Source organism: Kogia breviceps, chromosome 9, assembly GCF_026419965.1.
Source record: "Kogia breviceps isolate mKogBre1 chromosome 9, mKogBre1 haplotype 1, whole genome shotgun sequence".
In the NCBI taxonomy this organism is placed as follows: Eukaryota; Metazoa; Chordata; class Mammalia; order Artiodactyla; family Physeteridae; genus Kogia; species Kogia breviceps.
Window position 1 is genome coordinate 57747466 of NC_081318.1, and position 144179 is coordinate 57891644.

At 37.9% G+C, this 144179-nt stretch overlaps 1 protein-coding gene across 1 annotated transcript; it reads right to left on the reverse strand.

Annotated features, from left to right (window-relative positions):
• Positions 1-21931: 21931 nt before the first annotated feature.
• BET1 (Bet1 golgi vesicular membrane trafficking protein) lies at positions 21932-78405 on the reverse strand. Its single transcript, XM_059074009.2, has 4 exons — positions 78177-78405; positions 73730-73854; positions 35198-35254; positions 21932-23124 (listed from the first exon to the last, which is right to left on the reverse strand). Exons 1-4 carry the CDS (start codon positions 78193-78195, stop codon positions 22969-22971), a joined length of 357 nt encoding a protein of 118 aa, XP_058929992.1. The 5' UTR covers positions 78196-78405; the 3' UTR covers positions 21932-22968.
• Positions 78406-144179: the final 65774 nt, after the last annotated feature.

The following is a 144179-nucleotide window of genomic DNA, read 5'->3' on the forward strand; positions in this document are numbered from 1 at the left end:
ACAATTAACTGTAAATGTGCTAGCATAATTTTACAAAATACATCTAATTTGAAAAGCAGATTATTCCTAATCTACCAGACTGAAATATTCAAACACAAAAAAATATACAAATATTCCAAAACCATACATATAAAAGTAGTATCTGTTCAGCAGTGGCTCTCAAGACAGGGCAGCCAGAGCTTAATATTCATTGTCATTTGACATTCTTGACAATGTACAGAAAATCATGCTATGTACAGAATTCAAAAGAGATAACAAATGCCTTTTGTGGGGAGAAAATATGAGTGTCAAATGTGTCTAAAGCACATTCAATAGACATCTTATGTGCGTTATTATTTGTATGCCCCATAATAATCCTGGAAATTAGGCCCGTTTAATAGATAAGGAGATTGAGCCTCAGAAGGGTTCATAAATTAGCCAAGGTCATACACCTGGTAAATGGCAGAACTGGAATTTTCACCCAGTTGTCTGGGAACTTAAAACCCATATGCTTTTGCAGTACTATATTGTCTTCGTTTTGGAATTTATAATCTATAATTGGGGAAGGATGACACACATGTGAAACATCTAAGTAACAATGAAAGTCAAATATGATTTTGTACCAGAATGAGTGGTCCAGAGTGTGTGTGTGTGTGTGTGTGTGTGTGTGTAGCTAGAGAGAGTAATACAACTTAGAGAAGTGTAGTTGAAGAGGTTTTTGTCTCCTATTGCTTAAGTTCAGAGGATCTGCATTTTTTTTCTCAACCTCTGTAAAGTTGAGAGATTTAACATATATTATTTTAAACTAACTTTAGATAAGTGATAATTACCCAAATATTTACTAATTTGATGAATTTCTACAAGTCCTTTTTTTTGTCTTCACAGAGAGAGTATAAATTACTAATCATTCTGAGTCAGTGGTTCCTTGTAAATGAAATATCTAAATTCATAATCGATCTGTTATATGAAATTGGTGTTACACAAGAGCATTTTCAGTAAAGATATTTCACTCCAAAATGAAACTTTATACAATCTAACATTCGTGAAAGAGGTAAATCAATGGGTTTTGCAAAGACTGTTCATCATGACCTTTTTTTAATAGAGGGAAAAAAAAGAAATAATTAAATATTAGTGGAAAATGGTGTTTCCCCTTTGGGAAATGCACTCATTTAGGCTGACAGCCCCCAGAACATTCAGTAAATACCTTCTCTTGTCTGCATAGAGTGCCAGTGTATGGAGAAGCTAATGAATGCATGTCCAAATTGAACCTCTTTGGTTGGCAGATTTTCCACCATCTCTATCAGCTCTTGGAAGAAAACACTTATCTTGACCTTTTAAATAGCTAGACTTCAAAATAATTTTAGAATTTGCATATTTTTTTCTGAACCCTGGGCACATACAATACAAATATAATCTTTACCCTATTACCTTTTTCTAAATAACAAAAATGAGATAGTGATCTCCTTGAGACAGGACACATGCCTTATTCACTTTGTCATCCTCACAATGATAATCATGCTCAGCACATAGAAAATAGTTCAAAAATACTACTTGGGTTATAAAATAAATGAGTCATACAAAAAGAAGAGAAAAACAAATTTACAAATGCAGCTGGGGATAAAAGTGTTAAATATTATATAGTATCTGACTTTTGACCAAAAAAAATACTAATCAGGGTTTGCAAAATTCAATCATTCACTTTTTTTTAACATCTTTATTGGAGTATAATTGCTTTACAATGGTGTGTTAGTTTCTGCTTTACAACAAAGTGAATCAGTTATACATATACATATGTTCCCATATCTCCTCCCTCTTGCGTCTTCCTCCCTCCCACCCACCCCTCTAGGTGGTCACAAAGCACAGAGGTGAACTCCCTGTGCTATGTGGCTGCTTCCCACTAGCTATTTTACATTTGATAGTGTATGTATGTCCATGCCACTCTCTCACTTCTTCCCAGCTTACACTTCCCCCTCCCCATATCCTCAAGTCCATGCTCTAGTAGGTCTGTGTTTTATTCCCGTCCTACCCCTAGTCTCTTCATGACATTTTTTTTCTTAGATTCCATATATATGTGTTAGCATACGGTATTTGTTTTTCTCCTTCTGACTTACTTCACTCTATATGACAGACTCCAGGTCCATCCACCTCACTACAAATAACTCAGTTTCATTTCTTTTTATGGCTGAGTAATATTCCATTGTATATATGTGCCACATCTTCTTTATCCATTCATCTGTTGATGGACACTTAGTTGCTTCCGGGTCCTGGCTACTGTAAATAGAGCTGCAGTGAACATTTTGGTACATGACTCTTTTTGAATTATGGTTTTCTCAGGGTATATGCCCAGTAGTGGGATTGCTGGGTCGTATGGTAGTTCTATTTGTAGTTTTTTAAGGAACCTCCATACTGTTCTCCATAGTGGCTGTATCAATTTACATTCCCACCAGCAGTGCAAGAGTGTTCCCTTTTCTCCACACCCTCTCCAGCATTTATTGTTTCTAGAGTTTTTGATGATGTCCAACCTGACCGGTGTGAGGTGATATCTCATTGTGGTTTTGATGTGCATTTCTCTAATGATTAATGATGTTGAGCATTCTTTCATGTGTTTGTTGGCAATCTGTGTATCTTCTTTGGAGAAATGTCTATTGAGTTCTTCTGCCCATTTTTGGATTGGGTTGTTTGTTTTTTTGTTATTGAGCTGCCTGAGTTGCTTATAAATTTTGGATATTAATCCTTTGTCAGTTGCTTCATTTGCAAATATTTTCTCCCATTCTGAGGGTTGTCTTTTGGTCTTGTTTATGGTATCCTTTGCTGTGCAAAAGCTTTTAAGTTTCATTAGATCCCATTTATTTATTTTTGTTTTTATTTCCATTTTTCTAGGAGGTGGATCAAAAAGGATCTTGCTGTGATGTATGTCATAGAGTGTTCTGCCTATGTTTTCCTCTAAGAGTTTGATAGTGTCTGGCCTTACATTTAGGTCTTTAACCCATTTTGAGTTTATTTTTGTGTATGGTGTTAGGGGGTGTTCTAATTTCATACTTTTACATGTAGCTGTCCAGTTTTCCCAGCACCACTTATTGAAGAGGCTGTCTTTTCTCCACTGTATATTCTTGCCTCCTTTATCAAAGATAAGGTGACCATACTTTTTTCTTTAAACCTTTTAGTGTCTCCAGTAATGTTATAGCTGGAAGGTATACCTAAATGTTGTGAATTTTCAAAGTGAACGTAGAAAGCTTGAAAAAGGCAGGACACACATAAAATAAACAGGCCTTGTCTGAGCCCTGAAAAGGGCGAGATGCCATTATCACAGCATTTTAAATATCTGTGAGTTAGTTATAATAACAATTACTGTGGATATTTATGTTATTAAGAAAATTACTTGGCAGAAAGGACACTGCACAATATTAGCTCAACTCCCAGTGCACCTAATTGATAAATCTAATAGACTCAAATATATACTGCATACACTGTAATATTTAAACAGAAATATCTATAAAATCTAATATATACAGAGGTAGTTCTGTTTCTCTGCAAGCTTTATCTGAAAGCCCAGATTTGTCTTTTAACCATGTATCCTCAGACCTGTTGAAAATGTGTCCCTTTTGTGGTGGGGGGGAGTGGGGGGTTGCCATACAATGAAGTTCAAATCTAATAATCACAAAATTAACATGTTGTCTCTAAGGCAGCAGCAAACACTAAATCAAAGTTCAGATCATCAATACAGGAAATTCCTCCTTTGAAATTTGGGGACAATTTAGGTATACAGAGTTTTTCTTAATGCTACGCTTAATGCTAAAATTTAAGTTACATGCAAATCTTCCAGTTCAGGGGGAAAAAGAATCATAAAACGCTTCTGCCGAATCTAAACAGCCTACTCCCCTCTGCAGGACCCTCGTGCATCAGTTCTCTCAGACACCAGTGATCAAGCTAGTCAGTCTTTCTGGAAAATTAGAGTGAACTTCTGTCCAGGTTTTCCCAAGACAATCCCTAAACATGCTCTATGGTCCCAGCATAATTCTTAATGAAGTCCACTGTCACTTCCCAAAATGTCTCAGTCTGGATAATAAATTATAGAGTTACCCTATTTTAGGTTAAGGCAACAAATAGGAAATTTTATTAATGATATGGGTTCGTTGCTAATTAGATTTAACTAAGAAAACTTTATTTATATAGTAACTTTCCATGAAGTAAGCTTTGTTTTAAAGAGGCAGGAAAATGCTTTATTAAATAAAATTTAAAAGAGATTTTGCAGCCCTTTTTAGCAGCTGCAAACATTTTTTTTTATACAGTCCAATTGGAATTAAAAAAAAAAAAAAAAAGGCAGTCTTGAGAAAATTCCTGAAAGAGGCTTTGCTTTTCTTAAAATAAGGCTTTATTTGAGGCATCAGGCTATGGTTGTATTTCTTCCTACTCAACATCAAGTCTTTGGCCATAATTCTGCTGTAGACATTAGTGTATCATCCTGTCCGTATGTGATTGAGTGTGAACTGTTAGCTCTAGAATGTGAGCTGCCATCTGTCAGAGATGAAGTTTGTTTCTCCTGTGTTATAATGTCCACGACAATGCCTAAGTAGACAGGCAACAAAACCAATATACACAAAATGCTATCACCGGTGTTGGCTTAAAGGCAGTACATGTTGACCCAAGGTTGTTTTCTAATTCAATTAGCTTTTATAGAAAGCCTATTATGTGCCAGGCCTTTCAACACAAATTTTTTATTTGATCCTAATAACAACCTGTGAGGTATGTGTTACTTTACAGGTGGGGAAATAGAGAACCAGAAAGATTAAGTGACTTCCTTAAAGTCACTTAGCTGGTAATTGATGGATGGTTGATTCAAATCCAGGCTGATTGAGTCACATGTGTGCTCTTTCTGCCCCACCTCTGCTTACATCTCTGGCTCCAATCTTTGATGGTCTGGTTGAGAAGAGTTTTCAGATGGGTAGAAAACCACTTCCTGCTACACTGAAATAATCCCTGCATGGAGGTGAAATTTAATATTCCTATTTTACTTGAAAAATCTTCAACAATTGCCTTAGAAAAAAAGTGGGCAGACAGCATCATCCTTATCTTTTTTCCTTCTCCCATCTGCCCTTGACCATTTTATGAAGACAATTGTATATTTCAGTGGGAAGACTATTATTGTATTGCCTCAAGACGGCCTTATCTTCTCCATTTCATTTAGTTTTTGATACTGTAAATGGGCTAAGTTCTTCAGCCTTTTCAACTTCAAAAATGAAAAGTTGGCTCTAAAATTAAATAGTATCAAGAGTCCACAAAAGAGTGGGAAAATTTGAGATTCTTTTCATTTAGCTTTCAAGAATCATTGAATCATTTGGTTACAGAGATATCTGAAGTATAGTTAACAGATTAAAAAAAAAAAAAAAGTCCTGGGCTACTTGCAGTTATGTATGCCACAGATGTCAAAACTTCACATGTGGGATGAAAGATGGTCCATACTATGGAGGAAGAGAATCCAGTACCTCTTCTAAAATATTTATAAATTACAAAGGAGAAGATAGTAACTGTAGAATGGAGAAACTTGGCAGACACCAGTTTTACAAAGTGATCAATGTTAACATAACCCATGATATGTTGACATCATATATTCCCTGATATGATACATGGAGAGGGACACATCACATCTCCAGTATTCTCACCAAAAATACATAACCTCAATCTAATCATGAGAAAATATCAAACAAAACCAAACTGATGGACACTCTACAAAATAACTGACAAGGCCACTTCAGAAGTGTCAATTTCATCACATGTCAGAGACATGACAACTAAATGCAACACAAGATCCTAAAGAGGATCCTAGAAACAGTAAAAGGACATTAATAAACAAAAACTGGAGAAGTTTTAATAAAGTCTGTGACTTAGTTAATAGTATTATACCAATGCTGATTTCTTAGTTTTGGTAATTGTACTACAGTTATGCAAGGAATTAGCATTAAGGGAAGCTGTGTGAAGAAAATAAGATAACTCTCTGTGCTGTATTTACAACTTTTCTATCCTTCTAAAATTTTTTCTAAACAAAAAGTTTTTAAAACTGAAACAAAATGTATCAGACTAGTAAGAGCAGTGATCTTTGGATAGTGAAAATGTAGATGATTTTTATTTTCTTCTTCATACTTTTCCATTTTCTAAAATTTCTACAATGAGTATGTATATTCAGGAAAAGACATGTTTTTATCCTTATTTTTAGTCAGGAAATTCCTTATATGTGGCTTTGGTTGTGAAAAATTAGCACATTTTTATTTTAAAAATATAATGCAAAAAATTTTATACTATATGTTAGAAAATATCTGAAAACTTTAACAGCAAAGATTTGGCTTTTGATAGGAGAAATCCCCTGCCAGTTAATGTTGTCTTTGTATAGAAACTTAAATTGCCATTGAGTCATCCTTTATGTTCTAATTACAAGCAGACTCACCATTTTTGAAAGCTAAAACGATCCCTGATATAATGGGTATATGTGGAAAAATGCTGCTTTCTCTCGAATAGAATGTCATGATACCATCTTTCAATATCATGCTCAACTATAACTCCAGATATTGTTTTCAATTTTCAGAGTATTAGGAGACCACAAAATATATTTGTTTAAAAAAAACTTACCTCTTTCTTGGCTGTTTTGGAAGGCACTGTAGGATTTCACAGTGTCTCCAAGCCATTATTTTGACATATTATTTCATAAAATGTAGCTGTAGTAGATGGGACTGAAAGGAAGCCTGTTTCCTTTTACGCTTCTGGACAAATGACAAGGAATAGATGAACCAGGCCTTCCACTGTTATCATTAGTTGGAACCTGAGGGGTCCACTGTGAAAACACCTCCATCTTAGTTTCCAAATAATTTGAACATTTTGTTTAAAGTTAAAGTAAATATAATTTCAGGAGAGGTGCAGAAAAACTGAGCAGTGAATGAATGCAAGGCTGATGCAATAGGAAACCTAAATCATTCTTTTATCCTTGCTCTTCCCCATCCCCTCGCACATCTGGAACCATTTTTCACATTGTGAAGGAAGGATGTTACATTTTTACTTTCAAAAGTAGAGCAAAGGAGATATGACAAGATTATTTTGAGAGCTTTACTAAACAGGATATATTTGAAAGGTGTCTATAGTATATATACAAACATATACATGTATACATGATATATAATATTCACAGTAAGTGGTGTAATGACAATTTAAACATAAATTCTGATGCTCTGACACTATCAACTCTGTTTATCTACTAGGGTATATGAATGCAGGCAGGATCTCTGAACAGTAGCTTTGGGGGGAACTATAAAAGAAAAAACTTTTATTATACTTTAGAAAATAGGAATTAGCGTAGTATTACAGAGCTTTAGTGTGTTTCACATTTTATCCCATCATGATAATTCGTGGTTAATAAAAGTGTCATCATTTAATGATGGGCACTTGGGTACTCGAGTTTGGTCTCCTCTAGATCTTCTTTCAATGATTCATAACATGGAATTAAGATTTGTCCATTGTTCACAGGACTTTCAGCTCAAAGGTGAAGGGACATTTCTTCTTGACAGTGACTTAGAATTTGCTTTAATCTAAACACTAGGATAGTAGTTGGAATATGTCTTGTCTTTAATACATGTTTTTTCTCATAAGTTTGAATTTTAGGTGGGTGGAGTCAGGAGACAATTGCCTGGTAATTGACAGGAATACATGATCAAAGTGTTAGATGGAGCTTAGTGGTGGAGCTTTGTTATTGCGTCTTTCAAAGACAGTTTTATTTGGATGGTCTGTTTTATTTGGATGGCCTGTTTGATTTGGCTGGCCTGTTTTCCTCAGAGCAATTTTTTCAGTAAAGGTAACGAGACATGAAAAATACACAAACACCTCAAGGGGCATCCAGATGAAAACTGTTATAAGCAAGATATTTGTTCAGCTCATCCTAGATAATTTAGCAACTTTGGCTACCACCCTCTGAGATCAAGTAACTGAATTTGAATGTTATTTAGACTAAAAGGAATATATTGTTAGAATATTTATTTTGCTATAAATTTAATACAGTACAATTAACCTATTAATTAAATTGTAGAAAGGAAAACATCCAACTTGTTTTTATTTGAGTATTTTAGAATTGATGACCTATTGTAAGATTACACATGCCTAAGAAACTCTATTCAAAATTACTTTTTTTTCTCCTAAATATCTTAGGCAACTATGCTTAAATTATTATATTAATACTAATAATGAATTTTTCCAAAGGCTTTCATTGGTTGCTATTTTACTCACTAGATTTTATGCCATTGAAACTCACTGCAACTGTTACCACACGTCCAATCCAGTGTTTGTCTGCAAAGCAGAGTGACTATAAGAGTGTAAGTAGGTGGCAGTGGGTAGGGGAATGGTGATGCAGAAGTGTGAGATGTTCTGTGGGTGCTTTTTATGCACCATCTCATTGAGTCAGCCTCCCACCACTGCAATTCTATGTCCACTGTCCCGCCAGCCTTAACCCCAAGCTCTTTGCTCGGTTGTCTCATCTCATCCTCCCAACCTCAGCTTCCCAGAGAGACCTTCTCTGACCATCCCCTCTAAAGTGGCCTCCCCAGTAAGTCTCACTCTGATTACCCTACTTACTTACTTCTTTATCAAAATATGCTTATTTTTATTATCGCTGGATTTAGCTTCTCTCTTGCCTGCTTTGTGCTTAATTTATCCCTAATGCCCAGCAAAGTGGGTGGCCTGTGGAGCAGCTTATTAAATATTTTGCTTAACAAATGAATGAAGGATCCTTTCAACAGTCCTGTGACGGAGATAAAGGTATCCCCAGTTCACAGAAAAGGAAACAGTGTCCAAGAGATTACATGACTTACTACATGGCTAAAAATGGAAAGGCTAAAATTTAAACCTAAGTGTTTCTTTTTTTTTTGAATTTTATTTTATTTATTTTTTTATACAGCAGGTTCTTATTAGTTATTTATTTTATACATATTAGTGTATATATGTCAATCCCAATCTAAAACCAAGTGTTTCTGACTCAAAATTTTTCCTGCCCCAACTAAGTTTCAATTAGTTGGCTTTTAAGACTTTGGATAAATTACATTCTTAAAATTGTCATAACATTATTATTCTTTGTGCAGGCAATTGTTCTCCTATATTAACCTTGTATAAGCTCCACAGCACCTGGAAAAAAAAGTAAATGCTTAAATGAGCTAACATAGCACATACAGTTTAAGCAATGCGGAGCATTTTATTTGCCTTCTAACTTTCTTTCCCCTAAAAACATTTAGTGTTTTTAGTGATATTTCCATTCAGATGTTTAGATCTTCTCTACACCAAGGCTATTTCATTCTTTCTCTAGGTACTTCCCTCAAAACATGGTGATTTTTCAATAAAACAGAAAAAATACCTATGGCATAAATTTTCTGTCCTACTTCATTATTAAATTGGGTAAAACTGAATTGAGGGGAAAGGTAGCATTTGTCTGCAAAGTGTTTGTCTAATAAATAAATAAGTGTATTTCTAAAGAAATTGAATCTTCAAATCATAATTTTTAAAAATTCAACAAACATTTTTATTTAAAAAATTTTATTGGATTATAGTTGATTTACAATATTGTGTTAGTTTCTGCTGTACAGCAAAGTTAATCTGATATACATATACATATATCCACTCTTTTTTAGATTCTTTTCCCATATAGGTCATTACAGAGTATTGAGTAGAGTTCCCAGTGCTATACAGTAGGTCTTTATTAGTTCTCTATTTTATATATAGTAGTGTGTATATGACAATCCCAATCTCCAAGTTTATCCCTCCACTCCCTTTCCCCCCAGTAACTATGTTTGTTTTTTACATCTGTGACTCTATTTCTGTTTTGCAAATAAGTTAAGTTGTACCATTTTTTAAGATCCCACATGTAAGCAATATCATATGGTATTTGTCTTTCTCTGTCTGACTTACTTCATTCAGTATGACAACTTCGAGGTCCATCCATTGTTGTGGTAAATGGCATTATTTCATTCTTTTTTATGGCTGAATAATATTCCATTGTATATATGTGCCACATCTTCTTTATCTATGCCTCTGTTGATGGACATTTAGGTTGCTTCCATGTCCTGGCTATTGTAAATAGTGCTGCAGTGAACGCTGGGTACATGTATCTTTTTGAATTATGGTTTTCTCGGGATATATGTCCAGTAGTGGGATTGCTGGGTCATACGGTAATTCTATTTTTAGTTTTTTGAGGAAACTCCATACTGTTCTCCATAGTGGCTGTACCAATTTACATTCCCACCAACAGTACAAGAGGGTTCCCTTTTCTCCACACCCTCTCCAGCATTTATTGTCTGTAGACTTTTTGATGATGGCCATTCTGACTGGTGTGAGGTGATACCTCATTGTAGTTTTGATTTGCATTTCTCTAATAATTAGTGACGTTGAGCATCTTTTCTTGTGCTTCTTGGCCATCTGCATGTCTTCTTTGGAGAAATGTCTACTTAGATCTTCCACCCATTTTTTTAATTGGGTTGTTTTTTTGATATTGAGCTGCATGAGTTGTTTGTATGTTTTGGAGATTAATCCCTTGTCAGTCAATTCATTTGCAAATATTTTCTCCCATTCTGTGTTATCTTTTGTTGTTTATGGCTTTCTTTGCTCTGCAAAACTTTTAAGTTTAATAGGTCCCATTTGTTTATTTTTGTTTTTATTTTCATTACTCTAGGAGGTGGATCCAGAAAGATCTTGCTGCAATTTATGTCAGAGAGGTTCTGCCTATGTTTTCCTCTAAGAGTTTCATGGTGTCCAGCCTTGCATTGAGATCTTTAATCCATTTTGAGTTTATTTTTGTGTATGGTGTAAGGGAGTGTTCTAATTTTATTCTTTTACATAATGGGTTTTTAAAAACTGGTTTTAAATTCTAGTTTTTTTGTATTATATGTTATCTATTCAAAAATCTGTTTAGTAATATATTTCACGAAGCAGGTAGGTATAACCAGATAAAAAATTTCATTAGCCTTCTGTTTTCTGGTAGCATTTTTGCAGATATATGAATATTCATTATTCAGTGAAGGTATAATGAAGTGAATATTTTGCCTGCAAAGCTCAAAAGACTAGATAGCTGTTTTACATATATATATTAGTCATTAATGCTGCTCACCAAATCACCAAATATTTTTCTTTCTGTCTAGGCACATAAGATTTCCCTTTTTGCCTTCTGATATTAGGGTGGCCGTGAGATGGCATTTGGCAGTGAAGTGTGATCATAATGTCACATGTCACTGCTGGACAAAAGCGTAAAGCATCAAGCATAAAGCACTGTTTGCCACATTCCAGTTTTCTTCCCTCAGTAATTATGAAACTCAGAGATGCGACCTCCCTCAGTGTAAGCACAGAGGATAACACAGAGCAGAGCTCCCTAGACAACCGGCCATGGGCATGTGGCAAAGAGCAAGAAATAGACTTTGGCCTTTTAAGCCACTGAGAAGTTTCTGTGGTTTGTTACGGTAGCATAAGCAAGTCTTTCTTGCCTGATGTATATATTTAGATGTTTTAAAACCAACAAAGAAACTTGCTGTCAACTCTATTTCTTTTGAGTGACATTCACATGACAAAAGTGGTTGAAAAGTAAACACAGTTGAGGGGGAGTCTAGGTGGTGATATGGACAAAACACTTGATTAAAAGGTAACCAGATCTAGCTTCAACTTTGCTACCACCGACCTCTGGGACATAAGGCAATTCAACTCATGTGATGATCTCATAGTTTTATCACTTTTTAAATGGTGGTTTGGATCACATTGCCCCTAAAATCTCTTTCACAACCATTAGCTTTAAAAAAAAAAAAGTATTTTTACTGTTTCTTGTAATAAAAGAAGCAGGCAGGGGTCAGAAATAATAACTTAAAATTAACTACTTTAATTCTTGTGGAATAAAAATTTATGTGGCTTTTATTTTTCTTAATGACATATCTTTTCTGCAGTTTATGTAGTTACAGACTTTAAATTTTTAAATGTTGATATTCTACTTAACGTATTTATCCTATGAATTAAAAAGTTATATCAATTTACCACATATTTTATAGTTCTTAACTTTTAAGAAGCAATTTATTCTAGATAATAAGCTTCATTGGATACTATTAAACTCAAAAACATTCATCTAGCCATTTAAAACATTTTGATAAAAGCTATATTCCCCCTCTATCCCAAACAGATCTTAACCAGTTATTTCTGTGTGCCAATTATTTTTTTAGTTGTATTGTAAAATCCTTATGTGTAAGTAACATAAAATAGCTCCAAGTAAGCAGAAAGGGCAGTTGCATGAATAGGAATTGTCCAGAAGTTTAATAGCTGCTGAATGGCAATTAGGGAGAAGTCGAAGGAGAGAGAGCCCCTATGTTCTTTAGATAGAGTACCAGAGCCTGTAAACAATGAATTCTTCCTTAATTAAGGAAAAAAATATTCTCTTCTCTGAAAAAAACATTCCTTAGTTAAGGAAAAAACATCCTCTTCCCTTATGAATCCCAAATTCATAAAGATGGACTGAGAATCTACTTATAATAAGGCATTTTTTCCTTTTTTTTTATAAAACAGCAGAAGTGAAGTCATCATCTTACATTATCCAGGCTTATAGAAGACTTGACAGGTAGCACCTTCCTGTATTCCCTCCTCTCAAAAAGAAACTATTAGACCTCATAGTTTGTGGAACAAGAAAAAGTCTTCTATATGACAAAAATCCCACTGTGTTGCCAATAGGAATCGTGATCAATATTTTTACATTTGGGCCCTTTGGAAAATAAACATTTCCTTGATTGCATCTTCCTTCAAGATTGAGAAAGTTTTTATTTATTTTTTCATTACTGAAGTTTAAATCTCTCTTGACATGATGATGTCTCTGAATGAATGAGTGAAAGGAAATTTAAGTGCAGTTGCAGGTGTATGTAGAACCAGGCTATTTTATGTAATAGAATATATACATATATGTATATATTTCTTTTTTCTTTTTTGTCTCTCCTTCAGCAAAGTGAGACCTTTTGGAATAGCATCCAGGTTTCTTCCTCTAGACCTCTATGATGATGTGAGCCTTTTAAATTCCTTTAGCAAATATAAGTTGTCTGTTTTATGTTTATGTATGACCCAGAAGGATGTTCAAATGATGAATCAGATCAGCATGTCCCTAATCAGCTGCTACTTACAGCTCAAAGGAAAGTAATATCAGTGTATAGACTAAAAATATCATCAATATCATATTCCCAAGAGGGTAAGTTACCTAGTTAAAAATGAAACATGCCTTTTTAATAAGAATGCATTATCTGAAAGACAAATACAAGCATAGTCAGATTTTGAGTTGAATTTAAAGAGTCATCTGCAGCTGTTATGATATGCGTTGCTGTCTGCATAGATAATGGTTTATGTAGTACCAAGACAAATTAGAAATACTTCTTAACAAATTAACTCACCCCACAATTCACACAACTTTTTCTTCTGTAAGTTAAGGTGGCAAATATGTAAGGTAAGAGACCATATGCCCATTTTGTGTGTTTTCTCTTAGTGGTATTAAAATTACAGTAACACATGAACTTGTATCACAAATGGTAAGGTATATCAGTAAGAGTTTAATGCTAAGAAAATAGCTTTGGCTAACTTGAGGAGAAAATGAATCTGGTTGAAGGTTGCCCACATAATCATTCTGGAAGCTGGGGGATCAAGAAGAGAACATGGATATGGACAAATGAAGCTTGGCTAGAGAGCAGAAAGCATAGCCAGTCATGACTCATGAGCACTATGGTTGGTTGCCACTGGCACCCCCACTAGTGGATGGCGAGGCTACGTATTGTATTCTTTTTTCTGCCAGTCCATTCAACATCGCACATTCAGGCTGCTGCCACTGGACTGCACATCGATCTCTGTGTGACAGTTGATGCTGAGGCTTCTGCCATTAGTAGTTTCTCAGCTGCTTGCATCTTTTTTTTTTTTTTTTTTTTCGGTATGCGGGCCTCACACTGTTGTGGCCTCTCCCGTTGCAGAGCGCAGGCCCCGGAAGCACAGGCTCAGTGGCCACGGCTCACGGGCCCAGCCGCTCTGCGGCATGTGGGATCTTCCCGGACCGGGGCACGAACCCGCGTCCCCTGCATTGGCAGGCAGACTCTCAACCACTGCGCCACCAGGGAAGCCCTGCTTGCATCTTTTGAAGTCCTGGTTAGTCAAGCCTGGATTCTGAGCCTACAGCTAGGCTACCAGGAGGGCAAGAAGAGAGTGTCTTCATCCACTTTGGCTCCTGGGGTGGGAAGCAACACTTATACAAGCTGAGAATGGCCCATAATAGGCAGTCCCTGGTTGCTGGCTACGTAAAAACAACCAATGTCCACCAAGAAAGCCCAGCTCTGCCAATTTTCAATACAAGGGCAAGAACATACAACCAACTGAAAGATGCATTATCAGTATCTCTACTTAAAAATATGCTTTTATCACCTGAAAATAGTGGGCTTTTCCCTTAAGTGTCATGTGATAAATTAGTGAACTTCAGCTTAACATGATCTCTTAATTTTCATAAACTTGTCCTCTTTTAAATATGATTGCACAAAAAAATCAGTAGCTAGATTGTTTACTTTAAAAATTTATCTTGAGAAAGTATGATGTATTTCAGAGTGATCTAAATTGTATTTTAAAATTATGTCTTCCTTTGTGTATCAGATTGCATTAATTCTTTCACTCAGTAAATATTTATCGAGCACCTGGGCCCTGGGACTAGACCAGGACACACAACAACCAGCCCCGATTCTCATGGAGCTAGTCATTTACTTTGCCTATAATTATGTCCAGTTTTAATCCTTTGTAGCACACTTGAGGCCGTACTAGCTCCTTGTACAAGAACAGGTGTGACATAATTACCTGAATTGGGGGCATAAATTTAAGCTTAGTTCCTCTCTGATCTCTGTTCCCATTAATCCTCACCTATGTGTCTGAAGTGGTGCTACTTTAGTCTCCATTATGGAATTCCATAGATTGGAGTGGTTTTATTTCACAAGCCATTTTCCCCCATTTTTCTTAGTCTATAAGATCTGAGAATAGGGCAAAGAACAGTTCACACTTGCAGGAATATGGCCTGAAAAATTAGGTACTTTTTTTCTTTAAAATGTTCTCCTCATGTTCATCTTCTTCATTCTATGTACAATTGTCCTCTTACTAAAGAAATACGTTTAAGACTTCTTTATCTTTAATGTTTATCTTTATCTTTAATGTTTGCACTGTTAATATGTTGTGCCTAGATGTAGGGCTTTGCTTCTTTTCTTTTCTTTCCTTTATAACCTGTTTGCATCATAGTGTGGCATATCGATCTGAGAATTCAGTAAGTTTTTTCAATTTCTGGAGAATTTTCATTCATTATCTCTTTCAAAACTTGCCTCATTTCCATTTTCTCAATTTTCACTTTGGGAATATTAGATATACGTTGGAATTCTTATTTTACAAATCACTATAAATTCTATAATCCTGTGAACAGACCAGAAATTTTTAGCTCTGAAAATTCAAGGTAGACTTAGAGAGAAGAGTTACTGAGTTGCTAATATTTATCACTTGCCTTTCATGGATGAAAATGGACTGCCTGTTCTGAAAGATAAAAAATGAAGCTTCCATTTCCTCTGATTTACTTTTTCAGCAGATTATCAAGATAACAGATGTAAAGAAAGTGATGACTATATTGTCAGTGGTAGCAAAGTGTGGGCCACCCAAGAATGCTATGCTCACTGCATATGCATGTCTCCACTAGTATGGAATGTCCCATTCTCTGACCTTGATCTGGGTGCCAGTGAAGTTCTCTGGTAAATGAGAAGCCACCACTTACATTAATGACTAAGTGGGTTGCACATCTTGTTGCAGCGCTTTGAGTTATATGCAAACATCTTGGCTAAGGACAGTAGTCAAGTCTAGTTAGTCAGAAACAGAAAAAAAAATTCTTAAAAAATCCTAGGTTTTCTGGAATAGAATGCTCTACCCATCTGATCACCTTGAGTCAGAGATGTTGATAAACGTCTTCTGTTTTGAAATGTGGTTGGTGATGGAAGAAGAGGAATATTAAATGGCTTTCCTCAACTCCTCTGCCACTTGTACCTGATTAAGTGGTGTCCGTTCTTGACCTCTTAGGCAGAGCATTCAATTTTAGCCCATTGTCCTTCAGCTTTAAAAAGTGAAAAACATAAGAATTTTAAATTAGCAATAATTTTTGGCCCCTAATTAGCCTAACGACTATGCCTCGGATATTCAGAGAAACTCAGCTCATAACCGAACTTGGAATGTTAGTTATCATGCCACACCTTTTTATTGAGGGCTTTCTGTGGTCTCAGCACCGGAATTTTAGTGAGAGATAATAAAAAAGACACGTTCTCTAGTAGGAAACATCAACTTGTTCACCAGACACTTCTGGAGATCTACTACAGTCTAATATTGGTAAAGCCCCTGTCCTCGGCATTCAGCTTTTCACCAAGCCTTCGGAAGAGGTCATTTCGTGGGAATGTTGAGGACGAAAAAAGAATGTATACTCATTGCTCTCCTTTAAAAAGCTCTCTGTGTGAATAGAACTATTTTATTTAATTAATTAATTTATTTTTTTTGTGGTACGCGGGCCTCTCACTGTTGTGGCCTCTCCCGTTGCGGAGCACAGGCTCCGGACGCGCAGGCCCAGCGGCCATGGCTCACGGGCCCAGCCGCTCCGCGGCATGTGGGATCTTCCCGGACCGGGGCACGAACCCGTGACCCCTGCATCGGCAGGCGGATTCTCAACCACTGCGCCACCAGGGAAGCCCAATAGAACTATTTTAGTACTAACTTTAAATTGTTCAGTCACGAGAAGTAAATGCAAAGTAAAGAGAGTTTAAGGGAGCAGAATAGCATACCCCATTCAGAAATTTGCTTGTCTTTCAAGCAATAACATAGAAGAGAATCCATTAATATTGAAGGAATTTTAATCTAATAGTATGGAATTGGTGTGTGTGTGTGTGTGTGTGTGTGTGCACGCACATGCAAACAAAACAAATTCAACTTACCTTTAAAAATGTTTAAATAATGTTCAAATAATTTAAACATAAATATACATTAATGTGAAATTAAAATATTTTAAAAGACTTTTTGAAGACATTAAGCATTAAATCTGTACATAAGCAGACTAAAGCATTTCAGTCCAATAAATTTTCTGAAATACAGGTTATCTCACATAACAATTACACTCCAGTTTTCTTGAAAGTAAGAGAGCTTAGCTTATATGCTTTAAAGCCAATGGATTATTCAATAATGCAGAAAGCTTCATAAATTATCAACTTACAGGATGATTTATTCATTAATGAGATAAAGTTGAGGAGGAATAATTATAAATACTTATAAAATATAAATTAATGACAACAAAGTTTTTCATTATATATTAATATCTGTTTTATGTGGACGTTTACTTCAGCTGTGCTATGATTTTTCTGCTCATTTCCAAATTCATTGTAGGCATGAAAGAAGTCATAAATACTGATATAAGCAGATTCAGCTGTCTGCTTTCATGTGACTCACACCACGATTATGGATCTTTGAAAAAGCACAGTAGGAACAATTTTTATACAATTATGTATATAAAACTGATCCTTGTTGAAGTTGCAAAGTTGACCTAATTAGTAAAAAGAAAGCATTAAACATTAGTTTTTCTTTTTAAGCGTTGTAAACACTTTGTAGAATACTAACATTTACAATGGATGATGTGGTTATATTTTGCATTACCCTTTACTATTAAAGTTACAGATGATTAATTAAGCTTTTGTGAATTTTCAAGTCTCACATCTAATATGGATGATTTTTTTGGTCAAAAACATTTTATGTGTATTTCAATCTTTCTGTTCATTTTGAAGATTAGGAAAGATTATTTTAAGACCTGGACTTGGCCCTTTGCAGAGCTCTTCAGTTCATATGGTAGTCCTTTAAAGCCTCATGAAAAACTCTTCTTAAAGGGCTAGCAGGCGAGACCTGAACCCCTCAGCTAAGACAACATTTGTCTATAAAGAGAAAAGCTTTGTAAAATATCCAGAACAATTCCTGCACTCTGTTTGAACATTTAACGGGAGGGAAAAGCATACAGAACAACAATAATCAGCTACCTTTTAAAGTATATAATTTGTATACAGTATTTGAACTACCAGAAAATGGGAGATCAATACATGTAGCATGAGTTTACCTGTAAATATTGAGAAAAGAAGTTGACATATGACATTGAAAAAAATATTATTCTGGTTAATTTATCAATTTAAGTTCATGTTGCCTGAGTTTTTTCCTATTAAAATTTAAGTGTGAGATTCTCATTTAGGAAACAAATAACTTCTACGTTTTTAAAAAGAATATTTATCATCAATGTAACCAGTGGTATACTAGAGCCAGCTTGTACAACATTATTAGATCCAGTTGTCTGTCTGTTTCCATAACTCTGTGTTCAGTGCTGTTACATTTGGTAGCTTGGAATCAAGTGTGGTGGAAATACTTCTACCACAGAAATTAAAAATTACTACAAATCAATCCCCCCACCCCCAAGAGAGCTGGTTTACCACTATATATCATTAAATATAAATATATAATTTAAAAAATGTGAAATTTGCTTAGAGTCAAAAATCTAACATTCCAGTAGGGGAATATTTTCATGTTTTTTTCAGTGAAGGTTTTAAAAGATTAATGTAATTCTTATCAAAATCCACTCTGCTTTATTAAAATATTATCAAAGTATGTTGATGTTCATCAGAAAGAGTAAATTGAATAGATATGTACTGGTTATTAATATGCTATGAAACTACAATAAAAATAGTGTGGTATTGGGCTTCCCTGGTGGCACAGTGGTTGAGAGTCCGCCTGCCGATGCAGGGGACACGGGTTTGTGCCCTGGTCTGGGAAGATCCCACATGCCGCGGAGCGGCTGGGCCCGTGAGCCATGGCCGCTGAGCCTGCGCGTCTGGAGCCTGTGCTCCGCAACGGGAGAGACCACAACAGGGAGAGGCCTGTGTACCAAAAAAAAAAAAAAAAAAAAAAAAAAAAAAAAAAAATAGTGTGGTATTGGTGCAAGTATAAAGAAAGTGAGTGGAGCAAAATACATATACAAGAAAATGACCCTATCATATACCATAACAACATATAAGGAGAGAAAAAAGGTGTTAATATTTACTGTGGGAATAACTGGTTGGCACTTTATAAATTAAAAATAAAATCATTTGTGCCCCTCACCTCATACCATTAATCAATATTTCAAAATAGAAGAAAGTTAAAAATTTAACTATAGAAAATTAAAAAGGAAATGGAGTGTTTATAACTTTTTACCAAGTAGAAAACTAAGCTCTCTCCCTCCAAAATTCTGCTTCCAGAAAGTTAAAAAATCTGTTGTTCTCAGTCCAATAACTCAAGCCAGATACACTCAAAAGTCATAGGTTTAAAAAAAAAAAAAAACCATCAGATTGCCAAGGATACAAAGAAACATAAATGAACTAAATTCCAGAAAATGATGACTCTTCCCAGAAAAGACAAACAGCTGCTTTTATGCTTGGCAGGATTGTGAGGGCGGGAGAAAGCAGCCAAAATTCTCTCTGGCTGGTGTGATTAAAATTCCCAAGTGCCCATCCACAGACCCACAAAAGCAACAGCCACCATTGAGTGCCAGGAACCCATTTGAAGTTCTTTATAAGGAATATCACTTTTTTATCATAACCCTATGAGTTTATTACTGCTACTTATATACTTTATTCCTGTTTTACAAATAAAATAACTGAGGTGGAGAGGTCATCAGCCCAGTTATGATATGAATGGTGGAGCCAGGATTTATGCTCAGGCAGTGTGACTGCACAGCTTTCAGTCTTAGCTACGATGCTATTCCACTTCCCAGTAAATATTGAGTCAAAGTTTATTCATCAGTATGGCCTGATAAACATATTTGCTAACTGAATAAACTCAAATTATCAAGCACTTTTCCCACTTTTTCTACAGGAGGCAAATTCAATACATATAATTAGAAATTTAAGAGCACTGAAAAATTAGGAAAACTAGTTTGGTAGAAACAGCAGCTTTTTATGGGTGCAGGTGCTAGGGTTTTCTGCTCCAGAATTCTGATGCTTCAAATGTTGCCCATCTGTTTTAGATTTAACAAGGATTCTCTGGTCAAGAATTAATTTACAGGCTAATTTAAATTCTATCAGTATTATGTATAATTCTCCCTTTCCTCATTGTGGAAACCTATGTCTGGCATCTGTAAGGGATGGAGCAGGTAAGTTAAACTTTCTATTATTTGCAAATGTGTCAGCACACTTCCAAAGACCAACTCCTAGTGAAATGAAGTGACCAGGTATTTTGCAGAAAAAACTTTGGACACTTGAGATTTTTCTAAAGCTGATTTTCCATTTAACATATAGGATTTATAGTGTGTTGCCCACCAGCCAAACACCTGCAAATCTTACGCTGTTTGAATACAAATGATGTGAATATTTTGTTTGTTCAATTATTACAATCAACCTCCCCAACACCAATAGCAATAAAGTCCTTTTCAGATTTAGCAATGAGTTTGTAAAGGATTATGAAGAATTAGAACTTGTCCACATTTGATGTTTTCCCAAAATTTTATTTCTCGAAGTACTTTTTCCTAGGGGTCCCTAAGCAGAAGGAAGAAAGAGGTGCTGGCAGATTCCTGCCAGGAATCTCAGCAAAGGCAGTAATGGGGAGGGGTGATATAAAATGTTGGTTAGGGACCTATTTTAGGCAGCTCTTAAAAAAGAATTGCAAAGGGGCTTCCCTGGTGGGGCAGTGGTTGAGAATCCGCCTGCCGATGCAGGGGTCACGGGTTCGTGCCCTGGTCCGGGAAGATCCCACATGCCGCGGAGCAACTAAGCCCGTGAGCCATGGCCGCTAGGCCTGCGCGTCCGGAGCCTGTGCAAAAAGAATTGCAAAATATGAAATGCTGGATAATGCAGTGATGAGAATCATTTTTACATCACCCCAAACCCCTTTTCCTGAAATCCTCCCCTCCTTGATAATAGCCAACATTGAAATAGTGTTTTAATACTTTACAAAATACTTTCTTGTAATAGCCATACCTTAATCTTGAAATCCATCCTTCTCTTGCCATCATTGCTTTTCCTGAGGCTTTGATCTCACCTATTTCCATTATTGATTCTCTTGTTTCCATCTTCCGGTCTTTTTTTTTTTTTTAGCCTTCTGTTCTTCCCTTTTTTGCAATTTTAATTATTGACAATGATTTCTGAGTTTTCTCTGAGCTCTGATGTTTGTTACATAGTTGGCAGACTACACAGTTAAATAATTCTTGAAAAACAAATAATCTCTAATTGTCTGATAGAAATTTCCACTTGGCGGTCACATCCTCACCTCAAACTTACTGTCTTGCCCTTAAATTTACTCCCTTTTCTGACATGTCTGTTCATGATATGGAGAACTAGCATTTATTGTCATTATCACGTGTCAAGCACTTTCCAATATATTATCTTCCTCTCACAATAATCTTATGAAATAGATGATTAAATGAAGAAACAGGCCCCCAAACACTGAGCAAGTGAAGGAATGGAGATTTGAACCCAGGTCATCTAACCCAAACCAGTGTCCCCCACCTCACACCTCAGGCCTGTCTCTTACATGCTGTCACTTAACCCCTCTCAGCTCTAGTGTTTTAACCTGTCAGGTGGAGGCCCAAATGACAACAAGCAGAGCCAGAAAAGATAGGCCTAAATTGATAGGTAAGTAGGGGTGAGCAAAAAAGGATTGCAAACAGCAAAATCAAAGATAATAAATTTTTAAATAAAAATGTAAAGAATTAAAGGGAATTTTGAAACCAGTCATGATTTATCTCATTTGTTTGCAGCAAGTTCTGAAATAATACATATGTTAAGCTTTCCTGAGTTTGTTCTGAATTTTCAGAACCACTTCTCAGTCTATGGAGGAAAAAAAAGAGAGAGACTTGAACAAAGAAGCAACAGTCAATTAATATATTTCAATAAAAATTTTATTTTTGGAGCCCATAAATGGGCAAATTCCAAAATAGTAGCAATACAGAGTATTTCACATTTTAATATCTCTTTCTATTCAGCAGTCCACTTTTGTATTTTGTTTTCTATAGAAAATACACTGGATTAAAGTAACAGTGCCCTTAACCACAAGGTCAATGCCTGAGTATTTCCAATATTTATTTTGAGCACATAATAAAGCAGAGGCAATTACTTTTCTTGAACATTTTATTTCCATTCAGAGCTTAGCAATTACTTTAGCTTCACATTATTCTGTCATAAATGATAACCAAATGGCCTAAGTAGCTAAAATCATAAAACTATTATAAGCCAAGCCAATGGTATATATATAAAGTTAATAGAAAATGACAACTATACGGGTACACATTTGTTTTGAACTTTACTAGAAATATGCCAAAATAACAAGTTTTATTAAAGAATGAGATCCTTGGGCAGAAGCGGAAGAAGAGTCATATCATCAAAAATTATTAGGAAAACTGTAGGTAAAAAGAAATCAGCCTACAATTTTAACCAAATAAAGGAGGAAGAGGAGAGTACATCGTCAGGGGCAATGACAGTTCAGGAAAATACATTTACCATCCATCACAAACTTTCTCACCACCTCAAGAGCTCAGCACAAGGCTCTCCAGGCATTGTTATTTTCCCACTAAGTTTCTTTATGTGGAACATAAAGCTACATTTATATGACAACAGGTTATTATACTGCTATTTAACCTGACAGCAAAAAACAGGAAAAAAACTTATTAGGGCCGGACTGACCTCAGACCATCTCAATACCCCTGAAAATAGGGGCAACAAAATGAATCATTAAGAAACAGTATTCAAAGAGCACTGTATTATCTAATGTGGTTTATAAAACAAGTAAAATTCAGTAATCTTTGATGGAAAAAGCCATAGTATTATTTGAAATTTAGGAATGTTTTGATGCTGATTTTTTACTGAAGTGGTACTCCAAGCCGTTAAGTTGGAACAAATTCCAAACTCACAGTTACTTGCATCACCTCAGTTTAATAATCCAATAAATGACAAAAAAGACAAACAATGAGAACAGCATCATATAGCACAGCAGCTTTGTTTGGCTCCCTCTGGATAAAATCTTCAGTTTTCCCATGGTTTTACCTAGAAATCCAGTTGTAGAATCAAACTGTGAATCCTATGAGGAGAAAAAGAAAACAAAATATAATAGTTGAATTCTAATATTCTACACATGCATATTTAAGTAATTTAATATATTGTTATTAGAATACATTTTTAATGACATTTTCTGTGTTTAGTCAATTCAGGACCCTGTATATAACTTAGATAATCAGCCTGATTACTCCATGCAAACTAATTTTCTCAATAAATAAAAAGCTCTTTCATTATCCAGTAAACATTCTTTCAGCTCCGGAGTAATTCAAAACCCCAAACTATTTAGGTCTTATTCCAATTATGTGGATTAAAAAATATTAACAATAAAGTTAGTAGTTTATCTAGTATCACACAGGTTTTTTTCCCACTTTTCGTTGGGGCATTGCTCTCCAAGGTCAAATGGTGGGTAGCTTACCAGTACAGAATTCATCCAAAATTTAATATGGTTAGCAGTTAAATGTACCTTTACATTTGTTGTTTTTTTCTTTTGGCTTTTTTTAACATCTTTATTGGAGTATAATTGCTTTACAATGGTGTGTTAGTTTCTGCTTTATAATAGAGTGGATCAGTTATACATATACATGTGTTCCCATATCTCTTCCCTCTTGCGTCTCCCTCCCTTTACTTTTAAGATCCTTTTTTTTTTTTAAAAACATCTTTATTTGAGTATAACTGTTTTACAATAGTGTGTTAGTTTCTCCTTTACAACAACGTGAATCAGTTATACATATACATATGTTCCCATAGTTCTTCCCTCTTGTGTCACCCTCCCTCCCACCCTCCCTATCCCACTCCTCTAGGTGGTCACAAAGCACAGAGGTGAACTCCCTGTGCTATGCTGCAGCTTCCCACTAGCTATCTAATTTACATTTGATAGTGTGTATATGGCCCTGCCACTCTCTCACATCGTCACAGCTTACCCTTCCCCCTCCCCATATCCTCAAGTCCATGCTCTAGTAGGTCTGTGTTTTATTCCCAACCTACCACTAATCTCTTCATGACTTTTTTTTTTTTTAGATTCCATATATATGTGTTAGCATACGGTATTTGTTTTTCTCCTTCTGACTTACTTCACTCTGTATGACAGACTCCAGGTCTATCCACCTCATTACAAATAACTCAGTTTCATTTCTTTTTATGGCTGAGTAATATTCCATTGTATATATGTGCCACATCTTCTTTATCCATTCATCTATTGATGGACACTTAGGTTGCTTCCATGTCCTGGCTACCGTAAATAGAGCTGCAATAAACATTTTGGTGCATGACTCTTTTTGAATTATGGTTTTCTCAGGGTATATGCCTAGTAGTGGGATTGTGGGGTCATATGGTAGTTCTATTTGTAGTTTTGTAAGGAACCTCCATACTGTTCTCCATAGTAGCTGTATCATTTTACATTCCCACCAGCAGTGCAAGAGTGTTCCCTTTTCTCCACACCCTCTCCAGCATTTATTGTTTCTAGAGTTTTGGATGATGGCCAATCTGACCGGTGTGAGATGATATCTCATTGTAGTTTTGATTTGCATTTCTCTAATGATTAATGATGTTGAGCATTCTTTCATGTGTTTGTTGGCAATCTGTATATCTTCTTTGGAGAAATGTCTATTGAGTTCTTCTGCCCATTTTTGGATTGGGTTGTTTGTTTTTTTCTTATTGAGCTGCCTGAGTTGCTTATAAATTTTGGATATTAATCCTTTGTCAGTTGCTTCATTTGCAAATATATTCTCCCATTCTGAGGGTTGTCTTTTGGTCTTGTTTATGGTATCCTTTGCTGTGCAAAAGCTTTTAAGTTTCATTAGATCCCATTTTTAAATTTTTGTTTTGATTTCCATTTCTATGGGAGATGGGTCAAAAAGGATCTTGCTGTGGTGTATGTCATAGAGTGTTCTGCCTGTGTTTTCCTCTAAGAGTTTGATAGTGACTGGCCTTACATTTAGGCCTTTAACCCATTTTGAGTTTATTTTTGTGTATGGTGTTAGGGGGTGTTGTAATTTCATACTTCTACAGGTAGCTGTCCAGTTTTCCCAGCACCACTTACTGAAGAGGCTGTCTTTTCTCCACTGTGTATCCTTCCCTCCTTTATCAAAGATAAGGAGACCATATGTGTGTGGGTTTATCTCTGGGCTTTCTATCCTGTTCCATCGATCTATATTTCTGTTTTTGTGCCAGGACCATACTGTCTTGATTACTGTGGCCTTGTAGTATAGTCTGAAGTCAGCGAGCCTGATGCCTCCAGCTCCATTTTTCGTTCTCAAGATTGCTTTGGCTATTCGGGGTCTTTTGTGTTTCCATACAAATTGTGAAATTCTTTGTTCTAGTTCTGTAAAAAATGCCAGTGGTAATTTGATAGGGATTGCATTGAATCTGTACCTTGCTTTGGGTAATAGTCATTTTCACAATGTTGATTCTTCGAATCCAAGAACATGGTATATTTCTCCACCTATTTGTATCATCTTTAATTTCTTTCATCAGTGTCTTATAGTTTTCTGCATACAAGTCTTTTGTCTCCTTAGGTAGGTTTATTCCTAGATATTTTATTCTTTTTGTTGCAATGGTAAATGGGAGTGTTTTCTCAATTTCCCTCTCAGATTTTTCATCATTTGTGTATAAGAATGCCACAGGTTTCTGTGCATTAATTTTGTATCCTGCTACTTTACCAAATTCATTGATTAGTTCTAGTAGTTTTCTGGTAGCATCCTTAGTATTCTCTATGTATAGCATCATGTCATCTGCAAACACTGACAGCTTTACTTCTTTTCCTATCTGGATTCCTTTTATTTCTTTTTTTTCTCTGATTGATGTGGCTAGAACTTGCAAAACTAGGTTGAATAAGAGTGGTGAGAGTGGGCAACCTTGTCTTGTTCCTGATCTTAGTGGAAATGGATTCAGTGTTTCACCATTGAGAACAATGCTGGCTGTGGGTTTGTCATATATGGCCTTTATTATGTTGAGGAAAGTTCCCTCTATGCCTACTTTCTGCAGGGTTTTTATCCTAAATGGGTGTTGAATTTTGTCAAAAGCTTTCTCTGCATCGATTGAGATGATCATATGGTTTTTCTCCTTCAGTTTGTTGATACGGTGTATCACGTTGATTGATTTGCGTATATTGAAGAATCCTTGCATTCCTGGAATAAACCCCACTTGATCATGGTGTATGATCCTTTTAATGTGCTGTTGGATTCTGTTTGCTAATATTTTGTTGAGGATTTTTGCATCTATGTTCATCAGTGATATTGGCCTGTAGTTTTCTTTCTTTGTGACGTCTTTGTCTGGTTTTGGTATCAGGGTGATGGTGGCCTCATAGAATGAGTTTGGGAGTGTTCCTCCCTCTGCTATGTTTTGGAAGAGTTTGAGAAGCATAGGTGTTAGCTCTTCTCTAAGTGTTTGATAGAATTCGCCTGTGAAGCCATGTGGTCCTGGGCTTTTGTTTGTTGGAAGATTTTGAATCACAGTTTCAATTTCAGTGCTTGTGATTGGTCTGTTCATATTTTCTATTTCTTCCTGGTTCAGTCTTGGCAGATTGTGCATTTCTAAGAATTTGTCCATTTCTTCCAGGTTGTCCATTTTATTGGCATAGAATTGCTTGTAGTAATTTCTAATAATCTTTTGTATTTCTGCAGTGTCAGTTGTTACATCTCCTTTTTCATTTCTAATTCTATTGATCTGAGTCTTCTCCGTTTTTTTTCTTGATGAGTCTGGCTAATGGTTTATCAATTTTATTTATCTTCTCAAAGAACCAGCTTTTACTTTTATTGATCTTTGCTATTGTTTCCTTCATTTCTTTTTCACTTCTTTCTTTTTTTTATTAACAAATGGATTTATTTTTAAATTTAGTTTTTACATTTTTAATTGAAGTATAGTTGATTTACAGTTATTCAGGGGTACAGTAAAATGATTCATATATATATATATTCTTTCCATTATTGTTTATTACAAGATATTGTGTATAGTTCCTTGTGCTATACAATAGGTCTTGGATGTTTTATCTATTTTATATATAGTAGTTTGTATCTGCTAATCCCATACTCCTAATTTATCTCCGCCCCCCACCTTTCTCCTTTGGTAACCGTAAGTTTCTTTTCTAGGTATGTGGGTCTGTTTCTGTTTTGTAAATAAGTTCATTTGTATCATATTTTAGATTCCACATATAAGTGATATCATATGATATGTGTCTTTCTCTGTCTGACTTACTTCACTTAGTATGATAATCTCTAGGTCCATCATGTTGTTGCAAAGGGCATGCTTTCATTCTTTTTTATGGCTGTGTAATATTCCATTGTATGTATATATATGTGTGTGTGTGTGTGCATATATATACATATATATATCTATGTATATATATATAGTGGTTTCCTCATGGACTCTTCAGCCTGGCCCTCCAAGGGCAAGACCCAGTGCCATGCCGAGCATGGGGCACATGTCAATTCAAGCCCACAGAACCTTAGGTACGCTTTGGTGCAGGACGCTACAGTGATCCATGTCATCTGCCTGGTGCCTGTGTCCTTCCAGCCGGGCTGCTGCCTGCTTCCACTCAGCCCACGTTCTTTTTTTTTAACATCTTTATTTGAGTATAACTGTTTTACAATAGTGTGTTAGTTTCTCCTTTACAACAAAGTGAATCAGTTATACATATACATATGTTCCCATATCTCTTCCCTCTTGCGTCACCCTCCCTCCCACCCTCCCTATCCCACCCCTCTAGGTGGTCACAAAGCACAGAGGTGAACTCCCTGTGCTATGTGGCAGCTTACCACTAGCTATCTAATTTACATTTGGTAGTGTGTATATGTCCCTGCCACACTGTCACATCGTCACCGCTTACCCTTCCCCCTCCCCATATCCTCAAGTCCATGCTCTAGTAGGTCTGTGTTTTATTCTCATCCTACCACTAATCTCTTCATGACATTTTTCTTTTTTTAGATTCCATATATATGTGTTAGCATACGGTATTTGTTTTTCTCCTTCTGACTTACTTCACTCTGTATGACAGACTCCAGGTCTATCCACCTCATTACAAATAACTCAGTTTCATTTCTTTTTATGGCTGAGTAATATTCCATTGTATATATGTGCCACATCTTCTTTATCCATTCATCTGTTGATGGACACTTAGGTTGCTTCCATGTCCTGGCTACCGTAAATAGAGCTGCAATAAACATTTTGGTGCATGACTCTTTTTGAATTATGGTTTTCTCAGGGTATATGCCTAGTAGTGGGATTGTGGGGTCACATGGTAGTTCTATTTGTAGTTTTGTAAGGAACCTCCATACTGTTCTCCATAGTAGCTGTATCATTTTACATTCCCACCATCAGTGCAAGAGTGTTCCCTTTTCTCCACACCCTCTCCAGCATTTATTGTTTCTAGAGTTTTGGATGATGGCCAATCTGACCGGTGTGAGATGATATCTCATTGTAGTTTTGATTTGCATTTCTCTAATGATTAATGATGTTGAGCATTCTTTCATGTGTTTGTTGGCAATCTGTATATCTTCTTTGGAGAAATGTCTATTGAGTTCTTCTGCCCATTTTTGGATTGGGTTGTTTGTTTTTTTCTTATTGAGCTGCCTGAGTTGCTTATAAATTTTGGATATTAATCCTTTGTCAGTTGCTTCATTTGCAAATATATTCTCCCATTCTGAGGGTTGTCTTTTGGTCTTGTTTATGGTATCCTTTGCTGTGCAAAAGCTTTTAAGTTTCATTAGATCCCATTTTTAAATTTTTGTTTTGATTTCCATTTCTATGGGAGATGGGTCAAAAAGGATCTTGCTGTGGTGTATGTCATAGAGTGTTCTGCCTGTGTTTTCCTCTAAGAGTTTGATAGTGACTGGCCTTACATTTAGGCCTTTAACCCATTTTGAGTTTATTTTTGTGTATGGTGTTAGGGAGTGTTGTAATTTCATACTTCTACAGGTAGCTGTCCAGTTTTCCCAGCACCACTTACTGAAGAGGCTGTCTTTTCTCCACTGTGTATCCTTCCCTCCTTTATCAAAGATAAGGAGACCATATGTGTGTGGGTTTATCTCTGGGCTTTCTATCCTGTTCCATCGATCTATATTTCTGTTTTTGTGCCAGGACCATACTGTCTTGATTACTGTGGCCTTGTAGTATAGTCTGAAGTCAGCGAGCCTGATGCCTCCAGCTCCATTTTTCGTTCTCAAGATTGCTTTGGCTATTCGGGGTCTTTTGTGTTTCCATACAAATTGTGAAATTCTTTGTTCTAGTTCTGTAAAAAATGCCAGTGGTAATTTGATAGGGATTGCATTGAATCTGTACCTTGCTTTGGGTAATAGTCATTTTCACAATGTTGATTCTTCGAATCCAAGAACATGGTATATTTCTCCACCTATTTGTATCATCTTTAATTTCTTTCATCGGTGTCTTATAGTTTTCTGCATACAAGTCTTTTGTCTCCTTAGGTAGGTTTATTCCTAGATATTTTATTCTTTTTGTTGCAATGGTAAATGGGAGTGTTTTCTCAATTTCCCTCTCAGATTTTTCATCATTTGTGTATAAGAATGCCACAGATTTCTGTGCATTAATTTTGTATCCTGCTACTTTACCAAATTCATTGATTAGTTCTAGTAGTTTTCTGGTAGCATCCTTAGGATTCTCTATGTATAGCATCATGTCATCTGCAAACAGTGACAGCTTTACTTCTTCTTTTCCTATTTGGATTCCTTTTGTTTCTTTTTTTTCTCTGATTGCTGTGGCTAGAACTTGCAAAACTAGGTTGAATAAGAGTGGTGAGAGTGGGCAACCTTGTCTTGTTCCTGATCTTAGTGGAAATGGATTCAGTGTTTCACCATTGAGAACAATGCTGGCTATGGCCTTTATTATGTTGAGGAAAGTTCCCTCTATGCCTACTTTCTGCAGGGTTTTCATCCTAAATGGGTGTTGAATTTTGTCAAAAGCTTTCTCTGCATCGATTGAGATGATCATATGGTTTTTCTCCTTCAGTTTGTTGATACGGTGTATCACGTTGATTGATTTGCGTATATTGAAGAATCCTTGCATTCCTGGAATAAACCCCACTTGATCATGGTGTATGATCCTTTTAATGTGCTGTTGGATTCTGTTTGCTAATATTTTGTTGAGGATTTTTGCATCTATGTTCATCAGTGATATTGGCCTGTTGTTTTCTTTCTTTGTGACGTCTTTGTCTGGTTTTGGTATCAGGGTGATGGTAGCCTCATAGAATGAGTTTGGGAGTGTTCCTCCCGCTGCTATCTTTTGGAAGAGTTTGAGAAGCATAGGTGTTAGCTCTTCTCTAAATGTTTGATAGAATTCGCCTGTGAAGCCATCTGGTCCTGGGCTTTTGTTTGTTGGAAGATTTTGAATCACAGTTTCAATTTCAGTGCTTGTGATTGGTCTGTTCATATTTTCTATTTCTTCCTGGTTCAGTCTTGGCAGGTTGTGCATTTCTAAGAATTTGTCCATTTCTTCCAGGTTGTCCAATTTATTGGCATAGAGTTGCTTGTAGTAATCTCTAATAATCTTTTGTATTTCTGCAGTGTCAGTTGTTACATCTCCTTTTTCATTTCTAATTGTATTGCTTTGAGTCTTCTCCCTTTTTTTCTTGATGAGTCTGGCTAATGGTTTATCAATTTTATTTATCTTCTCAAAGAACCAGCTTTTACTTTTATTGATCTTTGCTATTTTTTCCTTCATTTCTTTTTCATTTATTTCTGATCTGATCTTTATGATTTCTTTCCTTTTGCTAAATTTGGGGTTTTTTTGGTCTTCCTTCTCTAATTGCTTTAGGTGCAAAGTTAGGTTGTTTATTCGAGATGCTTCCTGTTTCTTAAGGTATGATTGTATTGCTATAAATTTCCCTCTTAGAATTGCTTTTGCTGTATCCCATAGGTTTTGGGTCATCGTGTCTCTATTGTCATTTGTTTCTAAGTACTTTTTGATTTCCTCTTTGATTCCTCAGTGATCACTTCGTTATTAAGTAGTGTATTGTTTAGCCTCCATGTGTTTGTATTTTTTACAGATCTTTTCCTATAATTGATATCTAGTCTCATAGCGTTGTGGTCAGAAAAGATACTTGATACGATTTCAATTTTCTTAAATTTGCCAAGGGTAGATTTGTGACCCAAGACACGATCTGTCCTGGAGAATGTTCCATGGGCACTTGAGAAAAATGTGTATTCTGTTGTTTTTGGATGGAATGTCCTATAAATATCAAGTAAATCCATCTTGTATAATGTATCATTTAAAGCTTGTGTTTCCTTATTTATTTTCATTTTGGATGATCTGTCCATTGGTGACAGTGGGGTGTTAAAGTCCCCTACTATGATTGTGTTACTGTCGATTTCCCCTTTTATGGCTGTTAGTATTTGTCTTATGTACTGAGGTGCTCCTATGTTGGGTGCATAACTATTTACAATTGTTATATCTTCTTCATGGATCGATCCCTTGATCATTATGTAGTGTCCTTCTTTGTCTCTTGTAATAGTTTTTATTTTAAAGTCTGTTTTGTCTGATATGAGAATTGCTACTCCACCTTTCTTCTGATTTCCATTTGCATGGAATATCTGTTTCCATCCCCTCACTTTCAGCCTGTAAGTGTCCCTAGGTCTGAAGTGGGTCTCTTGTAGACAGCATATATATGGGTCCTGTTTGTGTATCCATTCAGCCAGTCTGTGTCTTTTGGTGGGAGCATTTAATCCATTTACATTTAAGGAAATTATTGATATGTGCGTTCCTATTACCATTTACTTAATTGTTTCGGGTTGTTCTTGTAGGTCTTTTCCTTCTCTTATGTTTCTTGCTTAGAGAAGTTCCTTTAGCATTTGCTGTAAAGCTGGTTTGGTGGTGCTGAACTCTCTTAGCTTTTGCTTGTCTGTAAAGGTTTTAATTTCTCCATCAAATCTGAATGAGACCCTTGCTGCGTAGAGTAATCTTGATTGTAGGTTTTTTTCCTTCATCACTTTAAATATGTCCTGCCACTCCCTTCTGGCTTGTAGAGTTTCTGCTGAAAGATCAGATGTTAGCCTTATGGGGATTCCCTTGTGTGTTATTTGTTGTTTTTCCCTTGCTGCTTTTAATATGTTTTCTTTGTATTTAATTTTTGACAGTTTGATTATTATGTGTCTCGGCGTGTTTATCCTTGGGTTTATCCTGTATGGGACTCTCTGTGCTTCTTGGACTGATTGACTATTTCTTTTCCTATATTAGGGAAGTTTTCAACTATAATCTCTTCAAATATTTTCTCAGTCCCTTTCTTTTTCTCTTCTTCTTCTGGGACCCCTATGATTCGAATGTTGGTGCGTTTAATGTTGTCCCAGAGATCTCTGAGACTGTCCTCAGTTCTTTTCATTCTTTTTTCTTTCTTCTGCTCTGCAGTAGTTATTTCCACTATTTTATCTTCCAGGTCACTTATCCGTCCCTCTGCCTCAGTTATTCTGCTACTGATCCCATCTAGAGTATTTTTCATTTCATTTATTGTGTTGCTCATCATTACTTGCTTCCTCTTTATTTCTTCTAGGTCCTTGTTAACTGTTTCTTGAAATTTGTCTATTCTATTTCCAAGATTTTGAATCATCTTCACCATCATTATTCTGAATTCTCTTTCAGGTAGACTGGCTATTACCTCTTCATTTGTTAGGTCTGGTGTGTTTTTATCTTGTTCCTTCATCTGCTGTGTGTTTTTCTGTCTTCTCATTTTGCTTATCTTACTGTGTTTGGGGTCTCCCTTTTGCAGGCTGCAGGTTCGTAGTTCCCTCTGTTTGGGGTGGCTGTCCCCAGTGGCTGAGGTTGGTTCAGTGGGTTGAGCAGGTTTTCTGGTTGGGGGGACCAGTGCCCCTGTTCTGGTGCATGAGGCTGGATCCCGTCTCCCTGGTGGGCAGGTCCACGTCTGGTGGCGTGTATGGGGATGTTGGTAGCCTTACTATGATTCTAGGCAGACTCTCTGCTAATGGATGGGGCTGTAGACCTGTCTTGCTCTTTGTTGGGTATACGGTGTCCAGCACTGTTCGTTGCTGGTCCTTGAGTGAAGCTGGGTCTTGGTGTTGAGATGGAGATCTCTGGGAGATTTTTGCCGTTTGATGTTACGTGGAGCTGAGAGGTCTCTTGTGGACCAGTGTCCTGAGGTTAGTTCTCCCACATCAGAGACACAGCCTTGACACCTGGCTGGAGTGCCAAGAGCCTTTTGGGAGGTCTGAGGTCTTCTGCCAGCGTTCGGTGGGTGTTCTATAGGAGAAGTTCCACGTTTAGATGTATTTCTGATGTATCTGTGAGGAGGAAGGTGATCCCCGCGTCTTCCTCTTCCGCCATCTTCTCGCTCCCCCCTATGGATATCTAAGATCCTTTTATTTAGGTAGCTGACTTAGAAGGTCAGCAGAGTCTATTAAAAGTTAAGAGGATATCATGTAAAGGTGGTAAAATGTGGTAGAGACTACAAATATGGATGGGGAAAAACTACCACATTAAAACATAGGTGGAGAGGGTGTGGAGAAGAGGGAACCCTCTTGCACTGTTGATGGGAATGTAAATTGATACAGCCGCTATGGGGAACAGTATGAAGGTTCCTTAAACAACTAAAAGTTGAACTACCATGTGACCCAGCAATCCCACTACTGGGCATATACCCTGAGAAAACCATAATTCAAAAAGAGACATGTACCAAAATGTTCATTGCAGCTCTATTTACAATAGCCAGGACATGGAAACAACCTAAGTGTCCATCAACAGATGAATGGATAAGGAAGATGTGGCACATACATACAATGGAATATTACTCAGCCATAAAAAGAAATGAAACTGAGTTATTTGTAATGAGGTGGATAGACCTGGAGTCTGTCATACAGAGTGAAGTAAGTCAGAAGGATAAAAACAAATACCGTATGCTAACGCACATATATGGAATCTACAAAAGAAATGGTTCTGAGAAACCTAGGGGCAGGATAGGAATAAACACGTAGACGTAGAGAATGGACTTGAGGACACAGGGAGGGGGAAGGGTAAGCTGGGACGAAGTGAGAGAGTAGCACTGACATATATACACTACCAAATGTAAAATAGATAGTAGGAAGCAGCTGCATAGCACAGGGAGATCAGCTCGATGCTTTGTGACTACCTAGAGGGGTGGGATAGGGAGGATGGAAGGGAGATGCAAGAGGGAAGGGATATGGGGATATATGTATACGTATAGCTGATTCACTTTGTTATACAGCAAAAACTAACACACCACTGTAAAGCAATTATACTCCACAAAGATGTTAAAAAAAAAAAAAAAGCTAGAAAAGAAGTCCTTAAGATGAGAGAACTAGGTATGGATTAGAAACACTGCACTTTCATAGAAATCTCAATATCCTGAGATGTAAGGCCCTGGCACAATGATAGCCTTTGCACAACTCAGGCTCTATGCAGCTCAAGCACTTTACGTCTATAGTCTTCACTGGGGTTATGCATCAGAATCACCTGGGATCCTTTTTTTCAAAATACATATACCTAGGACCCTCCCCCTAAAATTCTGAATCAGTATATTTAGAGTGCATAAATATTTTCAAAGTTCCACAAGTGATTCTAATGTACAACTTTCACAAGAAGATTGCTTTCAGTGCAATATTCATTTTTGAATAGTACAATTTTAAAAGCATTTGAAGAAACTAGGGAAGGTCCGGAGGAGTTTGACATACAAAATAAACATTGGAGAATGAAAAGAGCCTCTAACAAGAACAGGTATATATTACTGAGTTTGTTTAGACTAGAGATAAAAGGCTTGGGGATGTTACTATGTTCAAATCTTATTGACTTGTTCACAGTGATCCTTAGAAGATCAAGCAAAAGAAATAGGTTTACCTTAAGTAAAAGACATTTGGTTGGTTGGATATAAAGTGCTTTTGATTACTTGGCAGTCTATATCCAGAGATCTTTAAGAAGACTCAAAATAGTCATTTGTCCTGAGTTTTTAACAGTGTTTCTAAACACAGGATTAAAGATAAATTGGCTTCCACCTCCTCCTCCTACTTATATGTGTTAGGAAAGATGAAAAATGTAAAACTATGGCACAAACGAATCTTAGAGGTATTCCAAACCAAATTTGAGAATATCAGATCAACTTTCTTAAAGTTAAAATCAGATTCACTTACCATTTCAGCTAATAATTTATTTTGATGTTTAACTTCATGGCCTATTTCAATGGAAAGCTATAAAGTAGAAAGCATAAACATTATTACTTACATAAATGTTTTTAAGTGTTATAAAGTAAAAACAATAATAACATTCTAAGCATAAACATTTTCTCAAATAAAACTGTTCTAAAAATATAAAATATACTCTCTTCTTTTGTTACTTTTCTCACTGAATTAATGAAAAATAAATTTAGAATTTCTATTCCTTCCCAACTATGAACATTGTCTCCCTGTTCTTCATTTTGATTTCATCTTAATATTCAATTCCATCTTTTAATTTTGGTACATATTTCTCTCTGGTTCTCTTATCCTTGCATTATTTTTTCTCTCTTTATACTGTTCACACAATAGCATTTGTTTGTATATTTCTTCATTTACCTTTTAAAAATGTATACAAGTTCCCATGTTATCAATTCAAATCTAGATATAAGCAATATTTTTCTAATGAATGCAGCATTACTTTGAATAAACATCTAAATTAATTACTTCTTTAGATTCTAAAGGTGTTTTTCTTTAAAATATAATAAATTGGGAAAAAAACCTCACAAGTTAGTGTTACCCACATCCTGAAGCTACGTACCAAAGAGGCTGAGTCTAAATGAAATACCATAAGTGAGTACAGCCGCTATTCAAACCAAAACCTATCTAATACTTTATACAACAAATTCATCAAAGGCTTCATTTCTAAGATATTTGAATAAACACACTACTACTAAATCTTGGAAACTACTAAAAATCTTGGCAAACCACTGCAAGTATTGTTCTCAACTTATTTTGTGTGGAAAACATCTGGGGTAGTAGTGATGCAAAACCATGCTAGAATTCTATAGATCAGAATATGAGCTTCTCCCCAAAATTTAACAAATCAGAGATAATAAAGCACATATGAAACTAGATAGCCCAAATCAGCTAACTGTTTCTACAACTCATTCATGCCAGGGGAAGAAATTTCCAGGAGAAAAAAGCTTTCTTCTAACAAGAAGCCTAAACTATCAATATTAGAATTTTTTTAAAAATCATTTAATTCTTAATTTCCTCTGAATGTTGTACTTTTAAAATTATTAACATTATACAAAATTGCTTAGTTCATAGATCAACTCCTTTTGATTTAATATGACCTTGAAAACAATACTCATTTCAGAATGTAACAGTCTCCAGGCTGAATATAATTCTATTTTCCAAAGACTAATGAAATAGCACTTAAGATTTTGCAGCATAAGCTTCCAATGAATGCTCTATAAGTGTACTGCATGTTTATTTTAATGCAGAATCAATCATATACACTGTTAAAACTATCTTTTGGTAATCCTTTATTTAATACATATTAACTCAATACCACTATAAGGAATTATTGTAAGTGCTATGTAGAATATAAAACTAAGTACAATAGAAAACCCTATTTCTGGTAAATTCCTTTTACATACAAATAAATCCAATGCAGATCATTATGCAATAAGTGCTACAGAAATGGTACAAATGGTCTTACGTTCCATAAGGAAAAGGTTACTTTTATGTGATGATCAGGTATGGCCTGGAGGAGAGAAGATGCAATGAGGTGGAGCCATTCAGAAGGGCAAGACTTCAGCCAATGTTAGGAGAGAGAGGCAGTCTAAGGCAAAGCGATAGCATGCCCAAAGATACAGGAATGCAAGAGTGACAGCATGCGTAGGACACAAGGAGTACTTGAATTTGCTTGGCAGGAAGCATGCATACATTCTGGAGGTACAGGAGGTAAGGTCTGAAAAGCTGTGGACAATATTTGCAGAACCTATTTGATCGAACTACAAAGTGTGAACTTCATTTCTTACATCATGGGAGGCCACTGAAGACTTCTGGGAGCGAGGATGCAAGTTAAAAACTACTCTAGACGACCCAAAACCTATGGGATACAGCAAAAGCAGTTCTAAGAGGGAAGTTTACAGCAATACAATCATACCTTAAGAAATACGAAACATCTCGAATAAACAACCTAACTTTGCATCTAAAGCAATTAGAGAAGGAAGAACAAAAAAACCCCAAATTTAAAAGAAGGAAAGAAATCATAAAGATCAGATCAGAAATAAATGAAGGAGAAGATGGAGGAAGAGTAAGACGCGGGGATCACCTTCCTCCTCACAGATACATCAAAAATACATCTACACGTGGAACTTCTCCTATAGAACACCCACCGAACGCTGGCAGAAGACCTCAGACCTCCCAAAAGGCAAGAAACTCCCCACGTACCTGGGTAGGGCAAAAGAAAAAAGAATAAACAGAGACAAAAGAATAGGGACGGGACCTGCACCAGTGGGAGGGAGCCGTGAAGGAGGAAAGGTTCCCACACACTAGAAGCCCCTTCGCGGGTGGAGACTGCGGGTGGCGGAGGGGGAAGCTTCAGAGCCAGAGAGGAGAGCGCAGCAATAGGGTGTGGAGGGCAAAGCGGAGAGATTCCGGAAAGGATCAGTGCCGATCAGCACTCACCAGCCCAAGAGCCTTGTCTGCTCACCCGCCGGGGCAGGCGGGGCTGGGAACTGAGCCTCAGGCGGATCCCAGGGAAGGTCTGGAGTTGGCAGAGTGAAAACAGCCTGAAGGGGTTAGTGCACCACGGCTGGCCCGGAGGGAGTCTGGGAGAAGTCTGGAGCTGCCAAAGAGGCAAGAGACCTTTTCTTCCCTCTTTGCCTCCTGCTGCGTGAGGAGAGGGATTTAAGCGCACCGCTTAAAGGAGCTCCAGAAACGGGCGCGGAGCTGCCGAAGAGACAAGAGACTTTTTCTGGCCTCTTTGCTTCCTGGGGCACGAGGAAAGGGGATTAAGGGCACCGCATAAAGGAGCTCCAGAAACGGGCACGAGCTGAGGCTGTCGGCACGGACAACAGAGACGGGTGTGGGACGCTAGGGTTGCTACTGCCGCCACCAAGAGGCCTGTGTGCAAGCACAGGTCACTCTCCATACCGGCCCTCCCGGGAGCCTGTGCAGCCCGCCACCAGGGTCCCGGGATCCAGGGACAGCTTCCCTGGGAAAACGCACGGTGCACCTCGGGCCGGTGCAGCGACGCTGGCCTCTGACATCGCAGGCTCGCCCCGCATCCGTGCCCCTCCCTCCCCCTGGCCTGAGTGAGCCAGAGCCCCCGAATCAGCTGCTCCTTTAACCCCATCCTGTCTGAGCGAAGGGCAAACGTCCTCGGACGACCTACGCGCAGAGGAAGGGCCAAGTCCAAAGCTGAACCCCACGAGCTGTGCGAACAAAGAGAGGGATATGTCTCTCCCAGCATCCTCAGAAGCAGCGAATTAAAACTCCACACCCAAGTTGAAGTGCCCTGCATCTGTGGAAAACCTGAAGAGACAGCGAAATATCCCAAGTTGAGGAGGTGGACTTTGGGAGCAAGATATACTATTATTTTCCCCTTTCTTCTTTTTGTGAGTGTGTATGTGAGTACTGCTGTGTGAGATTTTGTCTGTATAGCTTTATTTTCACCATTTGTCCTAGGGTTAGACCGACCCGTTTTCTTTGGTTTTTTTTCTTTCCTTAATAGAAATTTTTCTTCTAATAATTATTTTTTATTTTAATAACTGTATTTTACCCTACTTTATTTTGTCTTCTCCCCTTTCTTTCTTCCTACCTTCCTTCCTTCCTCCCTTCCTTCCTTTATTCCCTCCTTCCTTCCTCCCTTCCTTTCTTCCTCCCTCCCTTCCTTTCTTGATTCGCTCCTTCCTTCCTCCCTTCCTTTCTTCCTCCCTTCCCTCCCTTCCTCCTTCCTTTCTTGCCTTTCTATTTTTTTCTCCCTTTTTTTTGAGCCGTGTGGATTAAAGGCTCTTGGCACTCCAGCCAGGTGTCAAGACTGTGTCTCTGAGGTGGGAGAACCAACCTCAGGACACTGGTCCACAAGAGACCTCTCAGCTCCACGTAACATCAAACGGCAAAAATCTCCCAGAGATCTCCATCTCAACACCAAGACCCAGCTTCACTCAAGGACCAGCAAAAAACAGTGCTGGACACCCTATACCCAACAAAGAGCAAGACAGGTCTACAGCCCCATCCATTAGCAGAGAGTCTGCCTAGAATCATAGTAAGGCTACCAACATCCCCATACACGCCACCAGATGTGGACCTGCCCACCAGGGAGACGGGATCCAGCCTCATCCACCAGAACAGGGGCACTGGTCCCCCCAACCAGAAAACCTGCTCAACCCACTGAACCAACCTCAGACACTGGGGACAGCACCAAAAACAGGGAACTACGAACCTGCAGCCTGCAAAAGGGAGACCCCAAACACAGTAAGATAAGCAAAATGAGAAGACAGAAAAACACACAGCAGATGAAGGAACAAGATAAAAACACACCAGACCTAACAAATGAAGAGGTAATAGCCAGTCTACCTGAAAGAGAATTCAGAATAATGATGGTGAAGATGATTCAAAATCTTGGAAATAGAATAGACAAATTTCAAGAAACAGTTAACAAGGACCTAGAAGAAATAAAGAGGAAGCAAGTAACGATGAGCAACACAATAAATGAAATGAAAAATACTCTAGATGGGATCAGTAGCAGAATAACTGAGGCAGAGGGACGGATAAGTGACCTGGAAGATAAAATAGTGGAAATAACTACTGCAGAGCAGAAGAAAGAAAAAAGAATGAAAAGAACTGAGGACAGTCTCAGAGATCTCTGGGACAACATTAAACGCACCAACATTCGAATCATAGGGGTCCCAGAAGAAGAAGAGAAAAAGGAAGGGACTGAGAAAATATTTGAAGAGATTATAGTTGAAAACTTCCCTAATATAGGAAAGGAAATAGTCAATCAAGTCCAAGAAGCACAGAGAGTCCCATACAGGATAAATCCAAGGATAAACACGCCGAGACACATAATAATCAAACTGTCAAAAATTAAATACAAAGAAAACATATTAAAAGCAGCAAGGGAAAAACAACAAATAACACACAAGGGAATCCCCATAAGGCTAACATCTGATCTTTCAGCAGAAACTCTACAAGCCAGAAGGGAGTGGCAGGACATATTTAAAGTGATGAAGGAAAAAAACCTACAATCAAGATTACTCTACGCAGCAAGGGTCTCATTCAGATTTGATGGAGAAATTAAAACCTTTACAGACAAGCAAAAGCTAAGAGAGTTCAGCACCACCAAACCAGCTTTACAGCAAATGCTAAAGGAACTTCTCTAAGCAAGAAACATAAGAGAAGGAAAAGACCTACAAGAACAACCCGAAACAATTAAGTAAATGGTAATAGGAACGCACATATCAATAATTTCCTTAAATGTAAATGGATTAAATGCTCCCACCAAAAGACACAGACTGGCTGAATGGATACACAAACAGGACCCATATATATGCTGTCTACAAGAGACCCACTTCAGACCTAGGGACACTTACAGGCTGAAAGTGAGGGGATGGAAACAGATATTCCATGCAAATGGAAATCAGAAGAAAGGTGGAGTAGCAATTCTCATATCAGACAAAACAGACTTTAAAATAAAAACTATTACAAGAGACAAAGAAGGACACTACATAATGATCAAGGGATCGATCCATGAAGAAGATATAACAATTGTAAATAGTTATGCACCCAACATAGGAGCACCTCAGTACATAAGACAAATACTAACAGCCATAAAAGGGGAAATCGACAGTAACACAATCATAGTAGGGGACTTTAACACCCCACTGTCACCAATGGACAGATCATCCAAAATGAAAATAAATAAGGAAACACAAGCTTTAAATGATACATTATACAAGATGGATTTACTTGATATTTATAGGACATTCCATCCAAAAACAACAGAATACACATTTTTCTCAAGTGCCCATGGAACATTCTCCAGGACAGATCGTGTCTTGGGTCACAAATCTACCCTTGGCAAATTTAAGAAAATTGAAATCGTATCAAGTATCTTTTCTGACCACAACGCTATGAGACTAGATATCAATTATAGGAAAAGATCTGTAAAAAATACAAACACATGGAGGCTAAACAATACACTACTTAATAACGAAGTGATCACTGAGGAATCAAAGAGGAAATCAAAAAGTACTTAGAAACAAATGACAATAGAGACACGATGACCCAAAACCTATGGGATACAGCAAAAGCAATTCTAAGAGGGAAATTTATAGCAATACAATCATACCTTAAGAAACAGGAAGCATCTCGAATAAACAACCTAACTTTGCACCTAAAGCAATTAGAGAAGGAAGACCAAAAAAACCCCAAATTTAGCAAAAGGAAAGAAATCATAAAGATCAGATCAGAAATAAATGAAAAAGAAATGAAGGAAAAAATAGCAAAGATCAATAAAAGTAAAAGCTGGTTCTTTGAGAAGATAAATAAAATTGATAAACCATTAGCCAGACTCATCAAGAAAAAAAGGGAGAAGACTCAAAGCAATACAATTAGAAATGAAAAAGGAGATGTAACAACTGACTCTGCAGAAATACAAAAGATTATTAGTGATTACTACAAGCAACTCTATGCCAATAAATTGGACAACCTGGAAGAAATGGACAAATTCTTAGAAATGCACAACCTGCCAAGACTGAACCAGGAAGAAATAGAAAATATGAACAGACCAATCACAAGCACTGAAATTGAAACTGTGATTCAAAATCTTCCAACAAACAAAAGCCCAGGACCAGATGGCTTCACAGGCGAATTCTATCAAACATTTAGAGAAGAGCTAACACCTATCCTTCTCAAAGTCTTCCAAAAGATAGCAGAGGGAGGAACACTCCCAAACTCATTCTATGAGGCTACCATCACCCTGATACCAAAACCAGACAAAGATGTCACAAAGAAAGAAAACAACAGGCCAATATCACTGATGAACATAGATGCAAAAATCCTCAACAAAATATTAGCAAACAGAATCCAACAGCACATTAAAAGGATCATACACCATGATCAAGTGAGGTTTATTCCAGGAATGCAAGGATTCTTCAATATACGCAAATCAATCAACGTGATACACCGTATCAACAAACTGAAGGAGAAAAACCATATGATCATCTCAATCGATGCAGAGAAAGCTTTTGACAAAATTCAACACCCATTTAGGATGAAAACCCTGCAGAAAGTAGGCATAGAGGGAACTTTCCTCAACATAATAAAGGCCATAGCCAGCATTGTTCTCAATGGTGAAACACTGAATCCATTTCCACTAAGATCAGGAACAAGACAAGGTTGCCCACTCTCACCACTCTTATTCAACCTAGTTTTGCAAGTTCTAGCCACAGCAATCAGAGAAAAAAAAGAAACAAAAGGAATCCAAATAGGAAAAGAAGAAGTAAAGCTGTCACTGTTTGCAGATGACATGATGCTATACATAGAGAATCCTAAGGATGCTACCAGAAAACTACTAGAACTAATCAATGAATTTGGTAAAGTAGCAGGATACAAAATTAATGCACAGAAATCTGTGGCATTCTTATACACAAATGATGAAAAATCTGAGAGGGAAATTGAGAAAACACTCCCATTTACCATTGCAACAAAAAGAATAAAATATCTAGGAATAAACCTACCTAAGGAGACAAAAGACTTGTATGCAGAAAACTATAAGACACCGATGAAAGAAATTAAAGATGATACAAATAGGTGGAGAAATATACCATGTTCTTGGATTGGAAGAATCAACATTGTGAAAATGACTCTATTACCCAAAGCAATGTACAGATTCAGTGCAATCCCTATCAAATTACCACTGGCTTTTTTTACAGAACTAGAACAAAGAATTTCACAATTTGTATGGAAACACAAAAGACCCCGAATAGCCAAAGCAATCTTGAGAACGAAAAATGGAGCTGGAGGAATCAGGCTCCCTGACTTCAGACTATACTACAAGGCCACAGTAATCAAGACAGTATGGTCCTGGCACAAAAACAGAAATATAGATCAATGGAACAGGATAGAAAGCCCATTGATAAACCCACACGCATATGGTCACCTTATCTTTGATAAAGGAGGGAAGGATACACAGTGGAGAAAAGACAGCCTCTTCAGTAAGTGGTGCTGGGAAAACTGGACAGCTACCTGTAGAAGTATGAAATTACAACACTCCCTAACACCATACACAAAAATAAACTCAAAATGGGTTAAAGGCCTAAATGTAAGGCCAGACACTATCAAACTCTTAGAGGAAAACACAGGCAGAACACTCTATGACATACACCACAGCAAGATCCTTTTTGACCCATCTCCTAGAGAAATGGAAATCAAAACAAAAATTAAAAAATGGGATCTAATGAAACTTAAAAGCTTTTGCACTGCAAAGGATACCATAAACAAGACCAAAAGACAACCCTCAGAATGGGAGAATATATTTGCAAATGAAGCAACTGACAAAGGATTAATATCCAAAATTTATAAGCAACTCAGGCAGCTCAATAACAAAAAAACAAACTACCCAATCCAAAAATGGGCAGAAGAACTCAATAGACATTTCTCCAAAGAAGATATACAGATTGCCAACAAACACATGAAAGAATGCTCAACATCATTAATCATTAGAGAAATGCAAATCAAAACTACAATGAGATATCATCTCACACCGGTCAGATTGGCCATCATCCAAAACTCTAGAAACAATAAATGCTGGAGAGGGTGTGGAGAAAAGGGAACACTCTTGCACTGCTGGTGGGAATGTAAAATGATACAGCCACTATGGAGAACAGTATGGAGGTTCCTTATAAAACTACAAATAGAACTACCATATGACCCCACAATCCCACTACTAGGCATATACCCTGAGAAAACCATAATTCAAAAAGAGTCATGCACCAAAATGTTTATTGCAGCTCTATTTACGGTAGCCAGGACATGGAAGCAACCTAAGTGTCCATCAACAGATGAATGGATAAAGAAGATGTGGCACATATATACAATGGAATATTACTCAGCCATAAAAAGAAATGAAACTGAGTTATTTGTAATGAGGTGGATAGACCTGGAGTCTGTCATACAGAGTGAAGTAAGTCAGAAGGAGAAAAACAAATACCGTATGCTAACACATATATATGGAATCTAAGAAAAAAAAAGTCATGAAGAGATTAGTGGTAGGACGGGAATAAAACACAGACCTACTAGAGCATGGACTTGAGGATATGGGGAGGGGGAAGGGTAAGCGGTGACGATGTGACAGTGTGGCAGGGACATATACACACTACCAAATGTAAATTAGATAGCTAGTGGTAAGCTGCCGCATAGCACAGGGAGTTCACCTCTGTGCTTTGTGACCACCTAGAGGGGTGGGATAGGGAGGGTGGGAGGGAGGGTGACGCAAGAGGGAAGAGATATGGGAACATTTGTATATGTATAACTGATTCACTTTGTTGTAAAGGAGAAACTAACACACTATTGTAAAACAGTTATACTCAAATAGAGATGTTAAAAAAAAAGAACGTGGGCTGAGTGGAAGCAGGCAGCAGCCCGGCTGGAAGGACACAGGCACCAGGCAGATGACATGGATCACTGTAGCATCCTGCACCAAAGCGCACCTAAGGTTCTGTGGGCTTGAAATGACATGTGCCCCATGCTCGGCATGGCACTGGGTCTTGCCCTTGGAGGGCCAGGCTGAAGAGTCCATGAGGAAACCACTATATATATATATACATAGATATATATATGTATATATATGCACACACACACATATACATACAATGGAATATTACACAGCCATAAAAAAGAATGAAAGCATGCCCTTTGCAGCAACATGATGAACCTAGAGATTATCATACTAAGTGAAGTAAGTCAGACAGAGAAAGACACATATCATGTGATATCACTAATATGTGGAATCTAAAATACGATACAAATGAACTTATTTACAAAACAAACAGACCCACATACCTAGAAAACAAACTTACGGTTACCAAAGGAGAAAGGTGGGGGGCGGAGATAAATTAGGAGTATGGGATTAGCAGATACAAACTACTATATATAAAAGAGATAAAACATCCAAGACCTATTGTATAGCACAAGGAACTATACACAAGATCTTGTAATAAACAATAATGGACAGAATATATATATATATATATATATATATATATGAATCACTTTACTGTACCCCTGAATAACTGTAAATCAACTATACTTCAATTAAAAATGTAAAAACTAAATTTAAAAATAAATCCATTTTTTTAATAAAAAAAAAGAAAGAAGTGAAAAAGAAATGAAGGAAAGAATAGCAAAGATCAATAAAAGTAAAAGCTGGTTCTTTGAGAAGATAAAGAAAATTGATAAACCATTAGCCAGACTCATCAAGAAAAAAAACGGAGAAGACTCAAATCAATAGAATTAGAAATGAAAACGGAGATGTAACAACTGACACTGCAGAAATACAAAAGATTATTAGAGATTACTACAAGCAACTCTATGCCAATAAAATGGACAACCTGGAAGAAATGGACAAATTCTTAGAAATGCACAACCTGCCAAGACTGAACCAGGAAGAAATAGAAAATATGAACAGACCAATCACAAGCACTGAAATTGAAACTGTGATTCAAAATCTTCCAACAAACAAAAGCTCAGGACCAGATGGCTTCACAGGCGAATTCTATCAAACACTTAGAGAAGAGCTAACACCTATCCTTCTCAAACTCTTCCAAAACATAGCAGAGGGAGGAACACTCCCAAACTCATTCTATGAGGCCACCATCACCCTGATACCAAAACCAGACAAAGACGTCACAAAGAAAGAAAACTACAGGCCAATATCACTGATGAACATAGATGCAAAAATCCTCAACAAAATATTAGCAAACAGAATCCAACAGCACATTAAAAGGATCATACACCATGATCAAGTGAGGTTTATTCCAGGAATGCAAGGATTCTTCAATATACGCATATCAATCAACGTGATACACCGTATCAACAAACTGAAGGAGGAAAAACCATATGATCATCTCAATCGATGCAGAGAAAGCTTTTGACAAAATTCAACACCCATTTAGGATAAAAACCCTGCAGAAAGTAGGCATAGAGGGAACTTTCCTCAACATAATAAAGGCCATATATGACAAACCCACAGCCAGCATTGTTCTCAATGGTGAAACACTGAATCCATTTCCACTAAGATCAGGAACAAGACAAGGTTGCCCACTCTCACCACTCTTATTCAACCTAGTTTTGCAAGTTCTAGCCACAGCAATCAGAGAAAAAAAAGAAATAAAAGGAATCCAAATAGGAAAAGAAGAAGTAAAGCTGTCACTGTTTGCAGATGACATGATACTATACATAGAGAATACTAAGGATGCTACCAGAAAACTACTAGAACTAATCAATGAATTTGGTAAAGTAGCAGGATAGAAAATTAATGCACAGAAATCTGTGGCATTCTTATACACAAATGATGAAAAATCTGAGAGGGAAATTAAGAAAACACTCCCATTTACCATTGCAACAAAAAGAATAAAATATCTAGGAATAAACCTACCTAAGGAGACAAAAGACTTGTATGCAGAAAACTATAAGACACTGATGAAAGAAATTAAAGATGATACAAATAGGTGGAGAAATATACCATGTTCTTGGATTGGAAGAATCAACATTGTGAAAATGACTATTGTACAGATTCAGTGCAATCCCTATCAAATTACCACTGGCATTTTTTACAGAACTAGAACAAAGAATTTCACAATTTGTATGGAAACACAAAAGACCCCGAATAGCCAAAGCAATCTTGAGAACGAAAAATGGAGCTGGAGGAATCAGGCTCCCTGACTTCAGACTATACTACAAGGCCACAGTAATCAAGACAGTATGGTCCTGGCACAAAAACAGAAATATAGATCAATGGAACAGGATAGAAAGCCCATTGATAAACCCACACGCATATGGTCACCTTATCTTTGATAAAGGAGGGAAGGATACACAGTGGAGAAAAGACAGCCTCTTCAGTAAGTGGTGCTGGGAAAACTGGACAGCTACCTGTAGAAGTATGAAATTACAACACTCCCTAACACCATACACAAAAATAAACTCAAAATGGGTTAAAGGCCTAAATGTAAGGCCAGACACTATCAAACTCTTAGAGGAAAACACAGGCAGAACACTCTATGACATACACCACAGCAAGAGTCTTTTTGACCCATCTCCCGGAGAAATGGAAATCAAAACAAAAATTAAAAAATGGGATCTAATGAAACTTAAAAGCTTTTGCACAGCAAAGGATACCATAAACAAGACCAAAAGACAACCCTCAGAATGGGAGAATATATTTGCAAATGAAGCAACTGACAAAGGATTAATATCCAAAATTTATAAGCAACTCAGGCAGCTCAATAACAAAAAAACAAACAACCCAATCCAAAAATGGGCAGAAGAACTCAATAGACATTTCTCCAAAGAAGATATACAGATTGCCAACAAACACATGAAAGAATGCTCAACATCATTAATCATTAGAGAAATGCAAATCAAAACTACAATGAGATATCATCTCACACCGGTCAGATTGGCCATCATCCAAAACTCTAGAAACAATAAATGCTGGAGAGGGTGTGGAGAAAAGGGAACACTCTTGCACTGCTGGTGGGAATGTAAAATGATACAGCCACTATGGAGAACAGTATGGAGGTTCCTTATAAAACTACAAATAGAACTACCATATGACCCCACAATCCCACTACTAGGCATATACCCTGAGAAAACCATAATTCAAAAAGAGTCATGCACCAAAATGTTTATTGCAGCTCTATTTACGGTAGCCAGGACATGGAAGCAACCTAAGTGTCCATCAACAGATGAATGGATAAAGAAGATGTGGCACATATATACAATGGAATATTACTCAGCCATAAAAAGAAATGAAACTGAGTTATTTGTAATGAGGTGGATAGACCTGGAGTCTGTCATACAGAGTGAAGTAAGTCAGAAGGAGAAAAACAAATACCGTATGCTAACACATATATATGGAATCTAAGAAAAAAAATGTCATGAAGAGATTAGTGGTAGGACGGGAATAAAACACAGACCTACTAGAGCATGGACTTGAGGATATGGGGAGGGGGAAGGGTAAGCGGTGACGATGTGACAGTGTGGCAGGGACATATACACACTACCAAATGTAAATTAGATAGCTAGTGGTAAGCTGCCGCATAGCACAGGGAGTTCACCTCTGTGCTTTGTGACCACCTAGAGGGGTGGGATAGGGAGGGTGGGAGGGAGGGTGATGCAAGAGGGAAGAGATATGGGAACATATGTATATGTATAACTGATTCACTTTGTTGTAAAGGAGAAACTAACACACTATTGTAAAACAGTTATACTCAAATAGAGATGTTAAAAAAAAAGAACGTGGGCTGAGTGGAAGCAGGCAGCAGCCCGGCTGGAAGGACACAGGCACCAGGCAGATGACATGGATCACTGTAGCATCCTGCACCAAAGCGCACCTAAGGTTCTGTGGGCTTGAAATGACATGTGCCCCATGCTCGGCATGGCACTGGGTCTTGCCCTTGGAGGGCCAGGCTGAAGAGTCCATGAGGAAACCACTATATATATATATACATAGATATATATATGTATATATATGCACACACACACACACACACACACACACACATATATATACATACAATGGAATATTACACAGCCATAAAAAAGAATGAAAGCATGCCCTTTGCAGCAACATGATGGACCTAGAGATTATCATACTAAGTGAAGTAAGTCAGACAGAGAAAGACACGTATCATATGATATCACTAATATGTGGAATCTAAAATACGATACAAATGAACTTATTTACAAAACAAACAGACCCACATACCTAGAAAACAAACTTACGGTTACCAAAGGAGAAAGGTGGGGGGCGGAGATAAATTAGGAGTATGGGATTAGCAGATACAAACTACTATATATAAAAGAGATAAAACATCCAAGACCTATTGTATAGCACAAGGAACTATACACAAGATCTTGTAATAAACAATAATGGAAAGAATATATATATATATATATATATATATATATGAATCACTTTACTGTACCCCTGAATAACTGTAAATCAACTATACAATTAAAAATGTAAAAACTAAATTTAAAAATAAATCCATTTTTTAATTAAAAAAAGAAAGAAGTGAAAAAGAAATGAAGGAAAGAATAGCAAAGATCAATAAAAGTAAAAGCTGGTTCTTTGAGAAGATAAAGAAAATTGATAAACCATTAGCCAGACTCATCAAGAAAAAAAGGGAGAAGACTCAAATCAATACAATTAGAAATGAAAAAGGAGATGTAACAACTGACTCTGCAGAAATACAAAAGATTATTAGTGATTACTACAAGCAACTCTATGCCAATAAAATGGACAACCTGGAAGAATTGGACAAATTCTTAGAAATGCACAACCTGCTAAGACTGAACCAGGAAGAAATAGAAAATATGAACAGACCAATCACAAGCACTGAAATTGAAACTGTGATTCAAAATCTTCCAACAAACAAAAGCCCAGGACCAGATGGCTTCACAGGCGAATTCTATCAAACATTTAGAGAAGAGCTAACACCTATCCTTCTCAAAGTCTTCCAAAAGATAGCAGAGGGAGGAACACTCCCAAACTCATTCTATGAGGCTACCATCACCCTGATACCAAAACCAGACAAAGATGTCACAAAGAAAGAAAACAACAGGCCAATATCACTGATGAACACAGATGCAAAAATCCTCAACAAAATATTAGCAAACAGAATCCAACAGCACATTAAAAGGATCATACACCATGATCAAGTGGGGTTTATTCCAGGAATGCAAGGATTCTTCAATATACGCAAATCAATCAACGTGATACATCGTATCAACAAACTGAAGGAGAAAAACCATATGATCATCTCAATAGATACAGAGAAAGCTGTTGACAAAATTCAACACCCATTTATGATAAAAACCCTGCAGAAAGTAGGCATAGAGGGAACTTTCCTCAACATAATAAAGGCCATATATGACAAACCCACAGCCAGCATTGTTCTCAATGTTGAAAAACTGAAACCATTACCATTAAGATCAGGAACAAGACAAGGTAGCCCACTCTCACCACTCTTATTCAACCTAGTTTTGCAAGTTCTAGCCACAGCAATCAGAAAAAAAAAAGAAATAAAAGGAATCCAAATAGGAAAAGAAAAAGTAAAGCTGTCACTGTTTGTAGATGACATGATACTATACATAGAGAATCCTAAGGATGCTACCAGAAAACTACTAGAACTAATCAATGAATTTGGTAAAGTGCAGGATACAAAATTAATGCACAGAAATCTCTGGCATTAGTGGTAGGATGGGAATAAAACACAGACCTACTAGAGCATGGACTTGAGGATATGGGGAGGGGGAAGGGTAAGCTGTGACGATGTGAGAGAGTGGCAGGCACATATACACACCACCAAATGTAAATTAGATAGCTAGTGGGAAGCTGCAGCATAGCACAGGGAGTTCACCTATGTGCTTTGTGACCACCTAGAGGGGTGGGATAGGGAGGGTGGGAGGGAGGGTGATGCAAGAGGGAAGAGATATGGGAACATATGTATATGTATAACTGATTCACTTTGTTGTAAAGGAGAAACTAACACACTATTGTAAAACAGTTTACTCAAATAAAGATGTTAAAAAAAAAAAAAAGAAATCTCTGGCATTCTTATACACTAATGATGAAAAATCTGAGAGGGAAATTAAGAAAACACTCCCATTTACCATTGCAACAAAAAGAAAAAAATATCTAGGAATAAACCTACCTAAGGAGACAAAAGACTTGTATGCAGAAAACTATAAGACACTGATGAAAGAAATTAAAGATGATACAAATAGGTGGAGAAATATACCATGTTCTTGGATTGGAAGAATCAACATTGTGAAAATGACTCTATTACCCAAAGCAATGTACAGATTCAATGCAATCCCTATCAAATTACCACTGGCTTTTTTTACAGAACTAGAACAAAGAATTTCACAATTTGTATGGAAACACAAAAGACCCCGAATAGCCAAAGCAATCTTGAGAACGAAAAATGGAGCTGGAGGAATCAGGCTCCCTGACTTCAGACTATACTACAAGGCCACAGTAATCAAGACAGTATGGTCCTGGCACAAAAACAGAAATATAGATCGATGGAACAGGATAGAAAGCCCAGTGATAAACCCACACGCATATGGTCACCTTATCTTTGATAAAGGAGGGAAGGATACACAGTGGAGAAAAGACAGCCTCTTCAGTAAGTGGTGCTGGGAAAACTGGACAGCTACCTGTAGAAGTATGAAAGTACAACACTCCCTAACACCATACACAAAAATAAACTCAAAATGGGTTAAAGGCCTAAATGTAAGGCCAGACACTATCAAACTCTTAGAGGAAAACACAGGCAGAACACTCTATGACATACACCACAGCAAGATCCTTTTTGACCCATCTCCTAGAGAAATGGAAATCAAAACAAAAATTAAAAAATGGGATCTAATGAAACTTAAAAGCTTTTGCACAGCAAAGGATACCATAAACAAGACCAAAAGACAACCCTCAGAATGGGAGAATATATTTGCAAATGAAGCAACTGACAAAGGATTAATATCCAAAATTTATAAGCAACTCAGGCAGCTCAATAACAAAAAAACAAACAACCCAATCCAAAAATGGGCAGAAGAACTCAATAGACATTTCTCCAAAGAAGATATACAGATTGCCAACAAACACATGAAAGAATGCTCAACATCATTAATCATTAGAGAAATGCAAATCAAAACTACAATGAGATATCATCTCACACCAGTCAGATTGGCCATCATCCAAAACTCTAGAAACAATAAATGCTGGAGAGGGTGTGGAGAAAAGGGAACACTCTTGCACTGCTGGTGGGAATGTAAAATGATACAGCCACTATGGAGAACAGTATGGAGGTTCCTTATAAAACTACAAATAGAACTACCATATGACCCCACAATCCCACTACTAGGCATATACCCTGAGAAAACCATAATTCAAAAAGAGTCATGCACCAAAATGTTTATTGCAGCTCTATTTACGGTAGCCAGGACATGGAAGCAACCTAAGTGTCCATCAACAGATGAATGGATAAAGAAGATGTGGCACATATATACAATGGAATATTACTCAGCCATAAAAAGAAATGAAACTGAGTTATTTGTAATGAGGTGGATAGACCTGGAGTCTGTCATACAGAGTGAAGTAAGTCAGAAGGAGAAAAACAAATACCGTATGCTAACACATATATATGGAATCTAAGAAAAAAAAAGTCATGAAGAGATTAGTGGTAGGACGGGAATAAAACACAGACCTACTAGAGCATGGACTTGAGGATATGGGGAGGGGGAAGGGTAAGCGGTGACGATGTGACAGTGTGGCAGGGACATATACACACTACCAAATGTAAATTAGATAGCTAGTGGTAAGCTGCCGCATAGCACAGGGAGTTCACCTCTGTGCTTTGTGACCACCTAGAGGGGTGGGATAGGGAGGGTGGGAGGGAGGGTGACGCAAGAGGGAAGAGATATGGGAACATTTGTATATGTATAACTGATTCACTTTGTTGTAAAGGAGAAACTAACACACTATTGTAAAACAGTTATACTCAAATAGAGATGTTAAAAAAAAAGAACGTGGGCTGAGTGGAAGCAGGCAGCAGCCCGGCTGGAAGGACACAGGCACCAGGCAGATGACATGGATCACTGTAGCATCCTGCACCAAAGCGCACCTAAGGTTCTGTGGGCTTGAAATGACATGTGCCCCATGCTCGGCATGGCACTGGGTCTTGCCCTTGGAGGGCCAGGCTGAAGAGTCCATGAGGAAACCACTATATATATATATACATAGATATATATATGTATATATATGCACACACACACATATACATACAATGGAATATTACACAGCCATAAAAAAGAATGAAAGCATGCCCTTTGCAGCAACATGATGAACCTAGAGATTATCATACTAAGTGAAGTAAGTCAGACAGAGAAAGACACATATCATGTGATATCACTAATATGTGGAATCTAAAATACGATACAAATGAACTTATTTACAAAACAAACAGACCCACATACCTAGAAAACAAACTTACGGTTACCAAAGGAGAAAGGTGGGGGGCGGAGATAAATTAGGAGTATGGGATTAGCAGATACAAACTACTATATATAAAAGAGATAAAACATCCAAGACCTATTGTATAGCACAAGGAACTATACACAAGATCTTGTAATAAACAATAATGGAAAGAATATATATATATATATATATATATATATATATGAATCACTTTACTGTACCCCTGAATAACTGTAAATCAACTATACTTCAATTAAAAATGTAAAAACTAAATTTAAAAATAAATCCATTTTTTTAATAAAAAAAAAGAAAGAAGTGAAAAAGAAATGAAGGAAAGAATAGCAAAGATCAATAAAAGTAAAAGCTGGTTCTTTGAGAAGATAAAGAAAATTGATAAACCATTAGCCAGACTCATCAAGAAAAAAAACGGAGAAGACTCAAATCAATAGAATTAGAAATGAAAACGGAGATGTAACAACTGACACTGCAGAAATACAAAAGATTATTAGAGATTACTACAAGCAACTCTATGCCAATAAAATGGACAACCTGGAAGAAATGGACAAATTCTTAGAAATGCACAACCTGCCAAGACTGAACCAGGAAGAAATAGAAAATATGAACAGACCAATCACAAGCACTGAAATTGAAACTGTGATTCAAAATCTTCCAACAAACAAAAGCTCAGGACCAGATGGCTTCACAGGCGAATTCTATCAAACACTTAGAGAAGAGCTAACACCTATCCTTCTCAAACTCTTCCAAAACATAGCAGAGGGAGGAACACTCCCAAACTCATTCTATGAGGCCACCATCACCCTGATACCAAAACCAGACAAAGACGTCACAAAGAAAGAAAACTACAGGCCAATATCACTGATGAACATAGATGCAAAAATCCTCAACAAAATATTAGCAAACAGAATCCAACAGCACATTAAAAGGATCATACACCATGATCAAGTGAGGTTTATTCCAGGAATGCAAGGATTCTTCAATATACGCATATCAATCAACGTGATACACCGTATCAACAAACTGAAGGAGGAAAAACCATATGATCATCTCAATCGATGCAGAGAAAGCTTTTGACAAAATTCAACACCCATTTAGGATAAAAACCCTGCAGAAAGTAGGCATAGAGGGAACTTTCCTCAACATAATAAAGGCCATATATGACAAACCCACAGCCAGCATTGTTCTCAATGGTGAAACACTGAATCCATTTCCACTAAGATCAGGAACAAGACAAGGTTGCCCACTCTCACCACTCTTATTCAACCTAGTTTTGCAAGTTCTAGCCACAGCAATCAGAGAAAAAAAAGAAATAAAAGGAATCCAAATAGGAAAAGAAGAAGTAAAGCTGTCACTGTTTGCAGATGACATGATACTATACATAGAGAATACTAAGGATGCTACCAGAAAACTACTAGAACTAATCAATGAATTTGGTAAAGTAGCAGGATAGAAAATTAATGCACAGAAATCTGTGGCATTCTTATACACAAATGATGAAAAATCTGAGAGGGAAATTAAGAAAACACTCCCATTTACCATTGCAACAAAAAGAATAAAATATCTAGGAATAAACCTACCTAAGGAGACAAAAGACTTGTATGCAGAAAACTATAAGACACTGATGAAAGAAATTAAAGATGATACAAATAGGTGGAGAAATATACCATGTTCTTGGATTGGAAGAATCAACATTGTGAAAATGACTATTGTACAGATTCAGTGCAATCCCTATCAAATTACCACTGGCATTTTTTACAGAACTAGAACAAAGAATTTCACAATTTGTATGGAAACACAAAAGACCCCGAATAGCCAAAGCAATCTTGAGAACGAAAAATGGAGCTGGAGGAATCAGGCTCCCTGACTTCAGACTATACTACAAGGCCACAGTAATCAAGACAGTATGGTCCTGGCACAAAAACAGAAATATAGATCAATGGAACAGGATAGAAAGCCCATTGATAAACCCACACGCATATGGTCACCTTATCTTTGATAAAGGAGGGAAGGATACACAGTGGAGAAAAGACAGCCTCTTCAGTAAGTGGTGCTGGGAAAACTGGACAGCTACCTGTAGAACTATGAAATTACAACACTCCCTAACACCATACACAAAAATAAACTCAAAATGGGTTAAAGGCCTAAATGTAAGGCCAGACACTATCAAACTCTTAGAGGAAAACACAGGCAGAACACTCTATGACATACACCACAGCAAGAGTCTTTTTGACCCATCTCCCGGAGAAATGGAAATCAAAACAAAAATTAAAAAATGGGATCTAATGAAACTTAAAAGCTTTTGCACAGCAAAGGATACCATAAACAAGACCAAAAGACAACCCTCAGAATGGGAGAATATATTTGCAAATGAAGCAACTGACAAAGGATTAATATCCAAAATTTATAAGCAACTCAGGCAGCTCAATAACAAAAAAACAAACAACCCAATCCAAAAATGGGCAGAAGAACTCAATAGACATTTCTCCAAAGAAGATATACAGATTGCCAACAAACACATGAAAGAATGCTCAACATCATTAATCATTAGAGAAATGCAAATCAAAACTACAATGAGATATCATCTCACACCGGTCAGATTGGCCATCATCCAAAACTCTAGAAACAATAAATGCTGGAGAGGGTGTGGAGAAAAGGGAACACTCTTGCACTGCTGGTGGGAATGTAAAATGATACAGCCACTATGGAGAACAGTATGGAGGTTCCTTATAAAACTACAAATAGAACTACCATATGACCCCACAATCCCACTACTAGGCATATACCCTGAGAAAACCATAATTCAAAAAGAGTCATGCACCAAAATGTTTATTGCAGCTCTATTTACGGTAGCCAGGACATGGAAGCAACCTAAGTGTCCATCAACAGATGAATGGATAAAGAAGATGTGGCACATATATACAATGGAATATTACTCAGCCATAAAAAGAAATGAAACTGAGTTATTTGTAATGAGGTGGATAGACCTGGAGTCTGTCATACAGAGTGAAGTAAGTCAGAAGGAGAAAAACAAATACCGTATGCTAACACATATATATGGAATCTAAGAAAAAAAATGTCATGAAGAGATTAGTGGTAGGACGGGAATAAAACACAGACCTACTAGAGCATGGACTTGAGGATATGGGGAGGGGGAAGGGTAAGCGGTGACGATGTGACAGTGTGGCAGGGACATATACACACTACCAAATGTAAATTAGATAGCTAGTGGTAAGCTGCCGCATAGCACAGGGAGTTCACCTCTGTGCTTTGTGACCACCTAGAGGGGTGGGATAGGGAGGGTGGGAGGGAGGGTGATGCAAGAGGGAAGAGATATGGGAACATATGTATATGTATAACTGATTCACTTTGTTGTAAAGGAGAAACTAACACACTATTGTAAAACAGTTATACTCAAATAGAGATGTTAAAAAAAAAGAACGTGGGCTGAGTGGAAGCAGGCAGCAGCCCGGCTGGAAGGACACAGGCACCAGGCAGATGACATGGATCACTGTAGCATCCTGCACCAAAGCGCACCTAAGGTTCTGTGGGCTTGAAATGACATGTGCCCCATGCTCGGCATGGCACTGGGTCTTGCCCTTGGAGGGCCAGGCTGAAGAGTCCATGAGGAAACCACTATATATATATATACATAGATATATATATGTATATATATGCACACACACACACACACACACACACACACATATATATACATACAATGGAATATTACACAGCCATAAAAAAGAATGAAAGCATGCCCTTTGCAGCAACATGATGGACCTAGAGATTATCATACTAAGTGAAGTAAGTCAGACAGAGAAAGACACGTATCATATGATATCACTAATATGTGGAATCTAAAATACGATACAAATGAACTTATTTACAAAACAAACAGACCCACATACCTAGAAAACAAACTTACGGTTACCAAAGGAGAAAGGTGGGGGGCGGAGATAAATTAGGAGTATGGGATTAGCAGATACAAACTACTATATATAAAAGAGATAAAACATCCAAGACCTATTGTATAGCACAAGGAACTATACACAAGATCTTGTAATAAACAATAATGGAAAGAATATATATATATATATATATATATATATATGAATCACTTTACTGTACCCCTGAATAACTGTAAATCAACTATACAATTAAAAATGTAAAAACTAAATTTAAAAATAAATCCATTTTTTAATTAAAAAAAGAAAGAAGTGAAAAAGAAATGAAGGAAAGAATAGCAAAGATCAATAAAAGTAAAAGCTGGTTCTTTGAGAAGATAAAGAAAATTGATAAACCATTAGCCAGACTCATCAAGAAAAAAAGGGAGAAGACTCAAATCAATACAATTAGAAATGAAAAAGGAGATGTAACAACTGACTCTGCAGAAATACAAAAGATTATTAGTGATTACTACAAGCAACTCTATGCCAATAAAATGGACAACCTGGAAGAATTGGACAAATTCTTAGAAATGCACAACCTGCTAAGACTGAACCAGGAAGAAATAGAAAATATGAACAGACCAATCACAAGCACTGAAATTGAAACTGTGATTCAAAATCTTCCAACAAACAAAAGCCCAGGACCAGATGGCTTCACAGGCGAATTCTATCAAACATTTAGAGAAGAGCTAACACCTATCCTTCTCAAAGTCTTCCAAAAGATAGCAGAGGGAGGAACACTCCCAAACTCATTCTATGAGGCTACCATCACCCTGATACCAAAACCAGACAAAGATGTCACAAAGAAAGAAAACAACAGGCCAATATCACTGATGAACACAGATGCAAAAATCCTCAACAAAATATTAGCAAACAGAATCCAACAGCACATTAAAAGGATCATACACCATGATCAAGTGGGGTTTATTCCAGGAATGCAAGGATTCTTCAATATACGCAAATCAATCAACGTGATACATCGTATCAACAAACTGAAGGAGAAAAACCATATGATCATCTCAATAGATACAGAGAAAGCTGTTGACAAAATTCAACACCCATTTATGATAAAAACCCTGCAGAAAGTAGGCATAGAGGGAACTTTCCTCAACATAATAAAGGCCATATATGACAAACCCACAGCCAGCATTGTTCTCAATGTTGAAAAACTGAAACCATTACCATTAAGATCAGGAACAAGACAAGGTAGCCCACTCTCACCACTCTTATTCAACCTAGTTTTGCAAGTTCTAGCCACAGCAATCAGAAAAAAAAAAGAAATAAAAGGAATCCAAATAGGAAAAGAAAAAGTAAAGCTGTCACTGTTTGTAGATGACATGATACTATACATAGAGAATCCTAAGGATGCTACCAGAAAACTACTAGAACTAATCAATGAATTTGGTAAAGTGCAGGATACAAAATTAATGCACAGAAATCTCTGGCATTAGTGGTAGGATGGGAATAAAACACAGACCTACTAGAGCATGGACTTGAGGATATGGGGAGGGGGAAGGGTAAGCTGTGACGATGTGAGAGAGTGGCAGGCACATATACACACCACCAAATGTAAATTAGATAGCTAGTGGGAAGCTGCAGCATAGCACAGGGAGTTCACCTATGTGCTTTGTGACCACCTAGAGGGGTGGGATAGGGAGGGTGGGAGGGAGGGTGATGCAAGAGGGAAGAGATATGGGAACATATGTATATGTATAACTGATTCACTTTGTTGTAAAGGAGAAACTAACACACTATTGTAAAACAGTTTACTCAAATAAAGATGTTAAAAAAAAAAAAAAGAAATCTCTGGCATTCTTATACACTAATGATGAAAAATCTGAGAGGGAAATTAAGAAAACACTCCCATTTACCATTGCAACAAAAAGAAAAAAATATCTAGGAATAAACCTACCTAAGGAGACAAAAGACTTGTATGCAGAAAACTATAAGACACTGATGAAAGAAATTAAAGATGATACAAATAGGTGGAGAAATATACCATGTTCTTGGATTGGAAGAATCAACATTGTGAAAATGACTCTATTACCCAAAGCAATGTACAGATTCAATGCAATCCCTATCAAATTACCACTGGCTTTTTTTACAGAACTAGAACAAAGAATTTCACAATTTGTATGGAAACACAAAAGACCCCGAATAGCCAAAGCAATCTTGAGAACGAAAAATGGAGCTGGAGGAATCAGGCTCCCTGACTTCAGACTATACTACAAGGCCACAGTAATCAAGACAGTATGGTCCTGGCACAAAAACAGAAATATAGATCGATGGAACAGGATAGAAAGCCCAGTGATAAACCCACACGCATATGGTCACCTTATCTTTGATAAAGGAGGGAAGGATACACAGTGGAGAAAAGACAGCCTCTTCAGTAAGTGGTGCTGGGAAAACTGGACAGCTACCTGTAGAAGTATGAAAGTACAACACTCCCTAACACCATACACAAAAATAAACTCAAAATGGGTTAAAGGCCTAAATGTAAGGCCAGACACTATCAAACTCTTAGAGGAAAACACAGGCAGAACACTCTATGACATACACCACAGCAAGATCCTTTTTGACCCATCTCCTAGAGAAATGGAAATCAAAACAAAAATTAAAAAATGGGATCTAATGAAACTTAAAAGCTTTTGCACAGCAAAGGATACCATAAACAAGACCAAAAGACAACCCTCAGAATGGGAGAATATATTTGCAAATGAAGCAACTGACAAAGGATTAATATCCAAAATTTATAAGCAACTCAGGCAGCTCAATAACAAAAAAACAAACAACCCAATCCAAAAATGGGCAGAAGAACTCAATAGACATTTCTCCAAAGAAGATATACAGATTGCCAACAAACACATGAAAGAATGCTCAACATCATTAATCATTAGAGAAATGCAAATCAAAACTACAATGAGATATCATCTCACACCAGTCAGATTGGCCATCATCCAAAACTCTAGAAACAATAAATGCTGGAGAGGGTGTGGAGAAAAGGGAACACTCTTGCACTGCTGGTGGGAATGTAAAATGATACAGCCACTATGGAGAACAGTATGGAGGTTCCTTATAAAACTACAAATAGAACTACCATATGACCCCACAATCCCACTACTAGGCATATACCCTGAGAAAACCATAATTCAAAAAGAGTCATGCACCAAAATGTTTATTGCAGCTCTATTTACGGTAGCCAGGACATGGAAGCAACCTAAGTGTCCATCAACAGATGAATGGATAAAGAAGATGTGGCACATATATACAATGGAATATTACTCAGCCATAAAAAGAAATGAAACTGAGTTATTTGTAATGAGGTGGATAGACCTGGAGTCTGTCATACAGAGTGAAGTAAGTCAGAAGGAGAAAAACAAATACCGTATGCTAACACATATATATGGAATCTAAGAAAAAAAAAGTCATGAAGAGATTAGTGGTAGGACGGGAATAAAACACAGACCTACTAGAGCATGGACTTGAGGATATGGGGAGGGGGAAGGGTAAGCGGTGACGATGTGACAGTGTGGCAGGGACATATACACACTACCAAATGTAAATTAGATAGCTAGTGGTAAGCTGCCGCATAGCACAGGGAGTTCACCTCTGTGCTTTGTGACCACCTAGAGGGGTGGGATAGGGAGGGTGGGAGGGAGGGTGACGCAAGAGGGAAGAGATATGGGAACATATGTATATGTATAACTGATTCACTTTGTTGTAAAGGAGAAACTAACACACTATTGTAAAACAGTTATACTCAAATAGAGATGTTAAAAAAAAAGAACGTGAGCTGAGTGGAAGCAGGCAGCAGCCCGGCTGGAAGGACACAGGCACCAGGCAGATGACATGGATCACTGTAGCATCCTGCACCAAAGCGCACCTAAGGTTCTGTGGGCTTGAAATGACATGTGCCCCATGCTCGGCATGGCACTGGGTCTTGCCCTTGGAGGGCCAGGCTGAAGAGTCCATGAGGAAACCACTATATATGTATATACATAGATATATATATGTATATATATGCACACACACACACATATACATACAATGGAATATTACACAGCCATAAAAAAGAATGAAAGCATGCCCTTTGCAGCAACATGATGGACCTAGAGATTATCATACTAAGTGAAGTAAGTCAGACAGAGAAAGACACATATCATATGATATCACTAATATGTGGAATCTAAAATACGATACAAATGAACTTATTTACAAAACAAACAGACCCACATACCTAGAAAACAAACTTACGGTTACCAAAGGAGAAAGGTGGGGGGCGGAGATAAATTAGGAGTATGGGAATAGCAGATACAAACTACTATATATAAAAGAGATAAAAAATCCAAGACCTATTGTATAGCACAAGGAACTATACACAAGATGTTGTAATAAACAATAATGGAAAGAATATATATATATATATATATATATATATATATATGAATCACTTTACTGTACCCCTGAATAACTGTAAATCAACTATACTTCAATTAAAAATGTAAAAACTAAATTTAAAAATAAATCCATTTTTTTAATAAAAAAAAGAAAGAAGTGAAAAAGAAATGAAGGAAAGAATAGCAAAGATCAATAAAAGTAAAAGCTGTTTCTTTGAGAAGATAAAGAAAATTGATAAACCATTAGCCAGACTCATCAAGAAAAAAAACGGAGAAGACTCAAATCAATAGAATTAGAAATGAAAACAGAGATGTAACAACTGACACTGCAGAAATACAAAAGATTATTAGAGATTACTACAAGCAACTCTATGCCAATAAAATGGACAACCTGGAAGAAATGGACAAATTCTTAGAAATGCACAACCTGCCAAGACTGAACCAGGAAGAAATAGAAAATATGAACAGACCAATCACAAGCACTGAAATTGAAACTGTGATTCAAAATCTTCCAACAAACAAAAGCTCAGGACCAGATGGCTTCACAGGCGAATTCTATCAAACACTTAGAGAAGAGCTAACACCTATCCTTCTCAAACTCTTCCAAAACATAGCAGAGGGAGGAACACTCCCAAACTCATTCTATGAGGCCACCATCACCCTGATACCAAAACCAGACAAAGACGTCACAAAGAAAGAAAACTACAGGCCAATATCACTGATGAACATAGATGCAAAAATCCTCAACAAAATATTAGCAAACAGATTCCAACAGCACACTAAAAGGATCATACACCATGATCAAGTGAGGTTTATTCCAGGAATGCAAGGATTCTTCAATATACGCATATCAATCAACGTGATACACCGTATCAACAAACTGAAGGAGGAAAAACCATATGATCATCTCAATCCATGCAGAGAAAGCTTTTGACAAAATTCAACACCCATTTAGGATAAAAACCCTGCAGAAAGTAGGCATAGAGGGAACTTTCCTCAACATAATAAAGGCCATATATGACAAACCCACAGCCAGCATTGTTCTCAATGGTGAAACACTGAATCCATTTCCACTAAGATCAGGAACAAGACAAGGTTGCCCACTCTCACCACTCTTATTCAACCTAGTTTTGCAAGTTCTAGCCACAGCAATCAGAGAAAAAAAAGAAATAAAAGGAATCCAAATAGGAAAAGAAGAAGTAAAGCTGTCACTGTTTGCAGATGACATGATACTATACATAGAGAATCCTAAGGATGCTACCAGAAAACTACTAGAACTAATCAATGAATTTGGTAAAGTAGCAGGATACAAAATTAATGCACAGAAATCTGTGGCATTCTTATACACAAATGATGAAAAATCTGAGAGGGAAATTAAGAAAACACTCCCATTTACTATTGCAACAAAAAGAATAAAATATCTAGGAATAAACCTACCTAAGGAGACAAAAGACTTGTATGCAGAAAACTATACGACACTGATGAAAGAAATTAAAGATGATACAAATAGGTGGAGAAATATACCATGTTCTTGGATTGGAAGAATCAACATTGTGAAAATGACTCTATTACCCAAAGCAATGTACAGATTCAATGCAATCCCTATCAAATTACCACTGGCTTTTTTTACAGAACTAGAACAAAGAATTTCACAATTTGTATGGAAACACAAAAGACCCCGAATAGCCAAAGCAATCTTGAGAACGAAAAATGGAGCTGGAGGAATCAGGCTCCCTGACTTCAGACTATACTACAAGGCCACAGTAATCAAGACAGTATGGTCCTGGCACAAAAACAGAAATATAGATCAATGGAACAGGATAGAAAGCCCAGTGATAAACCCACACGCATATGGTCACCTTATCTTTGATAAAGGAGGGAAGGATACACAGTGGAGAAAAGACAGCCTCTTCAGTAAGTGGTGCTGGGAAAACTGGACAGCTACCTGTAGAAGTATGAAAGTACAACACTCCCTAACACCATACACAAAAATAAACTCAAAATGGGTTAAAGGCCTAAATGTAAGGCCAGACACTATCAAACTCTTAGAGGAAAACACAGGCAGAACACTCTATGACATACACCATAGCAAGATCCTTTTTGACCCATCTCCTAGAGAAATGGAAATCAAAACAAAAATTAAAAAATGGGATCTAATGAAACTTAAAAGCTTTTGCACAGCAAAGGATACCATAAACAAGACCAAAAGACAACCCTCAGAATGGGAGAATATATTTGCAAATGAAGCAACTGACAAAGGATTAATATCCAAAATTTATAAGCAACTCAGGCAGCTCAATAACAAAAAAACAAACAACCCAATCCAAAAATGGGCAGAAGAACTCAATAGACATTTCTCCAAAGAAGATATACAGATTGCCAACAAACACATGAAAGAATGCTCACATCATTAATCATTAGAGAAATGCAAATCAAAACTACAATGAGATATCATCTCACACCAGTCAGATTGGCCATCATCCAAAACTCTAGAAACAATAAATGCTGGAGAGGGTGTGGAGAAAAGGGAACACTCTTGCACTGCTGGTGGGAATGTAAAATGATACAGCCACTATGGAGAACAGTATGGAGGTTCCTTATAAAACTACAAATAGAACTACCATATGACCCCACAATCCCACTACTAGGCATATACCCTGATAAAACCATAATTCAAAAAGAGTCATACACCAAAATGTTTATTGCAGCTCTATTTATGGTAGCCAGGACATGGAAACAACCTAAGTGTCCATCAACAGATGAATGGATAAAGAAGATGTGGCACATATATACAATGGAATATTACTCAGCCATAAAAAGAAATGAAACTGAGTTATTTGTAATGAGGTGGATAGACCTGGAGTCTGTCATACAGAGTGAAGTAAGTCAGAAGGAGAAAAACAAATACCGTATGCTAACACATATATATGGAATCTAAAAAAAAAAAAAAAGTCATGAAGAGATTAGTGGTAGGTTGGGAATAAAACACAGACCTACTAGAGCATGGACTTGAGGATATGGGGAGGGGGAAGGGTAAGCGGTGACGATGTGACAGTGTGGCAGGGACATATACACACTACCAAATGTAAATTAGATAGCTAGTGGTAAGCTGCCGCATAGCACAGGGAGTTCACCTCTGTGCTTTGTGACCACCTAGAGGGGTGGGATAGGGAGGGTGGGAGGGAGGGTGACGCAAGAGGGAAGAGATATGGGAACATATGTATAACTGATTCACTTTGTTGTAAAGGAGAAACTAACACACTATTGTAAAACAGTTATACTCAAATAGAGATGTTAAAAAAAACAAGAACGTGGGCTGAGTGGAAGCAGGCAGCAGCCCGGCTGGAAGGACACAGTCACAAAGCAGATGACATGGATCACTGTAGCATCCTGCACCAAAGCGCACCTAAGGTTCTGTGGGCTTGAAATGACATGTGCCCCATGCTCGGCATGGCACTGGGTCTTGCCCTTGGAGGGCCAGGCTGAAGAGTCCATGAGGAAACCACTATATATATATACATAGATATATATATGTATATATATGCACACACACACACATATACATACAATGGAATATTACACAGCCATAAAAAAGAATGAAAGCATGCCCTTTGCAGCAACATGATGAACCTAGAGATTATCATACTAAGTGAAGTAAGTCAGACAGAGAAAGACACATATCATACGATATCACTTATATGTGGAATCTAAAATATGATACAAATGAACTTATTTACAAAACAGAAACAGACCCACATACCTAGAAAATAAACTTACGGTTACCAAAGGAGAAAGGTGGGGGGCGGAGATAAATTAGGAGTATGGGATTAGCAGATACAAACTACTATATATAAAAGAGATAAAACATCCAAGACCTATTGTATAGCACAAGGAACTATACACAAGATCTTGTAATAAACAATAATGGAAAGAATATATATATATATATATATATAAATATGAATCACTTTACTGTACCCCTGAATAACTGTAAATCAACTATACTTCAATTAAAAATGTAAAAACTAAATTTAAAAATAAATCCATTTTTTTAATAAAAAAAAAGAAAGAAGTGAAAAAGAAATGAAGGAAAGAATAGCAAAGATCAATAAAAGTAAAAGCTGGTTCTTTGAGAAGATAAAGAAAATTGATAAACCATTAGCCAGACTCATCAAGAAAAAAAACGGAGAAGACTCAAATCAATAGAATTAGAAATGAAAACGGAGATGTAACAACTGACACTGCAGAAATACAAAAGATTATTAGAGATTACTACAAGCAACTCTATGCCAATAAAATGGACAACCTGGAAGAAATGGACAAATTCTTAGAAATGCACAATCTGCCAAGACTGAACCAGGAAGAAATAGAAAATATGAACAGACCAATCACAAGCACTGAAATTGAAACTGTGATTCAAAATCTTCCAACAAACAAAAGCCCAGGACCAGATGGCTTCACAGGCGAATTCTATCAAACACTTAGCGAAGAGCTAACACCTATCCTTCTCAAACTCTTCCAAAACGTAGCAGAGGGAGGAACACTCCCAATCTCATTCTATGAGGCCACCATCACCCTGATACCAAAACCAGACAAAGACGTCACAAAGAAAGAAAACTACAGGCCAATATCACTGATGAACATAGATGCAAAAATCCTCAACAAAATATTAGCAAACAGAATCCAACAGCACATTAAAAGGATCATACACCATGATCAAGTGGGGTTTATTCCAGGAATGCAAGGATTCTTCAATATACGCAAATCAATCAACGTGATACACCGTATCAACAAACTGAAGGAGAAAAACCATATGATCATCTCAATCCATGCAGAGAAAGCTTTTGACAAAATTCAACACCCATTTAGGATAAAAACCCTGCAGAAAGTAGGCATAGAGGGAACTTTCCTCAACATAATAAAGGCCATATATGACAAACCCACAGCCAGCATTGTTCTCAATGGTGAAACACTGAATCCATTTCCACTAAGATCAGGAACAAGACAAGGTTGCCCACTCTCACCACTCTTATTCAACCTAGTTTTGCAAGTTCTAGCCACAGCAATCAGAGAAAAAAAAGAAATAAAAGGAATCCAAATAGGAAAAGAAGAAGTAAAGCTGTCACTGTTTGCAGATGACATGATACTATACATAGAGAATCCTAAGGATGCTACCAGAAAACTACTAGAACTAATCAATGAATTTGGTAAAGTAGCAGGATACAAAATTAATGCACAGAAATCTGTGGCATTCTTATACACAAATGATGAAAAATCTGAGAGGGAAATTAAGAAAACACTCCCATTTACCATTGCAACAAAAAGAATAAAATATCTAGGAATAAACCTACCTAAGGAGACAAAAGACTTGTATGCAGAAAACTATAAGACACTGATGAAAGAAATTAAAGATGATACAAATAGGTGGAGAAATATACCATGTTCTTGGATTGGAAGAATCAACATTGTGAAAATGACTCTATTACCCAAAGCAATGTACAGATTCAATGCAATCCCTATCAAATTACCACTGGCTTTTTTTACAGAACTAGAACAAAGAATTTCACAATTTGTATGGAAACACAAAAGACCCCGAATAGCCAAAGCAATCTTGAGAACGAAAAATGGAGCTGGAGGAATCAGGCTCCCTGACTTCAGACTATACTACAAGGCCACAGTAATCAAGACAGTATGGTCCTGGCACAAAAACAGAAATATAGATCAATGGAACAGGATAGAAAGCCCAGTGATAAACCCACACGCATATGGTCACCTTATCTTTGATAAAGGAGGGAAGGATACACAGTGGAGAAAAGACAGCCTCTTCAGTAAGTGGTGCTGGGAAAACTGGACAGCTACCTGTAGAAGTATGAAAGTACAACACTCCCTAACACCATACACAAAAATAAACTCAAAATGGGTTAAAGGCCTAAATGTAAGGCCAGACACTATCAAACTCTTAGAGGAAAACACAGGCAGAACACTCTATGACATACACCATAGCAAGATCCTTTTTGACCCATCTCCTAGAGAAATGGAAATCAAAACAAAAATTAAAAAATGGGATCTAATGAAACTTAAAAGCTTTTGCACAGCAAAGGATACCATAAACAAGACCAAAAGACAACCCTCAGAATGGGAGAATATATTTGCAAATGAAGCAACTGACAAAGGATTAATATCCAAAATTTATAAGCAACTCAGGCAGCTCAATAACAAAAAAACAAACAACCCAATCCAAAAATGGGCAGAAGAACTCAATAGACATTTCTCCAAAGAAGATATACAGATTGCCAACAAACACATGAAAGAATGCTCACATCATTAATCATTAGAGAAATGCAAATCAAAACTACAATGAGATATCATCTCACACCAGTCAGATTGGCCATCATCCAAAACTCTAGAAACAATAAATGCTGGAGAGGGTGTGGAGAAAAGGGAACACTCTTGCACTGCTGGTGGGAATGTAAAATGATACAGCCACTATGGAGAACAGTATGGAGGTTCCTTATAAAACTACAAATAGAACTACCATATGACCCCACAATCCCACTACTAGGCATATACCCTGATAAAACCATAATTCAAAAAGAGTCATACACCAAAATGTTTATTGCAGCTCTATTTATGGTAGCCAGGACATGGAAACAACCTAAGTGTCCATCAACAGATGAATGGATAAAGAAGATGTGGCACATATATACAATGGAATATTACTCAGCCATAAAAAGAAATGAAACTGAGTTATTTGTAATGAGGTGGATAGACCTGGAGTCTGTCATACAGAGTGAAGTAAGTCAGAAGGAGAAAAACAAATACCGTATGCTAACACATATATATGGAATCTAAAAAAAAAAAAAAAGTCATGAAGAGATTAGTGGTAGGTTGGGAATAAAACACAGACCTACTAGAGCATGGACTTGAGGATATGGGGAGGGGGAAGGGTAAGCGGTGACGATGTGACAGTGTGGCAGGGACATATACACACTACCAAATGTAAATTAGATAGCTAGTGGTAAGCTGCCGCATAGCACAGGGAGTTCACCTCTGTGCTTTGTGACCACCTAGAGGGGTGGGATAGGGAGGGTGGGAGGGAGGGTGACGCAAGAGGGAAGAGATATGGGAACATATGTATAACTGATTCACTTTGTTGTAAAGGAGAAACTAACACACTATTGTAAAACAGTTATACTCAAATAGAGATGTTAAAAAAAACAAGAACGTGGGCTGAGTGGAAGCAGGCAGCAGCCCGGCTGGAAGGACACAGTCACAAAGCAGATGACATGGATCACTGTAGCATCCTGCACCAAAGCGCACCTAAGGTTCTGTGGGCTTGAAATGACATGTGCCCCATGCTCGGCATGGCACTGGGTCTTGCCCTTGGAGGGCCAGGCTGAAGAGTCCATGAGGAAACCACTATATATATATACATAGATATATATATGTATATATATGCACACACACACACATATACATACAATGGAATATTACACAGCCATAAAAAAGAATGAAAGCATGCCCTTTGCAGCAACATGATGAACCTAGAGATTATCATACTAAGTGAAGTAAGTCAGACAGAGAAAGACACATATCATACGATATCACTTATATGTGGAATCTAAAATATGATACAAATGAACTTATTTACAAAACAGAAACAGACCCACATACCTAGAAAATAAACTTACGGTTACCAAAGGAGAAAGGTGGGGGGCGGAGATAAATTAGGAGTATGGGATTAGCAGATACAAACTACTATATATAAAAGAGATAAAACATCCAAGACCTATTGTATAGCACAAGGAACTATACACAAGATCTTGTAATAAACAATAATGGAAAGAATATATATATATATATATATATAAATATGAATCACTTTACTGTACCCCTGAATAACTGTAAATCAACTATACTTCAATTAAAAATGTAAAAACTAAATTTAAAAATAAATCCATTTTTTTAATAAAAAAAAAGAAAGAAGTGAAAAAGAAATGAAGGAAAGAATAGCAAAGATCAATAAAAGTAAAAGCTGGTTCTTTGAGAAGATAAAGAAAATTGATAAACCATTAGCCAGACTCATCAAGAAAAAAAACGGAGAAGACTCAAATCAATAGAATTAGAAATGAAAACGGAGATGTAACAACTGACACTGCAGAAATACAAAAGATTATTAGAGATTACTACAAGCAACTCTATGCCAATAAAATGGACAACCTGGAAGAAATGGACAAATTCTTAGAAATGCACAATCTGCCAAGACTGAACCAGGAAGAAATAGAAAATATGAACAGACCAATCACAAGCACTGAAATTGAAACTGTGATTCAAAATCTTCCAACAAACAAAAGCCCAGGACCAGATGGCTTCACAGGCGAATTCTATCAAACACTTAGCGAAGAGCTAACACCTATCCTTCTCAAACTCTTCCAAAACGTAGCAGAGGGAGGAACACTCCCAATCTCATTCTATGAGGCCACCATCACCCTGATACCAAAACCAGACAAAGACGTCACAAAGAAAGAAAACTACAGGCCAATATCACTGATGAACATAGATGCAAAAATCCTCAACAAAATATTAGCAAACAGAATCCAACAGCACATTAAAAGGATCATACACCATGATCAAGTGGGGTTTATTCCAGGAATGCAAGGATTCTTCAATATACGCAAATCAATCAACGTGATACACCGTATCAACAAACTGAAGGAGAAAAACCATATGATCATCTCAATCCATGCAGAGAAAGCTTTTGACAAAATTCAACACCCATTTAGGATAAAAACCCTGCAGAAAGTAGGCATAGAGGGAACTTTCCTCAACATAATAAAGGCCATATATGACAAACCCACAGCCAGCATTGTTCTCAATGGTGAAACACTGAATCCATTTCCACTAAGATCAGGAACAAGACAAGGTTGCCCACTCTCACCACTCTTATTCAACCTAGTTTTGCAAGTTCTAGCCACAGCAATCAGAGAAAAAAAAGAAATAAAAGGAATCCAAATAGGAAAAGAAGAAGTAAAGCTGTCACTGTTTGCAGATGACATGATACTATACATAGAGAATCCTAAGGATGCTACCAGAAAACTACTAGAACTAATCAATGAATTTGGTAAAGTAGCAGGATACAAAATTAATGCACAGAAATCTGTGGCATTCTTATACACAAATGATGAAAAATCTGAGAGGGAAATTAAGAAAACACTCCCATTTACCATTGCAACAAAAAGAATAAAATATCTAGGAATAAACCTACCTAAGGAGACAAAAGACTTGTATGCAGAAAACTATAAGACACTGATGAAAGAAATTAAAGATGATACAAATAGGTGGAGAAATATACCATGTTCTTGGATTGGAAGAATCAACATTGTGAAAATGACTCTATTACCCAAAGCAATGTACAGATTCAATGCAATCCCTATCAAATTACCACTGGCTTTTTTTACAGAACTAGAACAAAGAATTTCACAATTTGTATGGAAACACAAAAGACCCCGAATAGCCAAAGCAATCTTGAGAACGAAAAATGGAGCTGGAGGAATCAGGCTCCCTGACTTCAGACTATACTACAAGGCCACAGTAATCAAGACAGTATGGTCCTGGCACAAAACAGAAATATAGATCGATGGAACAGGATAGAAAACCCAGAGATAAACCCACACACATATGGTCACCTTATCTTTGATAAAGGAGGGAAGGATACACAGTGGAGAAAAGACAGCCTCTTCAGTAAGTGGTGCTGGGAAAACTGGACAGCTACCTGTAGAACTATGAAAGTACAACACTCCCTAACACCATACACAAAAATAAACTCAAAATGGGTTAAAGGCCTAAATGTAAGGCCAGACACTATCAAACTCTTAGAGGAAAACACAGGCAGAACACTCTATGACATACACCACAGCAAGATCCTTTTTGACCCATCTCCTAGAGAAATGGAAATCAAAACAAAAATTAAAAAATGGGATCTAATGAAACTTAAAAGCTTTTGCACTGCAAAGGATACCATAAACAAGACCAAAAGACAACCCTCAGAATGGGAGAATATATTTGCAAATGAAGCAACTGACAAAGGATTAATATCCAAAATTTATAAGCAACTCAGGCAGCTCAATAACAAAAAAACAAACTACCCAATCCAAAAATGGGCAGAAGAACTCAATAGACATTTCTCCAAAGAAGATATACAGATTGCCAACAAACACATGAAAGAATGCTCAACATCATTAATCATTAGAGAAATGCAAATCAAAACTACAATGAGATATCATCTCACACCGGTCAGATTGGCCATCATCCAAAACTCTAGAAACAATAAATGCTGGAGAGGGTGTGGAGAAAAGGGAACACTCTTGCACTGCTGGTGGGAATGTAAAATGATACAGCCACTATGGAGAACAGTATGGAGGTTCCTTATAAAACTACAAATAGAACTACCATATGACCCCACAATCCCACTACTAGGCATATACCCTGAGAAAACCATAATTCAAAAAGAGTCATGCACCAAAATGTTTATTGCAGCTCTATTTACGGTAGCCAGGACATGGAAGCAACCTAAGTGTCCATCAACAGATGAATGGATAAAGAAGATGTGGCACATATATACAATGGAATATTACTCAGCCATAAAAAGAAATGAAACTGAGTTATTTGTAATGAGGTGGATAGACCTGGAGTCTGTCATACAGAGTGAAGTAAGTCAGAAGGAGAAAAACAAATACCGTATGCTAACACATATATATGGAATCTAAGAAAAACAAATGTCATGAAGAGATTAGTGGTAGGATGGGAATAAAACACAGACCTACTAGAGCATGGACTTGAGGATATGGGGGTGGGGGAGGGTAAGCGGTGAGGATGTGAGAGAGTGGCAGGGACATATACACACTACCAAATGTAAATTAGATAGCTAGTGGTAAGCTGCCGCATAGCACAGGGAGTTCACCTCTGTGCTTTGTGACCACCTAGAGGGGTGGGATAGGGAGGGTGGGAGGGAGGGTGACGCAAGAGGGAAGAGATATGGGAACATATGTATATATATAACTGATTCACTTTGTTATAAAGGAGAAACTAACACACTATTGTAAAACAGTTATACTCAAATAAAGATGTTAAAAAAAAAAAAAAACTACTCTAAAAAGATGAATGGTGACAGCTCAGACCGAAACATGGGAAAAATTAGGAACATATAGTTTAAAAGGCTTTCCCAACAGTTCACCTAAGAAAACCAGGGGATAGTATTAGAAATAGAAAGGTGGAGATAGGAACAGTAGAAAAAAAGCACAGGACTTGGTGACTGATGTGAGGTACAAAGGCAGAAACATGAAAGAGATTTGTAACTTTTGAGACTAGAAGAAGAAAAGTCAGAAGAGAGCTGCTTGGGGGTGTAAGGTGGATTGCTCTGAGACATTACTACAGACAACATACAGTATTTTAGATTTAACTATAAAAAAAAATTCTGAAGTTCAAAACAAAATAAAACAAAATATACAATATGTTTTGATTGGCCACATTTTTTAAACTTGTACTTAAATCATGTCTAAATTTTGAGTCATGTTGCTAAAATTTAATTGCTATTTCATTAGCCTTTGGAAAGTAGAATTGTAAAAGCCTGGAGACTGTTATATTTTGAAATGAGTATTGTTTTCAAGGTCATATTAAATCAAAAGTAGTTGATCTATGAGCTAAGCAATTTTGTGTAATGTGAATAATTTAGAAAATACAACATTTGCAGGAAATTAAGAATTGAATGATTTTTTAAAAAATTCCAATATTGATAATTTAGGCTTCTTGTTGAAGAAAGCTTTTTTCTCCTGGAAATTTGTTTCCCTGGCGTGAATGACAGTTGTAGAAAGTAGTTAGGTGATTTGGGCTATCTAGTTTCATAGGTGCTTTATTATCTCTGAATTGTTAAATTTGGGGAAAAAAAGCTCCTATCACCAAACTACACTATTTGGGTAACTGAATTTCCTTAGTATGATGCCGATAAAAGTATATATTTTATAAGTATAAAATATACATGTATATATAAATACACAAATTAAAAAGTATATAATATGTGCTTTATACTTACAGATTTTATAGCAGTTACTTTGTTTCTCAGACTTTCCGTGAGTCTCTCATTTTCTTCTTCACAGGCACTATACCCACTATTAGGATAGCCATAGTTCCCATAGTTGCCAGGAGGTACTCCTTCACCTGCAAGGATCAGAGTCACAAGCAGAGTTGCAGCAAAAACAAGCCACTTTTGAAACCTTGAAAAGAAAGAACCGAAAAAGACCCCTGGAGGGCGTTGCAGACCACATATGTCTATTATTCACACTCCAAATGAACTTTAAAAATTAATAACCAAATAGAGATCAGAACAATCCTAATACCCTCTCTTAAGCAAAGAATACTGAATTCAGTTCAAAACACATTTGTTGATTGCATATTGATTGTCCACAAGACACTGAAATAGGCACTGATATATAAGGATATTCTGGACACATTTCCTGCTCCCTAGAACTACACAGTTAAAAAAAAAATCTAAACGTATCATAACATCAACTACCTATGGAAGAAGCTTGGCTGTGAAGAGAAAGGCAGAAAGAGGATAATGCAGCAGGATGGAGTTCATGGAAGAGGGAGGGTCCTTTACTAGCATCTCTTTCTCTTAAAGAGAAAAGAGCTGGAATAACTTTTGGAGAATATTAGCTGAGATTTAAGAGAGGGACTCATTCATTCTTCAACAAATACTTGAGAAACTCCATGTATCAGATTCACTGTTCTTTCTAGGTACCTCTTTTTGGAGCTCATCTTCTAGGGAATAGCATTGGGATACAGGACTATAGTCTCAGCCACTGCCTAATATAGTACTAGATATTCATCAGGCAATCAAACAGGTAGAGTGAGCCTTCAACAGTGAATACATATACGAACATGTTGGAGGATTGAGAGAGGAAAGCATAGTTGACAGTGTTATCTAACCGCATTTTTTTTCAAACTATTGACAATTTTGTCAGTAAAAATGAGAAAAGCCTGTCTTTGAAGAATGGTGATCATTTGGGGGAATAAACAGTAAAGAGAATAATGGAGGAAAGTGACTAGGGTTATACAGGATTACTACAGGGGTAAAGCGGTCCTGGCTGAGGCAATATATTGTAGTGTGATTTTTCTCCAGAAGAACTCATCGGCCTAAGTTAGCCCATGAAAAGCTGGATGGCTGGACTGATCAAGAGTTGGAGGTTTACAGTGTTGGGGCTCTGTTCTTCAGCAGAGGTGAAGAGAGGATGAGATTCCTTACAAAAAGACTGGGTGAATATATGGATTATGGGGATTTGACTGGACAAGGACTGAAGTAGCGTTAACAGAAGCCTCAGAATATGGAGGAAAGGGATGATACAGAAACTAAAGGTCTCCATAAACTCAAAGAGTGGATGGAGTGGCAGTGACAGTAACATATGGAAGGACCGGAAGTAGCAGGCAGCACTGGTTGTTGAAGGAAGGTCAAAGTGTGAACAGAAAGCTCTTTCAAGGCACAGCACAAATCTCACTTTCTCTAAAGAGCAGAACTCTCTCCTTTGAATTCTTACAGCTCTGACTATATATAACACTACTATCACACTCTAGACTGCACTCCAAGGGCAGAAAGTAAATTTGTTTTGCTCGTGGCTATAGATCCCCCCACAAACATAAACACACAGTAAGGCACACCCAGTAAATACTTGTAAATGAACTAATTAATGAACAGAATCTGAATTCACTGTTATTCAACTCTGAATGTGCCTGACTTTGTCAGCAGTGAGGTCACAGGCTTCTTTGAGGACAGAGGCAGTGTCTCAACTTTCTTCTATATCCCCTGTACCTAATAAGTCCTTTACATGCAGCAGACACAATCTCTACCACCACAAAAACCACAACAAAATGCTACATGAGTATGTTCCTGAGGAGAACGAGTCACTTTCCCCAAATTTTCCCTCAACTTCCGACACACTATCCACAAAGCTCTTGAAGTGTGCCATTATAAAAGTTAAGGACTCAGGTGACTAGACATAATATTTTCCTCCACTCAATGATTAAAATAATCATTTAAACAACGCATGCTCACCCTATTCATCAATGATACTCTGTGCAAACTCTAATAAGGACCAAAATCCTTACAGAAAAGAAAAATGTCTTCATATTTTATGTGACTAAGGTCCTAGATATATAACGTTTGCCCCATAAGTCATTACTGACTGGATGAATTTAACCACTTGACAACCAAGGAATTCATTTCTAAATTAATGGCTATTTGTCTCACTTCCTTTATTGTTATTTTTGCCTATCTTAATTTTATTTTTAGAGTTCTTCAATACCGTCCCATTTATTAAAAGTGAAATTCTCAGAAGTATTTCAAGGCACATTTCTTCTATTAAAGAGTTAGGCTTCCCTCACACCATCATTCACTACCAATATTAATAAATAAATAAATTAAATTAAATGTTAGGAGCTGTTATTCTTTTGTGTGACTTACTGCTATAAAAAGTTGTAGGAAAGCTAATCGGTGCCAAAGATGATCCTCAGACTTTGTCCATCAGACAAATGCTACTTTTGGATAGTTTCTATCAATAACTGAACCAAATCACTGAGAAAGACATGTGAAGTGTGGAAGCTTCTCCACATGAATATCTACTGATTCACGATCCCAGGTTTAAAGTTCCAGGTCAATACACACTGATACTTAAAAAAAAAAAAAAGCTCTTGTCACATCATGTCAAATCACACCAATGTAAATTACAGCAATTGATACATCACCTTTCCTCCTCTCAACTACAGGGGAGCTTAAAAACAAAAACAAAAAACACCACTCTATTCTAGAGATTCTAATTTAATTAGTCTCAGCTGGCGACCGGGCATCAAAGCCCTAAAAGCTCTCCAGGTGATCCTAATGTACAGTCAGGACTCAGAACCATCATTTCTCTAGTCCCCTTCCTGCAATTTGTCATGGCACACTGCTGCACAAAAACATTCAAAGGGGCCAAAAGACCTACCAATGAGATCCAAATTCCTTGGCCTAGCACTCAAAGGTCTACACAATGTGGTTGGTTCTGGTTCTATGTCTCCTACTTCAACCAAATTGGCTTAATCATAATCCTTTAAAACACATCATTCATAATTCTAGATTCCAGCCCTACAACTATTTCTGGGGGGAAAGGGTCATCCTTCCAACTGGAAATTACCTCTCCTACACTTTATTTAAGCTTTAGTTCAAGTTCCTATGTCTCCACAAAGTACAAAGTGCTCTATCTGTGAAATCCCCGAGACATTCACTACCTATAGAACTTATTTGGTATTTGGTTGTATAGCTACCGCCTTGTACTATAATTTATCTTTGTACATATTTCTACTCCTCAACTAGATTGAAAGCATTGGGGAACACAAGCAGAGCTATAAACTACTGTATACCTAGAGCTTACTCAAGTACACAATAAATGTTTCCTGTCATTAGTAACGATAAAAAGGAAAAACATTTAGGCATATAAAACTAACCTTGTTCAAAATGAGTTATATTTTTTCTCTACAAATTATTTGGCCAACTTTCCTTCTATGATCCAAGTATTCACAAAAACTACATTTTTCAAAAGCTGTTTCTCATACTACAATTTACTAATGAATGTATATGCCTAGAGTTACCGGCAACTTTCACTAACTTTAAATACCTGACACTTTTGAAAACTTTTTTTTCTTTTTCCATCTTATAAGAACTGAAAGAGGTAACATTATCTTTTTTAAATATTTCATATATTTTCTCAGGTATATTGTACACTGATTTAGCAGGTTTTTTCTTTTTCCCAATTATCTCTTAATCGTTTCAGAACCAGAAAATGCTGTTTTAATGGCTCTGTGTTATAACAGCCCATTATAAGTCCTTGTGCCTAATTTGTTCCTGCTGCTTGGTGAACCGGCTTCCTAAGCTAAAAGGTCAAGAACAAATGTTTTCACCAAGCATTACCACATTCTACCGTCTTACCAGTGGAACAAGGCTCAGATAAGAACTGTTCTGGGTAAAATGGCCTTTAACAGTAATGATACGTACATTTACCTTTGTAACTCACTGTAACCAGGCTAAAATGATTATTCTTAGTGTGCTTTGCATGCAACACTCACTCTTCAAACTTCGCTTCTGAAGAAACTAACATCAGGTCCAATAAAGAGAAACCGAAGACAGCAATTTCCATAATCACGCCCAGACCGTCAATAACACTAAAAGATTCATCACTGAGTTGGCACCTGTACATACCTTACCTCCAGTCCTCCACTACTCTCTCTAAACCTACCATCCATACCTGGGACTGAACTAAACTTAAGGAACGCCCCAGGATCTCGGACAAGTGGTGGGTTTCCACTTGGCACCGCCTCCAAAGACCCCTCCATACACCCTGCTCTCTGGTTCAGATTCCAGCGACATGAAACAGATCCAATTTCCTTCCGCGTCCCCGCGCCCAGCGCGGCCAGTTGTAGGGCCCCCGAACTTAGAATCTCAGCCTTCTTCTTACCCAGGCCTGCACGCCTCATCCTGCCAGAGGAGCGGGGGAAAGGCGGGCGGAGGGGTGGGTAGGAAGAGGTCAGGGGTCACCCGGACCGCGTCCTCAGTACTGGGGCCCGGCGAAACACCAACTTCTTCCCCTAAAGCGCCACGACATCAGAGTAGTCTAAACGTGGCGCTGGCTGATGGCGTCACTCAAGGCGCTTCTCGGCGCCCTGCGAGGCGGCTTGAATGTCATTCTGGGAAATGTAGTTCGCCGCCGAGGCCGGGAGTGTGGTATGGGCGTGGGGTGAACCAGGCTGGAAGAGCGGGCGGGGCTTCCGGAAAAGGGGCGCTCGCTGCCCCGGTTCTGACTGCGGGCCTGGGACTATGGATCTCAGCTTGTGGCCTGGCTCTTTCGTTCAGCTGTCGGCCCCCGAGTTTAACGCTATACATCTGTCCCTCCCAGACCATGAGAGGATGGTTGATTTCTCTTTTCAGAATCTGCCTCTCAGTTACTCTCACCTCGAGTTAGTTCAGGTAAAGTCAAAGAAAACTTATCCAAGTTTCTGATCTCACACATAAGTAATCTGAGACCCATAGATGGGAAGGAAGAGTGTAACCCATCGGTGCTGGGTCACCAGTGGTGTAGAGAAAACCAGGCCCTTGGCACTAGGGCTGCTGCTCGGATTAAAACAGTCGATAAAAGTTAACAGGGTCTCCTCAGAGGCACTGAAGACTTCGTTCCCTGTTTCCAAGTTTGTTGCATTTCTAGAAAGAACCACGGCCATTAGTGGCTCGAGGGACCCCTAAACTCCCATTTAGACCTTTTTTACTTACACAAAGGATACTGAAATACTGTTTACACAGGGTAATGTGCCAATTTAAGAGGGGTGCTGGCGGGGGTGGAGTGGTACTGGAATCGGGATTAGTCCTAGAATTTCATTTTATCTCACAGGATTATCGTGAGGATTAAATGAAATAACTTAAAAAAAAAAAAAAAAAAAAGTCTGAGGGCTTCCCTGGTGGCGCAGTGGTTGAGAGTCCGCCTGCCGATGCAGGGGACACAGGTTCGTGCCCCCGTCCGGGAAGATCCCACATGCCGCGGAGCGGCTGGGCCCGTGAGCCATGGCCGCTGAGCCTGCGCGTCCGGAGCCTGTGCTCCGCAGCGGGAGAGATCACAACAGTGAAAAAAACTCTGACACACAGTAGATGCTCAAAAACCACTGGATGCTTGCTGTTCTGTCGTCGCTGCTGTATGACAGTGGGATAATCTCCATACTATAGATTTCTGAGAATGCAATATCTGATCATTTAGTGTTCCCTCATAGTGTCTCAATATGAACATTGACTATAGTAGTGGCAGAGTAAGTCTCTTCTCTAAGGTCGTTTTTGTAAAATACCCACACAAAACAATTTTTAATAAAAGTTATTAACCTGGGAAATAAGCTTAATCCAATAGCGTTTTGAGAGGAAAACAGTATTCATAAAAATAAACAACCATTCTCTAAAACATGTGAATTAAATGAAGATTTTATCAGTAACAATTATTGCAAATAAACACTGACGTTTCAATAAGAGAGATGATGGCATTTTATCTTACAATCTGTGACAGTTCTTTTGTAAGAAGTACACGTGTTCTATAAGCAAAACTTGTCAGACATGAAGAAGGCTTTCTCATATTAATGTAATTTTTTAAATCTAATGTTGAGTTTACCAAAACATCATTTAAATTACATATGTACTTATCCTCTTATAAACTACTTCCCCTACATGGTGAGGAGATATAATAATAAAATATAAAAGGGATAAAAAATAAAGTAATAAAGGGTACCAAGAATATAACTCAAAACAGGCAAAGCTGGTTTGTATTGAGCTTATGACCCAAAAATCCAAATAGTAGCTTATCGCTTCTGTTGCCAGTCTCAAGTTAGGATAATCCCATCTGAGAAGATTTTGCATGCAAAAGATGAAGCAGAAAAGATGGATTTAATACACAGAAAAATAGTTATTCAATGGGACCACAGTTGACATAGAGACTAGAGGGAGTTCTCTTCACTTTTATCATTTTCTATTTTTCTTTTCCTTTTTAATAAAATCCCTAACTCTTCTTACTGAATGAAGACCAATAAAATTCTTAGAGATGAAGAGTATTTAGAACTTTTTTTCAATTCTCATAGGATAATTTCATAGAAAACATCTAATCTTTGGGGTCTCTAGGAAATGAATGATGAAAAATGACAATTAGCCTTTACTACTATTTCTTGTAGTAATTACAGAAACAAGAATATGAGCAGGAAATGTCTGAATCGTGGTGCAAAATTGGAAACTTTCTTTTTCAAAACTGGCTAAATCAACATTAACAAAATTTCCAATCATGAAACAAATTCAGTGTATCAAGCATAATATTTGAACTGTGAGAAAATGTAAACTAAAATCCAATAGTTCTTGACTTACAAACAGGATATGGAACAAAAGTTAGTTCGTCAGTTATTTGGCACTTAAAGAACATTTCTCCTGGAAACTGGATTGATGGTAAGGTTCCCAACCCAGGCCAGTAGTGTAGCTGCTGTGCTTTCTATGTTGGCCAAAGTCTATGCAATCCATAGTATATCTGAAATATACTATACATTCTCAGTGAAAACCAGTAGAAAAAAGTAACTTTACTTTTCATGATAAAGTGATGTCATTAACAAAGGAATTTTTAAATAAAAAAATTTAAAAATTATTTTGGTTATTCTTGTTTGAGAAGGAATTCATTTTACTTAATAGTTGAGAATGCAAAAAAAAATTTCAAGGAGTTTTCAAAGAGCCACCAACTTGATCTTCCCTTTCCATAATTCAAGAATATTACTAGCACCTATGTAATGCTTCTCAGCTTTAGTTAGTAAAAATGAGGCACACAATTCCAACTGAAGAGTCTTCAGCAGAGCCAGCTGTGTGATCTGTGGGACCCAATGCAAAATGAGAATGTAATACCCCTCATTCAAAAAGCAGGAAAAATAGTGCAATTAAGATAGTAAAAAATAAAGTTTTTTCTTTTGTTGAGATCTTTCCCCACCAACTTGTCATGGTGTTTTATTTGCCATTTTATGTCCTTCTAAGTAAAGAAAAATAAAATTTTAAATTATTGACATGAATTTTACCCTTTAGATTGTTCAGTTTGAAATGCAAGCATGAGAATATTTAACTCATATGTGAAATCACCAAAATCACAGTTTGAATTTCATAGCTCATACATGAACATGTATAATATTTTGTAGAAACACTGCAAAAAACTAACTCAACTGTTTTTATTCCAATCTTGATGTGCACCAGGTCTTGATATTCTACCAAAACTTGGTCTTCATCTTATTGGTGAGTTAGGAGGGACTGAAAAGTAAAGTAATTATGGTTGCCCTATCTTTTCCTTTCCTTCGATATCATTATTTTAAATATAACTGCCTAATACAAGGAAGTAAGATGAGTAAGGAAGAATATAAGTTTCCTTGGATGTTTTCTTCTTTCTGCAGAAGAACTTCTGGTTCATGTGGTCTTTCAGGGCTGTCAGTGCCCACACCTGTTCAGTCACAGACTTAAAACACTTACCTTGTACTCACTTTGAGTTTTGCAGAACTTCCATGCATTATGTGTCCACTGGAATTCTGTGCTTATGGAACATCACAAATGTTACATGTGAATGGGGTGGCAATAATAAACATGCATATTGCCATCTCCTCTGCTCATATGCATTCTCCACTGTTCCATTAGACTTCATTTACAAAACACAAATTCAAAGATAAAATGAAGAATTTCAAAACAGTGAGTGCAGAGCATTAAACCAAGCAGGATGTTCTTCTAGCCGAGAGACCTATGCAACTGCAAAGATTGCAAACTGGTGAACTTGGCCCTGGGCTGCAGAGAGAAATCTTCCAAGGTAATGGGGACATAGTTGGTAGAGAAAAAGAAAGAAAGTGAGTGAATACAGAGGACATATATATCCACAGGGAGAGACTGATCAAGGTGAAATAACTGAGAGGTGAAATTCTCAGGGAGACAAGAAAATAGAGCATGCAGGTGCTGCCCCAAGCAAAAGGAAAGAAGAAGGAAGGGAAGAGGTTGTCAGTTGCACCGTTTGCCTAAACCACCCGCCAAGTTGGTCTCGGTGAGTGGTTAATGAACCATAGATGAGTGAAATTCTTGTGACTTGGCATGTAAAAGCAGTAGAAAAATTTTTCTCAAGGCAGGCATGATCCCAGAAAACCTGAATGATAGGGTGTGATTGCAGGAATAAGGCTTTTACTTGTGTTTAACTCCAAGATGTTTCACTCTTCCAGCAATTCGGATGTATTACTTAGACCTCATTCTGGGAAATGACTCCTTCCTTAAAGTCAGTGAATCAGTAGCTTTGATTTTTTTTTTTTCCTGAATATCTGGACCCATAGCAGAGCTAAATTTCAAACAGCACTTTGCATAGGCTGCCCTTTTAATATTCCAATTTTAGACAGATTTTTGACATTTATAAAACATTGTTTTAGGTTAAAGATGATAGGTTTAATTTCCATTGCTTTGAAAATATTGGTGTTGTATGTTTTAAAAGGCTCTGCATTATGACTCAATGTTAGAAACCAGAATATCTAACTTACAAATTGTTTTAAAAGGTATTTTTTAATGAACAGTAAAGTTAACAATGAGTAAAGTTGGCATAATGTTATATTTCTTGCAGGTCTTTTTGTTTTTTGCATTTTGGGACAAGTAGGAAGACAGAATTTCAAGGTGGACATCGTGGATTACAATTGCACAAAGTAGAGCCTGGCTTCTTTGTGGAAATCCCAGATGCAGCTGATTTTGTCCCTCTGGGGCTATGTGGTATCTTCTCTCAGCACCTCTCACCTACTTTACTCTTCTCTTTGAACACTGGATTCCTATAACTGTTCCAGAATGAAAGCCTCGGCCCCATGTCTCTTTGACCTTCCAGTTTGATCCGTGTAGCAAACCGTTTCCCAGTACGAGTTTTCTGGAAGAGAATTCCGACTGGTCAAACATGGGTAAGGGGTTCATCCCTGATTGCTCCAAGAAGCTGATGCTGAGTGATAGGGATTCCAGAACTTTGGGCAGAGCAGAGTCTCTAAGTAGATGCAGGGGTAGGGGAAAAAGTTATTTCTCAGTACATTAAAGCATGTATGTGGTTTGAGTCCTTGCATAAAAGCTCTTGATCTCTGCTCTGAGCCATAAACAGATTTCATGCAATAGCTTAGGGCTCTGTGTTCACTCCCATCACTGAGGCCTTTATCACTATCATAAACCGGCCGTGAAAGTTATGGTTAGTTAGTTAGGGCAACGATTTGTATTCCTAACCCAGGTGTGTTTGGCCATGTGCCTTTACTCTTGTTTATTTTATTTTATTGAATTCTCTTTATCGGGGTTAGAAGACCATCTCTTGGGAGGCAAGGATAAAGACCTGATCTTGTTTGAAGCTAGGAATTTGATTTCTTCTTTTGCCCCAGTACTTCCGCCCTGTTAAAAAATTCTCTATAAATAGGGCCTCAAGGTCAAAAACATAATTTGAGCAATAACTATTAGCAAGGAGTTATGTGGAAATAAGAACTCTTACAGAGAAAATAAGGAAAATTGATTTCATAGGAGCAGGGGAGAGAGAATTTGCCTTCACAGCCTCAGCACTCAAACTGTAGTAGAGGGTTGATAGGGCACTTCTGGGCACTTAGCATGCATGCCTATTCTAGGCTAGCATGAATTTTTATAGCTCAATTAGAAAGCTTTGAAAAGATTTTTAAAAGTGTTTTTAAATGATAATGTGTTACATAAATATTCATGATTATGCAGTCCTCGGAAATCTGGACCACTTAGAACTTTCTTCCATTAAATAATGACTTTCTTTTTTTTTTTTTTTTTTTGGCATACAGGTGCCATCCATTAGAGGGATAGTGACCAATGACATCCATTACGCACGGCCATGAATATTTATCTAGTGCCTTATCCCTGTACCAGAGAGAATAGGAAAAGAGCTATGAAGAGGCTTTTCTTCCACATCAGATGACCAGTGTCCTTCCTCAGCTCAACCGAAGAAATTAAGTGGACTGGTCTTCAGGTGAGGCTTTATACCCCACTAATATTCTGCTGGGTGAGGGTTAACTTAACTTATGAAAGAAAGTACGTGACAGATTCTAATGCTAGTGGAATAATGGAGTAGTTTGCCAAAGTCTATTGATACAACTCTTTATCTAGAAGGCCTTAAGACAAGATTAGTTCACAATTTTGCTTAGTATCTGTGTGACTTAAGAGTTACTCACAGGCAGCCCTCTGAAGAATTGTCAGTCTCTATACCAGCACAGTCCTTTCCCCTCTACTCCAAAACCAGCCGAGCTTATGCAGATGACACCACAATTGTAACTCAGTGGATGGATGTGAGAGAATTGGGACAGACAGTGAGTAGCCAGCCATGTGTCATTTACCCGCAGACGTTACTGACATCCTATTCTGTCACTCTAGGCCTGGTGCCTTTCTTTATTTTCAGTAACTTATTTCTACCATTCTTTTGAGCATTTCTGTTTGGATATCCTGCAATTATCTCAAACTCAGTCATTATCTTCCCCAAAGCAGTTTGCCTGTCTGATTTTCTACCCTTGTTAATGATATGGTTAAGCCTCAAAACCTCTGAGTCACTATGACCTTTCCCCACTTTGCCAACACCATCAACCCAGTGGCCAAGTCCTCTTGAAGTGTCTTTTTGATTTGCCCCTTTCTTTCCATTTCAAAACTAACAATATTATTAAAAGTTTCAAACACATCAGATCTTGCTGGGGCTTCTTAATTTCCTTGCTTTCAGGTCCACTCCCCTCAAACACACCAGATTAAAATTTCCAGAACTCTAATCTTGTCTTATCACTATTTAATTTAATTAATTAATTTATTTTCTGGTCTCACCACACAGCTTGTGGGATCTTAGTTCCACGACCAGGGATTGAACCTGGGCCCCCTGCAGTGGAAGCACAGAGTCATAACCACTGGACCACCTGGGGATTCCCATCTTACCACTATTTAATGGCATTTGATGAATTCTGCAGGATTTATTGGGGGGGGGTGAAGAGTTATATTTTCATTTCCCTGAAGTCATCTGGAGACGCCCCGAAGATGGTGTCTATGTATTGTCTTCAGTAGTCAAAGTTTTGAGGAAAAATTTAGTGGACATCTGAATCTTTCTTGCACTCTAAATTATTAGTGTTTTGTCATTCACATTTATATCTATACTTTAACTGTAATTAGTTTCGTGTATGGTATGAGATAGTAATCAAGTTGTATTTTTTTTCCTGTATGGTTACCCAATTTTTCCATTATCATTATTATTAATACTGTTCTTTTCCCATCTCCCCCTGTTCTTTCTCATGAACCAAGTACCTCTACATTTGTTGCCTTTTTATAAGCTCTCTGTTTAGTCCATTGGTCTATTCTTTTATCCTTGCTTCAGCAACACACTCTCTTAAATAGCTTTATAATGACTTAGTAAAACAAGTCATCCTACAATGCTCTTCTTCATTGAGAATGTCTTAACTAAGACCCTATCGTGTTTCCATATAAGTTTTAGAAAAAGCTTGTCAAATTTCACTTTAAAAAATATCCTATTGCTATTTTGATTGGGCTTGCATTGCAGTAGGGGAACAATGATGTCTTTACAACATGGAGTTTTCCAATTCTTAAACACAGTGTATTTCTCTAATTCTATTGGGCTTCCTCAACTTCTCACAATAATATTCTATAGTTTTCTGTGTAGAGGTCTTGCAAAATTTTTGCTAGATGTATCCCTATGTATTGATATTTTTGATGTTATTATGAATAGTATCTTTCTTAAGAATTTCTTCTAACTGTTGCTAGTATATAAAAATGAAATAAAAGTAAATTCTGATAGGTTATCCACTGATTCAAGCAAGTTGTCTATAAAAAGTGGATAATTTTATTTCTTCATTTACAATCCCTAATTCTTTTTCTTTTTCTATTTTTTTCTTTATTGCACTGGTTAGGATCTCCAGCACAGTGTTGAACTTATGTCCAAAGTCAAGGTGATAACTTTCAGTATTATAACATTATATATAAATGTTTTCATAGATACATTTTATAAATACTTTGTCAGATTCAAGAAGTTTATGTTCCTGGTTTGCCAAGACGGTTTTTTTAAGAATCATTAATGGTTATAGGATTTTATCATATTCTATTTCTGAATCTTTTGAGATGACCAGCTTTAAAATTTTTCTTTTAATGTGGTGAATTAAATTAATTTTTAAATGTTAAACCAACTCTGCATTCCCAGAATGAACTCAATTTGATCATGATATAGTATTCTTTTTTCATATACTATTTACTTCGATTTGACAATATTTGTTTAAAATTTATATATCTTTATTCATGAGAGAAACTTGCCTGTAATTTTCCTTTCTTGTAATGACTTGTCAGGTTTTAGAATCAAGGTTATGCTAGCCTAATTCCTTACATAATTGGAAGAATTCATTGGTGAAGTCACTGCGATCTGATGATTTTTCACCTATTTTCTTGAAAATATTCTTTAGGAGTTACTAATGTATGGGTTCAATACCTGAATCACCTGTGGGTCTGTTTATATTGTCTTTTTTCTCTTTGTTTTTAGTCATAGGTCTTGTTTCTTAGCATCTCTATTAACTCTTAATTGAATTGTAGAAAATATGTAATGTCACTTGATAAAATTGTAAATGTTTTTTACTGGGAAAAAAGCACACAAATTCAGCATTTTCCATCTCAGTATATGGTATGATGCATTTTCTGGTTTGTTCAATGCTTTTAAAGAACAAAATTAATTCTGCTTTGAAAAATGCATGGTCCTGGAGCATCAAAGATTTAGGTAAACAGATGAGAGTCTCAGTAAAAATTATAATGGAATGAGTTAGTATAAAGACAGAGCATATCTATATATTATACATTTGAAAAGTAAAAGACCCATAAAATTGAAATCTGTACAGGTAAAATAAAACTGTTCTCAAACTGATGCACCACAAGTTTCTGAACTGGTTCTGTTACAAAAAGAATGGAGTGAAATTAGCAAGATTTGCTTAAACTTTTAAAATCTAAATATAATAGAAATGCAGACCTTAAAAATAGATTTATTTTCTCTACCTTATGGTGAGTCTAACAGTTCTTTCAGGGACTAATTATGAAATGTTTCAAATAAATACAAAATAAATAAACCCCTTTCATGAATATCCTTAAGGCAAAGGCATAGAGCAAAAGTAGTTATTTTTCTCCCACATGCCCCGCATGATTTAGTTCACTTTTTTTTAACATCTTTATTGGAGTTAGTTCACTTTTATAGAACATAGTTTTTATGTTTATCTAAACGCCCAGCTATTTTAAGCTGTATTTGACATGCATGGATACTCTTAATTTTTGTGTGTGTCAGAGAAGGGGGCAGGATTCTATTTCAGACCAGAGAATTTGTATTGATGCCACTAATGAACTTAAATTTTAAATTGGACCCTTACTTTTTGCACACACACTCACACAATTTAATTATAATATGCCGTCCACAAGCTGAAATACAATAGGATGGAAATACAATGAAAGAAATGGTGTATGCTCTTTTTGCTGCACCCTCCATTTCTAGAATCTCATATTATATTTCTTAAAAACCCATTTTGCTCAAGAAATAAAGTTTATTTACCAAGATATAATTAGAAATTAATTTTTTTTCAAAAACACCTTCTACAAGCAGACTTATTCCCTTCTTATTTGTTGGAAGTAGGAAAAGTTTTAGCTTCTATGGCTTTTTCCCCTCTAGATTTTTTCTAAAAAATTTAAATGGAAAGTATTTGTAGAACGTAACAAAAATAAGTTTTTTGAAATTAAAAATGTGATTTAAAAACAAGGAAGTTAGCACATTTAGTGTTAAGGACAGAGAGCAAGTATGGAGCATGGAAAATTGAGAAGTAGAATGTATTTTTGCCCCCAGTTATACAGCAATATTAAAATAAAGGAATGGGACTATATTTTCATATCAAATACCTAAACCAATTGCTTGTTTTACAATTTGTTTTTAAATGGCAATAATAAATTCTTCGTTTGTAAAAATTCCAATTTATAACTGAATCCAAGTCAAACGTGAAGCACCAACTATTCCAGAATTGTAGGATCTCCATGGCCCACAGGAGATAAAAAGGAAGAAAGAAAACCTTTTTTCTAACAATCCACAGAGGCTGCTTAACTCATGGCAGGACAAGCAAATCATGTCCTCTGAATGAATGAATGAATGAATAAATAAATAAATAAATAAATAAAAGCAACCTTACATCTCCAAAGCAGTTAGCCAGCATTCTTTCAGTGAACCCAAAAGATAAGGGAGGAGAAGGGGAAGTAGTGAATCATTCTGGTTTCCCTGTAACCAGTTTATCACTCTGGTCATAAACAGGTGCAGAGAGCTATCAAGTGGAATTACCAGATATTATTTTTTTTAGGAGATTTTGTTCTGGCAGGCAGTTATATCTGGTTAAGCTATTTTATTTTTGATCTGCCCTTACTCTTGGAGCATAGCTCCTTCAGGCTCTCATTCCTCCTGGGCCTGAGCCATTCCTCCCTGGTGGATTCAAAATTCAGTCTTCTTGGAACCATCCAATCACTGCGCCCTTTGCTTAAAGGTTTAGCCTTTTAGAAGTTGCTTTTCGCATGGTTTCTCAAAGCCTCTCACAACACTTGCACTGGTTCGGGGTCAGCAAATGCATTGAGGGTAGGTCATCTATAGAAGGGCGGGCTACCTTTTCTGCAGTCCCCTCTTTTTCTGGGATCTCGATCCTTCAAGTCCTGGTTGTCTTGGAGGCTCTGAACTTCATTTCTATCTCCCCAGCCCAACGAGAAGAGTGTTGCGAGCTCTGGGTCACTACATTCTGCTCAGTCTCCATGCTCCCTATGCAATGAATCAGAGAGTAATTTGCAAAGAAAAAGAAAGTTTGATTTAACTTCATAAAACTTAAAAACTTCTGCTTGTCAAAACGGTTCAAGTTGTATCAGAAATAGTATCTGTTTCCTAAATTTTGTTCATCCTTCCTAGAGTATAGTTGTAGATGGGAAGTAACAGCCCAGCCAGGGACTAAATTTCCCCATCCCATTTGCCACTAAGTGTAGCCAGTGAAATATAAGTGAAAGTAATGCATGCTAACTTATGGGTCAAGATTTACAAAAGGCCAGTGTACCTCCTCCATATTCTCTTCCCACCTCAGCTGGATGTAGATGATGATAAGGCAGGAGCTGACAGTAAAGTCACAAGATCAAAGCACCTGGATCCCAAAACCACTTCACTGAATGAGCCATTATAAACATAGAGGCCTCGTTGTTAAATAATTTAGTCTACACTAGCTAATAAATAAGGTTAAAATTATAAACTGAAAATACATGTTGTCAAAATGTATAAATTATTATAATCTGAAAAGAGTTTTAAAATTCAATTAATAAAAGAGAAATATGTCAATAAATATTAGAATAAAGGCAATTCTCAAAAGAAGGTATTACCTTCTGATTATTACCAATCAGTGCAAGGCTGATTGATGAGAGAAAAGGGGAAAATGAGTGTAAAAGGATGTAGCTACCATAATGTTCATTTTATCATTATTCAAAAATGCCAACAGAAAATAACATCGGTGAGATTAACCATATATAAATTGGGCTAGTATCATAAAATCATGTTTGTAACATACTTTGAGTATTCTTTCTATGAAGAATTATTCATATGTAAATATATACATTTAACTTGTGTGTGTGTGTATGTGCATGTGTGAATGTGTGTGGAGATAGAAAGAAGGACAGAAGAATCTGGAGAGATGTTTACCAAAATGTGAACAGTGGTTATCAGTTGTGATGGTGCTCCTGCTTTCATGCTTATACCTCTTTGAACCTACATCAACACATCATTATCACCCAAAGTCTGTAACATACACTAGAGTTCACTCTTGGTGTTGTACATTCTGTGGGTTTGGACAAATGTTTAATGTTATGTATCTATCACTGTACCATCACAGTTTTACTGCCCTAAAAATCTTATGCGTTTTAAAGTCGGAGAATCCTTTGATTAAAGCCACGATCTCCTTCCCTCAAAAAAATGGACAGGGAAAGTGGACCTATGTGGCTAACTTTACAGGTAATATCAGGAGTTTCAGGCTGCCTAAGATCAGGCTGCCTAAGAGCCCCTGCTCTAGCACAGAGAACTGCATTTAGACTCAGAACAGTAGTCCCTTCTAGGGTCTTCCCAAGGGCAAAATAGACTAATTATCTTATGTACCAATGATCTTCCTGGGTGTCTCTCAGAACATTTTAGATGCCAGAAGGGAAATATTTCTACATTGCAATTTCCGTGTAACATTTGCTCATAATGATAAATTATCCTTTAAAAATTATTATCATATCAAATAGATAAAATCTAGTTTGCCTGGGTAAGAAAGATAACATGGAAACTTTTCTTCCTCTTACTTTCTTCACCTATCACGTAGCTTTCAAGAACAGTGACCTTTCTTCTATTGATATTTCTGGCAGAAATCTTGGAAAACTGAGTCTAACTTTAAGCATTCCCAGCAATAGATGAATCATTATTACAAAGTGAAATAGTCACTTTGAAATTGAGAGTTGGGTATGTCTGCTCATTAAGTGGATAAAAGTTTTGGGGGTATGTTTGCTTTAATATGATTCCAGCATATTCTGGTGGCTTATTTTTTGTTTTCATTCATCTCCTCTGCCAAAATTATAATTTTAATTAATTTGTTTGCAAATTTATGTCTTCTGGAGACCCTGTCTCCTAAACACCATCCTCCTCTTTCACCATATTCTCCTTCACTTTCTTACTCAGGTCACAGTGTAGTTCGCTCACCTTTTTAAATGTCATGCTCCTGTCATTCCCTGGGTCTCCACCCACAGATGTTGCTTTTAGAGCAACACATGTTTAGAATGTTCTTTCTCTTCTTTTGACTCTGCTAAATTCATGTCACCTGTAGTAAGCAGAATGTCAGTCATTAAAAATGGCAGTATCCTGACCTCCAGAACCTGTGTGTGCATGCCAAGGTGTAATTAAGTTGCAGATAGAATTATGGTGCTAATCATCCAACCTTAATGAGCCTGGATTATCCAGGTGGGCCCAGTGTAATCAGAAGGGTCCTTAAAAGTGGACAAGAGAGAAGAAAGAGGAGAGTCAGAGGATAATGTGGCTCTTAAAGAAAGGTACAGGAAGAGAGATACAGCGTTGCTGGTGTTAGCTACAGAGGGAGGGAACCATGAGCCAAGGGTGAGAGCAGCCTCTAAGGGCTGTAAAGGGTGAGGAAACATTCCCTCTTAGAGCCTCCAGCAAAGAATGGAGTCCTGCTGATGATTTGATTTGTATCTAGTGAGATCTGTGTCGAAATTCTATCCTACGGAACTGTAGGATAAAACATTATGTAAGATAAAACACTATGTTTGTGTTATTTGTTACAGCAGCAATAGAAAACTAATACATCATCCTTCAGATTGCAAGCTGAAAAATCACTTCTTGATTTCCCCCAGACACTCAGGTTCCCCTCTTAGGCACTTTATTAGCACAGCACTTATTCTTTTTAGCGCTTTAAAGCATGTAAAATAACCATAACAAAATGTTTTGTTTGCTTGTTTGTTTATTGTTGTTTTCCCCTGCTGGGGTGTGAACTCCAGGGTGTGGTCCTTGTCTTTCTCTTGCCTGCCACAGAGTAGGTGTCATAAGTGTGTGTTCAAGGATGGACTCTCCCTTTTCTTCCCTACATGAGCATACATCCAAAGGAAATCAGCTAAGTTCCCTCCAACAAAATCATGGGACAAAGAGAGTCACCTTCCATTTAGTAACATGGTAACATTCACATGGTGTTTCATTTGCCTATAGATCATCAGTTCGAAAAGTGTAGTCCCCTGACTAACAGCATCAGGATCGCCTGGGAACTACTGAATTAGGACCAATCCCAACAATGGGTGTCTAGGTGATTCAGATACACTAACGTTTGAGAACTACTGTTTTAGGCCCGAGTGCTTTAGGAACTGCTCACAGAATTTCTGACTTAAGAGGTCTGAAATGGGGCCCAAGAATTTTCCTACCAAATTCTGATGCTGCCAGTGTTGTGACCTCACTGTGAGTATAACTGACCTAGCCAATGAATAGGCCAGGGAACTTCTGTCGGTGGAATTTGACCAGCAGAGATCTCACAACTTAAAGAGGCTTCATCACTTCCTGCGAAGTGTGGTCTGTGTGCCGTCCTTAACCAGAGATTGTCACTGTCTTTAGAGCAAAATAATATGGCCCCTTATAAAGTCCAGCTTAGATCCAAATTACAGTGATTGGCAATTAGATTGAACAATCGATTGAAATTTGTAACAGTATCTAGTTTTCAATTGTACATAGTTAAATTTGCATGATTTTTCTAAAATAGCCATAGTCCTTGCAAAAATAAATGAATAGTGACTGTAAACTAGTTTACTTTTCTCTAAAACTTACTGCATAATTACTTTCCTAAGAATGAATGTAAAATTCCCTGATGTTGTTATATTTCTGACATAGTGACAGCAATCACTTATAAAATATTTAATAATGTGCTTTAACAATGAGGAAAAACAACTTACTAATGTAAATTACACTTTAAGGAATGATTTGGTTTAATGAAAGATTAATAGAGTTTATAGATTGTTTTGAAGTCAGCCTTCACTTGAATGTTTCTATACTAAGAATGACTATGGCGCCAGTCTTGTGGAGGGAGGGTCCTTGTGGAAGGTTATTGTCCTAAATCAACATGCCAGTGCTGTGAGGCTGATGAGACAACACTCCAACATCCACAGTGACGCATGGTGGCCGCTTAGACTGATTTCAAGGTGCCAGTAGGATCCCTCTATCCTTTATTCACCTGCCTTCTACAGGGGAACAAGTCCTTACATCTCACAGTTGAGGGATCCAATGCTCAAAATGTCAATGACCTGGGACAGGTATCAGATGGCTTTCCACCCTCTGGTAATAGATTCCATTTGAAAGAGGATGGAGTGAGAGCCTAAGAGAAGAGCACCCCTCCAGGGAAAGCTGGGAGACAGAAAGTAAACAGAGGAGAATAAAAACATAACTAGGCATGAAAATGCTGGGTAATGGAAGGGCTTAGCTGACAAACTTGAGCATTTTGAAACAACTTGTGATTGGCTTATGGTGACACTAAGGATGTCACCTTAGGGTGGGAAGTTAAGAATAGGTTTATTAAAAAGCATGCAAGTTAAAATGAAGCAATTATTAACTCAAGAGAAAATATAAACATGATACATCTGTCTCTAATGAACAATATTTACAAAGTCATGCCAATATATAACATGGTTTTCTATAACTGAAATCATGATATACTTGTATTGGCTAGGAAGAGAAGGGAGAGTGGGCATGTGTAATTGGGCTATATCCACCACATATCATTTAGAAATATGAAAACAAATTCAGCAGCGTAACCAAGAGCAACCACACAGCTGAAAGTGTTCAAAGTGATTGCTCTGCAGAGTGGAAATAGGGAGAGCAAGGGGAAGGGTGCAGATGCTTTTATAAATATGTTTTAAAAATATGTTCATGTATTCATAAAATGAGAAGGAACACCTTAAAATAAAGACTATCATGTTTTATTTCTTTGTTTTGAATATTTCAAAGGTGACTTGCAAATTTATTCCACTTTCACTTTTAGAAGGAGTATTTCATCATTAATTTAAAAAAAAAAAGATTATCAACGACAAAACTCAATCAGATATCTTTAACCTTGGGTGTTGAGCTCTAGCGCTGCTGCCTCACAGAGCTGTGTGAGCTTGGGCAGGTCATCTTGTCTCACTTCTCCGAATGTTAGTATCCTTATCTGTAAGAGTTACTGTGAGGATTAAATACGATTATACCTGTAAAGCACTTGGAAGTTGCCTGGCACGTGCTTACTTCAGCCACTCCACTCTTCATCCATCCCTTCCAGTTTTCTGAAACTTAAGTCATACACACAGAAACAGCTTTTAAGTCCATGTCCGTAAGTAGAAAAAGCTCTTATGTGACTTGGTAGTATCATTAGCCATATTTTCATTGCGTTCATATTTACAGCATCTGTTTTATTATCTGTTTCATTGCAGTCTCCCTCAATGCCTTCTAGTCCTATGGCCCTAGCTTCTTCATCTCTTTTGATACTTTCTCCTTCTGGAAGCACTTTCCTAGGGAGTCTTATCATTCTACAACTTCACACCAGATGGCCATATCTATTTTCATGGTGTTAACAGCCACACACTGACAACTTCCAAGTTTGTATTTCCAGCACAGACCACTCATCTGACTTCCAGACGTGTATGTCCAACTACCTATCTGATATCTCCTTTGGGATGAATTCAGGTGTATCTCAAACTCAACCTCTCTAAAACCAAACTCCTAATCTACTTCCCCTAAGTATTCTCTCCCACTGTTTCCTAATTTCATGAACAGTACTTTAACCATCCAGTTAACACATCCAGAAACCTAGCAGTTCCTTGACACATCACACTTTGGAAATTATATCCTGCCCAAACCCAAAATCCAGTCCGTCAACATAGACTATTGATTTTACACTCTAAATCTATCTCAAATCCCTCTCCTCTCGTCCTCCACCACAACTACCAATCCCACTCTAGTCCATGCCACTCCACACCTATACCACACCAGCTTTCTAACTATCTTACGCATATCCCCTCTCGCACCATAGAATCCGTTTTCCACAGAACATCCCAAATTGTTGGCCTTTTGTCACTGTCCCTTCCTCTGGCATCAGGAGCTTTCAAAGCATATTTTGTTGAATAAATGAGTATTTATTTATCTAGGGCCTACTTAAGTACTTATGAATCATATGCATATATTAAATACAATATATACAAGTATATAAACTGTGAAGCAGGACTTACAATGTTTGGTCATGTTGACTTTAATACTTTAGAAGTAAATTCCACTAAGTGTGAAAAGCTCTTCCACCTTTTGAGGGAAAACAAATTAGATTCAAATGTATGGGAAAACAGAGAGAAAGATAAGTTTCAATAGGAGAGGGTCAGCCTTTGACCCTTGCATTGCTATTTGTAACAGTGTTTCTGGGTCTTTTTTGTCAGGGGAGATGTGGTTTTCGTGGGTTTTTTGGCTTAGGTTTCTACCTTTATCCCTTTGGGTTTCTAAAGTAGCTATTTAAGGCATTTGATGTTAACCCAAAAATAATTGATTTTCTGTGGTAAAAGAGAGAACACGTTCATTAGTTTAACTCTAGAGAGGATTAGAGTTCAACCACACATGGTGAGCTGGCAAACGATCAAGACACATAGATAACAAACAATGGGAAAGTCTAAGAAAAGAGAAAGAGGAGCCATAAATGGCAGGGGTCAGGGTCTAGGCACCTGGCCATGTGAGAGGAGGGGAGGAAGAATCTGAGACTAGTTCAGTCACAGGAGACTGCAACATACTATGTGGTTGAAAGGCAGAGTCTGGAGGACCCACTTGAAAGCAGCGTTTATGGGAACTGTGAAACAATTATTCCATTATGTTCCACTCTGAGCAAACCTAGAATATTCCACTTTTCAAGAGAAGCAGGATGTGGGAAATGTGTGTGGGAGTTGGAAGGAAGTCCACAAACATGAATAAATGCTGAGAACATTAAATCTGTATGGATTATTTCCACATGAAAATTGTGAAGTTTACAAAAAGGAAGGTGAGCTCTTTTGGAGCTAAACCCTCCTGTTTTTGGAAGGAACCTCTCCAAAAATCACTTGTAGTAAATCCTTAAAGAAGCATTCCTTCAAAGTCCTAGTCTGCTAGACCATATGGGTTTTGCTGAGGGACCTCACTGGAGGGAGTGAATACCAGAGCTCTATGCTATGGAAGAGGTTCTGGGATAAGGCCATTGTTCAACATGGCAACTATCTGTGTACAGGGGGTTTGGCTGTAATGAATGGATAGAGTGTGGGATGATAATTGATCATTTTGCTGGTACTGTTAAAAAGACATGGCTGAGAGATTAGTGTTTTGGTTATTCTGTGGATCCAGAGGATCCGAGAAAATATGTGAGTCACGAAAAAAAAAAATGTTGGCCCAAATCTGACTTTTAATGATGTCTCTTTTTTTTTTTTTTTTTTTTTTTTTTTTTGGCGATACGCGGGCCTCTCACTCTTGTGGTCTCTCCCATTGTGGAGCACAGGCTCCGGATGTGCAGGCTCAGCGGCCATGGCTCATGGGCCCAGCCGCTCTGTGGCATGTGGGATCTTCCTGGACCAGGGCACGAACCCGTGTCCCCTACATCGGCAGGTGGACTCTCAACCACTGTGTCACCAGGGAAACCCTATCATGTCTCTTTTTTTTATGTCAATATATTATACTGACTAGGATTTGGTAGAAGATGGAAAAGCTTTGACTTCCTTAGTCTGGGTACACAGGGACCTTCTGGGCAGAGACATGGAATAAATTTGAAAAGTATGAGAGAGGGCAAAATCTGAAATGAGAGGTTGGTCATTCCATGAAATGAGGCTCCTCATTTTCCTTTATTTTTAATATCTATCTTGAGAATATTTTTCAGTTTTTATACTATGACAGAATAGAATGACTCCCTCCCCCACCGCCCCCTACTCCAGATTATACAATGATTTCTATGTCTTTTCTGGTTGTATTAAATTTCTGACAACACAATACAACCAATCCACCATCTGCAGGACACTGTATTGTGTGACTGATGTTATATCAGGACATTGAGAAACGTGTGCTATAGTGGAAGGCCATGCTGTGATGCAGGGTATGTGGGGAAGGGGGCCAAAAGGCAAGAGGCAATGACCCATCCCTGGGACCCAGATGCCATTCTATGCCTTTTGGAACCCTTCTTTTTTTAGCAAAAGTATTTTAATTAGCAAAGAACTATCATAACAGTTTTGCTTACTAAACATGAAGTTTCAGCCCTTGTGTAGTGTATAGTTATGAAATCAGACATTGACCAATTTCTCAGAGGTTGGTGGAGATCTAAATTCATAAGGGGTCTCAACAGTGCCCTTGAGTTTCTTTGCCCCTAATCACATTTTGCATTTTATCTTTCATCACACTTTGCAGAGGAATCCATAGTTTGTATTAACCAGCGTTCTCTTGGTCACAATTCAAATGAACTTAAAACAAAAAATTATTAGCTCACTTAACCAGAAAGTCCAGGAATGATGCCTTCAGGGCCAACTGTATCGAGAGTTTCAAATCTTTAACAGTCTGTCTTCCCCTCCATGTCATGTTTCTGTTTGTCTCTTCTCTCTGCATGATGGTCTCTTTACTTTTTGTTACAGTTTCCTCCATGTGGCCAGAGAAGATGGCCACTTGAAACCACAACTTCACACCTTCCTGTTTTGACAACCAGTAGAAAGAAAGCAGCATTCTTCTCTACAGCTGTATATGAATCCTAGGCAGGACTGTCCTTGGCCCTGCTTGCAAAATATGCTTCTCTTTCTATTCAGTGTGTCCAGGGGAATGGAGTACTGGGACTGACTATTACTAAAGCATAACTGATATCTCATCAGAAACATATAGAATGGAGGAAGTATTTTCCAAGGAATCAGAGGATGGGAGGAGGTTAAGTCTGCTTAAACAGTAGAAATTAAAGATGCTGCAGTTTGATGCATAAGTTGTCTCTCATTAGAACTCTTCTGAGGCTAAATACCTAGGTAGCTTATAAGCTCTCTGACATTCTACCATGACTTAATTTGTATGATGGCTAATTTTAAATGTCAACTTGACTGGGCCACGGGGTGCACAGATATTTTCTTAAACATATTCACTGAGTGAAGCAGATTGCACTCCCCAATGTTGGTGGGCCTCACCCAATCTGTTGAAGGCCTGAATAGAACAAAAAAACAGAGTAAGGGAAAATTCATTCTCTCTGCTTGACTATCTTTGAGCTGGGACATCCACTTCTGCCTTCAGTGCTCCTGAGTTCATTGGAACTCCTAGGTCTCCAGATTGCCAAATGCAGATCCTGGGACTTCTTAGACTCCATAATCCCATGAGCACCCCTCCACCCTGTATAAATATGTGTTACATATATGTGTGTTATATATATGTTATCTATATATATATTTTATATATACAATTAGGGATATTTGGTGGCAGAGGGGAGAAGGGGTATCTGGACTACAAAATCAAGTTTTATGTCTTATGGCTTAGCTTCATTTTGGGGGATATTTTTTCCCATCTTCAGATTCCAGAAGGTTCACTGTTGTCTTTGGTGGGGTGACTATTAAAAACTAAGTGAGAGATTTTTGTTTTGAGTTTATGCTCCAAAATGCAATTTTAGATATTATACCAGGCAAAAGAATAAACTCTACCAAATAGCATAAAGTGCTGAAAAATTTTCATACCTCCTATATGATGTGATATGATTAAAATTCACATTGCTTTTCCTACGAACTCAAGAGAAACACAGAGGAGAAATCCAAAGCATTAATATTCCATGAATACTGGGGATAGGTAACTCTAGCAATTTCCTTTCAACTATGTGCTAGGATTAGAATAATATCATGTAGAAAAGACAATTATGCTTTAAACTTATAACCCATGAAAATGAGTAAATTATAAACTTGGCAAATACATTTTCCAATTTTTAAAAGATGTTTAAGAATGAATTCAGAAGGGCATCAGTGGAAAAATAGAGGAAACGACTCTTACCTTGTGAAAAAATAGGAGATAAATAATTTTAAAATGTTGCAGCGCCATATTACCAATCTCTTTCATGACTTTTATTAACATGCCCCTCTTGAATGTGTCGTATAAAGTTTCTTGTAAGTTTGATCTGAGGATCAGATTTTGTGTCACTTCTAGAATTACACAGGAATGGATAGAATTGGCTGATTTGATTTTTCCAGACAGGCTGACTTGTTTTTTGGGGTTTTTTTGTTCTCTCTAATGAGAAAAGAAAAATAAAACATATTTTTTGGTTACAAAAGTTAACCATATACCAGAAACATAGGGTGTTATATTTCCTGTTGCAATTTTTAGAACATGAATATGCAATTTAATATTTAAGATTCTTAGTTCATCAGGCTAATTACAATTTATATCCATGTACATTGTACTGCAGTTCTAATTAACTGATAGAATACTAGGTAGAACAGTTCTTACCATACTAATTTTGGTCATCAACTGAAATTAAAGAGAAAAACAAGGAAACATTGAACTTCCTGAGCAATTACGGAAATGGTATCTGAGTAATAAATCTCAGGTCAGGTGATTAAGCCAATCCAATCCATAAATTGGGGGATTATCTAAATAATTCAAACTGACTTGCCTTTAATTATAAAAATGGAATTTAGGGACCAATTTTCTCAAATCAGAGTTGCACCCTAATCTTTACTGCCTAAAGTCATCCAGTTGAATTTGCTTCCCCTTGTACCTATAGACCTGACGGAAGTAGGACTCCAGAGGGCACCTATTTTCATTCAGTGTTTCAGACTCCATAACAATGGTCTTGTCAGTGTAACAAGCTGAAAGAAAAGCATCTTTAAATGCATGCCAGTCCCCTGGCTTGCTAAATTGACTGAATTTGATATACTGAAAAATGTCCTCCCTTTTTCCATGTGGGGAAAAGACAGCAGATAAAAAGGGCAGAGAACATAAAAAGGGAAAGTTCCTCCCGAACTATCTGGGATGAAAGCTTCCCTGGCTGAATGATTCTGGGCCTAGAAAAGTGAGAGTGTGGCATCCCACATGCCAAGACCCACGTGCACACCCACAAGGAGTTGTTGGTCTTCACTCAGGTGGTAGAGGTCTCTTGCATGAACTCTATTAGGCCAGGAACTCTAGGCTTCTCAAATTATAGTACACCCCTCTTCCTGCTCTCACCCCTCAGCAAATTTTATATACATCCAAGATTAAATGATATCCTTAGATCAACAAGATACAATCAGCTAATTTTTTTTTTTAACATGTAAGAGCTTCGGTTTTTGCTTTGGTTTGTTTAGTTTGGTCATCAATTTTATAAGAACTTCAAGAGAACAGTTAAATAAATAAGTAATATAAAACATAATGTATTGAATGAATTTTTAAAGTTAAATCTGAGATGATGAAGATAGTTTCTATCTATAGGTGCGTCATTTCTGGCAAACCTCCATACCCTCTGAAGTACACATTAACTCTCTGGCCATAAGGAATGTATTGATGGATAAACTGGGAAACACTGGAATAGACTGAAAGATCCCTCTAGTTCTACACTCTCAAAGAGAATTACAGGGTTTCATCTCTAAATCTCACAGCAGAGTGGTACATTTTACATTTGAAAGAGCCACTGGAAGCCTACACTTCCATGCTTTTACTTTTAAAAAAAGTCCTGATAATGCCTATCTATCTGGCCAATTTTGGGTGCTCCTGTTTGAGTTCTCTCACATCTACACTAAGATATGAGAAAAACTAAATAGCTCTGAACAATAACTTGGTACTATTCTTCAGTCGCTTTGTTTTAAAATAATTTCAGATTTACTGAGGAGTTGCAAAAATAGAGTTCACATATACTCTGTCATCCAGTTTTCCCTAATGTCAACATTTTACATATATGATACATTTATCAAAACTAAGAAACGAACACTGGTACAATACTACTAAATTATAGACTTCATTCAGATTTCCCTAGTTATTTCACCAATGGCCTTTTTCTATTCCAGGATCCAATTGCATTTAGGGGCTATGAATTTTTGCTTTCCCCTTTTGATAACACAATAGATATTGATCTTTCACAATTATCAAAAGCTATTAATAGCTTCCCATTCTTTTAAAAAATAGTGTTAAATTCTTGCATTAAATTGGCTGAACTGCTTGAAGTCAATAAGAAATTTATTGAGAGAAATTTTAAAATTTGAGTATTGAAAGAAGGTGGGTTTAAAAACAAACTATTGCCATTTCAAGACAGCATACAATCTCTTTCCATCTAGCAAAATCCTTTTCACCTAAGAAATGATTTTCTAATTGGCTAGATCTGATTCACTACAGAAAAGCTCTGAATCTTTGTTAGGAATTTTTCAGCCCACTTACAGCTCACACTAGCCCTCTCTTATGAAACAAATAGATTTTGAGGTGCTTGGAGGCAAGGACCTGTTCTTATCCATTTTTGTATCCTTAACATTGCCTTAAACTTGATAAATATTTGTAGAATTAATGAACATATGAAATTTCCTAGGGTCTTCAGGCTGGAGAGAATTTGAAAACTTGACACTTTCAGGTTAATTAGACTCCAGAGCCTTCACCTCTGACTGCCTTTGGGATGTTTTGGTGTAGATAGTGTCAAAGAGGTTGATAGGTGATGCATTATAGACAGCTTCATGGAAATGTCATGAACCCTTGTAGAATACTTACTGCCAGAAAACTTGCCAAGTTTAAAATGTCTGTTTCTTTTTTCTGAAAGAACAAGAGTCCTTATCTTCTTATGAATGTGCAATCAAAATATTATAGAGAAGCCAAGATATTACATGAAGCTTTGGGCATATCCTGCTTAGTTGTAAGCAATTTCCTGGTAATGAAGGTATCATTCAAAAAGCAATCATTCTGGGGCTCTAAATGCTGATGCGTACAGTACACTAGGACCAAATATGCCCAGCGATCACTCTATGATCTCAAAGTACCTGGGTTTTTTTGTCATCTTTCCCTCTCAGCTCTGGAAAATTTATTGATAGACTAAATATGTTTGTATATTCTCTTGATATTACATACAAATAGCTGTTTATATATTTTGTATATAAAATATTAATAACCTGCAGTACCAAAAGAATTTAAGTAGGAATGCCTTCATATAACTGTAAACAAAGAATGCCTGCCAAGCCTAAAAAAATTAATGATTTTTGTTTTGTTTTGTTTCTCTTTAAGCCTAAGACACTTGAAAGTCAGAATAGGTTGTTGTCAAGGCTAATTCCAAAATTTAAATCTTGTGGGCATCAGTTTCTTATAAGTCTATCTTGTCCAGGCAGAATGTCAGCTGTGTTATAGTGTGATCTGGGCCTCATATGTCATATATTGCCCAAAACACTGAGAAGACAGCGTGGGAGAGGGACCATGGGTCCATGTTGCTGCTTGAAAGATTGTGGTGTTGGCCATGACCCTGAAACTCTGGGCTATGCAAGCAGCCAGCCCCATCATTTCTACTCTGTTAGAGGCTGTTCCCAGGGAAGAGTCTACCTAGGATGACTCAGTAGGAGATGAACATACCAGTTTGCCCATACAGGATCTTAATAAGCATTGTTGGTCTGATTGGTTTTATGTGGTAGAATTCAAAGGAGAATTGGGCATAGTTTAGATCAGGAGTAGACAAACTGTTTCCATGAAGCACTAGAAAGTAAATACATTCAGCATTGCAGATCTCTCTCAGTACTACTCAACTCTGCCCTTGTAGCTTGAAAGCAGACAGATAATACATAAACAAATGTCATTGTGTTCCAATAAAACTATATTTATAAAAATAGGTGAAAGGGGGGTGCATTTGGCCTTGGGCTATACTTTGCCAACTTGGTTTAAAATAAAAATATGTTCTAGGTCTTTCCTAGGGCAAACCCACATTTGGAACAAACTTAAATGGATTTAGACTCCTTAAAAGAACACCTATGCTAATCGCACCTTGCTGTTTTGCTCTGCACTAAATGCCTCCAGGATCTTATGTCTCAGAAGGAGATTCAGGTTGGATATTTGCAGATGGTCTCCTAACATACAGCTAGCATACTGCCTATGAAGGAAGAGTTTATTTTGACTCCTGACATATATAACTCTGTACCAATTATTTTAATTATAGACAGATGATTGATGGTAATGGCTCACTCAAAAATGTTTTTATTTTATTTATGCAGAAACAATGCAAAAAACCAAACCTCAACTTAGCAAGAAATATTGGAGGAATGTGTTTCTACCTTGCCAAATTTTTGGTGAACATTGGGTTAATCAGGCTCCCAATTATATCTCTTTTTATACCTTACTGGTAAAAATGTTTCTCTCCTGACTTAGTGATATGGCTTCAGCTGGCCTTAAGAAGCAGCATGCTGTGACCCTGTTGTACAATCTTTGCTTATTTGCACTTCATTCTTTCCTTGCTTCAACAGCTATTACATACCTTGGTGGGAGGAGAGGAGGAAAAGACCAAGAAGCATATGTAAATCAACCACCCTTAAGTGCAATAATTAAAAATGGTCATTACATATATTTAATATAGTCACAAAATCTGTTCTTTCATTTCCAGTGTTAGGAAATGCTTGGGCTGGGTGGAATTGAGACTTCCTTACAAACATTCCAGTGCCTTCCAGGCAGCTGCTATTAGTAGGCAATTACTTGATGGTTTCTATTAATCAATTGGTCAGGTTTAACTTGAAGTCACTTGCTCTTGTGTTCTGTCTCATAACAGTCGGCATTTGGAATCAATTGCTGAAATGTCTTTTCCCCCCCTCTGGCAGCAATGGAAATTAATTTGGTTTTCTTTCTGCTGTGCTTATCCTTGTGGAACATTATTTCTTCTTAGGTCTTGACATATTGGTTACTTGATGCATGACTCGTGCTCAATCTTCCTCCAGGAGGGCTGATCCCGATGAAGAAACAGCCCAGCAAGGTGGCCCAGCAGGTGGCCTAACAGGTACTGAACCCAAATCCTGGTCTGCTGGCCCTTTGCCCTCCTTGTACTACTTCACAGTAGTTTTGGATGAGACTCTCAAAGGGGCTGTTGTGCAAATCGTAATTTATATTAAGAGACTCTACATTCTGGTAGGAGGAAGAGAGACTCTGAGATTAGATAGACCTGATTTTGCATCTTTTTGAATTTTGACTCCTCTTATTTGTAGGACTTGGGGCAAGTCATTAATCTTTCTTTACCTCAGTGACTTTTTCTGTAAGCCAAGAAACTCTCATCTACCTTATAAATTATTGTCGGTTATTAAGAGAACATCCACATGCCAGCATATTTACATCACCCAGCATGCCGGACACATAGTAGGTTAGTAGGTGCTTCATGATTTTTTACTTTGCAGGAAATGTCTTTCCTGCAACCTCAACCCAAAATGAATGGCTGTGACTTTTTGGAGGGATGTCCCCTTCAAGGTCCCCTGACTCAAGTAACCTGGGCTGAGTGAAAGGATAGCCTTCTCAGGGCCCTGTGTGCCTGTCACTAGCAATGACTTAGGGCTTGTGACATCAAGTGTTCACATTTGGAAGCTTGCTGAGGCTGGGCGAGTTTCTGAGGCTTTTGTCTAATGGGCTTTGTGAAATGCTAATAAACACAAAAACTTCTCGATAAACATGTTCCGTGTGGACACCTGAGGTTACAGTGCTGATGAGCTTTTTTTTTTAATGAAAAATAAGATGAACTGCAGGCACCCAATTAGAGAGTCTCAGTCAGATCACTAGATGCTTTCAGGCCTGGACACAATAGAAGAGCTTTTAAGAGGCTGGAGCAAGATAAACAGAGAAACACTGAACTTGCTTTTATTCTTAGCAGTGGCTTTGTTTGTCCTCCCTCCAGGCTCAGAGCTGTGCTGCTGGGACTGAACTCATTTCCCAACAAGCTGTTTTTGTTTCTCACTTGCAATGCTCTGTGAATGGACTCTCTGAAAGGCAGGCCTCTTGGTCCCCGAGAGTGCAAAGGGTTTGACAACACAATGAGTAGCAGTGGACGTTTTCCAACTCTCACCAAGATGTCTCTTCCTATTGTAAAAGACACCCCAAAACCTAGAATGGTTCTAATCCTGGAATCTCACCCTTGTCTTGTTAACAAAGAGGATGAGACTGGGGAAGTGATGCTTTTTGGGCGCCCTTCTTGCCCACAGTTTACAGCTCAGAGACCACCACCATGTGTGCATATTTTCAGATCAGTTTGTGAGTGATGGAGTGGTAAGCAGATGGGGCAAAACATCAGAATAAAAATTCTAAGAATAATGATTCTCCTACCTGCAAAGTCACCTTGAAGTGCAGATATATTCAAACATTTCTGAACCAAGGCTGTACCAGTTTAGTGCAGAGCCAAAGATTAAGATTAGGGCTGTATCTCTTTAATGACCTAACCAGATCTGCAACACAGCAGCAGAGTCCTGATTACATGTGTACCTTCCTTGTCTTCCTGTAATTGTGCTTCCCCTGCCGGCGTCTCCACCGTTGGTATATCCCACTTTATGCACATTTATGGTATGTTTTTCTTTTGGTCTTTATTTAAGCTTAGAGATAAAGATGTATTTGCTTACCTCTTCTAACTTGGGTCTCAAAGCAGAAGTCTCTGTTCTATCACTTCATCTTCCTTTCCTAATAACCTATTCAGTACAGATATTTACTGTGCACTAATACCAGCTAAACCCTGTACCAAGCACTAGGATTCAATGGTAAACAAAACAGACAGACTTTTTACAGCCATAACAAAAGAGTCAGATGAATAAGCAGTCATAAACTGTGATCAGCCCCACAGATGAAAAGTACAGGCTATAACAAGAACTGTAGCTGGGTAGCTAATAAAGGCTAAAGAGTCAGAGAAGCTCTCCTCAGGAAGTATCCTTTGGACCAAGAACTGAATGATGAATAAGTGAAGCAAGATGATGATCCTTCTGGGTTCCAGGAACAGCATGTGCAAAGGCCCTGAATCAAAAGGAATTTGGCATATTAGAGGAACTGAAAGCAAAAGAATGTGGCCAGAAGACAGAGAACTGGGAAAAAATAGGAGGCAACATTGGAGGGGTTTGTGGGGGGCAGCACTGGCCACATCAAGTAGGACCAAAGACATTGTGTTTTTATCTTCAAATCAGTGAGATACCATTGAAAGGCTAATAAGAAGAGAGATGTAAACAGATTTGTTACTAAAAGATTGTGACTGCAGTATATAGACTCTATCAAAGAGGGGAGTGTAGTGGTTTTAAAGTATGTCTACAAATTCTTTGATATTCCTTGCTTCAGGAAATGGAGCCTAATTCTCCCTCCCTTGAGTGTGAGTGGATTTACTGACTCACTCCTAATGAATAGGACATGATGGAAGTGACAGTGCTTAACTTCTAAGGCCAGGTCAAGGAAGACAGTGTGGCCCTCACCACCCTCTTTAATTGTTTGCTCTGGTGGAAGCCAGCCGCCATGTCATAAGGAACTAAGACCTTTAGCCAAGAAGCTGGGAACTCCTGCCAACAGCCATGTGAGAAGCCAAAGTCTGCAGCAAATCCTTCAGCCTCACTCAAGCCTTCAGATGATTAGAGCCCCTGCCAACATCCTGATAACGCAAAGCCAGACCAAGCCAGGTTAGTGACTCCCAGACTCCTGACCCTCAGAAACTGTGTGAGATAATATTTGTCATTTTAAGCAGCTAAAAGTTGGGGTAATTTTTTATGTAGCAATAGATACTACTGCAGGTAAAAACAGAAATAGTAGTAGAAAGTTCCTTCGGTAGTCCAGGCAGATGGTGATGATGTCTTGACTTAAAGTCATTGCTACTCAAGGCCAACTTCACTTCCTTTTTGTAGGAATATACCATGGAGACTAGAGCATGACCACTGGACAGCTGTAGATGTGGATTTAAACCTAGGCTTTGCTACTTAGTTATAAGTGACCTTGCAAAGCCTATTGCCAATGATTTTTTTTCTTCATGTGATGGAGTTAATATCACTTCCTTTTTAGCTTACATGGAGACAATACATGTAAAGTCCATAGTGGAGGGTTTGGAATATTGTAACTGCTTGAAGAGTATTTACTTGCCAGTTTTTATTATATAGGTAGTAATTTCTCTCTCCCAATCTTGTTCTTTCCTACGAGACAAATCCACATTAAACGCTATGTCATTCTCCTTACCAAATTGCATTCAGAGATTTCCATTACTTTAGAAATAAACTTTCAATTCTTTGGCACTGAAAGTCCTCTAACTTCTAACTTGAAGGACCATCTTGCTACCTATGTGAACCTCTGCTCCGTGCAAATTCACTGTCTCTTCAATTAGTTTCTGTTTTTTTGTGGCTTGTGATGTTTGGTTGAGTCACTTAATTTCTCTTACCCTCATCCATATATTGTGCATAATAATAGATGCCTGCCCTTCCTTACTGTTCAGGGAAAAGCGTAATAAAAGTTGTTGCATTGTGACATCATTTGCAAACTCATTCTATTGCATGCATGTTATACTTCCCACACACACATTTATGAAATGAAATAGCCACCAAAGGGGCTCTCTGTGGACATCTCACCAGCCATGAGGTGGCATTTCAGACCTCAGGTCTCGGAGGATATTAACTCATTTTCAGGACATCAAGCCCATCTGTCTCACCTCTTATTTCCCACACAAGTTTGAGATGTGATTAATCACTGCTGATGCATGCTCAGTCATGGTTTATTGCCTAATTAACCTCAGGCAGTCTGTTGCCATTCGCGCAACAATCCAAAGCAGCTACTCCTCTACACTTAGATACAGAGAGGTCGAAGAGCTGAAGACTCCTTCACAGACTGAGGCAATAACACCTCTCCTAATGGCTACAGAGATGACCTCAAGTCTCCAAACTGGTCTGGATCCCATTGGCCAAAGGAACCTGAGAAATGGGTACGTTTGACCCACATTGAATGCATCCTAGATCTGCAATTTTAAATAGTGCATATTTATGGTAACTTCCGAGTTGGATAGCCCTCCCAGATTGGCTCAAAAGTATGTGGGCATAATTTTCCACTTTCTGTGCTCCCTGTTGATAATAACAGGAGTTTTTACTCCTGGTAGAAGGCCCTTGTGTGGCCAGAATCAGTGCCTGAAACATGACTTATGGGTCTCTTCCCCCTCTCCAAGCCTCCTTTAAAAAAGAGAAGCTAGCCAACAGAGAGGCTCTTTATTTTGCCAAGGACCCTGCCCAAAGTGCATTAAATGTTTATTTTTTTCTCGATTGAGTTAGCACCAAAACACCATCATTTTAGTTAAGCTAAATTATGGTAGTCACTTTGCAATATGGAGTATCATGAGAACTTTTTGTAGAAATCTTTGCAACTTTTTTATGTTCATGTTTCCAATAGAGAGGCCCTAAATTTCTCAGCATGATTTTGCATATGAAACATAACTACCAGTTGCAAGCAAGTAATTTCACTGCTCCATTGCCTTATCTAGAGCCTTCTCACATCTATTCAAATATGAGTGTCACAAGTTCTTTATGTAATATGATTTTGTGATACAGTTAATTTTTCAATGGCCTCTGAACAGAAATCTTATTATTGATTGATGTAATTAAGATGCAGCCTGAGTTCCAGCATTAAAAAAAGTTTAAACTTTTTATTGAAATAGATAAACAGAAAAGTATGTAAAAGTCCTAAGTCTATAGCTCATCAAAGTTTAATAAAATGAGCACAACCACATACATCCAGCTTTTATTTTTAATTGGTTATCTCTTTATAAATCATAAAAAAGCCTGACAATTTTAGCTTTCCCTTAAAAGCATAGGCATATAAGTTGAATACTAATTGTACTATTGTGTATTGATTTCTTTCTTAGATTTTTAAATTAAACTGCTTATACATTGGGGCCCCTCAATATTAATAGATTAATCTAGTCATGATTATTACTGATATAGATGTTTATTGTATGTATCTTTGTGTGAGTGTGTGTGCACACGTGTGTTGAATATGGAGGTGGACTGATTTGACCAAGTATGAAATGAGGTAATTTTAGATATTTATGCTTAAAAAAAAACTTGGCCATTATTCTTAGTCCTTAACATAATATCTGAAAAATGAATTCCCCTCAGAATAGATTGGCTTGGCCAAGAAGTTCATTCGCGTTTTCCATACCATCTTATGGAAAAACCCGAAGGAACTTCTTGGCCAACCCGATACATATTGAATATACAGATTCAACTTTTGAATGTGAAAAGTTACAGCTGGAAGGGACCTCCAAGAGGAGACCTCATTTGCACATGAAGAAACCGAGTCCCTGTATTTGAGTGAGTGGCGCAAGGTCACACACTGAGGAGTGGCTTACCTACTCCGTTTAGTTTTTCCTCTCCAACACATTCAACACACATTGTGTTTATGCTCCAACACATTCAACACACATTGTGTTTATGCTCCAACATAGTCATGTGTCCTATGATGAGTGTTCTCTCCGTAGCAAACACTGGAGCTCTTGCTGGTCAACAAAGAAAAAGGAATCACTTCTTTTCATGGAGAATGTCTCCGAAATTTCCTCTCTTCCAGCAACTCAACACTCAACCCTGGCTGGGACTGCCTTTTAGATAGATATGTGCTTTGGGGGAAGTGCCAGGAGAAATACTGCGAAAAAGATGAAGAACTGTTGTTCTGAATATAAATTTTAAGTGGCCTAAAATCTATTTTGATGCGACACTCAACATGACAATTTGGGATTCAGGCTGAAACAGAAAATTGGTTTTGTATATTGCTAATCAATGAGATCATAAAACTCTGATCATAGGCATTGGTTATGCACTGGACATGCTAGTGTGACATATGATCAGAGTATTTGCTTCCAACACCAGGTGAGGTGTTCCAAGACTACAGCTCCACAAGGGAAGTATATTGTAAGAGCTATGATCTTCTGCCCCACTCCATATGACCTTCTGCCTAACCAGATGTGATGTCTACATCTACATAGATACAGACACACAGAAAAACTTCCTGAAAGGAACAGAAAAGTAATAGATTCTTTCAGATCACAAGTACATACAACTTTGGAGGATTTAAGGTTAAAGAATATATAGGAGCTGAAGCTTATGGCTCTTGAAATATCTCAGTCCAAGTCAGTATCGCCATGATGGAGGTGCTACCTGTTATCATAGTTTTGATCAATTTTCTCACCTAAATGCTTCAACAGTACAAGCCAGGGTCATTTGTTGAAATGTTTGCGTTTCCTTACAAATATATTCTACCAGTGATGTTTCTAAAAAGTGGTTGCTCTCTAATTCATATGTAAATGATTCTCTTGCATATGTTCCTTTATTTCAAGATGCCTAAGATTGTTTGGGGAAGTAGGCAAGATATAGAAGGGAGTAGGATTCCTCTATAAATTGCCAAGGTGAAGGGGCCAATTCCTCTATTTCTGGGTGGATAGGAAGCTATATGAATTAGGCAGTAGGAGAATTCTTCCCAGAAACTTAATCTAGTTGGGGTATAGTGATCAGAAATGTTTTATGGAAGTCCTTAATTTCCAGTTGGCACGTGGGGCATTACTGACTCAAAGAAATTATGATTATATATCCTAAAAGTGGTCTATTAAATCTAAGTTAACTTTTGGTAAAATAAACTTGCCAAGGTCAACATTGTTTATATAAGACAATGACTCTGAATTTCTGAAAACTCAATAGATGGAAGCTTTCGAGAATAATGATCACCTAGGCTTATTTAGATATGTTAGTCTTTATTTTATAATCATTCACTGTGATGACTGAAGTCAGCTGACTGTTCTCAAGTAAGATTTTAATTAAATTGATAAATCCTCAGGAACAAATCTATGAAATGCTTATAGTTACCCCTGAGGTTTTCCTCTGTCAAAAGCCTAGCAATAAATGGTAATTTAAAAATAACTCAAGTTTCTCTGTGTGTTGCTCTAAGGCCATATAAGTAAATTTATGGTCTCAGCCATGATGAGTAGTTGGTATCGGACTTACCTTCCCACTTTATATAACTATAAAACCTGTAGAAATCTTATAAAATCACTGTTTGCAGTGATAGGACTGGAGCCAAAGCAGAGCCCCAATCCTTGATTCACCTCACAAGGTGAGTCCCACATATATTAAGGCTTTTTTCCTAGAGACAATTTCCAGGTTGTGGTGCAGGGAAATGGAGCCCAAACAGTGAGTGTTAGATGAAAGGCCAAGTACTTTGAAAACATATTCTATGAAAATATATGCCTTTCAACTCATTTAACTCAATACCAGAAAACAAAACAAAACAATCCTATTAAAAGTGAGCAGAGGATCTGAATATTTTTTCCAAAGAAGATATACACATGGCCAACAGGTACATGGAAATGTGCTCGGCCTCACTAATCATCAGGGAAATGCAAATCAAAACCTCAATGAGATGTCACCTCAAACCTGTTAGAATGGCCATCATCAAAAAGACAAGAAATAACAAGTGTTGGTGAGAATATATGGAAAAGAGAACCCTATCATACTGTTGGTGGGAATGTAAATTGATAAAGCCACTGTGGAAAACAGTATGGAGGTTCCTCAAAAAATTAAAAATAGAACTACTATATGATCCAGCAATTCCACTTTGGGGTATTTATCCAAAAGAAATGAAAACACTAACTCAAAAAAATATCTGCATTCCCATGTTCATTGCAGAAAAAAAAAAATATGCCCTTCATTTAAAAGTAGTGTTCTGTAGGACTTAGAAATTGAGACCTGACAATTCACAAGCAAAAGGAAACATTTGCTTCCCCTATTGTGGTATAATATCTTACCAAGCATTTTGTAACCTAAATCTTTTCCTCTTCCACTTTCTACCTTTGACTTCAAGATGTCTAGAGCTGATGAGTGGGTGGAAGCATTGTAGTATATACCGTTCGTATCTAATAAAATCAACCTTTTTCTAGTCTCTAAGAACAATTAATTTATTGCATTGAACTTTGAATTAAGGAGTAACTTAATGTATAATATCTGAATGTAATAGTAGACAAGGCACATCCAAAGATAACTGGATGAATCAACCTGTTGAATTGGATACTGAGTATGTCTACCAAGGCCAAGATTTTATACTGACGTACTGAGGAGGAGTTATTCTTCCAGATACTTATCAGCCCAAAGTTTCTGTTTCAACTTGAGATCACTTTTAGGTTGGGATAGTAAAGATAAATCAGTAACACTGGAGATAGGCTTCACCCTTGAGTGACGTTCACCCCTAATCTGCCGGAGGTATTAAAAGTGTGGTTCATCTTCTTGGAAGTTTTGAGGAAATAATCATTTCTTTTACCTTCAACCTCACACATCTATATTGTGAAAATGCAAAATATACATGAACTTAAAACACAAGACTTAAGAAAGGGAGCCTATTTGGTGCATATCCCCAACATCCCATAGGCATCTATGTTTGTTCCTTGCTGCCACTGGGGAGGAAGTGTTTGGGAATGGAGAGCACATGCTGTCCTATCAGGCTGGGATTCAATCTTGCCTCAGCTTCTCACTAACAGTGTCATTTGGGGAAAGTTGTCTAAAGGCTCTGAGATTTAGTTTACTCATATTTTATTTTATTTTATTTATTTATTTTATTTATTTATTTTATTTATTTATTTATTTTTTTTGCGGTATGCGGGCCTCTCACTGCTGTGGCCTCTCCCGCTGCGGAGCACAGGCTCCGGACGCACAGGCCCAGCGGCCATGGCTCACGGGCTTAGTTGCTCCGCGGCATGTGGGATCTTCCCGGACCAGGGCACGAACCCGTGTCCCCTCCATCGGCAGGCGGACTCCCAACCACTGCGCCACCAGGGAAGCCCCTACTCATATTTTAAAAAGACACAATTATTTACTTCCAGCGTTGCCACAAATTGGAGGGGTACTGTTCCTACCTAGATGTTTCTCCTTCCTCTCTGTTCTTACCCCCTAAATTATGTGAAGTCATTTAGGTATGCGTTAAAAAGCACAAAGAATAGGAGACCAGAGTGTTTCATCACAGATTTGCACTCAGGTTTGCTTCTCAGGGGTTAATTCCTTCACCGCTTCTTTCATCGTGGTGCTGTCATAAAGGCTGGGAGGGAGTCAACCCTGAGAACAAGGCGTGTGTCCCATGTCTGGCTGCTGCCTAGGGAATCAGGCCTGGAAAGAGTCTTCAGTTGCCTCTGTCTTCTCAAGTTGGTAAAGCTGAGTAAGACCAATGTGAAATAGGAAGGCTATCCTGAAGTGCTTACCTGAGTGACTCTACAAAGAGTAGGACCTGAGGGTGCAATGGGGGCCCAGCCAGGGCTGCCCAGGGGTTCTGGTGGAGTAAAGGGAAGAAGGTTCGGGGAGGGGGTAGAGGAATGCCAGAGAATCTCTGCAAATGTATGGAGAGAGTTTGGGGTCAGGGGCTAAGTTGCTGTTCTGTCGTCTGGGGCCGTCTGGTGTCTGAGGGTAGCTGTAGGGTGGGAATGAAGCAGGACCAAATGATGGTGGCAGGAAAGCCATCTCTAAGCCAGCCATCTTCCTGGCTTAGAAGAAGGCTCTTCCTGACTCCTTCTGGAAATGAGCCAGCTTCCTCCCAGGTGGTTCGTTCATGTGAAAGGTGTTCCCAAGAGGGGACTTTGTAGTGTGGGGACTATTTAAAGAGTAGTTTGTTCAGTGATACCTTCATTTACTCCATTTGTGTAAATATGGAATCTCTATTAATTATTATTTGCTGAATGCAAAGCAAAACCAAGGACACCAAAATGAGGCAAGACCCTAAGATTACCATTTATCCATTCTTCCTTCATTCAGCAATACCTAGCGCCCACCATGTACCAGGCACTGGGAAAATCAAGTGAAAAGTTCACTGCTTACCCCTAGGAATATACATTCTACCTAAGATTGTATATATCAAGTCATTCACTTTTTTAAAGTTATGTGAAATTCATATTCTCAGTATTCAGTTTTATTAATGTAAAAACATTGTCAACCACTTTTTTTTTTCCCATCTCCTGATCTGTCAAGAGCTCAGGGACATCTCTGGCACTATTTTTAAACAATAAAAAATATTTAAAAATTTTATGTACACATATAATCTTTGGCTTGATTCTAAACCTATTGGATCAGAATTTCTGCTCCGAAGGCCCAGGAAGCTGCTGTTTAACAGATTCCCAGTGTGATCTTATGTAATTAAAAATTGAGAACTATAGTCAACTCTCTTTCTGAACATTCTCCCTTATCGTAAGATAGATGACACCAAGGACTTTAAAAGCAAAAGCAGAAGAGAGTACATCTGCCATGAAATTTCCAAACACAATCTTTCTAAGTATGTGTTGGTGCATAAATGGATTTGTTTTGACTGATTTTATCAGTGAGGCCAGTCCACAAAACAGCCATGTCAATCAAAAAGTCATTTCCTTTTGTTTGTGTTTTAACATTCACCAGCCCCGGGCTTGTCACGGACAAAGGTTACCTGATTATATTACTGTAGCAGGCAGTTGGGAGGCTTCTGTGGGAGCTACGGCGGAGACATCCGTCAAAGGGCTTTTCAGTGGGTAGGTCAGTGCTTAATGAAAGTGTCAATGGCTTTCACTGAAAGTTTATCTTGATTCCTGTTAACACTCTTGATAATAAACTTCGCACACTCTCTCGATAAATGTTCTTTCTAAATTTTTAAGTAGGCAAAGGTAATCAATTCTAAGAGGACCAAGAGCACTTTTTGAGGGGTGGGGTGGGAGGGATCCAGAAGCCTTTTCCTCTGGCTTTTGAAATAAAGCACTGGGAAACTGGAGTGTGCTGGTGTTTACAGCATGGTTCTGAGAGTCAGAGGGTGCAAACTCACTCTCACACTTACCAGGCTATTTCGGGCAACTTTGTTCAGCATGGCTAAGCCATAGTTTTCTCATATGTAAAAGGGAGGGAATAATCACTAACACTTATTGACTGTCTGTTAGGTGCCAGGTCCACTCCTGAGCATTTGACCCGTATTCATTCATTTAGTCCTCACAATAATGCTGTAATGGAGATGATAATATAAACCCTATTTTACAGATGATGTATCTGGGGAACAGAAAACAACTTTGTAGAGTTTTTGAGAGCATTAACTATTATACTATTTGGAATGCTTAGCATAGAGCTTGATACTTATAAATGCTAAGTAGAGATTTCCATTAATATGAATTTATTATAGTAGCCTTGTTTTTCCTTTTTAAACCCTCTCCAATAGTTATTTCAAAATTCACATCCTCTTTGGTCTGGACCCTTGGGCCAGCCTGTTCGTTAGGATGTATTGTCTGAATGCAACATGGGTGCTCACTCTTCACACTTCAGAAGAATACACGGAGCTTCTAAAGTTTGTTCCAGGAGAGAATGCTCTTTGTTTCCCCAGTATGTGATCCTGACTCATGATACTGGGCAAGACCAGAAAGCACACACCACCAAGGAGAGGTTTAATCCCAAACATTGCTAATCAGTCATTTTGATTACTTCCAAGGGGCGCCTAGCAGGTGCTTTGGCTGCATTGATGCACTTTGGACAGTTGATCCAAATGTGAGTTCCTTGATTGGTTGCCCTCAGAAGGGTAGAGCAAGAGGCAGTGTGGTGCAGGACAAGAGCCAAATCTCTGTCAGGTCCTGGGGAGACGAGGCAGAGCTGGAGCTGAATCCTGACCCCTTTCCCTCCACTCAAGAGTCCTGTGATCTGGGGAAAGCTAGCTCAAGTACTTAAACTAGAATGACCTCATAGGGCTATTTTGAGAAAGTAAACAAGAGAAAGTATAGAAAGCTCCTAGTGAATTATATAAATACAACTGAAATATAAAGTTTATTTTTATTATCAGTAATGTTTAGATACCTTAGATAGGAGGAATAGCCTAATCCCATGACCAGGCAGCCAGCATAGAGAGAGATTACAGAGGTATGAACTCTAGTCAGGCTGGTGTATGACTGAGTAGCATACAGGAAATTCTTTTATTGAACCAGTAAATGCTGAGGCTTTTGCATATGGGAAAGCAGGGACTGTATCTAAAGACAACCCCTTTTCCAGTTTTCTTTGAAAACATGGGGTCACTGATACAATTTGCTAGGTGCCTTGGTAGAGAGTGTTTTGAGGGTAGCTACACAGAAAAATAAGTTCCTTCAGAATGGGAATGGAATGAAAGCTGTTGTTGCCAAAGTTGTGGGAACTTGTTCTCAGCCTCCTGAAATCTCCTAAGGGTATTGACAAGACCTCCAATGACATGTCTGCATGGTATTCCAGAGGAGCTAGGCCCTAGAACAAAGGTTCCCAGCCCCAAGAATGGTGTGGGACCCCAAGTCTGCCACAGAATGGCAATCACCAGAACTAAATGGGCCTCCTGGATTTCTCAGTGGTAACCAGAGTGGGCTGAAAACCTAAGATGACTTCCTGGTACTTCCAGGTTTTCTAGAATTAACTCCCACCCATGATTCAAAGACCCTTGTAAAACCATGGGGAGAGGAGGTCCTAAGATTGCCTCCAACTGGATTAACTGCCAACTTGGTAAGATGTGGAATGAACAAAAAATATACAATGTTTCCTACACACCCAATTATAGCGCAAGATTCATATTTGCTGCATATGTTAGACAGACAGCTTTTGAGATCCCTTGTTGAAATCACAGGGAGATTAAACATAAAGTAAAACTGCACTATCTAGAGTTCTTTTTCCCTTCACGAAAAGCTCCATGAGTCTCGTCTGAAAGCAGGGACCTACGTGCTTCTGCTTGAAATCCAGGATGTAGAGCCAGTTTGTATCAATACCTCTAGCACAGTGGTTTACAAACTTGAACATGCATCAGAATCACCTGGAGAGCTTATTAAAACGAAGGTTGTTAGGCTTCTCTCCTAGAGTTTCTAATCCAGTAAGTCTAATGCTGCCAGAGAATTTTCATTTCTAGTAAGTTCCCATATGATACCCATCCTGCTGGTCCAGGGAGTCTACTCTGAAAACCACACCTACAGAAGGCAGCCTAACAGATTCTGGGTTTGGATTTTCTTTCAACCTAACTTTTAGAGGAAATGCCTTTCTTATGTAGCATGAATTTATATTCTTGCTTTAGAACACTGTCCCCTATCCCCACCATCCATAATTCTGCACAATGCTTGTTACAAAAATGTAGGAAAATGAAATAAAATATAGGAAGAGAGCAACAAGAATAACCCAGGATCCTGCCACCCAAAGATAATACTGTAAACATTTGGTATTTCTTTTTTTTCCCCCTAATCCTGTGGTTGCACTTGTATGAACGAGGACTCATTCTACCTCATGTGACTGATAATCTGACTCAAATGGAGCTTAACCATAAAAGAGAATTCATTGATTCTCCGTGCTAAAAGATCCAAGAGTAGGGCCAGCTTCAGGCCAGGCTGGATCAGGAGATCCTCACTGTCCCCAGATACAGACCCTCTCCAGGCCTCAGCTTCATTCTCAGGCTGCAGGATGCCATCGATGGCTTAGCTATTCTGAACTGAAAATTTCTAATTTTTAATGCCCATTTTTCTTTTTTCATTTTCTTTTTCTCTTTCTTTCTTTCTTTTTTTATTTTTGGCTGTGTCAGGTCTTAGTTGCAGCACACGGGCTTCTCTCTAGTTGTGGCGTGCGGAAGGCAGATTCTTGTGTGTGTGTGTGTGTGTGTGTGTGTGTGTGTGTGTGTGTGTGTTTAAATTAGTATACACATTTTTAATCTGAAAAGGCATATGTCCCTTTAAACAGTTAATAAACATATTTTGCTTCTTAGCTGCACTCGAGAAATAGTATTTGTGTACAGTAAATCCTTTCAAAGGAAGGTAGCACTTAAGTAAATTGATATCAATCAAAAGAGTCAACCAGACTGAGCTGACTGATATCTTGTTTAGGGAACAGAAATCAGATTATTAAAGGCCTTTATGGCTATTGTGCATGCTTGTAAGTGGTGCAAGGCAAGGATTCACTGTTTTGTTGGGTGGGTGTAGAGAGATTATTTTCCATCCCTGTATGGCTTGAAGCTCTCTGACGGTGGTGGCATTTTGAAACCCAGAGATAGCTTTAAAAACCTGCCATCTGAACTTGTGGAAAGTAATAGGTTTCAGTGCAGCATGGACATGCTATGAATTTAACAACCAACACAATTGGTGCCAGCCCCACGCTACCCCCATCTCACAGGCCCTTCTTTTTTATTTCTAGGCCTCAATTTGAGGCCAAAGAAGCTCAGTCTGATGCATAACCTGGTCCAGCTGTCCTCTTCAGAGATTCATGCCTGTAGCTGTCCAAAGTAGTTCTTTCTTCAAAACCTGATTTCTCTTCGTATACCCCAGCTGAGCTCAAACGAAGAGCAACAGATGACATATTTCTACAAACATAGCATGTTTGTGTTGTTGTAAATATCTACAGAGATCACGAAAGTTAAGCCAAACTTTGCAAAACCAGAGGTGCTACCAAGAGAAAGCCACTCCAGTCACCGACACAAAAAGGAAATTAGATTTGCCAAAGATAATAAAGAGAGAGCTCACATTTCCCCCCCTTGACATTTTATAGCCAAAGAGGAAAATGCAATACTGTGATGGATTCTATGCCTCTTAGAAGATGATGGATTCCAGTTAGATGCCTATTAAGGCAATTAGGGTTGCTTTATGCTTAATTCTAAATCAAAGGAAACAACCATCATATTTATTATTGACTGGGGTTACTTCATATTGAAATCATCTTCAAATACCATTTTGCTTATATTTCCCATTATCTTTGGAGATTTTCACTCTCAGAAACGGATGCATGTACTCGGCTTAAAAAATGAAATGTTTCTAATTTCACTCTCTACTGATATAATATTTATATAGTAGAATTTCCCCACACACACAATTAATCATGCTGTGTGAGTGTTTGATCTAGGGATCCCCTTTAGGAAATAGAGGAGAAATATATATGAGTGAGGTCAATGGGTGTATGTGGCAGATGGGAAAGATGCATTTGACAGCACAAGAAAATATATTCAGGCACAACTGGAACACTAGGGAAAAAAAGAACTTTTGCCTAGTGGAGGAGAATGGCTTAGAGGGAGAACTGGTATATCCTTTATATTTAAAAAAAGTCTCTGCATTATATATATATATATATATATATATATATATATATATATATACTTTTTTTTTTTTTCCTGGGGAAGGTGGATTCTTTACTGCTGGACCAACGGGGAAGTCCCTCATGCCCATTTTTCACATTAGGGTTTGTGATAGCACTAGATAAAATTATGGCACTTTTCTCTCACATTTTAATGCTTAAAGTTTTTAATTTGTGTTTTTCAAATTTTACTGTTAAAGGGAACTCTGAACTTGTCTCTTTAGTAGCCTTAAGTATTATACATTGAACTTAAGAGTTCTAGGGTTCTAATCAGCGTAGGAAAGCAGAGATTGGAATTTGTGATATATATATACCATCATTTTATTTTCTTCAAATACAACCTACCTAAGTCTCTTATCTGAGTTGGTTTTAAAAAGCCATTTTGTGTGACAAATTGTATCCAATTTTTTCTTGCACCCTGTAGATATTTTTTCACGGACTGATGAACAGAGTATAGAATCTGTTATAGAAATTAAATAGTGTAGTGGGTAAAAGCATGGGCTTTGCTGACAGATATACCTCAGTTCAAATTTCAGCTCTTTTCCTTCATAAATAAGGGGTGACCTCAGGCAAGTCAATTTTTCCTCTTTGAGCTTCAGTTTTTTCACCAAGTAAGAGATAATGCCTGCACTTTGGGTTGTTGTGAGGGCTGATTTAGATGATGTTAATAATAATAAGCATTCTAAATAGAAACTATGGTTATTTCTTTTTTTTTTTTTTTTTTTAATTTTTTTTTTATTTATTTATTTTTTTTTTCGGTATGCGGGCCTCTCACTGTTGTGGCCTCTCCCGTTGCGGAGCACAGGCTCCGGACGCACAGGCTCAGCGGCCATGGCTCACGGGCTTAGTTGCTCCGCGGCATGTGGGATCTTCCCGGACCAGGGCACGAACCCGTGTCTCCTGCATCGGCAGGCGGATTCTCAACCACTGCGCCACCAGGGAAGCCCTATGGTTATTTCTTACAGATGATCATTTTTCCAAAACTTTCAGCCCCTTCTACAACTCAACTTTATAGTTTAGAAACAAAAAGCTCAGTGGAAAATTAGAGAAAAAAATTTTATTTGTGCATACTGGATAGCACAAGAAAGTGCTGTTAACAAACTACATGGTTTTCACTTGTTATGGTAAAGTAGATGTGTTTGCTTAGTGTTTACTCTTATTTTAGTGTTTGTCTGAATCAATATTAGCTAAGAGAATTCACACAGTTCAAGCAAATATCACAGGACTGGAGAGGACTTTTTTCCAGCCACGTAGATCATATTAGAATACTGGGTTAACATCAATACACATGAAACCATTTGGATAACATCTCTCTCTACAAACACAGAATATTCATGGTATAAAAGTATTTGCAGGTTGGGTGAGACAAACTTGGCAAATATATGTGTTTATATATATATATATATATATATATATATATATATCTCAAAATGCAGTGAAGTCATTTGTGCCAATTTTTAATAGCTTTTATCTTTCAAATGCAGTTCATAACATTATACTTCTCAGGCTTTAGTTCTATGTCATGTGAACCTAAATGAAGATGTTCAGATGGAGCACAGCAAATAAAAGAAAATGACTCTGGTTCACCTAAGACAAAACCAGATGTTTCTGTTGGGAGGGGCAAAAAAGTTGAAATTGATTGGCAGGGTATGGGGTAGCTCACTGAATAAAAGAAAGTGGATGAAACAGACCAGGAGGGAACAAGAGCAGAAGAGCTCAGGTATCCTGTTCAGCAGGCTGACTCTCTCCTGGGTGCCGACTGCTTTTCCATCTGTAAGTCATTCTGCTCAAGAGATAAGGGTCCCTCTCCCTTGTCTGGCTCAGGTCAAGAACTCTTCTATTGTCAGGAGAGAGCAGGGAAGCATGATTGACAGTTCCACCTGTGCCACTGCTGCATACAATTTGTGGTGGCTAGAGGGACTCCCCCCCTCACCCAAATAGCCTGCTGTTACCACACATAAAAGGAATGGATGCAAAAAGAATGTAGCTTACTAGTACAAAAAGCACATAAATATATTAGTTTACATTTGTTCATTTAACTTGAAAGAAAAGATGCTATAGGCTTAGAATAACAGCCAAAAGCATCTTAAAAATATAACTCTAGCCCACAATTTATCCAAATTCTTAAGCCAACATGCTATGCACACTGAATTATCTAAAAGTTAGTATTTAATGTAAATATCCAAGATGGCAACATAAAACTCATTAAAAGGAATAATGTTCATTTGAAAAGTTAATTTATTCCCATCCAATGCAATGGCTATTTTGGTGTTCACTTTTAATAGCAGCAGCAATAAAAACTTTGGCAATCCTGTTAATTTATTGAAAGTGATGCCTAGTAAATATCTAATACAGCCCCAAACATTTTAATCTACTTTCCATTAATATTTTACTTGACAGTTTTTCTCTCATTTAATCAATTTAATATTTTTAATGCTTAATATTTTAATTGGTCTTCAATTTGGAGAGATGGAATAGGAATTTAAGCTTAATATATGAAATTGTATCTATAAGTTGAAGAAAAAGTTAAAAATCTGTAAACCTCTTAGGAAATGGAAAATTACTCTATTCTAAAATGTATGCCATAAATTTTATATTAAATGAACACTGAATCATAAATGTTTCTTCTTTCACATCTTTAATATTCAACAATTATGTCTCTCCTTAATATCTTTGGCATTAAATTTAATTGACCTTGGTTGTGTCAATTAGAAGTACTTGTATTATTTATGGGCTTTTTATGAATTGTCTTTATCAGGTCTGTAGGGCTTCAGGCCACTTGCTTATTCATCACCTTCTTCATCAAATCCCCATCTTAAAGCAGTGGGGTTTTTGAAATAGTTTCTAATACAATAAAACATCTACTTGATGCCTATATTTTCATATAAGTGGTAAACATTTTCTGTAAAGGACCAGATAGTAAATATTTTAGGCTTTGTAGGCTACATGCTGTCTCTGTCACCTCCTTTTCTTTCTAATAACCTTTTAAAATGTAAAAACTCCTCTTTGCTGAAGGGCTGTACAAAGCAGGCTGCAGGTTACATTTGGCCCATAGCCTTAGTTTTCCGACTCCTGCACACATCCTTTCATTTTATAAGGCTATAAGATATGTTTGTAAAAGTAAATAGTAATTTTGAAGTAACCTACCATAATAATCATCATTTAATTCAAGAAATGGAATGTTGTAACCAAGACCTCAAAATCTCCCTCTTTGCCTCTTGCAGAATTAATAGCATCTTTGGACATTGTCCTTCATTCATTTATTTTTATCTTTTCAGGAAATTTTTTAGCTGAATTTCTTTTATAAGTCAATCAGTTCATCTAAAGATATTTAATAAGGATATTTTGTGCTCCAAGCATTCTTCTAGACGCTTCAGGAACTTGTAGTGATGAAGATAAGTATTGCATACATAAGGAAATAACACAAATTTAATACTAGCTGAAGGTGGGAAATGAGGGTGGCTTGAAGATGATATGATAAGTGTTGGGATATATTTTTAAAATAGTGCCATGAGAGTTACTGATGGATTAAGTGTGAAATGTATATGAGAGAGAAATCAAAGATGATGAAAATTTTGACCTGAGAAGTTGAGTAGGTGGTGATGCCATTTCATATGATGAGGAAGACTCTGAGAGGGGCAGGTTCTATAGCAAAACTCAGTAGTTATATTTGGGCCATGTAAAGTTTCATACTTCTTAGATACCCCAATGGAAATTTCAGTAGACACTAAGATTTTCAAGTCTGGAGCCAAAGAGCTGGACGAAGTCACCCACAGAAATAGTAGATAATAAAAGTAGATAAGGAAGAGATGAGGATCCAGGAGCAAGTCTTGGAGAATTGCAACAACTGGAAGTCTACTGGAAGAGGAAGAGTCAAAGGGGGATGGTAAAACATGCCAAGTCATGTCAGGTAAAACACTGGATGGATGTGAGGGGATCCTGGAAACGTAAGGAAGAAAGGAAAGGGAGTTCAACCAAGATTTTAAAAAAAGAAAAAAGAAAAAAAACAGGAACAAGAACTCTAAGAGGTTGAGCAAATTGAACACCTTGTGTTTGGCAAGATATTCTTTATGATCTTGATAATAGCCACTGTGGAAGAGTGGTAAGGATAAAAACCAGTAACCGGGTTGGAATGAACTCAGCAGAATGGTAGATGCACCCTTCAGAGGAGTTTGCAGTGAAGGAAGCCAAGATAAGGTGCTAGCTGAAGGGACATTTCCCCCCCCCAAATCAGTAATATTACATGAGCTTATATATAATTTAAAAACAGAAATGACTCCAAGAAATGTCTTAGTGATATCACCCTAACTCTGTATCAGCTATCTGAGGCTCCCTAACAAATTACTTCAAATCTTACTGGTATAAAATAAGCATTTATTATGCTCAAAGACTTTGTGGGCTGTCAATTTGAATAGAGTACGTTCAGGAAAGTTTGTCTATACTCTACAACAGGGATTGGCAAACGTTTTCTGTAAAGAGCCAAAGAGTAAATATTCTAGGCTTTGCAAATCCAGTAATCACTGTCACAACAACTCAACTCAGCCATTAGAGCAGGAAAACAACCACAGACAATACATAAAAGAAAGAGGGTGGCTGCGTGCCAATAAAACTTGACTTAAAAAAAAAATATAGGTGTGGGCTGGACTTGGCCTGCAGGTCCTAGTTAGTAGACTCCTGGCCCAGAATGTCTGAGACCACATCTGGAAGACAAGATGTGAAGACTCGGGGCTCGGGGTGGGGACTTGCCAGCTGGGGCGGGAGTGCTGCCAATCCTCGGGCATCTCTTTCCATTTCAGCGTGGTGATCTTTACTCGGGGTCCCTCAAGCATGGCACTTCAGTTAGTTAAACTCTTAAAATGGCTGCTCAGGGCTTGAAAATGAGCCTCGCAGGAAAAACTGGCAGAATCTGCATGGCTTTTTCTTACCTAGCCTTGGAGGTCATGGAATGTCACTTCTGCTGTATTTCATGAGTTGATGTAGCCACAAAGGTCCACCGAGGTTCTAGGAGAGAAAAAGGAAGAAAAGTTTTCTCTTACTGGGAGGAATGTTAAATTTATGGACATGTCTAAAACCACCATACTTTCTAAGAAATAACCAAAAGGTCAAGAGACTTTTTTTTTTTTTTTTCAGAAGGAAAGTCTGAAGTTTCATAATGGCTCAGATGATTCCAAAATTTAGGTTAAAAATAGAGAATTGTGGTCACACTGTCATATTGTAATTTTCTTTGGAATGGTACTGAAGAAAAAAATGGCTCCTTACATAATTCAACTACGATGGTGCTTAACTGCATTCAGATTGCCTGTTTTACTAAAAAGAGGAAACACGTTATTGACTTATCTTTTGGGTATGTAGATGTAATGTCTGTTGACATTTTGTGGTTTTGGTTTGTCCACTGAGCATGAAAATGAATATCGTACTCTTAGAAATGTAAATAAGTCTATTTGGGCATCTATGGTAGGCTGAATAATGGCCCCAAAGATATCTGCATCCCGGAACCTGTGAATGAGCCTTTATATGACCAAAGGAACTTTGCAGATGAGGTTAAGGATCTTGAGATGGAGAAATTATCCTGGATTATCCAGAGGGGCCTTAAGCAATAATCATAAGTGTCCTTAAACGAGAGAGGCTGAGGGAGATTTGACTAGAAGAGAAAGAGAGGTGATGAGGTGTTGTTTTAAGCCACCAAGTGGGTGGTAATGTGTTATAGCAGCCATAGGAAACTAATGAATCCTCTTATAAAAGTTCATGGAATATTTGGCTGACACAGTTGTTTGCACATGACATAAACTGAGATGACCTAGGAGTTTTCTGTAATTCTATGAGGGTTAAAATGAAACTGTAAGTGGAGTGCCTGTTCGTGGTAGTTGCCCAATAGATATAAGTTAAATAAGATGTATGTTAACTAAATGGTTAGAAAGTAGAAGACAATAAAGGCGTGAAACCGGAAGGTGGAACTGGTAAAAACCACATGAAGGAAAGGGCACGGTGAAGCAGAGTTGAAGTTGAAAGGCCCATGAAAGACTGAAGGGTGGATCTCCGGGTCCACTAGAAGCAGGACTAAGCTGTCTTCCCCCAGTACTGGAATCAAGCCCCCTTGTGGGATGGAAGGATAAGGTGTGGCGTTTATTCATTCAGCCCTGAGGACCCATCATGTCCCAAGCATGTGCTCCTCCTGGAGACCCCTAGTGGGTAGCAGACTGTCTCCAGTCCCCAGTGAACAGACCAGGCAAGGTTGGTCCCAACGAGTACACTTGGAGGGCAGAGCCCTCCCGTGTATCCTCACTAATTGAAAATTGTTTCAATTTCTTTTTAAATAGGAATATGTCAAATGCCAGATTTTAATGCTTTGAAGATATTTTTACATCTTAGCTAATAAAAAGCTAAAGATTCAAGGGGAAAACATTCAGGGTCATAGTGCTTAGGCGCCTTACTGAATCTTTGTTTAGATCATGTCTATTCCAACTGTCCCCTAGAAGCAGCAAAGCAGAAGTCTCAAGAGCATGGATTCTGGAGCAGGAACCTGGGTTTGAATCCTAGATTTTTCACTAATTAGATTTGTGACTTTGGACAGAAATCACGTACCCTCTGTGTGTGTCAACTCCCTCATCTGCCAAATAGGAAAAATAATAGTATCTACGTCACAGGTTCTTGTAAGAACTGAAAAGGCTGATCATTGTAAAACACTAACAGTATCAGCCCACACTAAGAGCTACATGTTTGTTGAATAAAAGTATTAAAAACTTCTTTAAGACCCCGAAGTTCCTAAGAAAGCACATTCATACTCTGTAAATTGCTTAACTTTTTCAGAGGACATTTTCCTGTTTGATATTTTCCATGCTTACATGACGAACTTCCACTTACCATTCAACAAATGCAGACAGAGCTCCATCTATGGAAGCCAAGTGAACCCATATGTTGCATGAGTGTCAGTAACGGGGACAGTAAGGGTTTCACAATCTGTGAGGGAGAAGAAAGCTCATGAATGCAATCAGAAATGAGATACTCCTGCCATTTCTAAATCATTGCACATCCTTTCAGACTGAAATCAGTGCTGGGTATGTGAATCACAGCTATTGCCTCAGTGTGGAGAGGTGAAACATGTACTGGCTTTGACAGTTGGACAGAACTGCATTCAAATCCTGACCTAATCCTTACTATCAACATAACAAGCAAGTTCATTCAACTTTCTTAATCTAAAAGGGAAAACTTTGCACCTTCGGCTGAATCCTACAACAGATACCTAGATGCAGTCCAGTCATTTAGCAAATCATACCTATCCTTGGCTAAACATAGCAAGAGTGTTTGTAGTTTGGTGCTCAGAAATTGGAGCATCTACGGCCTTTGTCAGTGAGGAAAAGGAAAGCAGTGCTTCCTCGAGCCTGTCTTTCTCCCTTTACTTTTGTTTAGCCTTTTAGAAATTGAGAGCATTAAGGCATTTCCTCTGGCACATAGTAAAGAGAAAGGACATAAATACTTTTAATCTTTCCAGTGAAAGTGGTTGTGTAACACACAAAAGAACAGTGGCAGGTTAGACAGCCCTTTCCAGGTGCAAGGTCCCAGGCACTCATCTCAGATTTCATTCCCTGCCGCTCCCACCATTGACCCCAAAGGAGGAACTGACTGCAAATGGCTAAAATCACAGTCAGCCTCTTCATTTCCTGTGTGACCATATCCCACTCTCCCCACAAACGATCCCACAGCCACATCAGCCAGTGTCAGCGTCTCAGGTTTATCTCACTTCTGCGGAAAGTGATGCCTGAGATAAAGGGCTTTTTATTTCTCTTTTAATTTTGGCTTCTTCTTAAATGAGACAGCTTTTTAGAAAGATTTTCACAGTATCGGGTTAGTCATCTAAACACTTTGTGACTTTACCCTGTATATAAAGGAACAGGGAAGAGGGCTGGATTAAGATGATTTTGCTATGGTACATCTCATTTTTTATTTAGTTTGTATATTCTGTGTTATGAGCTGTATGTGGAACAAATAGGTGTAGGACATGCATTATTATCCGTATTTTATGGATAAGAAAACAGAGAGGAAAGGCACAGAGAGGTTAAATGATTTGCTTATAGTCACAAAGCTTATTAGTAACCAACCCAGAACAAGAACCCAGTACTTATAACTACAAGTCCCGGGCTGTTTTTCTTTTTTTTTTTTGCGGTACGCGGGCCTCTCACTGTTGTGGCCTCTCCCGTTGCGGAGCACAGTCTCCGGACGCGCAGGCTCAGCGGCCATGGCTCACGGGCCCAACCGCTCCGCCGCATGTGGGATCTTCCCAGACCGGGGCACGAACCCGTGTCTCCTGCATCGGCAGGCGGACTCTCAACCACTGCGCCACCAGGGAAGCCCCGGGCTGTTTTTCTTTGCCAAACACCCTTGGTAATCAACATAATTGAAATCTGTTTGGAGGTAAGTGGTTACAACAAAATAAATTCTTGTTCGTTTTGTTGGGTGACTTTGATTTGACTTAGATATTAAATTTTCTTGAGAAAGTCTCACTGTATTATTTGGTTATGTCTATTCTGATTTTTTTTGACGATACTTATGGCTTTGAGACTGCTGATTTACATTAAGGGAAATAGCTTTGATAGCTATCAAAGTGGAAGTCACCCAGGTGAATCTGGGCCAACTGTGGAATTCAGACGCAAGACCAGATAAGCACTTTAAGTATGCAGAGAATGGGGGGAGCTGAAGGGAGACCAAATGATTTGCTTTACTCTTGGTTTTCCCTAGAGGAAGAGGAATCCTTCCCATTTTAGACCTAAGATGGAGCCCAGCCATCAAGGTTAGAGAGCCATCCTGCCTGCTTCTTTCCAACAGTATAATTTCCTCTCTTCTTTATTCCCCTTAGTCTTGTTCTACTGAATAAGTGACATTTCCTTTGGTATTGTTCTAATATCCCAGGACCAACTCACAGTGATATAAACTGGTGAGTGATCTTGAGCCCAGAGGTCTGGTGGCTCATTCCCTGTATCTAAATCAGGGGATAACATTGATATGGCCCTTAATCTCCTCTACTCTCCAGGGAAGACCCTAAACCTCAGAGTAGTAGGTAAGTAGGAAAGCAAATGAGGAATCTTGGAAAATTCTGAATTCCCGAAGCCATACCACTGTATTCTTCCATTGCTTGTTTCTTTGGGTCTCTGCCTCCAGAAAAGTGTGTCCTTCTTAGCATTACAACGACACTTTCCATCCCATGAGAGTAAGACTTGGGAGACAGAACGTTGCTATACTGTTTGGGGAAACTTTGCTTCGTAGTTGGTTGGCTTTTGTTTTGTTTTGAAGCCTGAGGTGGCTGATGAGGGGTGAATGAATAAATGTTAATGTCATAAATTATCCTGCAATAGTTTATTAACTGATTATAATAAATTTTCCCCGGGGGTCTAAATTCCCCAGGAAACTCTATCCAGGATTTCTCAACTCTTTTGAGACACCATCCAAAAATGGTGACCTGGATAAAAGAACTCAAGAGCTACATGCAAGTCTTCTGGATACAGCTCTATTCATATTCTGCTAAAGCTGGTTGATATTTTTAAAAGCCCAGCCCCATGATAAGGGTTTTGGAATTTGTTCGCTATTCATATCTCATTATATGGTATAGAAATTGGGGAATAATCATTTAATAATAAGGCAGAGACTGACTAAGAGAAATACACTCTAGAGCCTGGTTGGTGGAGCCAGAGAAAGATGTCATTTCCTAAGAAACAGACAGTAAGAGATATTTTAAAACCATCTGCAGGGTGAAGAACAGAGAAGTGATGAAGATGATTGGGGAAGAGGTGCATTGGGACTAGAGGCATAAAGGAAGAGATCTGTAGACATCTAATAACAAGAAAAAGGGGTCCAATGGCTGAGAGGGAGTAGTTTAGACTTGATCCGTTTGCACCCACAGACCAGTTAGTAAGGAACCCAACTTTCCCAGGGACCAGATTTAACAGAAGTATAAAATTGGTTTGGAAGGAAGGAAATCTGACTTACTAGTTAAAGTATGTCCAGCTAAATGATGTAACTCAGCTGACTAGAACTCATTTATTTGAATATATATTTTATAGATGATGTATCAGAGTATAATAAAACAGATCCTGTACTACAAGGATCTATAGTTGTGATTTGAATGACTTGCCTGAGAAGGATGTGGAAAGGATCCCATGTCTCTTGACAACAGCCCCCACGTCAGCCTAAAAAGAAATAAAACATCTTACATCTTGGTTCACAGAGATGGAAGGAATTCAGAGTAAATACAGGGTATCCTATCTGAGTGGAGTATTGTTAATTTATTGTTAGTTTGGTATCAGTGCTTTCTCTTAAAGATGCTATAAATTAAGGGCCCTCTAATGGATTTTTTTTAACCTGTAAGTGTCAAAGAGTATCCTGTTACAAATCAAGCTTAATCCAGCTCTTGATGACATTGTGTCTGTAGACTAATTTTTTTTCAGGTAGAGTGGAGTATAACTCAGCATATTTTCTTCCTCACAAGTTGGATTAATTCTTAAAAAAATAGCAAGAAGAATCATGAAAAGTAGCCCAACCAAATACTCATTTCTTTACTTAGTGTCACATTGCTTGGCAATTTTCTTCACTGTCATTTTTCAGTGGAAAAATACCGGAAATGCATCTACTGAAATTCAACTGAACAGAGTAATTTAAAAAGAGTCAATAGGCATGCTAATAATAAGGAAAAGCATTCCATTGCAATACAACATTTGTTTCTAATTACCACTTCATCAAGTCCCAGTTACAAATTAAGTCTCTTTTATTTCAATTAACAATTTAATAGTGCTTTAGAGAGATAAATAATGTTCTAAAAAGACAAACCTCTGATAAAGCACACCCAATTTTCTCCCAAAAAAACATGATAAATGCTTCAAGCTATGAAGAAAAGCCTGGGATAGATGCTTTGCAGACAGTACTGTCCACCATGGGTAGGAAATGCAGGTAATATTATTTGTTTGTTTGTTTTAAGGCTCCTCCCCTTCCTGGGACCTTCCAGTCTACTGCACATGTGGGTTCTGATATCCTAGCACGGAGGAGAGGCCAGCTAGTCAGCCATGCATCTATCCAACAAATATTTATTGAACACCTACTTTCTGCCAGGCACTTAAGTGGTAGGCTGTGGGGATTCAGTGATGAATAAGATTCAGGCCCTTCTCTCAGGAAGATTATTGTTTAATGGTAGAGACAGATGTATAAACTAATAGATATAGTGTAATGTATCTAAGACAATAACCAAATGAGAAGAGCTATAAAGAAGATTTAGAAATTTATTTACTCTGTGTTATATCATTTCATCCAGAAGTTTTTAAATGGACAGAGGAATATTTCACACACACACACACACACACACACACACACACACACACACACTCCTATGTGAGATGTGTATGTGATGAGGGTAGTGAGATGTCTGATAATCATATAGGTGACCGCAAACTCTAATACTTTGTCTTTAAGGCTGAGCTTGTTAAAAATTTTTATTCCAACTCTGGGCTGGATAAAGCCATAGAATGTTAGGACTTCAAGGAATTGCTGAGTATGTCTAAATGACTCTCTCATTTCACAGATGAGGAAACTGAGACCTAGAGAAATGAAGTTATTTGCTCAGGAAGACATAGGTAATCATTGGAGATCAATGTTAGAGTTCAGCTTTCCTAATCCTTAGTACAACATGTGGGAGAAAATGTTTTGTCTTTACTCAGAATGCCAATGCCTGGCCTTATCTGACTTGACCTCCTTGTAGCCTCAGGACCCAGAATCTTGCTCTCCCTCTTCTACACTGCTGATGAAACCTTCCAGGTCAGCAGCCACATCTGCTAAGTGAAGTTAATACTCTGCATTTTTAAATAAGAGAATTAGAAAGACTAGAGATACCCCAGATAGAAAGCCATTCTGAAAATTCTACTCAAGAACTGCAGCTTGTTTTTGAAGTGTGTCACCAACCTGAAATAAATGCCTATAGGGCATGTTTCGGTAAAACATCTTTTGTCTGATTCATGGATGAAGTATTAGTTTCCTATGGTTACTATAACAAATTATCACCAACCTGATGGCTTATAACAACAGAAATGCGTTCTCTCACAGTTCCAGAGAACAGAAATTGGAAATCAGTATTGCTGGGCTGACGTCAAGATATTGAGAGCCTCTCATAGAGGCTATAGGGGAGAATCTGGACCTTGTCTCTTCCAGCTTTTGATGACTACTGGTATTCCTTGGCTTGTGGCCACATCACTCTAATCTCTTCCCCTGTGGTAGTGTCTTCATCTCCTCATCTCTGATATCTGCTTCCCTCTCATAAGAACACATGTGATTGCATTTAGGGCCCACCTGGCTAATGAAGGATAATTCCCCCATTTCAAAGTTCTTAACCACATCTTTAAGGTCTTTTTTTTTTTTTTTTTTTTTTTTTTTTGTCAAAAAGATAATATTCATAGATTCCAGGTTTTAGGATGTATATCTCTTTGGGGGGCCATTTTTTAACTCACCACAAGTGGGTAACCGGTCAGCCATTGTTTAGTCAGAGACTATGACACAGAGTTTCTTGCTTTTGCCCCATTTATTTTGCACATAATTACTGTGCTTGGATATTTCAGGGGCTTTTACTAGAATTTTTCTTTTGCTACGTATCTCAAAAATGTCTTACAATTTTTTTCATAACCTGTCATTTGTGATTGTTTTTCTAAGTGTTTGGCTATCTATCTTGGTCAGTGCTCTGAAGTAATCAAAATCACTTTGGAACTGAATAAAAATTCAGGAGAAAGAATCAAGAGATCTGTGTTTTACATGTTAGGAAAACTTTGTTGCTCTTTACATCTATTTGTAGAGTTGGAGGTAATCTGCTCACAAAGACTGCTGTGTTCAAGGAATCAAGTGTTCTTATTCCCAACCACATAGTCCCTCCCATAAGACAACTGGGTGCTTTAATAATCATCATTGGGCTTCCCTGGTGGCGCAGTGGTTGAGAGTCCGCCTGCCGATGCAGGGGACACGGGTTCGTGCCCCGGTCCGGGAAGATCCCACATGCCGCGGAGCGGCTGGGCCCATGAGCCATGGCCTCTGAGCCTGTGCGTCCGGAGCCTGTGCTCCACCAACGGGAGAGGCCACAACAGTGAGAGGCCCGCGTACCGCAAAAAAAAAAAAAAAAAAAAAAAAAAAATCATCATTGACTCACTGTCAGATGTATCTGTACTGTATGACAACTTTTCAGTATTATAGACTTTGCCAAGGAAAAAGGCACCCCCTTATCCTGTGTACAGAAAAAAGAAAAATTAGTAAATGGAGGTGACAACCAGAAGTCCTGTGGCGAGAAAATACACATGAAAGTGCCCTTTTATGCCTCTGAGAACTCCTATGCTAGAGATGGACCCTTCATTGTGTCTTGTCTGGTTTTCCAATTCCTACTGATATCCAGGCACACAAGGCAGGTTTGTGGTAGGGCCAGAGGGCACCACAAATTGTTATGTATGAAGCTCAGAGTCCAGCAAGCAGGCCGTGCAGGGATAAGACTTAGTATTGGTCAAAGACATTGGACTGAGAACCACTGTGAGACAAGAGATTCAACCACTTCTGAGACTGGTTTCCAAAGCAGGGTGACTTGGTTCTATCCACACAGTTGACCTCTGGCCCAGTTCAGAACAGAGCTAGCTGCAAGTGGCAACTGCAGAGAGGAAGTTAGAGGGAAGGACAGAGACCCAACCCATTATTGACAGCATTAATTCCTGCAGCTGTGTTCCCCATTTTCCTACTAATTTTTCTGTGTAACAAACAAGTTCCACTTCTCCCAAAGAGAAAATAGTGAGTTCATCTTCATGGTAACTCAGCTCATGCTGTAAAAACTTAGATAGCGCTGTTTGAACTTCTTAATTCCTTATCATATGTATCTGCAAGTTCACTGACAGTAGGAAAAGAATTGCCAAGGACTTTAGTTAACATTTCTTCATATGATGGAGAAAAACAAATAAATTATTTCTTATATATCTACCTTGCCCTCCAAACATGATTGTGGATATCTTTCCTATAAAAATTCTCTGGCCCAAAGATAACCATATTTCCCTCAGATTATAAGTAGTTTAGATTTAATATTCTTATAAGAGATCTTCAAGGATTACAAATAGTAAGGTACTGTTACTGTTTTTATTTTGGAAAATGACAAGCCATCAGACCAAGGGAGAAGAAAGGTTGAAGGTGATTTCTGAAAAGAGAGCTTTAGTATACAGCAAAAAAGATGTTAGACTGACTAGAAGCCTTGAGTAACTGTGTGATCACAAGACTTAGCTGAGCATTAGTGTGCCAATAAGTTAAATGTAAAATAATATTGAACTTGCTGTAAGGATAACATCTGTTTGTAAACTGGAAAATCTATGTTAGATGTTTTTAACCACGTGGCTTAGTCATGATGGAGCAATGTTCTTCAGCTGCACGATGATCCTAGTATAAATGAGTAAACTAGATCAACATTTACATTCAGGTTCTAGCTTGCTGATAATTTTCTTGGCTCTTTTTCCAAATCAAATGTGGCAGCAGTTGTGACTGAATTAGTCTAACTGCTCAGACACCTGAACTTCTGTTTGGTGCGGTGATCATTTATTCTCATCAGCATTGGCTGCTGTTATGGAGTGCTTGCAAGCAAAGCATCAGCATGTCCCTCAGAGAGCAGCTCCAAGGTCGGCCCCTATCATAATCCTACCAAGCCAGGAACCCCTTCCAGGGCCTCTTCTCTTTAGAGGCGGGAGAAAGAAAACGGGATGCTGAGGCTGGGAATGAGGGGCTTCAGCCCTGCACATTTTCTACCCTTTGTTTTATTCCGTAAGGGGATGAAGAATGTTGTTACTGCTGCTATGACCCCTCCTCTCTTCTGTTGGACCCAGGACAGATTGGAAGCAGTATACTTCTCCTTGTTGAAACACTGATATTCTTCTGTAATGGTTTGTAAAGAATTGCTGCACAGAACTCGGAGTAACACACACTGCCAGGTGTCAACCCCAGACCTCCCAAGACCTCCTTCATTTCCAGCCTTGAAAAGGTCAGCATGGCACAGCAGGAGGTCTCCAGACCCTTCTGGCGCCCTTTATGTATGTGAATAGCGATTTGAATGCCTCTCCTAGCTGTGTCCTCTTTGGCTTTCAGGACAATGCAGAAATTTTCAGATTAATGTAGAGGATCTATTGCTTTCCATCTGAAAATGTTTAATTTTCATTAAAGAATAAATATTGATCAAGAGCTTACCATGTCCTAGGCATTATTCCAGGTACTAGTGATTTTTCAGATGTGTATTTTATGGATTTCACAGGAGAAGACTGTAGCTCAGTCTACCTTGAACTGAAGAAGAAAACTTTCACAGATATTTATAGATTGACTATTTTGTACTGATTATGACCACCTCCCATCACCGTGACAGACCACATTCATTAACAAATGAGGTCAGAGGGCAGCTTCTCTTGGACACTTAACTCCTTCATCCATGAAATCATACTTTAAGTGATTTATTTTTTGAAAAGTCAAGATAGTTTAAAATTTCTATGTCATACAGCCTAGGAGGAGACAGGAACTTAAAAACCTATTTTCCTCAGAAAATGTAAAATATAGCAGATGTAGTTCAAAACAATTTTCGGGAACAAAAAGATGAACAAAAAGATAGCCATTATGCATCCACTTGTCAACACAGCATTAGCTGCTTCCTTCAACTTAGATCCTTCGTTCAAACTCAGAGAGCACCAAGTATGGTGATAAACAGATTTAATAAGTTTCCTGCCTGTCCTTATAGTTCCCTCTAAGTTTCTTATAGTGTTAGAATTCTGCAAGATGAATCTTTCTTGGCACTGTCACACGTGGGAGGACACTCTGGAATTCTCAGATGCCACGTGAATCCCAGGTATCTTTTAAGGTCTCTGAGTTACTTGATAAGATTTGTATACAGTTCACACCTAGTTAATATATGATTAAATGAATATCCAGTAAAAGACAAAATAAATTGGCTCTCTGTCCACAAACAACAAGGTTGCAAGTATGACTTAGTAAAGCTTGCAGGCAGGAAAACAGAGCTTGTCACAATGAGTGTGTTTGTCAACCTCACAATGAGTCATAGATTTTCTGTTTGTTCTAGGATTGTAAATATCCCTGTAAAAGAAACAGTTTAGAAAGCTATAGAAAACAACTGGACTCTGTCTAAAGTCCTCAGAGATAAGCCTGTGATCAAAATCGTTAGGTTGTTATAAAGAAATGTGTGTATGCTTATGTATATGTATGTGTGTGTGTGTGTGTGTGTGTGTGTGTGTGTGTGTGTGTGTCAGAGAGAGAGACAGAGATGGAGACAGAGAGAAGTGGAGAGAGAGAGGATGGAGAGAAGAAGAGAAACAGCAACAGAAAGAAAGCACTCAATGAGTCTCCTTCAGATGAGCCTAGCTTTCTGAGGGCCTCTGGGAGCACTAATCGTGGATGACAAACACTGTGATATCCACTGCACTTTCGTCAAGAAGTTACAAAACAGCTCTGAATATTATCATTTCTTTCTATTTGACCATTCAGGATGTGCCTTCATGACATAAACAAATTTCAGCCATGTTTATGTCGTGTTTCTCTTTTGCTCACAGAGAATACCATGCTTTTGCTCTGCAATTTACATGGTGGTCTCATATCCCCTTCTGCACACAATCCTCACCTCATAGTTACCAGTAGGTCTGTTTGAGCTGGTGATCAAGCCACCAATAGGCACAGGTGGCTTTTGGGCTTCAGACATAATGTAAAAGTTGTTCTCATGGAGCTCAAGGCTAGAGCAGGACAAAGCAGGGCAGCTAACTTTCTGAGAATTTTGTAAACTGCGGCATCCTTGGCTGATTGGATTGTTATTAGGAACCTTCTGATTCAGACATATAACATCATTGTCCAAAGCCCCTCAAAATGAAAGGTGGTATAAAGTTTTTGCTTTAGAGTCAGAGCATGGCTTTTGTAGAAGCATTAAGGAATAGGTACATTTATTGTCTCAAAGTGCCGTCCTAGTGGGACCCGGAAAATGGTTGTGGTAACACTGAGTTATGCCACATGCCTGTCCAAATACTTCGTGCAGCCAAGGCTTAGTTACCTCAGTTATAACCAGTGTGACTGCTCTCCTCACAGAGAAACTATAAAAATTAAAGAATCATCAAGAATTTACAAACACAGACTCATGGAAATGTCTAGCAGCTATGTCAAACATAAGTGTTCTTTTTCTGGTAGACGAATAGGAAAGAAGCATATTTTATTGGATTTTTATGATTGCTGAGAGCCTGACCAAACTGTGATTGCCTGGCCTCCATCCGCTGCATCACAAAATCTCACAACTGGCAGTAGGTTTAAATAACTTACACTGCAGATGAGAAAATGAAGGTTCCAACATGTTTAATTACTTGCCTAGGGTCATACAGCTTGTTGATGGCAATGTGAGCCCTGGAAGCCCAAATTTTCTGATATCCTGACTAGTTTCTTTTCCACAAGTCCAAATGGACTTATAACTTGGAGTTAATATCTAGGAAAAAGATGGTAAAGATGTTACGCTGAATCTTGATTGACAGGGAACCTTAACTGACTGGCACAGAATCCTGGAGTAGGTGTTAAGAAGGGTTTTGGAGTCACATTCAGGCTTCTCAGAAAAGAGCTCCCAAGGTCAAATGCAATTTTTGTCATGGGGAAAAAAAATGGAAGAGAGGCCAGATGCCACATGTTTCTGATGTAGGAGCACCAAATTTTCTTATAGTCATTATCAAACGTGTTTAAACTATAGGTGATGGTTTTAGGAATTGATTTTATAAGATTTTAATGAGAGGGACTGCAGAGAATAAGTGAAGGCTTACAAATTGTAATAAAAATATTGTCAAGTCATCCTATTTGCCTCAGCCTGTGCCAGGAGCCGTGAGGGCTACAAAGAGAGTAGAAGACAAATCCTTATTTTCCAGCAACCTGTACTACAGTAGGGGAACTCATACAGCCCTCCTAATATTATCATGGTAATTTTATAGGAACATAGTGCTTTATATTTTCAAAGTGCTTTCAATGCATTTTCCTATTTTATATATACAGGGCAAAGGAATACATGGTCAAGTGCTAAATTTTGTGATGCTCATTTGTAGATGATACAGGAAAAATACCGTTCGAAGGGAGACAGAGAAGAAGGGGAGTTTGTTTAGTTAAAAGAAAAAAAAAAACCTCTAAAAAATAAAGGGAATATATAGTACCTTAAACAATCTTTTAATGAATATTTCATTCAGATATTCGAACGGGAGCATTCTGTCAATAAAAAGTGACTAAATGGAATCAGTAAGTTTACTGTTCACATTTCACTTCTTAAGAAATTGTTTTGAAATTCTCTTTCTATTTCATGGTGAGTTGCTTGGCAGTCCAAGCTATGGAGCAGCACAATATGCCTTCAGAGTCGTTAGCATGTCTAAATGAGAAGCCAGAGTTCAATCAAGCTGTCCAAGCTGTATTTTGATCACTGCAAATCTCCTCTACCAATTCTCTATGCTTCTGATGTCTGTCTTTCACTCAGTGAACGGAGAAAAAGAAAACTCAATCGGATCTATATTTTATTTATTTTCAGTTGGATGAGAAAACTCCCTACTGCCTAAAAAGCATGAGAATACTAAAATACACCTCAGAATGCATTTCACCAAGAGTTATCACTGTGATCTTCCCAGTGGCCAGAATGCCACAAGGAATGGCTCTGCTATTGGTCAGTATTTCCTCAAGTGGGTCCAGTAGATTCATGTTTCTCAAAGTGTTGTCCCCAAGCATCTCTAGAAGAATTACATGGAGTACTTTTCCTGCTGAAAATGCCAGAGAGAGAGAGAGAGAGAGAGAGAGAGAGAGAGAGAGATTTATTATAAGAAATTGGCTCACACAGTTATGGAAATGGAGGCTGGCAAGTCCAAAATCTTCACAGACAATCCCCCAAGCTTCTGTAGGACCAGGAAGAGCTTGATATCCCAGTTTGAACAACTTCAAGCAAGAAGAATCAGTATTTCAGTTTGAAGATTACCAGGCAAGAGACTTAGGGGAAGGTCATTCCTTTGTTCTATTCAGGCTTTCAACCAATTGGATAAGGCCCACCAACATTAGGGAGAACAATCTGCCTTACTCAGTCTATCAATTCAAAATGTTAATATCATCCCAAAACACCCTCCTTATAGAATACAGAAACACCCAAAGCAATGCTTGACCAACTATCTGGACACCCTTTGGCCCAGCAAAATTGGTACATAAAATTAACCATTACTGAGAGTATAGCAGTGACTATTTGGCCATAGGAGCCATATACACACAATTCAATTTCTCCCTCTGCTTAATCTTGTTTCCTTCACCCATCAGAGATATTGTTCCTGAGAGTACCCACCCCCTCCAGTAAACTTCCTGCTCACAAATATCTGTCCCAGAATCTGTTTCCCAGGAACTTGACCTAAGACAATAGGACATAGCAGTGACCCTTCAAAGTGGCCTTAATTAACTTTCACAAAAAGTCATTTAAAAACAAAAAGAAATAGATCTACTTCCATTATGACACAACTTAACAGGTGAACTCTATCTCAGAAACATGTGGGGCACCACTGGGAACATAAGGTCATGTAATAAATAAAACAACTCTGTCCATATCTGTAATCCACAGAGTTCTTGATGCAAATGTCACATATTAAGCAGAATATGGAAATAGCCATTTTCTAAGTAGATCCCACATAATTCATATAGTACTCAGGGGTTTCCTCTAGGCCATTCTGAACTAAGAATTCTCTTATGTTCATCCGAAAGATGGATTCTGGAGCTGTTGCTGTGTTCAATTTACATGTCCAAAAAAGAGCAAGCTCTCTTGCTAGAAGCATTTAGATATATGGATACGGTTTGCCTCTTTCCTAACGGTCAATTTATTGGCTCTTTACCAAAATATACAGGATTATTTTATAGTCTCAAAAAGGGAGATGCGTAAGTCTCACTGTGTTCAAAGTTTAACAGACATCTCACACTATTTTTCAAATTGACTGCAAATGTAAAGTCACAAAGCCTTAAGGCAAAAGTAAGCTGAATCTTGCTGACTCTTTCTAAAATACAATACATCCAAATACTGCTATTTTTTTAAATGTTTGGGACAGCTGGGTGATATTTCAAGAGGAAAATTGGAAAGATATTCTTTTATACCTTTAGGCAAGAGTGAATTATTTCAAACAGCAAGTGTTTCAAAATCCCATTGAGCTCAGGAGACTGGGTTTCCTAGGATTTCTAGTGGGCACTGTATTTGGCATAATAAACTTCCTCTCTTGTTTCATTTCCTCCACCTCAAATAGCCACATGCCCTCTAACCAGCCCTTGAGACAGACCCCAGTGTTGAATGATGGATAATCGTCATTTTCACCAATTCCCTTTAAGAACAATGTTTAGTTTTCAAATACAAAAGCAACGTGAATGGCTCCCTTAGGAAAACAGTAAAAATACAATCAAAACAGTTTAAATTTCAAAGGTCAAATTCATAATTCTACACTCAGCCTAGTTTTCTCCCCGAAGGCAATGTGGTATTACATCCACTGTAAAGCACTGCTTCCGCACGGAAGGATTAGTCATAGGCTGTCAGAGCTGGCAAGGACGTCGGAGATTATCCATTTCTGTGCCTTTCTTTTACAGACGAGACAAAAGGCTCCAGGGAAGTGATAGCAGAAAGGAGAGGAAAAGAGACACAAAGTTAGATACATAAAGTTTCTTAAGTTTGCTCCTAGACAAGTTGTGACCAGCCTACTTATGGAGAGCATTCTCCTATGCAGCAATTTCTCCCATTTCCTTTCACCTGGGCTCCACCCCTCAGCCCTCATTCCCACCCCACCCTGCCTGCCCTCACCTTTGTTGCCTTTCTAGGCAAGCTTACATCTCTGTGAAGGCTTGAGGTGTTAAGTTAGAACCCCTCTGAGGGCAGCTACCACCCTCCTAATGGTCTTTTGTGTCAACCCTCTTTACATAAAATGGATGAGTGCAAGGCTTTGCTGATGCTGGCTGGGCCCTGAATACAGAAGCAGAAGCTGATTATATCTCCTCTTTCTTAATCACCCTGTGTGCAGATCTCAGTAACCAATGCCCTCCTTCTCTTATGCAGACCTGAAAAGGTCTCATCTTTGTTTTCTTATCAAAATCCAAGCACTGTGATTCCTTGGTCTACCCACTGTAAACTGTCCTGTAACACCTTCTGTCCTTTCTAAGGCTTCCTGAGGTTTCAACCTCGGCCTCAGCCCCCCATCACCTCTGTTCCTCTACCTTTTCAACTATGCTTGCATGTAGGCACGTTTTAGACAAAAGTCTCTTGTAATCCTGGACAAAGACTGAGGATCTGGGGTGGGACACTGAGATCTGTTCTAAAATGAAGGGTTGAGAGGTTCCTGGAAGACAAAATTCTGTAAAAAAAGGTCAAATCACAAGAGATCTTTTACACGTCTTTCTTCTTCTTATTTTTTTTTTTAGCTGCGTTGGGTCTTTGTTGCTGCGCGCGGGCTTTCTCTAGTTGCAGCGAGCGGGCTTCTCATTGCGGTGGCTTCTCTTGTTGCAGAGCACAGGCTCTAGTCACACGGGCTCAGTAGTTGTGGCTCGTGGGCTCTAGAGCGCAGGCTCAGTTAGTTGTGGCACACGGGCTTACTTGCTCCAAGGCATGTGGGATCTTCCCAGACCAGGGCTCAAATCCATGTCCCCTCCGTTAGCAGGAGGATTCTTAACGACTGCACCATCAGGGGAGCCCTGTACATGTCTTTCTAATGCTGCAAATCTTTGCTTTGAAGCTGTGATTTCACCACAAAAGTTAGTTTCCTATCAGGCATTTTGTATGGGGCAAATAGTGAGATGCAGTGAATTACCAAATAAATAGATTACATATGTTCTTTTTATAATGTAGACTTTGTCATGTGCAAAAGACAGACTGTTTGGCACTGGTGTTTGCTAAATAAAGGAGCTGCTGCCAGTGGTCAATATGCATGCCACAGCTGATCCATATAGGAAACATGAATGAAACCTGTGCTCCAGAGGCACCCCCAACAGGAGGGTACAGTGTGGATGAAAAGCAGGGACTGTGGAGGCAAAAAGTCCCAGGTATCAAACCTAATTCAGCCACATCTTACATAACCTTACACAAGTCCTGTAACCTCACTGAACCTCAGTTTTCTTATCTGAAAAATGTTTTTTTTACAAAACTTACTTCATGGGTTTGAGGTGAGGATTCAATAAGATGATTATATGTATATATATGTATAATGCACAGATATGTATGTATATATACATATATTACCATATATGTGATGCCCATCTATGATATAAACAGTCAATAAATTGTAGCAATTGTTTTTAGTAATCAAAATAAATTTGTAGAGATTCAAGTTAGCATACACAATGGCAATACTTTGACAATCTAAAAACTATACTACAACACAAACTTTTAAGGCATACGTGCCCATTGAAAACAAACAATTTGTTGCTTTTTCTTTTATTTCTGCATGTTCTGCTATGGGTAAATAGTATAGAAGAGAAGAGCTGAAGTCCAGGAAACTCACAGATTAGATAACTAGGCACTGAATGAATAATTGAGAGTCAACGGAGATGAGTATGAATATTTTAAATGACATCACAAGTTGATATCCCATCTACCAATCAGATTATAATATCATTCATGAAGGCATTTGATTTCTATTAAAAACTGAAAAAAAGGCAGATGTTTTCATTCTTTTTTAAAATAAATTTATTTTTATTTTATTTACTTTTGGCTGCATTAGGTCTTCGTTGCTGTGCACGGACTTTCTCTAGTTGCTGTGAACGGGGGCTACTCTTTGATGCTGTGCGCGGGCTTCTCATTGTGGCTTCTCTTGCTGTGGAGCATGGACTCTAGGCATGCGGGCTTCAGTAGTTGTGGCACACAGGCTCAGTAGTTGTGGCTTGCAGGCTCTAGAGCACAGGCTCAGTAGTTGTGGTGTGCAGGCTTAGTTGCTCCGCGGCATGTGGGATCTTCCCAGACTCGGGCTCGAGCCCGCGTCCCCTGCATTGGCAGGCAGATTCTTAACCACTGTGCCACCAGGGAAACCCTACATTCATTTTAGAGATGAGAAATTTGAGGCTTAATGAGTCTGTGATTTGTCCAAAGTAAAAGGGCTTGTTAATAACAAGGCAAGAACTCAGATTTTTTGCTGTAAACTTTTTTTGAGCTAAAACGTATCTGTAGAAAAGTATGCAGACTTTAAGTGTACAGTAGAGTAAGTTTTCATAAACTGAACACATTCATGTATTCACTACCCAGATCAAGAAATAGAATATTAGTAGCACCCAGTGCTACTTATGCTACCCTCAGTCTCTACACTTCAAGGTAAACAATATTTTCACTTCTATCACCATTGATTTGTTTTATAGTTTTAAAATTTGATATAAATCAATATAAATGTTCTTTTTTATGTCTGGTTTCTTTTGATCATCATTCTGTCTTTTGAGACTCATCCATCTTGCTGCATGTATCAATAGTTTCTTCAAATTCATGGCTGTATAGTATTCCATTATATATATACACTGTAGTTTGTTTATCCATACTTCTATAGAAAACATTTGTGTCATTTACGGTTTTTGTCTGCTATGAATATCATTGGACATCTACTTTGGTGTATATTTGTGCACTGCTTCTGTTGAGTATATACCTAGGGGTGCAATTGCTCGCCAATAAGGTATGCATAAAAGAAGCCAGATCTTTTGACTCTGGGGTCAGTCTCAACCTATAAATATCCTCAGCATGACTGGACTTCCTTCTGATATACACACAATGCAATAGCAAGACCAGGTGGGTGAGGAGGTTAAGATGGACCTTTTGGATGCTATTGGTATTGAGTAGTATTGCACAGAAGTGCCATAGAAAGAACATTTAAGAGAGCCTGGAAACCAGTTTCAAATACTGATTTGTTGCTCATTAGGAGGGCCATCATCAACAGTCTTAGAGTCTTTGCAGTCATGGTTACCTCTGTCCAAATTGTTCATCTCCTTCCTTTCATCTTGAGTAACTCCTGTCCATCCTTCAGGACTCAGCTTAATTCTCACTTCCTCAGCACAGCCTTTTCTGATATTCCCAATCCGCATTCAGTTTGCTGTTACTTGTCTCACAGAAACTTGCACTTTTCCTTTTTATAAAAATTATTTATCTTAATCATAGGTTTATAAATGATCATTTTTATACGTACTGGTTTATCACCTGCATCATTAGATGGTAACTTCTGTGAGGGCAGAGATGTGTCTTTCTTGCTCACCACATGTGTTTGGGGGTGCCCAAGATCACCCTCGGGTTCAATAATTTGCTAGGAGGACTCACACAGCTCAGCGGTGTTAGTGTGAAATGATACGAATCACACTCAACAAAGGGAATACCAGGCACAAGCTTCCTCTCCCAGTGAATCCCACAGATGTACCTAATTTCTGCCAGCAATGCATTGTCACAGCACGTGTGAAATGTTACCAACCAGAGAGATTCTTTAGATACTCAATGTCCAGGGTTTTTACCGGGGGCTGGTAACATAGGTACCCTCTGCCTAGCACAGCCCTAAATCCCACACTCTCAGAAGGAAAGCAGGTGTTCCTCCTAAACCACATGATTTGTATAAATAGTTCAGGCACAGTGAGCTACTCTTTCTTATCAGTTGTGGAAGTGGAGGGAACACTCCCCAAACTCACGTTCCCAGACACCAGGACATCATTTCCACAGATGGTTCTCAAAATAGCGGTTTAGTTCAGGAAAATATCAGGAGGTATTGGTTAACAAATTTAATTACTTTTTTGGTCTTTCCTTAATTGCGGGAATTTCAGAATCTTTAGTTGTATAAATCTCCAAGGCGGCATGGGAAGATAGAGTATATAATGTTTCCCAAATTATTTGGCCATGGAAAAATTTTTTTCCTCTCTTATTTTTTAAGGGATTAGTGTTCCATGAAGAACACATGGACAAATATTCTAATTCCAACACCTTCTTTCAGGCCAGTCACCTTCCCACCTCAGCATTCTGCTGACAAGGCTTAGGGTGCAACAGTCCACAGAACATCTTTCATAACGTATTAGAGTTACAGTTGTTTCCCCTATTAATTCTTTTACTTCCTTCTCAGCCACTTGTAATCATGACCTTAGCCCCATAACACACATCAGTGAGTCTGAATCACAGATAATGGAAAAGTCAAGGGGTCAAGCATATATGGTCACTGATAACAAGACAATATTCATCCAACATCCCACTTTATATGACACAATTTCTGTCTCTTGGTAGAATTTTGCAAAGGTAACTTAGTTTTGCAGAGGTAACTTAATTGAAACTCATTAGCATGTTACTGACCATACAGCACAAATAGTGCAGAACAGAAGTAATTAACCATCG

Excerpts from the sequence above, each read along its gene's own strand:
- BET1 (XM_059074009.2), bottom strand. Across the intron at positions 35,255-73,729 it reads AAGTAACTGCTATAAAATCT|CTTTCCATTGAAATAGGCCA; the intron begins GTAAGTATAAAG and ends TCTACTTTATAG. Across the intron at positions 23,125-35,197 it reads ATAAATTATTAGCTGAAATG|GATTCACAGTTTGATTCTAC; the intron begins GTAAGTGAATCT and ends TTCTCCTCATAG.